We start from the raw sequence: 144179 nt of genomic DNA, 5'->3' as shown, positions 1-144179 counted from the left end.
CCAAAGAAATGGGGGTAAAGATTGAGGCGTTATCCCAGCCAGTGCAGATCACCTCCGTCGACGGTCGGCCCCTGTCGTCCAGCCCCATCACCCACCAGACTCAGACCATCACCCTAATCATCAATCAACACCACAAACCCATTCATTTCCACCTCACCTCCATTTCCTCACCTCACATTATTCTCGGATACCCCTGGCTGCTACAAAACGACCCTCTCATGTCCTGGACTAAAAATAGAATCCTCCAGTGGGGGCCGACCTGCACTGAGCTGTGCCTACGGGACCCAGCTGGGATGTGTTCCACGGAGTCCGAGGCCCCCGATGTTGACACCAACGCCATTCCTTCTGCCTACCGTGACCTGGCTGCAGTCTTTTGTAAACGGAGAGCTACTCACCTTCCACCACACCGCCCTTACGACCTGGCGATAGAGCTGCAGCCAGGTTCTGCTCCCCCCCGTGGCCATCTGTACTCACTGTCGGCTGCTGAGACACAGGCGATGGAGGAATACGTCGCCAGTGCCCTTCGCCATGGAACCATCCGGCCCTCCTCGTCGCCAGCGGCCGCTGGCTTTTTCTTCGTGAAGAAGAAAGGGGGAGAACTTTGTCCATGTGTCGACTATCGGGGGTTGGATAAAATCACCATCAAGAACCGACATCCGTTGCCGCTCACCAACTCAGCCCTGGACGCCCTCTCTGGTGCCACCGTGTTAACAAAGTTGGACCTCCGAAGCGCCTACAACTTGGTGCGCATCTGAGAGGGTGATGAGTGGAAAACGGCCTTCATCACTCCCACGGGACATTACGAGAGCCTGGTCATCCCCTTTGGACTATGCAACGCACCCTCGGCCTTCCAGCAATTGATAAACGATGTCCTGAGAGACATGTTAGGCCGATGGGTGTTTGTATATTTGGATGACATTCTCATCTACTCTCGCACCACCGAAGAACATATCCAACATGTACGGGCAGTTCTTAAGAGATTGCTCGCTCACCAACTGTACTGTAAGTTGGAAAAGTGTGCCTTTCACCAGCACTCCACCACGTTCCTGGGTTTTGTCATCTCGTCCCAGGGTATGGCCATGGATCCGCAAAAACTGGAAGCTGTTCGTCATTGGCCCCTACCCAGGACTCTTAAACAGCTTCAACGATTTCTCGGGTTTGCGAACTTCTATCGTCGCTTTATCCGGGGCTACAGTACAGTTGCAGCACCACTAACCAGTCTGACCAGGCCCTCCTTTCGTCCCTTCCATCTCACTCCTGAAGCCACCTCCGCCTTTCAAGAACTTTCTGTCACCGCTTCACCACTGCACCCATTCTTCTTCACCCAGATGCCAACCAACCGTTCGTTGTAGAGGTGGACGCGTCAGATGTGGGCGCTGGCACTGTTCTCTCTCAGCAAGGTCCAGACCAGAAGCTACACCCCTGTGGCTTCTTCTCCAAGAAATTTGACCCCACTCAGCAGCGATACGGGGTAGGGGACCGCGAGCTGTTGGCCATAAAGTGGGCCTTGGAGGAATGGCGTCACTGGCTCCAGGGCGCCAGTGAGCTGTTCATGGTCTGGACGGATCATCAGAACCTCATCACCATCCGGAATTTAAAACAACTCAATCCACGACAGGCACGGTGGGCATTGTTTTTTGAACACTTCAATTTCCATCTGTCATACCCTGTGCCTGTCATCCCCACCTCACGGATCATCGCACCCCTCCACTGGGACATAGAGACAAGGGTTCGCCAGGCACAGGCTGCGGAGACTGGGCCGGCAGGTGCGCAGCCTGGACGACTCTTTGTTCCTTAGCGTCTGATTCCCGAAGTCCTTCAGTGGGGCCACTCCTCGCCCGTCGCAGGACACCCCGGGACTCGGCGCACTCTACAGTTTGTAAAACGGGCGTTCTGGTGGCCCACCATGAGGAGGGACGTTGAAGAGTTCGTTCAGGCGTGCCCGGTGTGCGCCAGGGCCAAGGACCCCAACCAGCCTACCTCCGGAGAGCTCTAGCCACTGCCCGTTCCCCGACGGCCCTGGACACACATTGCCTTAGATTTCATCACGGGCCTGCCAGTTTCCGAAGGAAAGAACACCATCTTAACCATCATCGACCGGTTCTCCAAAGCCATACACCTGGTGGCCCTCACCGGACTCCCATCAGTCAAAGACACCGCCGAGCTGATTTTGGAACACGTAGTCCGCCTGCATGGGTTCCCCAAGGACATTGTCTCGGACAGGGGGCCCCAGTTCACCGCCCGGTTCTGGAAGGCCTTCTGCCGTCTGATCAATTAACCTGCAGTCTGTCCTCCGGTTATCACCCCCAGACTAATGGTCAGATGGAACGGGCCAACCAACAACTGGAGCGCTACCTGAGGTGTTTTGTTTCGGATCGCCAGCGCTCCTGGGCCCGCTACCTCAAATGGGCCGAGCTGTCCCACAACCTCCACGTCTCTTCAGCCACCAACCTAAGTCCATTTGAGGTATGTTATGGTTTCCAACCTCCGATGTTCGACCATCAAGAATTGACGTACCATCGGCCCAACAGTTGGTCCGTAGGTGTCGGCGGTTATGGAACCAAGCCAACCTCGCCATCCAACGTGCCAATACCACCTACTTCGCCCAGCATCGCCGCCGACACCCTACGGGACGATTGTACCACGTAGGTGACAAGGTATGGCTCTCCACAAAGAATCTGCACCTGCATACAGAATCCCGCAAACTATCTCCCAGGTTCATCGGTCCATACCGCATCACCCACCGGATAAACCCTGTCATCTACCGGCTCCAGCTGCCTGCGGTGCTCTGGATCCACCCAGTTTTCCACTCCTCCCAACTAAAACACTTCACCACCTCTCCAATGAATCCACCCACCTCCCCTGCTCCTCCTCCCCGGATCATCGACGGTGGTCCCGCTTACACTGTGCGCCGGATCCTCGACTCACGCTCTCGGGGCAGGGGCACCCAGTACCTGGTCGATTGGGAAGGCCACGGCCCCGAGGAACGGTCATGGGTCCCGGCCCGGTTCATTCTCGACCCCGAATTAATCCGGGACTACCGTCGTCGGGTATCCTCCACCCCAGGACCGTCAGGAGCCGGCCCTGGACAGGGGGGTACTGTCATGCACACTCAATCGGCGACCGGCACTAGGACCCGGAAGTAAAGCGGTCGCGAATCAGGAAGTATAAGAGGAGTAAACAAACCACGATTCAGCGCTCAGTCATTGAGTTCAGCCCATGTCGGTTCTGGTTGTCCATCATCGATTCGTGAGTACTCACTTTTATTGGGTTTCGCTTTCTGATCTTGAGTGTGTGTTTATAGGACGTGGGTTAAATTTGTGTTTTTCCCTTGCTCCCCTTTTGTGAGAGTCCTTAGACTAAAACGCGTGGTTATCCTACCTACTCGCTTTCTTCCGCGTTTGGGTTCACCATCCATGCTACATTGGGCTAATCGCTAAAGCTAAGTCATCTGGTCGCCTAGGTTAGTTCATCCTGACACAAACAACAGCTAAAAACATTTTTATTTTTAACGGTTAAATGTGAATTTTGGAGTTAGTGGTCCGAACACACCGTAATAATCTTTGTATGATAAAATGACTCATGGCATGAATCTACATGAAGCGCTTCAGTTTCTGTATACAGTTGGAGCCCACAAGAGAGGTTGCCAGCACGTCATTATGGACTCATGCCATGGACGATACGCATCAATATATGAACCAGTAAAGTCTCTTATTAGAGTTATATATGGGTGAGTTAGGAATGTCCTTGATGACTGTGTCCAGAAATTTATCATTGTCTGTTGTTGCTAGGAAATGCTGTTAATTTTAGAAAACCTTTGGTTAAATATAAATCACATTTATAAAATTCATTAGATACAATAACATCACCCATTAGCTGCTTTAATTAAATTTCTGCATTTGGAATAAAAGAGAACGCTGTTTAGTGGCATTACACATTGTCATAATTCATTTAAGGCTTGCTTCTTTCTCGTGCACTTTTCCTGTGGAGGAAATTAAAATTAGTTGTCGCTTCTGCTGTTTTATCTGTGAAAGCAATAGTAAATAGTGTTAGTTAGACAGAAATGCATTTATACAATATAGAGGACATGAATCGTTGTCACACATAGTCTGTACAGTTGTTTGTCCTGTCAATTGTGTCAGGGGAAAAATGGTCGAGGTCAGTCAGTCAGTCTCGTCTGTATCAGAAGTGGGATGCTGCTCTTAAGCAGTTTCTCATACTGAGTGTTTGACGCTGCGCAATTTGGTATCCAACTTGTGCCAATAGTTGGTTATTTCCCAATAAAGATTTAATTTCTTGCACTTTTTTTTGATGTTAGGTTCTTCTCTCCTTCTTCCTCAGTTTTCAGTACTCATATTTTGGGGACTCTTGTGTAATGGTTCAAGTGATACCACGTGGTTTTGCCTTTCACTTGAATCACTGTTGGAGTGGCTGCCACAACTTTGTAGTACCCCTCCCTCCTGGGCTTGTGCCATATCCTCCTGAACACTCGCAGATAGACCTGGTCTCCTGGAGTGGTGGGGCATGGAGCGTCTTTCCTTCATCGCCTCCTTGCTCTTTTCCTGCACATAAATTGCTCCATATATGGCAGTTAGTTTCTTTATATAAGATTTTTGCAGTTGTTTTAGCGGTGGGCCTTTATATGGATTTTACAGAATGGCACAGGCATGGGTCGACCCGTAAGCATTTCATGCAGGGTTAAGTGTGTATTTCTGTTAGTTTGCATGCTTGTTAATTCATTGGTGCAAAAAGTAAAGCCTCACCCCAGTTAAGCTTTATACTACTACAAATATTATTAATCATGGCTTTGAGATTGCCCTTTATACTTTCTACCTTCTCCTGGGACTGTGGACATACCCAAATCTTTGCTATGTTCCCAACCGTTGTAATACCTGCCTTATATTTTCTGAATGAATACTGATCCATTATCTGAACTGATCTCTAATGGAATTTCAAATCTAGGTATCACTTCCCTTGTGATTTGATAACTGTTCCTGCCCCTTCATCTGCAGAGGGTATTGATTCTACCTATCTACTAAATCTGTCAGTTATTACAAGCATGTACCTTTCGCCTTGAAGCCTACTTTATCATGTCCACATAGTTCACCACAAAGTGCTTGAATGGTCACTCTGGTACCGGCATATGACCAATAGGTGTCGCTGCTTCCTTCATGACATTATGCTTAGCACATATTTCAAATGAAGCTAGGAACTCATCCAGCATAGCATGCAGATATGAAGACCATTACTCAGGTTGCTTGATTTTTCTCACAACCTCTTCTCTTGCACAATAGTCAAATCTATGAGCATCTGAAATCAAAATGTTTAGCAGTGCTGTGGGTGCTATGATTAGACTTTCATGTGAAAGCCAAATACCCTGTGCGTCCTTCTGCGCTCCCATCTGGAGCCACATCAAGTCTTAGTAAAGACTTGCTTGATGTTGAATACAAATAATATCTTTCAACTGAGGCTGCAGTTCTATAAGGACTATTGGCACCTGCACTGCCAGCTAAAACTTTGATGCTCGCTTTGCTTCTAAGTCTGCTATATTGTTACACTTAGTGACATAGTCATTTCCCTTTTTATGGGCCTGGCATTTAATGACAGCCAACCGTCTTGGTAGCATCATAGCAGATATTAGGTTACTTGTTTGTTCAGTATGTTAAATGGAAGTTCCGTCACTCCTTTTAAACCCTCTTTGCTTCCATACTGCTCCAAACAGATGACATGCACCATGCAAATAGGCTGAATCTGTAAAAATATTTGCTATTAGCCTTTTTCATAATTGGCAGGTGGCTGTGGGCACTTTTCAGCTCAGCTAATTGAGTAGAACACGGTTACGAACACTTCTGAGATAAGAATAGAAAAATTACAGAAACTGGTTGTCTCTTCTAGTACAGATGCCTTTACTAGGCCTTTAATAATGTTTTTTTTATGCCAGCTTCTGCCTCAGATCGCAAAGGATATTGTCTTATTCCGAGCAGTTTAACATCTTGTTTAAGTTGTACTTGAATTGAGCTGGCTGAATTGAATAGGCCTACAACTGTGTCATGCCGAACCCCTAATTCAGGTGGGACCTGACTCTCCATTTCCCTCTACATTTCATCTTCGACAGTCTCAACTACCTTAGATGCTGATGCCAATTGTGTTTGTGACTTGTGGCTAACTACAACTTCCCTATAAGGGTTACCAATCAAATTATTACCACACAAGATTTTAATATAGGTTTTATCTGTAGCATGAAAAATCAACGGGTTTATGGTTGACTCTCACTGGCCTTCTTTAGCTTTCTTCTTTATTGGTCCTATGTCCTTTGAGCTGTAATTTATCCTACCGTACATATAATGTCACCTGAAGAACAGAATTAGTTACATTGAACCACCTCTTTACAAAATCACACTCATCTACACTGATAGCTGCTCCTGGCCGGCCTATGATGATATACTGAGTAACTAATTTAATCAACGTTGTGTGCTTTTGTTTCTTCCTGCCATGCCTGTCCTAAGTCAGTATCTTTGGTTGGGTCATACATCATTGTACAGTGAAAGTCTGAACAGGGTAATTGTGCTTCAGGAATCTGTGATCAACATACACCTTCTGGAGAACACCATATTTGCAGTCCTAATTTACCTACTGCCTCTCTGCTTAGTAAATTAACTCCTGTATGACTTGAGACTAATACAGTGTTGGTCATACTTTTATTGTTAGTTTGTAGACGGTCTGGTGCGGTTGTAGGAACTAACTGCTTTTGTCCCAAGAATCCTACTGTCTTGGCAAATTTTCCCCAAACATGCAATGTGAGGCATGACTTAAATTTAAGCAATCTATAAACTACTCCTGTATCAACTAACATGGGTGTACTTTTACCGTCTATCTCAGTGTGTAACATGAGTTCTTGTTAGTTGTCAAAATAGGTGATTTATTCTCCCCTGTTGGATTCTCTGGGCCCCCTAACATCCCTGTTTTGGATCCCCCTCTTCAAGGATTTACTGGGCCTTGAACTTGATCTTGGGGAGGATGTTGCCATCCCCCTCCCATCGCATTCCTTCGGGGCTGGGGCCATGAATGTTAGGCAGTTTGATCGGTTGTGTCCAGCCTGTCCACACCCCCAACATACGCCTGGGGGAAAGTTAGACTGAGTGTTCCTTTGTCCTCTCTGTTGCTGGTTGGCTCTCCACTCCCTCTGCCCTGGCTTTTGAGTGAAAATGTTAATGACAGGCTCAGGCATCTGGTTTGAGTTTGAAGGTAGTGCTGCTGATGATGTCTCACTGTTTCTGCAGCTGGCTGGATCCTTGGTGAAGGACTGCTTGGGGCCCTCTCTGTTTCTTTGGTAATCAGAGTAGCTTGGGCCTTTTTCTTGGTTCGCTCTGTAAGTTTTCAAGCTGTAACTGCTTCCAGGTCGCCCCTTTAATGTCTTTGGGTCAATTCTAGGTGGATACTGGGCACGCAAGGCCTTCCACACAACAGGGCGGTAAGCCTCAAAGACAGTTCATCCATGTGTTATGTATTCACAGCCTCACTCGAGTCAGAAGCACGTTTTTCCTCCCTCCAAAATCTTCAGCAACAGTTTTCATATCAATCACCGATAAAAGCTTGCATGAGGTCTCCTCTTCTATGACCTTAATCCATTTCCCTGCACCCTCGTGAATGTTAGGGAGGCGGTTGACAAGTCCCTCGAGATCCTGAGTTGCCCATGATACATATTGTCCCAGTACACCTTTAACTAAAATTTAAGGTAAAATGGGAATTATGGAGGTAGGTTCCTAAGTTTTCCAGTGTTTCTTCTATGTTTCCAACTGCCCATATTAAATAAAAAATCCTCTTCACCTTCATCCCCTCTACTGTACAAAGACCTATGCCCAGTCCTTAATGTTGTATCTATCTGACTTCTTACTTGTCCTGGTGTTAGTGCTCCTGTCTAACCTCTCTCACTTATCTGCACCCTTTCCTGTTCGTTTATCTTATCCTCTTCCCCACATAGCTTTTTCACTCTGTAAATCTGCTCCTACTTTCTTATAACAATCTTACGGTGTGCTTTGCTCTCTACTCCTTCTCCTCTCCTTTCTCAACTTCACACCTGGCTCTCTGTCGTCTCCATCTAAATCTACATGACCTTCCATTCGCATTTTTTCAACATTCAATATTCAACATTCCCTTAAACATTGGGAATTGACCTTCTGTCTGCACATATGGGGGAGGTGTAGCGCTTCCCCTCCATTACTGTTTTTCTGTGCCTCACTGTCTGACTTTCTCAACTTTTTCCTCACTTGCTTTTTCTTTCTTACCAACTCTACTCATTCTTCCTTGAACAGAGCTCGGACCTCTCTTTCCTGCTGTCTTTTCAACTCCTCTGGACACGCTTTTTCTCTCTTGCTGCCATTTTATAATTATAATTAAGGTTCCATCTCCTCATCATGCCACATCTAAGGTCCCCTCCTTTGGCCATTTTGTAATTATATCTTTAGTTCGCTTTTGCCATTTATTGGAGATCTTAGTTATGAGATCTGCACACAAAGGATGCTTCAGCACTAATATCTCCACTGGAGATGCTGCCATTATGCTTTATAGCCTGTTACCACAACTTAGATATTCTTACGTTATCTTGTGCCTAAGCCCTTACTTAATGATTAAATTTGCTTACAACATACAATATTGTATAATCACAAAAATGACCGCCTTCCTTAACAAGGCTTAACAGTTATAACCACTTTTTAATATACAATATTTTACTATTTGCCTATTAGCTTGCCAAAAAGCACAGTATTCTTATACACAGTGAACACTTTCATCAATAACTGATTAATGCCACAGTATTAATATGGGGTTTAGACACATTCACCACTCCACACTATTTATTTATTTTTTTAAAGGCTTATGCATTCATACTTTGTCCCTCTTTTCCTAGAAAATAGGGCTTATTCTTTGCATACTTGTCCCCTTTGCTAATTAGGGCTCATACACACACACATCTCTGGTCCGGCAACAAGCTGCCCCCCCTCTGAGGGTTGTACACACAATTCCCTCGGGAGGTCCAGCCCTGTTCACTGGACACAGAGCTTATGGTATCACTTATCCAGATTCCATCTCTCTCTCTCTCTCTCTCTCTCTCTCTCTCTCTCTCTCACACACACACACACAGACACACACTTAGGCGAACATAGAGCTCTCACACACTCAGACAGTAACAGACAGACACAACATCAATTAGACACAAACAATTGCAATTGCATTCAACTTAATGGCACAAAATAGTGCTCCACATAGGAAAAAAGATATAAAATAAAAGCCACAAAAACTCATACAATACCTTTTTTGGGTGGCTACACAATGCTTATGATGTACAACAGTACATTCCTCATAGGAAAAGATATCAATAAAAGCCACAAAACCTCATACAATACAAATTTTAAGGTGGCTACTAAATGCTTACGACACCGAAAGGTGTTCCTCATACGAAAGGGTATTTTTTATTAATTGCTGCGTATCCTCACACAAGCAATATTACTAATTAAGCGCAATTCCTTATTAACTTGCTTTCCACTCCTTATCATCCATCAAGGCCCACTTGATAATGAGTACAAATTAATATCAAGACTATCTACCTTTTTACATTGCCCTCTTAGCAACTCAAATAGACACTCAAATGCGCTCTCTCATACCATCTGTTATTGCTGCCATCAATCAATGCCCACTTGACAACAAAACAGACCAATGCAATGCTTATTTTATCAATTTACTATCAGTAAAACAGTTAGTAAGCTGATGCATGCATTCTCTTCTGGAAACAAAGCCCATTTTAAATTACTTGAGTTGGAGAGGCCTTTATCAGGCATCCTTACCACCATGGGTGATCCCCAGCAAACAACACAACCTAAGTATATAAGCAAAAGTTGCTTACCTTTGTAAGTGGCCACTTGTTTGTGTTGCTGACCAAGGAAGCCCATGCTGATCAGTCACCTTTGCCCCTTTACCACCCTGCTCGCAGCGCCAAGATGTTGTGGAAAAATACTCAGAGTCAGGCTTTGCTTACAGAAGATTACGACCTTTATTATCATGCAATAACGGCCGGAGCTGCACCATGGACACAACTGAATCTCTGGTCCGTTTTCACCATTATATATGCAGAGCTCGCTGTACATCCCTTCAACATCTGTTTCCTATTAGGGGCCCTCTTTAGCTCACAATGAAGGTGCCCCAATGTAAAGCTCTGGTTTCCTATGCACGCTCACACAGAGAAGCCTATGTCTCAGCTTTGCACGCACATCCCCCATTATATACAGATATGGTACCTTCTATCCCCCAAAAGTAAGTAAAATCAAATGAAATTAAATAAAAATTTCTCCCATATCAATAAACTATGCTATGTCATAACCGAAGCAAACACCACGATTATGCCTCGTTTCGTTCAGTGTTGCTAGGCAACGAACCACGCGCCTAATCGGCGGGAACGCGGTGCACTTGGCCGCGGTGTATTATAAACCTGCGGAATGTTTCACTGCTTATGCTCATGTAATAAAAGCGATGGAAATGTGGAAGTGATGTGTGGCCACTGAATGAGAACTAAACCAAAGATTTCGGTAACTGAGTGTAACATCTGCAAAGTGAGACTAAACAGCTGAACAACTTCACTTCCGTTTACCTCTGAGAAAAAAAAGCTGTATTTTGTGTGTTTATATTTAGAATGTTTATAAAAGTACACGAAGTAGGCGTGCGTGCGTACACACACACACACCTCCCCTGAGCCCTCGGTCAGCATCTAATGACCGTCGATATGCAAATGAGTCAAGACGTAGCCTAACGTAGTGTCATGTCGGATTTCAGCGGTCACGGAGTGGAAAGACTTTGAAGCAGTTGCAGCGTTTTTTCAGTTACAACAAGCACAGCGATGAGTCCACGCTGTTTCACTGTTTATGAAATAGTGACACTAAACAGCTGAACAACTTCACTTTTCCGTTTACCTCTGAAAAAAAAAGCTATATTTTGTTTGTCTATATTCAGAGTAACACCTTCCAATCACCTCTCATAGTCTATTGTTAGTTTTAGTGATTTGGCAGAAACTAATTACCATTATATAAGTACCCCAACACCATTGATCATGAGCTTCAGCTGAAACTTATTCTATACATGCAACAGAAAATGTAGATGCAACAGAAAATGTAGATGCAGATTCCAAATGTATAAAGATGCATGCTATATATATATATATATTAGATATCCCTCATGTCCCTCTGCTGTGCGTATTCATTCACAGGCTGCAGCGCGCGCGCGCGCACACACACACACACACACACACACACATATATATACACACACCTCCCCTGACGCAGTTGCAGCGTTTTTCAGTTACAACAAGCACAGCGATGAGTATAAGAATAAAATAAGGTAACAGTTTGGTCTGTGTAGTTAGTGCCCTTGTATAGAATAAATAAATAAATAACACATTCCAACCACCTCTCAAAAGAGTGCAAAAATACTTGCAAAACATCAGCATACATTGGAGGGAACTTCTGAGGTGGTTAGTGATTGATGGCACGATCGTTCGGAGGGGGTTGTGATCACACCTACAGTTCCCTTTCAAAAGCTACACTCGATGCTGCGCGAAAGCGCTATGGGAAACGATTACTCGTGACCGGTTGTGAAGCACGTGTGTGTCAAACACACCAAATATTTTGGCATGTATAACCTCAGGCAGGTGACGTCAACCGATGAGGTGCACCTGGAGGTTATAAATAGGCATAAACCGGAAACACCCTCAGATCATTTTCTCTTCAGGATCCGTCTTGTGGTGTGTGCGGTGTGTAAGCAGACTTTCAGGGAAGTAATAAAATCTATTTATTTACTTACCATGGCTGATTCTTGCAGGAAATGCATTTATCCGTGTGAGAAGAGTCTCCCAGATGGCGATTTCCACACTTATTGTGTTGAGTGTTTGGGGGAAAAGCACGCTGTCCTCGGGCTTGAGGGAGGATGTGAGCATTGCAATCTCCTCCCTATTAAAGTCCTTCGTGCTCGGCTCGCTTTTTTAAAATCGGAACTACGAGCCGCAGCGCGTTCCTGGGGCTCGCGTGTTGATTTGGCAGAAGTACAGCAGAGCGAGTTTTCTCTTTCTCTTGCTCTTTCGCCGAATTGTGTACCGTTGCCGCTTACTTCTTAAGCGCGCGCCCGCGCCTCTTGTGAAGTAGCTGAAGAAATTTCCTCTCTCGCTTCCGCGGACCTGGAAACTGTCGCTTCGGAGCGCCCCTCCAGAGAGGAGCAGGCGTTTCAGGAGCTATTGGAGGTAGTGACACGCGCTGTCAAGCGCCTACACCTCGAATGGCCGCGGGAGCAAGACTTCCCCAAGCGGTCGAAATTAGATGACAGGTTTCTGTCGGGTGGCCGGAGGGAGGAGCCTCATCGGCGCTTCCTCCTCTTTTTTGGCGATCTCCATGACGAATTAACCCGTTCATGGGAGAAGCCATATTCATCCCGTGTGTTTGTGCCAACGACATCGATGTATTCTAATGTCGTGGGTGCAAATACACGTGGTTATATGATGATGCCCCAGATAGAAGAGACGCTTGCGGGCTATCTCTCTCCTGGGTCGTCATCCTCCCTGGAAAAACCCATGCTCCCCTCCAAGCCGTGCAGATTGACATCTTCGCTGGTGGGGAAGGCTTTTCAGGCAGCAGGTCAAGCTGGTTCTGCTCTGCACACCATGGCGGTCCTACAGGCATACCAGGCTGACTTGCTAAATGACTTGAGCACTCGCGAGGTTGCTAACGAAGCGGCGTTTTTGGAGTTACGCCGAGCCACAGACCTGTCTCTTAGGGCAACCAAGCAGACGGCCCGTGCTATTGGCCGCTCCATGGCTGCCGTGGTGGCTACAGAGAGACATCTGTGGCTTAATCTTACGGGCATCAAAGACAGGGACCGTGCGTTCCTTCTTGACGCCCCTATCTCGCCTTCCGGACTGTTCGGTGACGCTGTCACAACCGTCATGAACAAGTTTCGGGATGCAAAACTCCATGAGGAAGCCTTTGTGAGGTTCCTTCCCCGCCGTGCTCAACAGGCGGAGTTGTCGGCCACCCAGCTCCGACCAGCTCTGGCCTCCCAGAGGCGGGAGGTTCAGAGGGAGAGAACCGCACTTTACGAGCCGTCACAAGGAGAACAGACCTGAGGACCATGTTAAATGAGAGGAGAAAGGCCTCAGGACTGTGACGGAGTGTTCGTGCACTTTTTAGAGAGGCTGGCAGCGGGGAACCTACTGCCAGCTATGTCTCTTTAAGCACGAGGCACTATAGAAGACCACCACCCTCAGGAGACCGGTGTTCAATTCTCGCCGCCACTGGTGTTTCGGGAGACAGGGGTTTCCAACAAAGTGTTAGGTGCTCGGTTCCCTCCTGTCGTGTTTTCAGGACACCGAACACCTAACAGCCACCACCATCACCACCACTCCTCTGCCTAGCTGAGCAAAAAGCTACCGCCCCTTTGGAGAAGCTGGCAGCGTGAAAGCTACTGCCAAGCATGTCTCCTGGACTACAGGACTCAGCCATTGTGTTTCTACGGCGTGGGTTTCCACCTCCGTGAAATCACAGTGAGCACCTCTGTTAATTCAAATCACAGGCTGGCTGGCAAAGGGGGCCATAGCGCATGTTCCCCTCCCAGACAAAGCCATCCGGCGCCAACACGTCGCCCTAGCTCACCTATCTTTCTCTTCAGGGCAGAGTTCTAACGCCCAAAAGCGTTCTCCTTCCTGCACAAGATATGAGCTTGAGTGTCATGCGGAATCTGAGCGCAATGCCGGCACAGCTGTTTTCTGCGTGCGCTCCCTAATTCCCTACAGCACTCCAAAAGAGTATAAGCTAGGCCAGGTGGTAACATTACTGCTCCCAGAATGGTTTCAGTGGTGGCTAAGTGCCGGGGGATTTCATCTAAGGGCCAATCCCCAGAGGCAACAAGGGTTACGCGCCGGGAGTTTCGTACCCTTTTTATGTGGTTCAGACCCTCGTCCTTGACTCTAGGTCCCACTCTAGGTCCGTGCTGTTGTCGCAAGCGGCTAACGGCAGACGTTTTTCCCTTAGGGGCCGGAGCGCGGCCTTAGATGGCCGCCCAGCCCAAGGGAGCTGGAAAGATCATCTTCTCGTGTGACATTAATTGCCCCGAAACGATGACACTATTTCTGGCCCTAAAATACTCCCTCCAGCAACTGAGAGGCAACAAGGGTTACGCGCCGAGAGCTTCGTACCCTCTTCATGGAGCTAGCGCCTTGGCATCAACATGTCATCGTAACTCACCTCGTTTTCTTTAGGATCGAGTCTCAACGCCACGGAAAGCGTTCTCTTTCCTACACAAAGCATACATTGAGCGTCATGTGAGATCCGACTGCAATGCGGGCACAGCTGTCTCCTGCGCGCGTCGAGTCCATTTTGAACACTCTAAAGGAGTTCAAGCTAAGCAGTAAGTAACTTTCACCGCTTCTGTGGTGGCTAAGTGCCTGGGGATTTCATCCAAGGGCCAATCCCCAGAGGTAATAAGGGTTACGCGCAGGGAGCTTCGTACCCTTTTTATGTGGTTCAGACCCTCGTCCTTGACCCTGGGTCCCACTCTAGGCCCGTCCTGTCGTCGCAAGTTGCTAACGGCAGACGTTTTTCCCTTAGGGGGCAGAGTGCGGCCTTAGATGGCCGCCCTGCCCAAGGGATCTGGAGAGGTCATCTTCTCGTGTGGCACATTAATTGCCCAGAAACGATGACTCTATTTCTGGCCCTGAAATACTCCCTCCAGCAGTCAGGAGGTTAACATGTCCTAGGGTGGAAAACTACACTAGGACATGGCGAAACATGTGGACCCAGTCCACTGCCGAATCGCTTCAGTGCTGGAGCTTCTGCAAGAAAGTTGACCTCAGGCTTTTGCCCTAGTGCACTCAGCCTTTCTATTGTGCTTAGGCTTTGCCATTGGCTAGCTAGAGCTATTCTGCATCCTCACCCAACTATCTTCTGCAGTTGTCTTCGAAACTTCTGTTCTCCGCCGTTACAGCTACGGGGCAGTAAGACTTCATTATCTGTGTGTAGTTCATGCTCCTTAGGATTTACAGTACACCACCGCACTAGCCAGTGGCGTAAATCAGAGCAGATTTCATATGTCTTGGGGCCGCAGCCGGAGGGCAGCCGCCATTAGACGAGTCGGGTTAGAGATGCTAGTGCTCTAGCCTAGGAGGACAGGAGAAATTCCGTCCCTCGGGATCTTTTACATTCCAGCCCAACTATCTTCCACAGTCAAAGCCTTCTGTCCTCCGCCGTTAGCTCCGGAGCAATAAAGACTTCATGCGCTGTGTCCAGCTCATGCTCTTCAATTTACAGCGCACCTCTGCATTAGGCCAGGGCCGTAAATTAGAGCAGGGTTTCATACGTCTTGGGGCCACGGCCGAAGGGCAGCTGCTATTACACGAGTCGGGCTATAAATACTAGTGCCCAAGCCTAGGAGGCGCGTTGCACACTTCGCCTCTAGTGATTAGGGCCCATTCGACCAGGAAGCTTGCCTCATCAACTGCTCTGGCAAGAGGTGCTTCCAGTACGTTATGCGGCAGGTTGCCTTTCCGCAAGACATCTGTCAGGCTTCATGGTTGGATGCCAGGCTCACTGGGCCTCGAGTCAAAATCCCAGAATGATGTCTAAGACTCCTTGGGGGTACTGTGCGCACACTACACAACCCCGGGGGTCCAGACACTTGCAGTGCGGCGGAGTGGGTATTTTCGTTCCCATAGCGCTTTCGCGCAGCATCGATTGTAGCTTTTAAAAGGGAACATCTCGGGTTACTTTGCTGTAACCCTGTTCCCTGAAAAAGCGGGAACGAGATGCTGCGCTACAATGCCGCACTGCATGCGTGACTGGACATCCTTCAGACAAAATTGACCTGAGGGTGTTTCCGGTTTATGCCTATTTATAACCTCCAGGTGCACCTCATCGTTTGACGTCACCTGCCTGAGGTTATACATGCCAAAATATTTGGCGTGTTTGACACACACGTGCTTCACAACCAGTCACGAGGAATCATTTCCCATAGTGCTTTCACGCAGCATCTCGTTCCCGCTTTTTCAGGGAACAGGGTTACAGCAAAGTAACCCGAGACGTTCTTTTGTTCTAAGCTGTCGGTCAAATATCTCTCCACTTGAAATGGAAGCACAAAATTGAGGGGCAACATGCAAGGGATTTCAGCATCTTGACGAACAGTATACTAAGCGGTTTATAAAGAAGACAATTTTTTCATCTTTCTCGTGTTTACCTTGTACTGTACAATGTATATTCATTTTTTAAATGATTGCTGTAAATAAACTACATATGCATACCAGAAAGGACTTTTCAGTTTTTCTGACTGAACTTCAGGGTCAAGTAATAGCGATTTTATTTGATATATATATATATATATATATATATATATATATATATATATATATATGAGAAAGATTAAGAAACACACTGAAGTGGAATCTGAACGAAACAATGTTGATAAGTTTCAAGCTTAGATTAACATATAAACTGCTTCAAAGTCTTTTCACTCTGTGACCGCTGAGTGTGGATACAGACCAAATATATATATTGTAGCGTTTTTACGCCGGAAAGAATGCTGGAGAGACGAGTGAGCTTATTTGCTGCCCAATGCAATGGCTGGGAGTACTTTATTAGGCACACAGCAGTATAGCATGAACAGCACCTTCACTCAGGAGCCTACATCCAATTCAGCGTCAGCCTGAACCAGAGCACATTTCACACGTCACACCCCCACACACACAAACAGGGCCAAAGCCACCAACCCAAACACCCTTCCCCATCAGTGTGAACACACCGACATCCCCGCAAGGCATGCTGGTCGTTAGCCGCCGCCCCGCCCACGCCACACTGCCCCCACCCGAGCTGTGACCGTCCCTGGTCACCATGACGAACTTTGTTACGGAGGTGTGGAGGCGGTCGGCGCTGGCGGTCGGAACGCCGGCGTCCTTTGGCAGGTGAGGGATGAACGCGAACATATTCCTGAGGCGGTCCGGCCTCCACAGAGTTCAATGTTTCTCCGGCGTGCGGCTGGTAAGGCGCAAGACGGTCCCGGTGGAGCAAAACTCGTGCCCGCCCTGCCGACCGCACCCGGTAGATGACATCGGAGAGCCGAGCTATTACCGTACAGGGGCCCACCCAGTGAGACACACGCCCGGCCGTGAGCCCCCTCCTCCTCCTACCGGAGGAACACACCCGCACCTGCTCGCCAGCAGCAAAATCTCGCCCCTGGCTGTGAGTGTCCACGCCCATTCGCCCCATAGGTGCCCCCACCCGAAAGTCTTGCAGCGGTGCCCGCGAGCGCTGGGTGGGGCCCTTCTGCCTGGCGATGAGCGGTTCACAGTTCAGCTGTGACACCGGCGAAGCCACTGCGGGTGACGCAGCAACTTGGCTACACGCTGGCTCAGATGGCTGATCACTGCCGGAGAGCCTGGAGAGTTGCGCCGGAAGAATGTTCAGCGTCGAGGGTTCCACGTCGCGACGGCGCTCCACGAGCGCCCACATCAAGACGCCATCCAGCACACAGTCGACGTAAAGCCCAGCGCGGCTTCCCAAGCGTCCTCCCGGCGCTAATTTAGCGGCTGCTGGTGTACGCTGTCCCGTGCCTCGGCCTCGCCGCAAAACGACGGAGAGTTGCTCGTTGCCTAGCCGCGACGGGTAGCCCTGTCCCCGGCTAGGTTCACGAACCGAGTGCCACTGAGCTGCGGGCGGTCGCTCGGCTCTTCCGCCGTGATGTACCGCCGATATGGGCTTAGTGCGCTCGGCCTCACGCAGCGGCAGGTCGCTTTGCCGGCTAACGGCGCACGGAGCTGTAAGATCCAGCCTCCGCCCCAAGATCCAGTTCAGCAAGAGAAGAAGATTGGAGAAAAAGTTGTTCAGCTGTTTAGTGTCACTTTGCAGATGTTACACTCAGTGTAGTTACCAAAATCTTTGGTTTAGTTCTTATTCAGTGACCACACATCACTTTCACATTTCCCTTGCTTTTATTACATGAGCATAAGCAGTGAAACATTCCACAGGTTTATAATACACTGCGGCCAAGTGCATCGCGTTCCCGCCGATTAGGCGCGTGGTTAGTTGCCTAGCAACACTGAACGAAACGAGGCATAATCGTCGTGTTTGCTTTGGTTATGACATAGCATAGTTTATTATCTGCTGTGGTAGATCTAATTTATTCAAATTCAATATCCTCAGGAGGGGTCATTACATATGTAATATGTAAAACAATATTGTTTTAGAGATAATTTTACAGAAGCTTCTAACAGAATGAACAAACTAATGAATTTTCTCAAAACGTTATAAAATTAAGTAAAGCGAAATTCCCTAAATGTCCTTTTAAAATATCGCTGATTATCAACGCCAGAATAAATGGCGAGTTGTCGAGATTATTATATATATTATATTGTTATAATATATTATATATATTATTATTTATTATATATATCGTGGCGTGGGCGGGGTGGCGGCTGACGACCAGCATGCCTTGTGGGGATGTCGGTGTGTTCACCATATTGGGGAAAGGTGTTTTGGTTAGTGGCTTCGGCCCTGTTTGTGTGTGTCGGGGTGTGACGTGTGAAATGTGCTCTGGTTCAGGCTGAAGCTGAATTGGATGTAGGTTCCTGAGTGAAGGTGCTGCTCATGCCATACCTGCTGTGTGCTTAATAAAGTACTCCCAGCCATTGCATTGGGCAGCAAATAAGCTCACTCGTCTCTCCAGCATTCTTTCCGGCGTAAAAACGCTACAATATATATATATATATATATAATAAACTGCATATATGGAATGAAACCTGAGATAGTTACATATACGCACTGAATGATGCATAGATAGTATGCGCGATACCTTGCGCCATCTGCTGAGAGAAATGAGAATCGCAGGTTGGAAACGACATGACCGGTGCGCAGCTGTCAGCGATTTCACGTAAATAAAAGCAAAATAGCTTTATACTGGCTTTTACTGGTGCGATTTTTAAAATGTAAGCATACAGGGTGATTAAGCTCACAGAACTAGGAAGTCATGAAAGGAGGGTCCTGGAATTTGATTGAGTGTGAAGTATTTTTTTTAACCCCCTTGCGGTCAAATGACCGCTGCTCGGCGCTTCTAGTGTTAAATTTAGTGGAAATAATAAACGCCTATATTTAATTTAAGTTCTAAATTTGTACTGTAATTTCAGTACTGTCATTTTAAAATCGTTTAATGTTTCACTTGTATTTTATAAGGTTTTGCCAGCGGTGGTACAGCACAATGGGGGTGCTGGGATGTAAAAATGTAATTTGGTAAAAAGTTTTTATTTTTTTATTAAAGAACATTATGATGATCATAACAGCCTACTGTTATGACTTTGTGGTCATTTAGTTTAGTTTATTTAAGTTAATAAATCTACTACAAATTTAAAGAACACAAAAGATGACAAAAAAAACATAAATGCGTAGCTATTCTAATTACACATGATAAACTCTAAAGGCTCATTGTGTTAACGTTTACTTTGCTTAAATTCGATCCTAATAAGATTTAATCTAACTCAAATACTACATTTGTACTGTAATTTTAATACTGCATTTTAATCTAACTTAAATTCTACATTTGTACTGTAATTTTAATATTGTGATTATGAATTCGTTTTACTACAATGTTTCACTTGATTTTTTCCGCTACTATGTGCAGCTCTAAAGGAGCATGGCTCATTAGTCCTTGAGAGAATGAACTGATGCCTGAGTAGTTATATAGCGCCACACAGCGGTAGAAACCAGCAAACGCACAAACCCAAATGCAGTTACCATGAGGCGTGGCGGTAAAACCAGAATACTGTGTGACTACCATCTGTAGTTTATATCCTTGCCACAGTAGGCTGCGCTAAATAACCTCATTTGGCAGGAAAATTTTAAATATTGCAGCACAACCGCGGCCGCCTGCATTGAGAAACACAGACATGCGTGCGCATGCTGTTGAGTGTTAAATCTCTCCTTTTACAGCATTTTATGTATCTTTATTAACCGCGCTTTAGCTAAGCGGTTTGGTGGTTGGAACAAACAAGCAAAATTACAATGAACGATATGGAAGTAAATTTTATTTGATTTTATTTGATTTTATGTAACTTTACTTCCTTTTAAGGAATAAATGGTAGCCCATAGGAAAGTACTCAGAAATGTGTGTGCGAATCTGCACGTATAGGCCTGAGATTCTGCTTGCATAAACAGTCTGATATATACATTGAGGCCCCTAGACTGGGGAAGCTTGAAGAACCCCAGATGTTTAGGATGACATCTTTGCATGTAGAATGAATTCTTTTGTCCTGGTTGACTATATAAGTGGGGAGTTGACGGGACAGTGTTGCGATTCTGCAGTCTCCCCCGGCCGTTATTGCATGATAAATAAAGGTCGTGATCTTCTGAAACCAAAGCCTGGGTCTTCAATCAATTTCCACAACATCTTGGCGCTGCAAGCAAGGGTGGTGAAGGGGCAAAGGTGTGGCTGATCACCGTGGGCATCCTTGGCGGGCAGCACAAACAGGTGGCCACCTAAAAAAGGTAAGCAACTTTTGCTTATATACTTAGTTTGTGTTGTTTGCTGGGATAACCCGTGGTGGTAAGGACACCTGATAAAGACCTCTCCAAATTAAGTAGTCTCTACATGGGCTTTGGTTCCAGAAAGAAATGCATGCATCAGCTTACTAACTGTTGTACTGATAGTAAATTGATAAGCATTGCATTTGTCTGTTTTGTTGTCAAGTGGGCATTGATTGATGGCAACAATAACAGGTGGTATGAGAGAGCGCATTTGGGTGTCTATTTAAGTTGCTAAGAGGGCAATGTAAAAAGGTAGATAGTCTTGATATTAATTTGTACTCATTGTCAAGTGGGCCTTGATGGATGAAAAGGAGTGGAAAGCAAGTTAATACGAAGTTGCGCTTAATTAGTAATATTGCTTGTGTGAGGATACGCAGCAATTAATAAAAAATACCCTTTCGTATGAGGAACACCTTTTGGTGTCGTAAGCATTTGGTAGCCACCTTAAAATTTGTATTGTATGAGGTTTTGTGGCTTTTATTTTATATCTTTTTTCCTATGAGGAATGTACTGTTGTACATCATAAGCATTGTGTAGCCACCCAAAAAAGGTATTGTATGAGTTTTTGTGGCTTTTATTTGATAACTTCCTATGTGGAGCACTATTTTGTGCCATTAAGTTGAATGCAATTGCAATTGTTTGGGCCTAATTGATGTTGTGGCTGTCTGTTACTGTCTGAGTGTGTGAGAGCTCTATGTTCGCCTAAGTGTGTGTCTGTGTGTGTGTGAGTGTGTGTGTGTGTGAGAGAGAGAGAGAGAGAGAGAGAGATGGAATCTGGATAAGTGATACCATAAGCTCTGTGTCCAGTGAACAGGGCTGGACCTCCCGAGGGAATTGTGTGTACAACCCTCAGAGGGGGGGCAGCTTGTTGCCGGACCAGAGATGTGTGTGTGTATGAGCCCTAATTAGCAAAGGGGACAAGTATGCAAAGAATAAGCCCTATTTTCTAGGAAAAGAGGGACAAAGTATGAATGCATAAGCCTATAAATAAATAAATAAATAAATAAATAGTGTGGAGTGGTGAATGTGTCTAAACCCCATATTAGTACTGTGGCATTAATCAGTTATTGATGAAAGTGTTCACTGTGTAAAAGAATATTCTGCTTTTTGGCAAGCTAATAGGCAAATAGTGCAATATTGTATATTAAAAAGTGATTATAACTGTTAAGCCTTGTTAAGGAAGGTGGATATCTCTGTCATTATACAATGTTGTAAGTTGTTGTAAGCTAATTTAATCATTAAGTAAGGGCTTAGGCACAAGATAACGTAAGAATATCTAAGTTGTGGTAACAGGCTATAAAGCATAATGGCAGCCTCTCCAGTGGAGATATTAGTGCTGAAGCATCCTTTGTGTGCAGATCTCATAACTAAGATCTCCAATAAATGGCAAAAGCGAACTAAAGATATAATTACAAAATGGCCAAAGGAGGGAACCTTAGATGTGGCAGGGTGAGGAGATGGAACCTTAATTATAATTATAAAATGGCAGCAAGAGAGAAAAAGCGTGAAAAGACAGCAGGAAAGAGAGGTCCTAGCTCTGTTTAAGAAAGAATGAGTAGAGTTGGTAAGAAAGAAAAGGCAAGTGAGGAAAAAGTTGAGAAAGTCAGACAGTGAGGCACAGAAAAACAGTAATGGAGGGGAAGCGCTACACCTCCCCCATATGTGCAGACAGAAGGTCAATTCCCAATGTTTAAGGGAATGTTAAATGTTGAATGTTGAACTGGAAAGGGTGCAGATAAGTAAGAGAGGTTAGACAGGAGCACTAACACCAGGACAAGTAAGAAGTCAGATAGATACAACATTAAGGACTGGGCATAGGTCTTTGTACAGTAGAGGGGATGAAGGTGAAGAGGATTGTTATTTAATATGGGCAGTTGGAAACAGAGAAGGAACACTGGAAGTCTTTGGAACCTAGCTCCATAATTTCCAATTTACCTTAAATTTTAGTTAAAGGTGCACTGGGACAGTTATACTGTACCGTGGGCAGCTCAAGATCTCGAGGGGCTTGTCAACCGCCTCCCTAACATTCACGAGGGTGCAGGGAAATGGATTAAGGTCTTAGAAGAGGAGACGTCAGGCAAGCTGTTGTCGGTGGGGGACATGAAAGCTCTGTTGGCAAAGATTTTAGGTGGAGGGAAATTGGAGGAGATCCTCCAGGCTTCTGACCTGAGCGAGGCCATAGATACATACCATATGGATGGAACTGTGTTTGATGCTTATCGTCCTTCTGTGTGGCAAGCCTTGCGTACTGAATATCCAACTAGAGTGGACCCAAAAGCTTTAAAAGGGGAAGAGTTGGAAGAAACATAGAATCCAACTCTGTACATCCAGAAGCAGCTAAAGAGATAGAAGCAAGAGACTAAAAGTGATCCAGAAGGAGATGCACTGTTGTCTACGCTGTTCAGACAAACCATAGTAAATGCCATGCCTCAACCAGTAAAAAGTAAACTGGAAGATGTGGTCGGCTTAACTTCTAAATCACACAAAGTATTCTGTGATCACGTCACACATGCTGTTGAACAGTATAGAAAAAATGAGCAGAAGTTGAAAGCTCAAGAAAAAGAACTGCAAAGAAAACTGTCTCAGTTACAGCTTGAAGAATTAACAAAGAAGAACAAGAGAAAAGTCCAAGCTACTCTAAGAACAGAGGAAGCAGAGCAAATGTCCATGAGGGCCCCAAGCAATCCATCACCCACAGTCCAGCCAGCGGCAGTTACTGCGATGACAGCACCAGCCGCATTCTCTCCAAACTCAAACCAGACGCCTGCGCCTGTCATTAACGTCTTCACTCAAAAGCCAGGGCCGAGGGAGTGGAGAGCCAATCAACAAACAGAGAGGTCACAGGAACCCTCAGTCTAGCTTTCCCCCAGGCGTATGTTGGGGGTGTGGACAAGCTGGACACAACCGATCACACTGCTTTTCCCACCCATGGCCTCAAGCCCAAAGGAGTGCGGTGGGAGGGGGGTGGCAACAGCCTCCTCGAGATCAGGTTCAAGGCCCAGTAAACCCATGGGGGGGTCCAAAACTGGGATATTAGGGGTGCCCAGAGAATCCTACAGGGGAGAATCAGTTACCTATTTTAACAACTAGTGCAGAACAAGAACCCATGTTACACATCGAGGTAGACGGTAAAAGCACACCCATGTTAGTTGACACAGGAGCAGTTTATACATGCTTAAACTTAAGTCATGCCTCACATCTCCCCATGTCTGGAAAATTTGCCAAGACAGTAGGATTCTCGGGAAAAAAGCAGTTAATTCCTATGACCGCTCCAGTCCGTCTACAAACTAACAACAAAAGTGTGACCCTACCTGTAATAGTTTCAAGTCAGACACCGGTAAATTTATTAGGAAGAGATGCTTTATGTAAATTAGGACTGCAAATATTGTGTTCCCCAGAAGGTGTGTATGTTGACATGAAAGGTATTAAAAATCAAATGGTAATGCTTGAGCCACAAGCAAATGTGTATTGGGTGGGACAGCTGGAAAAAGACGTTAGTCAAATAATCCATAAATGGGGAAAGTTTATTGAAGCACAAATTCCTGAAGCACAACTGCCTTGTTCGGCTTTCCACTGCACAATGATTTATGACCCAGCTAAGGACACTGACTTAGAACAGACATGGCAGACAGAGACAAGAGAGAACAAGGTTGATTTAATCACACAGTACATCATCATAGGCCAGCAAGGAGCAGCTATCAGTGTAGATGAGTGTGATTTTGTAAAAAGGTGGTTTAATGTAACTAATTCTGTTCCTCATGTGACATTGTATGTAGGAAAAAACTACAGCTCAAAGGACTTAGGACCAATGATGAAAAAAGCTAAAGAGGTCCAGTGGGAATCAACCATAAACCCATTGATTTTTCATTCTGCAGATAAAAACTATATGAAAATCTTGTGTGGTAATAACTTAATTGGGATTTTTTTTAGGAAGTGGTAATTAGCAGCAACTCACAATCCCAAATAACATTAGCCTCTGAAGTAATTGATACTGCCGAGGAGGAATTGTATAGGGACATGGAGAGTCAGGTCCCACCTGAATTATGGTCTCGGCATGATACAGATGTAGGTCTAATTAAGTCAGCCAGCTCAATTCAAGTACAACTTAAACCAGATGTAAAACTGCTCAGAATAAGACAATATCCTTTGCGATCTGAGGCAGAAGCTGGCATAAAAAATACATTATTGAAAGCCTAGTTAAGGCATCTGTACTAGAAGAGACAACCAGTTTTGTAATTCTCCTATTTTCCCGGTGATCGAGCCAGGTACAAATAAATGGCGTCTTGTGCATGATTTGGATGTTTAATAGTATAACAGGTAAATTATCCAGCAGATGTTCCAAATCCACATACACTGCTAACTAATGTCCCTCCCAAAGCTATATACTTCACTGTAATTGATCTTTGTTCAGCCTTTTCAGTGTTTCAGTGGCAGAAGAGAGTAGATATTTGTTTGCATTTACATGTACTGGTAAACAATATATGTACCAAAAATGCCATGGAGGTTTAACCACTCACTGCATATATTCAATCAGATTTGGAAGCTGATTTAGGAGGTTTAAGGATAGAAAATAGCCTTTGTCAGCATATGGATGAGTGTTTAATATGTTTATTATCATTAGAAGCATGCCATGGGGATTCCATTAAGGTACTCAGTAAGCTATGTAGCCCAGGGAGGCCATAGAGTGTCCAACGCTAAACTACAGTACTGCGAGCCTCAAGTTGAATGGGTAAGGTGACTAGTTTCACATAAGACGATAGCCGTAGTGCCTACCTAATTAGAAGGCATAAGTAAAGCACCAGTGTCACAACCAGATAAACAGTGATGACCTTTCTGCTGGTCAACAGGTTTCATGCTGACTAGAGTGAGGAGTATCTGATATCAAGATGATATCAAGCTGTTCTATCTGTATGTGGCTAACCGAGCTGATGGATCTACCTCAGCTATATCGATGTAGTGGTGAACTTGCAGTGATAGGAAAAAACCAGCCCTAGCTTACTACAGCACTAAGCTAGATAATATAGCTTAAGGATAGCCACCATGCTATCAACAGGTTCTTACAGCTGTACCTTATGCATATGGAAAATCATCTACATTGACTCAGTTACTTATAGGTTGTAGAGTTGATAAAACAAGGGAAATTTGTTCTAACTCAAGCTCGCATTCTAGGTCATTCTTCACTGCTCACATATCCCGACATTACTATAAAGCGATGTGACACAGCTAACCCAGCTAAATTAATCCCTTAAGCCTATGAAGGAGTGTCTCATGATTGTGTGGAGAGTTCATTGGCATCTACTAGGTTACGGCCTGATCGAGTCTAAACCGATATCGGTTGCAGAAATCACTTACTTTGCTGATGGATCTAGTTTTAGAGACCATGTAGGAAGTCACACTGGGTATTCAATAATAATGAAGAATGGAGGAAACTTTAAACCGTCTTATCTTAGAATTGTTCGTAACCGTGTTCTACTCAATTAGCTGAGCTGGAAAGTGCCCACAGCCACCTGCCAATTATGAAAACGGCTAATGGCAAATATTTTTACAGATTCAGCCTATTTGCATGGTGCATGTCATCTGTTTGGAGCAGTATGGAAGCAAAGAGGGTTTAAAAGGAGTGAAGGAACTTCCATTTAACATGCTGAACAAACAAGTAACCTAATATCTGCTATGATGCTACCAAGACGGTTGGCTGTTATTAAATGCCAGGCCCATAAAAAGGGAAACAACTATGTCACTAAGGGTAACACTATAGCAGACTTAAAAGCAAAGCGAGCAACAAAGTTTTAGTTGGCAGTGCAGGTGCCAATAGTCCTTATAGAACCGCAGCCTCAGTTGGAGGATATTGTAGCGTTTTTACGCCGGGAAGAATGCTGGAGAGACGAGTGAGCTTATTTGCTACCCACTGCAATGGCTGGGAGTACTTTATTAAGCACACAGCATGTAAAGCATGAGCAGCACCTTCACTCAGGAGCCTACATCCAATTCAGCACTAGCTTGAACTGGAGCACATTTCACACGTCACACCCTACACACACAAACAGGGCCGAAGCCACTCACCCAAACACCCTTCCCCATCATGGTGAACACACCGACATTCCCGCAAGGCATGCTGGTCGTCAGCCGCCGCCCCGCCCACGCCACACTGCCCCCACCCGAGCTGTGACCGTCCCTGGTCACCATGACGAACTTTGCCTTGGAGGCGTGGAGGCGGTCGGCGCTGGCGGTGGGAACGCCGGCGTCCTTTGGCAGGTGAGGGATGAACGCGAATGTAGTCCTGAGGCGGTCCAGCCTTCACATAGTTCGATGTTTCCCGGCGTGCGGTTGGTAAGGCGCAAGACGGTCCCGGTGGAGCAAAACTCGTGCCCGCCCTGCCAACCGCACCCGGTAGATGACATCGGAGAGCCGAGCTGGCTGTGAGTGTCCATGCCCATTCGCCCCACAGGTGCCCCCACAGTGGGAAACAGTGGAGCCGGTGTCCACGAGCGCCCGCAGTAAGACGCCGTTCGGCACACAGTCAATGTAAAGCCCCGCGGGGCTCCCCAACCGTCCACCCGGCGCTAGTTTAGCGGCTGCTGGTGTACGCTGTCCCTCAGGCCTGAGAACGTTGAAGCGGTAGTCCGGCTGTCCCTCAGGCCTGAGAACGTTGCAGTGGTAGTCCGGCGGTCCCTGGCCTCGGCGCGGAATCTCGGAAGCGGTGTCGAGGCCTAGCCGCGACGGGTAGCCCTGTCCCCGGCTAGGTTCACCTACCAAGCGCCACTGAGCTGCGGGCGGTCGCTCGGCTCTTTCGCCGTGATGTGCCGCCATTATGGGCTCAGCGCGCTCGACCTCGCGCAGCGCCTCCTTACGGTCACCCGCGCCGTCGCCTCGCCGCGAAACGTCGGAGAGCTGCTCGTTGTCTAGCCGCAACGGGTAGCCCTGTCCCCGGCTAGGTTCACGAACCGAGCGCCACTGAGCTGCGGGCGGTCGCTCGGCTCTTCCGCCGCGATGTGCCGCCGATATGGGCTCAGCGCGCGCGGCCTCGCGCAGCGGCAGGTCGCTTTGCCGGCTAACGACGCACGGAGCTGTATCTTGCTCCGGCGCTTGCGCAGCGCCAGCCTCCGCCCAGAGATCCAGCGCCGGGATTTTCTGCTTCCCGCTCCGCGTTGGTTGACGTGGTGTGCTCGCGCTAGCTCCGCCAGGAAAGCGCTTCTTCTGCGCGAGTAGTCGCTCCGCTACTCGGCGGCCCGCTTGGATTTTTAGAAGGTCCTCCTTTGTGCGCTCGAACCCGTTATTCTCCATCCCACTTCTGACACCAATGTAGCGTTTTTACGCCGGGAAGAATGCTGGAGAGACGAGTGAGCTTATTTGCTACCCAATGCAATGGCTGGGAGTACTTTATTAAGCACACAGCATGTAAAGCATGAGCAGCACCTTCACTCAGGAGCCTACATCCAATTCAGCACTAGCTTGAACTGGAGCACATTTCACACGTCACACCCTACACACACAAACAGGGCCGAAGCCACTCACCCAAACACCCTTCCCCATCATGGTGAACACACCGACATTCCCGCAAGGCATGCTGGTCGTCAGCCGCCGCCCCGCCCACGCCACAATATTATTCGGGTTCAACATCCAGCAGGTCCATACTAGCACTCGATGTGGCTCCAGAGGGGAGCGCAGAAGAACGCACAGGGTATTTGGCGTTCACATTAAGGTCTGATTATAGCACCCACAGCACTGTTGAACATTTTTGGTTTTAAATGCTCATAGATTTGACTATTGTGCAAGAGGAGAGGTGGTGAGAAAAATCAGGCAACCTGGGTATTGGTCTTCATATCTGCATGCTATGCTGGATGAGTTCCTAGCTTCATTTGAAATATGTGCTAAGCATAATGTCATGAAGGAAGCAGCGACACCTATTGGTCATATACCGGTACCAGAGTGATCATTCAAGCACTTTGTGGTGAACTATGTGGACATGATAAAGTAGGGTTCGAGGCGAAAGGTACATGCTCGTAATAACTGACAAATTTAGTAGATGGGTAGAATCAATACCATCTGCAGACGAAGGGGCAAGAACAGTTATCAAATCACAAGGGAAGTGATACCTAGATTTGAAATTCCGTTAGAGATCAGTTCAGATAATGGATCAGTATTCATTCAAAAAATATAAGGCAGGTATTACAACGGTTGGGAACATAGCAAAGATTTGGGTATGTTCACAGTCCCAGGAGAAGGGTAGAATCAATACCATCTGCAGACGAAGGGGCAAGAACAGTTATCAAATCACAAGGGAAGTGATACCTAGATTTGAAATTCCGTTAGAGATCAGTTCAGATAATGGATCAGTATTCATTCAAAAAATATAAGGCAGGTATTACAACGGTTGGGAACATAGCAAAGATTTGGGTATGTTCACAGTCCCAGGAGAAGGTAGAAAGTATAAATGGCAATCTCAAAGCCATGATTAATAATATTTGTAGTAGTACAAAGCTTAACTGGGTTGAGGCTTTACTTTTTGCACCAATGAATTAACAAGCATGCAAACTAACAGAAATACACACTTAACACTGCATAAAATGCTTTCGGGTCGACCCATGCCTGTGCCATTCTGTAGAAGCCATATAAAGGCCCACCGCTAAAACAACTGCAAAAATCTTATATGAAGAAACTAACTGCCATATATGAAGCAATTTATGTGCAGGAAAAGAGCAAGGAGGCGATGAAGGAAAAGACGCTCCATGTCCCACCACTCCAGGAGACCAGGTCTATTTGCGAGTGTTCAGGAGGATATGGCACAAGCCCAGGAGGAAGGAGTCCTACAAAGTTGTGGCATCCACTCCAACAGTGATTCAAGTGAAAGGCAAAACCACTGGTATCACTTGAGCCATTACACAAGAATCCCCAAAACATGAAGATCGAAAACGATGGAAAAAAGAGAGAAGGACCTAACATCAAATAGTAACAAAAGTGCAAAGAAAGTAAATCTTTATTGGGAAATAACCAACTATTGGCACAAGTTGGATACCAAATTGCGCAGCGTCAAACACTACGCTGCTCCAAATTAAGTATGAGAAACTGCTTAAGAGCAGCACCCCACTCCTGATACAGACGAGACTGACTGAGACCATTTTTCTCCTGACACAATTGACAGGACAAACAACTGTACAGATTATGTGTGACAACCATTCATGTCCTCTATGTTGTATAAATGCATTTCTGTTTAACTAACATTATATTGCTTTCACAGATAAAACAGCAGCAGCGACAACTAATTTTAATTTCCTCCACAGGAAAAGTGCACGAGAAGGAAGCAAGCCTTAAACAAATTATGACAATGTGTAATGCCACTAAACAACGTTCTCTTTTATTCCAGATGCAGAAATTTAATTGAAGCAGCTAATGGGTGATGTTATTGTGTCTAATGAATTTTATGAATGTGAGTTATATTTAACCAAAGGTTTTCTTAAATTAACAGCATTTCCTAGCAACAACAGACAATGATAAATTTCTGAACACAGTCATCAAGGACATCCCTAACTCACCCATATATAACTCTAATAAGAGACTTTACTGGTTCATATATTGATGCGTATCATCCATGGTATGAGCCCATAATGACGTGCTGGCAACCTCTCTTGTGGGCTCCAACTGACTCTCTACGATGCGCAAAGCATCTGGGTTGAAGACTATTATATTACGACAAGGCTGTTTAAAATTCTATCTATTCTTAAAAGTTGTATTGTGTTATGTATGTTACATTGTAGGTTATATGATTTATTCAATTGAGGTAATCCTAGGAAATCACTGTATTACTCATATATGCATGTCATGTTATTGTGTTATGGAAAGTACTGTATAAGGTAAAGGAGGTCGAGTCTTTTACTCTGTCCTAGTCAAATGAGGGGGGAGAAGTTTGGCTCGATCTTCTCTAGAGTACAAATACATGGGTTGGTCATTAATAAAAGTCCAGTGATTTAAATTAATCACTAGCTAGTGTAAGAAGGGCTAGCACATGGATTTGCACTCTAGATAACCAGTGATATGGGACTTATAAGCCCCAGAGGGGGGGATATGGAAGTAAATTTTATTTGATTTTATTTGATTTTATGTAACTTTACTTCCTTTTAAGGAATAAATGGTAGCCCATAGGAAAGTACTCAGAAATGTGTGTGCAAATCTGCACGTATAGGCCTGAGATTCTGCTTGCATAAACAGTCTGATATATACATTGAGGCCCCTAGACCGGGGAAGCTTGAAGAACCCCAGATGTTTAGGATGACATCTTTGCATGTAGAATGAATTCTTTTGTCCTGGTTGACTATATAAGTGGGGAGCCGACGGGACAGTGTTGCGATTCTGCAGTCTCCCCCGGCCGTTATTGCATGATAAATAAAGGTCGTGATCTTCTGAAACCAAAGCCTGGGTCTTCAATCAATTTTCACAACAACACCAAGACTGGCCTATTGCAGGCTATCGTATTCAGTATTCAGAAAAGTAACTTACACCCTATAAAGTTGTAGGGAGTGTTCCAGGTGTTTCATGTCTATTCTCACATTCTCGCCTTCTTTTCTTTGATGTTACACCAGACTTCCCATGAGGCATCTTGCATGGGGCAATTTACTCAATTATTTAAGTTTTTGTTGGTAAACAAAAAGAAGATTGAGTTGGAATGAGTGATGATTGTAATTCTTGCAACTAATAAGTATAATTACTCTATTGGCAAATATTTTGATTGAAATGTATCAAAAATATTAAGTGCATGTTAAAAATTTAGTTCAGTTAGTCAAATGCTAATTACTATTTGTGAAATAAACTTAAATTATAGTGTAAATTTAGGACAAAATTAATAGTTGTTTTTTACTCTCAACAATCTTGCCTTACGGGCTATTTTTAAGGCGTATGTTTCATGAATCATTTCTATCTTACTAAGATTTAGTCTTAAGTTTAAGGGACAATTCTAAGAAAATGTCATAATTCCAGGAATTTCCTAAAATTTCATCACTAGGAGCAACTTTTAAGCTCCTAGAGAGTAGATGTTCCATGGACCAAACACATCAATACTGACATTGATGAATGAGCAATCTGGGTTACCTCAGTCAGAAGATAAGTTGGACACTTTTTGCTCTTTCAGCCTTCCTTTAAGCTTTTTACAGATCACACAATGATATATCACACTTGACACTAGTCTTTTGCTTCCAATTATCCATAGTCCAGCTGATTGAAGAACACCTTCTGTAAAATGTCTACCCTGGCTCATAAAAGAGTCTAACAAGTAGAATAGTGATGTGATTTTTTTTTTAATGATGATAGGGTGTTTCTCCTCCCAACAAGCTTCAGCTGATGATGAACATACTCCAACATTCATCCAAAAAGGGGTTCAACTGTCTCATGATACTACACTTGGGCACCACTTATATTCTTGTAAGGCACATTACAAAGTGAAAAGCTTCTTTTTAGAGTCGGAGGCTGCCTGAGCCCCCATTAACTACCTGGACTATATTTACATCAATTAACATCAACTGTTATACTGAACACACAGTATGAATGCCGTTCAATTCTTGCTATCCATTATTACCCAGATAAGGATGGGTTTCCTGTTGAGTCTGGTTCCACTCAAGGTTTCTTCCTATTGCCATCTCAGGGGGTTTTTCCTTGCCACTGTCGCCCTCGGCTTGCTCATCAGGGACTAACTTAATGGGCATGGGGTGAAGTGGCGTAGCTGGGATACATGAAACGTGGGGTTGACTCACCACATTGTAGAGGGCAGCCGGAGCTTGACGGCGCATGGGTTGACAATCTTGGTGACGGTGAAGGGCCCAATGTATCGGGCAGAGAGTTTACGAGAGGCGGCCTTTAGGTGGATTTCTCGGCTTGGTCCTTATATTTTTTGTTGACTTGCAATAAGGTCTTCCTAGCTTGCAGCCACATCTATTTGCAGCGTTGGATAAAGGCTTGGGCAGACGGAACATTGACCTCCACTTCCTGAGATGGTAACGGCAGTGGCTGATACCCTAAGCAGCACTGGAAAGGAGACAGGCCAGTTGATGACGAGACCTGGGAGTTGTGGACGTATTCTACCCAGGGCAAAAACTTGCTCCATGAAGTAGCGTCCTGGGAGGTCATGCATCTTAGGGCAACCTCAAGGGACTGGTTCTTCCTCTCAGTCTGACCATTTGATTGGGGATCAAACCCTGACGACCAGAATTCCAGAATTAAGAGGTAAACTGTGGGCCCCGATCCGAGACAATGTCTCTTAGGAGGCCATGCAGCTTAAAGACGTTGTAACTTTTTAACAATGATAATGACCATGAATAGCTTCCGGCATTCTTCATCATTAATACGTAGGGTTTACATAATAAAGACAACGAATGATGGTTGCATTGTCCACCAATAAATATAGACATTTTAATGTGGACACAATGCCAACGCATCCTTTATCATTAATAAGTAATTTTTAGCTCTGGGTCAGAGTTGTTTAGAATCTTTAATGATTCGGGTTAATTTGATTAATTGAATCAAAATTTATAACGTACACTATATTGATTACCCGTCCAGCGTTTAGCACAATTTAGTGTATCTTACCAGTTCTGGTTATCACATGGCCAACGGCTATAACTCAAAATCTAGTATTTAGCAATTTATGAGCAAGGTAACATGATCTGGGCAAATGTTTAGACTTTAAAATACATGACCAAGACAACAGTACTTTATAAAGAAACGAGAATTTATTTGACTAATCTACGATACATGAAACTACACTACTTAAACGCACGCACACACACACACACACACACACACACAAACAGTTTGGCAAGTGAAAATAGTACTGTTTACTAGATCAACGAAAGTCATAAAAGCAGAGTCTTGGGTTTAATCTTTCGGTTTAGTTATGAAACGAGCACCAACTTCAGCAAGGTATGCAGCATTGTTTGTTTACTTGCGTTATGTTTTGTTTTCATCCGTGGGTTCGCCTCCAGCGAAGGGAATCACGGCGTTGCTGATTGGTTGGTGCGCTGTTGTAGAGATGACGTCAGTCGGGAAAGCCCTTCGGTGAGGCGTTGGTTGCCTGGTTACCGATGGCTGCGCTCTGGAACTTCTCCTGAGGTTTCCTTCGTTGCGGGACTTTGGACTTCTGGCATAAAGTCTCGTTGAGAGTTCTTGAATAGTGGATGACGCCAGCAGCGGGAGGGCAGGAGCCCAAGCTGCTTGGAAGATGTTGTAGGTTGCAGTTGTGATGATATCTTCTCTTCTTTTTCTCCCTGTGGACTTCCTGAGGGTTTTTGTCCCTTTGGGGGTCAGTCCGTCCCACAGGTGATTCATCCAATCGAATGTGATTGCAGGGCTTAGCCACGCCTTACGTGGTTCCTCCTTCCGTGCATAAATTAGCCAGATGTTTCAGCTGTCACGTGTGACCCATCAGTTTGGAGTTTTTAATACTTTATAAAAAGTAATTTTGCGTGAGCCCTGTTCATGATACCAATTACCTATGTTCACCAACATTCTTGAAATAAAGCCAGCTTGAGATTGAAATATTACATATCTTACCCACTCATTCCTTCCTTTATCTAATAAAAAGGTTTGTAAATGCTGATTACACCTTTAAAGTTATGCAGAATAATCAAACATATACACAGGAATAAAAGGAACTGAGTAAATATATGTAAATACGTTTTGCTCTACTGACACACTTTAAAGATGTTTAAAATAGTGTCCATGCCGTATGCCTTTTTTCATGGAAAGGCATGTCTTCCGGAGGTCAAGAGAGTGTCCAGGTGTGATGAGGCCTCTTCCTCCCCAGCTCGGGGTGGAGCTGTAAAACTGTCTTCTTTGTTTACCGGATCGCCGATTTACACCCTCGGTTTCGGGGTCTACTTCAAAGCATCTGGCCTTGTGGAGTTTCTTAGTTTTACAGACGTCCCCCTTAAGATAGCAAACCAGATGAGGTTATCAGGATGGTGCCATGCATGCTGGAAGAGGGTGTTCAGGAATGTGATCCATTGACTGTTCTCTCTATGGGAGCCCTGTTATTCGCTACATATCCCCCTTTTGCTCGGTGGGGTGCGGTCGCGAACGTCAGCGGGAAGTAGAAACAAAGAGAGAGAGAACGGGCACACACAAGACACAAACAACACCTCCATAACCAACTGAATCAAGGTGCATAACCTAGTTACCTCGTATGGTCCGGTTAAGAACACTTAAAACAACATGCTTTTTGGCCAGGCTTTATCCCGAATCTGGTTGTTTCGATTGACTGACAACGATTTACTTTCACTTTGGGTGGAAAGAGTCAACCTAATTTTTGGGAGCTGTACTTAAGCTTGGATAATTTTTTGATCAAAGAAAGAGAACACGCAGGGGAAAAAAAATAGACAAACACAAAGAGAAAGGGCCACAAGGACACAAATTGGTTGAGGAAACTAAACTAGTGTCGCATGTGTGGAGCAACTCCTCTCTACTAGAGGTTGGGCCTAGCAGTGCAGACAGAGGAGGGTGATTAGGTGTTTGTTTACAAAAGTGAATAAAATATATGTATGTACCTTTCTAGAAGGACCGATGTATGTTACTGTGGTGAAAGGTATAAGACAGTTGATCTGTGTCGGTGATCTGTTCTTCCCCCCTTTTCAGTTTGGAACAACTATTTAATCATCCTTCTCATCAGTTCTTAAAAGTCTTGACATTGGTGATGTCTTCAGCTCATTTGTGGCTTGGGCTAGATTAGCTTAGACTTTTGACGAGTTTCTTCGTCGAATCATTGTTCTGATTTAAGGTCAGCAAATTCTTTGATGAGAGCTTCCTGGAGCAGATGGTAGTCAGTCTTTGGGTGAGCTGCACACTTTGGTAGCTGCACACTTTGGTAGCTGCACACTTTAGGGCTGGATGTTGTTCGAAGCCAGAGTTTACCTTGGTCAGTGATGTGGAGTCACTTTTCTAGATGGAGATCACTTTTCATACATAAGTCTGGAAATCTTGGCTGCCTGGCAGATGTGGCATAAATTTATCAAGGTGCCTGGCGAGTTGGTCAAGGTCTGCGTCATGCAATGCTCTGTGGCTGGAGGAAGCAGGTTCCCGGTGTTCTGCCATGAGGTAGGGTTCTTTGGAGGGAGCTGGGGGATGCGTCGCCCCGCCCGTCACTTCTTCCACTACGTCTCGGTCCAAGAACAGGGGACCTGGTCCTGCTCAACAGGGGTAAGATGCGTGCACGTCGTTACCTTGACGGATCGTGGCACCATTCACAGGCGGGCTTGAGTTCCTCAGTGACGCTCTAGGACTCTTCTTTGCTATGGTCCAGCTGTCGCATGAGGTAGCTGATCTCGTTCCTTGCTTGTCCAGGTGAGTTTTGAGGGCTTTAATTCTGCTATTTTTCTCCGTGGGGTTAGACGTGGCCTTTCCTAGTAGCTCTTCTGCATACTGCAGCCTGTCGGAGAGATCAGCGTAGTTTGCCTTGCCTTGTTCACTTTTACGTGTAGTAGTTTCTAGAATTTCTTGCAGCACAGTGATTTCCACTTTGTCCTGCTCTACCTCGTCACCCCTTTTTCCGTCGCTCCTGAGCTTCCAGTTTCAGTTGCTTGATGCGTTGTTGCGCACGCCAGTTCCTGCTGTAGATAGACGGCGTGCCCGTTGCTCAGCTTGAGGGCGACAATGAGTGTGTGACGTAAGGAGCCGGTGATGTTGGACAGTTCATTGGGACTGTAGCACTGACTTGGGTCTTGTCTCATACGGCTCGTTAAGTTGTCGTCTAGCTGGTCTGGCGTCTGGTACTTTAGTGTTTCGGCAGCCTTAGGTAGGAAGCTGTCGGTTGCAACACTTGGCCATGTCTTCAGATCTTTTCAGCGACTGACAGGTCTGTGGTGCGAGACATGTTTTAATGGGGTTCTAGAACCACGACTGACACAGACGTGAGAGAAAGAAACAAAATAGAAAAACAAGAGAGACAAAAACAACAAACACAGCAAACAGATGTGTAAGTGGGGGCTACTGCTGAGTGTGGTTCTCTGTGACTGTGGTCCTCCGGTGGGCGTGCTACTAACTGGGAGTTTCTGTGGGAAGAGCTAGTGAACACATAGTTAGCACAGCTAGACAACAGGTGCAAAGAAAAAGAACAACAAACAAAGCAAAGGATAGAGTAGTAATGGTAATATTCTACTTTCCTATAAGAGGAGGTTCCTTTTTTGTGTAAAGAAAGGTTAGAGCTAATGTTAAGCTGAGGAAAAACAAACAGAAACCGCATTTCTGTGGAAGAATAAGTTCAATACCAAATTTTGTTTTTTTCCTCCCCCTTTTGTTTTTATTAAGTTTGATTTGGAAGGGTGCTCCTAAGTAAAGGGGTTTCAAGATGGGGATTTCTCAGTATGTGATTGTTATTTAAGATTTCCTCTAGGCGAAAGAAACAATAACAATGACAGTATTGGTTAACTCAGCATTAGGGTTGGCAACCATACACAGATTGAAACACTTTTCAATGCATCTTCAAACTGTTATGGACGGTTTCCTAGTTGACCTGCTTTAACCTTGACTAGGTAGGATCCCAGCACGAAAAGGGAAGGTACGGTGAGAGTCGGGCGCCTTTGAACCAAGAATTCACGCTTTAACAATATGTAATGTTTCTACCGTTCTCTGCTTTTGTGACTTTCACAGGTACAATCCTAGAATAGCAGCAGTAGTCAAACCAGGAGAAAAACTGAGTTAAAGAGAAAAAGAAAGTGTGGGGTTCCCTACGAATGTGAGGACACTTAACAGGGTTGACCAAGTTAGTTAAAACTGGGTGACAAAAGACCTGGTGGATAATGCGAAAACTTTCAAATTTGAATTTTAAATTATGAATTATAGCTAATTATTGAGCATTAATTAGCACCAGAATTGGTAGGAGCAATTTGTTATTAACTCCATTGATCGTCTATCATTAAATTAAAAGAGACCCGACTTCTAATTTATTACTTAATTTTGAAGAATTTCAAACTAATAATAATAGTTGATGATCAATTTTGAAAGATGTTTATCATCAAAATCATATAAGTAGTTACAGTTACAGTGTACGATGAACACCGAATCTGTAATAATTTATGAAATTGAATTTAAGTTTTAGATTAAAACAATTAGACAATGATCAACATTCCAGGATGTCATCAAAATCAATGAAAGTAATTTTGCTTAATCCATTAAGTATAGGTAAAGTAATCAAGAGGGGGTCAGAAGAGGAAAAGGAAAAAGACCCACTGGTGTGAGTTAAAGTTGTGTGTAAAGAGGTTAGGTCACTAACAACTTTCGAACTGTGCATTCACAACTGAAAGATGCTACGTGCTAACCGCTAGCCTTAAATGCTACTAGCACAGATGCTACATGCACACAGGCTACAATGTAAACGCGCTAGGTTTGCTAACTGACGTAGCTCATGCTAGGCTTTGTTTACAACTGGTATTAAATAGCGCGGGCGGACGGTTATCCTGGAAGAGGTTGTTGAGAGTTTTCGGGTCACAGTCGTCGCTATGGTTACATACACTTAAACGAGCATGCTAGTTCAACAGTTATGGGTGGTCCGTGGAAACGGCAGCGCCTTTAACAATGAACAACCAAAAAACACTAGTTAGCTCTTTATAGCTGCACGACCTCAACTTCACTCGTTAGAGTGGGGCACACAACTTAGTTGTTACTACATTTAACACAACAATGTTGCTGAGATCTCGGTGGATCTCAGCCCTTTGTCAGACAAACATACCGACATTAAACACATGAACAAACGTGTCTTTTGACCGCACATTTTACTTTAACGAGATTAACATTCTCCCATGCAACGCATTTGCCACTCTCTCTGAGCACCGCGTTTAGTTCACTAGTTTAAGCATGAACTGCAGTTTACTTTAACGTATAGCTGAGTTTGAAAATGGAATACGCAATTCCCGCTCGCTATGAAGGCCTTTAAAAGATTAGAGGAACATCGCTCCAATCAATATTTATCGCAATGAAGGAAGATTTCTTCGTTCCAACAGGCGATGTTGATACTATTAAAATGTACAGCAAAGAGGTTTCTTCGTCTTAAGTGCACAAGTTTAATATAATAAACTGCAGTTTACTTTAACCATTACCTGTGACTTAATGTTATGCAAAGAGCGGCTGTTAACGTACAATACTGAAGGTGGTTTTAAACCATTCAATCAAAAGAGTAAGTTCGGGTTGCATTTCATTAATTCACACAGTGGTGTGCTGCAAAACAAGTACATAAACAGTATCGCAAAACTCTGTTTCTCTGCCTCTAATCTATTTTTGGACAATAGAAGAGATACAGTAAACGGTCTTGGTTTTATGGATTTTTAAGCCAAACAATGCCGGCATTCTCCACCATAATATATGTAGCGTTTTAACAATGATAATGACCATGAATAGCTTCCGGCATTCTTCATCATTAATACGTAGGGTTTACATAATAAAGACAACGAATGACGGTTGCATTGTCCACCAATAAATATAGACATTTTAATGTGGACACAATTCCAACGCATCCTTTATAATTAATAAGTAATTTTTAGCTCTGGGTCAGAGTTGTATCGAATCTTTAATGATTCGGGTTAATTTGATTAATTGAATAAAAATTTATAACGTACACTATATTGACTACCCGTCCAGCGTTTAGCACAATTTAGTGTATCTTACCAGTTCTGGTTATCACATGGCCAACGGCTATAACTCAAAATCTAGTATTTAGCAATTTATGAGCAAGGTAACACAGCAAGGATCTGGGCAAATGTTTAGACTTTAAAATACATGACCAAGACAACAGTACTTACGAGAAACGAGAATTTATTTGACTAATCTACGATACATGAAACTACACTACTTGAACGCACGCACACACACACACACACACACACACACACACACAGACATACACACAAACAGCTTGGCAAGTGAAAATTAATAAAGTTATTTTAGTACTGTTTACTAGATCAACGAAAGTCACAAGAGCAGAGTCTTGGGTTCAATCTTACGGTTTAGTTATGAAACGAGCACCAACTTCAGCAAGGTATGCAGCATTGTTTGTTTACTTGCGTTATGTTTCGTTCTCATCTGTGGGTTCGCCTCCAGCGAAGGGAATCACGGCGTTGCTGATTGGTTGGTGCGCTGTTGTAGAGATGACGTCAGTCGGGAAAGCCCTTCGGTGAGGCGTTGGTTGCCTGGTTACCGATGGCTGCACTCTGGAACTTCTCCTGAGGTTTCCTTCTTTGCGGGACTTTGGAGTTCTGGCATGAAGTCTCGTTGAGAGTTCTTGAAGAGCGGATGACGCCAGCAGCGGCGGCACAGCGCCCGCAAGGGCGGGAGCTCGAGCTGCTTGGAAGATGTTGTAGGTTGCAGTTGTGATGATCTCTTCTTTTTCTCCCTGTGGACTTCCTGAGGGTTTTTGTCCCTTTGGGGGTCAGTCTGTCCCACAGGTGATTCATCCAATCGAATGTGATTGCAGGGCTTAGCCACGCCTTACGTGGTTCCTCCTTCCGTGCATAAATTAGCCAGATGTTTCGGCTGTCACGTGTGACCCATCCGGTTGGAGTTTTTAATACTTTATAAAAAGTAATTTTGCATAAGCTCTGTTTATGATACCAATTACCCATGTTCACCAACATTCTTGAAATAAAGTTAGCTTGAGATTGACACCAAACATTACATATCTTACCCACTCATTCCTTCCTTTATCTAATAAAAAGGTTTGTCAATGCTGATTACACCTTTAAAGTTATGCAGAATAATCAATCATATACACAGGAATAAAAGGAACTGAGTAAATATATGTAAATAAGTTTTGCTCTACTGGCACACTTTAAAGATGTTTAAAATAGTGTCCATGCCGTATGCCTTTGTTCATGGAAAGGCATGTCTTCCGGAGGTCAAGAGAGTGTCCAGGTGTGATGAGGCCTCTTCCTCCCCAGCTTGGGGTGGAGCTGTAAAACTGTCTTCTTTGTTTACCGGATCGCCGATTTACACCCTCGGTTTCGGGGTCTACTTCAAAGCATCTGGCCTTGTGGAGTTTCTTAGTTTTACAGACGTCCCCCTTAAGATAGCAAACCAGATAAGGTTATCAGGATCGTGCCATGCATGCAGTTGATGGATCAGTCAATGGATCAGAGGGTCTTGATCCATTGACTGTTCTCTCTATGGGAGCCCTGTTATTCGCTACACGTGATTGACCATGAGTTCGGCGGTCTCCTTGGCGGAGGGCAGTTGTGGCAAGTGAATGAAGTGATCCAGTTAGATGGGGGTAGCCCCGTGACGAAGTCCAAGGCGATGTGGAACCATAGACGGTGTGGGATAGGCAGAGGCCTGAGGAGGCCCACCGGGGCTGTGTTGGTGTGTTCGGATCTTACACAAACGTCACATGCTGCAACAGAGCTGGAGACATTCTCCTTAAGTGTGGGCCACCAAAATCTCTGCTGGGTTTGCGCCAATGTGCTGGTTATGCCAGGGTGACAGGAGAGTTTAGAGCTGTGTGCCCATCCCAGGACCTGGGAAGGCAGGGAGAGAGGGACGAAGAGGCGTTTTGGGAGAACGTTGCTAGGCCCAGGCTCGTGGGTCAGGGCTTGCTTCACCTTGGTCATGGCGGCGGTGAGCAAGGAGATAGGAGGCAAGGAGATCCGTCCCCTCTAACCAATGTCTCCACTCCTCCAGAGCAAGCTTAATGGCCAAAAGCTCATGATCGCCGATGCTATAGTTTCTTTCAGCGGGTGTTAGACGGTGTGAGAAGAAGGAGTAGGGGTGTAGTTTGTTATCGTGTGGCGCACTCTGGGACAGGACGCCCCCTACCCCCATGCTGGAGGCGCCGACCCCCAAGATGAACTGGCATGATGGTCTGGGATGGTTAGGATTGGGGCGGATGTGAACCGTTGCTCATGTTCCGTAAAGGCCTTCTCTGCCTCCGGGTCCCAGTGAAAGTTGCTCTTGGAAGAGGTGAGAGTCGTTAAGGGGGCAGCTATGAAGCTGTAGCCCCAGATGAAGCGGCGGTAGAAGTTGGTGAAGCTCAGGAATCTCTGGAGTTCCTGTCGTGAGGTGGAAGTGGGCCACATGCCTTTGGGACCAATAACGAACCCGAGGAATGTGGTGGTCATGGAGTGAAACTCGCATTCCTCGGCCTTGACAAACAGGTTGTTTTCTAGTAGCCTCTGAAGCACCTGTCAGACGTAGTGCTGGTGTTCCTCCAGGTCCCGGAAGAAGATCAAGATGTCATCAAGGTAACCAAATACAAAGAAGTTGAGGAAGTTCTTGAGAACTTTGTTAATAAGGGCCTGGAAGACTGTGGGGGCATTGGTCAGGCCAAAGGGGACCGACAGGTATTCATAATGTCCCGTTGGGGTGTTGAACACGCCTCTTGTTTAACCTTCCCAAGTTCTCCCACACCACCCCACTCCTCCGCTCCCTGCACTGGCTTCCTGTAGCTGCCCGCATCAAATTTAAAACACTGATGCTTGCCTACAAAGCTAAAAATGGCCCAGCACCCACGTACCTCTCTGCGCTAATTACACCATGCACTGCATCACGTTCCCTCCGATCCTCCAGCACTGCTCGCCTCATCCCACCATCTCTTAGGGATCGAGGGTGGCATTCATCCAGGCTTTTTTCTGTTCTGGCACCTAGGTGGTAGAATGAACTTCCTCTAGATGTCCGTACAGCAGAGTCTTTGACTATCTTTAAACGACGACTCAAGACGCATCTGTTTCTCCAGTACTTGGACTAACCCCCCTCCCCCCCCCCCCCCCCCCCAAAAAAAAAACTCTTCCCAGTTGTGTTGGACTAACGGCACTTAGTTATTAACCTAGTTAACCCAGTGTAAGTATGTATCCAATGATGTAAACATTAAAGCACTTTTTGTAAGTCGCTCTGGATAAGAGCCGTCTTTCATTCGTCTCCCTCCCGAATGCGGACGAGGTGATATGCATTACGTAAATCCAGCTTGGTGAATATCTTGGCTCTGCGAAGAGGTGGCGTGACATTTACTGAAGACCTCCTTGAGGTCATGGTATTCTGAGGGGACGTGGGTGAGGTCTGGTGGTTCCCTGCAAGGGCAGGCCTGAGGCAAGGTGTGGCTGCAGCTCGTAAGCAGGTCATGGAACATTATGGGCTCCAGACCAAAATCGAGTTCCTCTCCCAATCTATCTGTGGGTTGTGACGGATTAGCCAGGGCAGGACCAGAACTATCGTAGCGTAAGGTTGCCTGAGATCCTGAGACTAACGAGAGGGGTTCTGTGGGTGATAGATGGGAGCGGGCTCCCGTCGAGGGCCTGAACCCTGAGGTAAGTCTCCAAAGGCAGTGCAGGGATACCCAGAGCCTTGGCGTTAATAAGTTTGTGGTCTGATCCTAAGTCAACTAGTGCCTGTACCACGTTGGTGCGCTGTTCGAAAACAGGGAGCAGGCAGCGTTGGTCTGGGAGCCTTCTTGGAGTCACGCCCTCTAGTGCTCCCAGCTCCTTTTGCTGGACAGTTCTTGAGTTGGTGAACCGATTTCCCGCAGTAAAAACAAGCCCCTTCCACTGGACGTCGTCATCTCTCGTTTTGTCCAGTTGCATGGGTTCATCCTGGGTGTCGGCTCGTGAAGAAGAGGGTCGAGGGGAAAATCTTGGTGGAGGACCCAGGAGTCCCTGGAGAGACGAAGGTAGCTCTTGGGAGACCAGCTCATCTTTGAGTGCCTCAGTTAGGCCTTCCAAGAACACATCACACAAGGCTTGGTCGTTTTACTTGCTATAGAGCGCCAGGTCTGAAATTCGATAGCGTAGTCGTAGGCCGAGTGCGTGCCTTGTTTAAGTCTCAGCAGCTTACGTCCAGCCTCTCTTCCATGACATGAACGGTCAAACGCCCTTTTCATCTCCTGGGCGAAGCTCTCATAATTAGAGCAGCAAGGGTCATGGGCATCCCAGAGTGCAGTATCCATTCCTGGGCTCGTCCTGTGAGAAGTTTAATGACATATGCCACTTTGAAGCGTTCAGTGGTGAAAGTGGAGGACTGGAGCTCGAAGATCAGTGAGCACTGGGAGAGAAAGGAGTCTTTGGAGCTGGCTTGTGACGTTGGCGAGCGACTTCTTAGAAGTGAGCAGTGTTGTGGAAAAATACTCAGAGTCAGACTTTGCTTACAGAAGATTACGACCTTTATTATCATGCAATAACGGCCGAAGCTGCACCATGGACACACCTGAATCTCTGGTCCATTTTCACCATTATATATGCAGGGCTCGCTGTACATCCCTTCAACATCTGTTTCCCATTAGGGGCCTTCTTTAGCTCACAATGAAGGTGCCCCAATGTAAAACTCTGGTTTCCTATGCACGCGCACACAGAGAAGCCTATGTCTCAGCTTTGCACGCACATCCCCGATTATATACAGATATTGTACCTTCTACCCCCCAAAAGTAATAAAATCAAATAAAATTAAAAGAAAATTTCTCCCATAGCAGCTCCTGCTGATGTGCTCCGAGCAGAGTGCTCTGGCTTTCCAGTGCTTCTCTCATGCGGTCAAAATCCGCTGGATCCATGTTGTGGCTGGATTATTTTTGTCACGGGGTGGAGCGGGACATGATGGATCCAAACGCAGAAGATGACAGCAGACAGAGGGTCAAGGAGCGGAAGTGGAGTCGGAACCAAAAGTCAGGCGGGGAAGCGTCAGAGCAAAAACGTAAGGCATGAGGCATAGTCAAAGGGGAGAGCGTAGATTCGAGAACCGGGAGATCAAAGAGCAAGGTGTTTAATCCAAAAACTTAGACGAGGAGGCGAAAAACCAGAAATGGAAGCGTGAGGTCAAAACCAGGAGATCAAAGAACGAGGCCAACTAATCCGAGACGAGAAACCAAAAGCGAAAACGAGAAACAAAGCGAGCTTGGCATCATGAAATCCAAAGAGAAAATTAACGCGAGAAAATAGAGGTATGAAAACACACAATAATCCAGCGATTAATTTCAATTCAACATTTTAATGGTTAGTAATTGGTGCCTGGGCGTATATATACCGATGTCGCCATTAAGACTGCACGTGTTTTCCCACGAAATGCCGCAATTTAGCGCGTAGCGCGCTGCAACTTGCCGGAGGCATAATTTGGGAATTTAAAATAAATGTTTTGTGCTTCACTGAACATCCGCCAGATGGTGCATGGAAGGACTTAATGAATGCTGAAGCAAACATGAATTTTATTTTGTTTTACAACAAATATTTCATAATGAACATGTTAATATGTGCTTTATTTTATTTTCATAATGATGAAATGATATGCCCAAATTCATGCTTTAAAAGTTATTTTTATATAGTTTTTGTAATGTCCTAACAGGGACAAAATAATAAAAGACATGGCAATGCCTCGGTTTAAATGGTATTGAAATTAATTTAATTTCCTGATAGTACGCTATCTAATAGTATTAACGAATGTCAACATATCTTATTTAAAACGTTAAATATTGGCAAAGGGAATTGGCAGAATTGAGGGGTTTAAAACTATTTAACAAGACCGATCAGACATCTTTGCCTAAAATGTATTTCACCAGTAAAACATAGAATAAATAGAAATAAAATGTTTAATGGTACCAAACAAAACAGACTTCATAATTACTTTGAGTGTAATTCACAAATTTACTAAATATATTATGTTTTTATGTGTTTGTATGTGAATATATTATAGAAGTATGTGTTTGTGCGTGCGTCTCATATGTAACATTCATATAAAATGCAATTCATGATAAGTGGATGTTGTTAAAGTATTTGTGGATATGTATGTAATGATGCGGTTCATGCAAGGGGCAGAGCCGCGCATAAACTGTTCAGAACGGGCCGGGTCGCGATACCACGACACTCCTTGTGATCATTCAGTCGCACCGGTAAAAGGTGTCAGGGCAAAAGACAAAGCACGCTGAAGAAGACACAGGCAAAGCCCAAGCCTCTGTCTGTCTAAGACACTGGCGAGAGAGTGAGGGAGAGCGACACACATCAGCTTAGCGAGCACTCTCGGGTTAAAGTGCACAAAGCACAAACTCTCTTTTCCTATAAATGCTCGGTAAGGGCATACAGTACGTCCCAAGAGCATCTTTAGTTTTTAGTTTTAGTTTCCAGAATCATGTCCGTTCTCACGTAGACGGGGGAGCTCTGGTTATTTTTATATTTTAAATTGTGTGTGTGTGTGTGTGTGTGTGTGTGTGTGTGTGTGTGTCCGTCCGCGCGCGCGTCTTATATACAATATATATATATATATATATATATATATATATATATATATATATATATTCCAGGGTGGCCTTTTATTGTGGGCAGTATAAGGTACACCTGTGCACTACTGATGATGTCAGATCAGCATCTTGATGTGGCACAACTGTGAGGTGGGATGGATTATCTCAGCAAAGCAGAAGTGCTTACTATCACACATTTAGACTGATTTGTGAACAATGTTTGAGAAAAATGGTAATATTGTGTATCTGGAATGAATTTTAGATCTTTAAGTCCATCTCATGAAAAATCGGAGCAGAAACAAAGGTGTTGCGTTTATATTTTGGTTGAGTGTAGAATATAGCAGACAGTATATGGCAAATATGAGTATGTAATAAGAATGTGATTGTGAATTTATGACTGAAAATATGAGCACATCACCCCTATCTTATTCACATTGCATTGGCTTCCTGTGACATTTCGCATCGATTTTAAAATACTACTCTTGACGTATAAAGCATTAAATGGCAGCGGTCTTACAATCCGCCACGCCTACTTCGATCAAAGGATGCAGGCTGCTTGTCAGTACAGTGTATTAATAAAACTACAGCAGGGGGCAGAGCTTTTTCTTACAAAGCCCCAAAGTTATGGAATAGTCTTCCAAGTAGTGTTCGGGACTCAGACACAGTCTCAGTGTTTAAGTCCAGGCTAAAAACCTATTTATTTAGCCAAGCATTTTTATAAATAGATTAGCCTTAGGTAAAGGAGCAGATCTGGGGGACTCATGGATGTAGAGTATTAGGTGAACTGGTAAGTTTGGATACTGTCTTCCCCACTCTCATTGATCACTCAGGTTTGTTGACGGTGAGGTGATTGGTTGCCTTACATCTCTGGAAGCCCTCATGTTTGTGTTTCCTTCTGGCTCTCTCTTTTTAGTTATGCTGTCATAGTTAGTCCTGCCGGAGTCTCTGCTTGCACTCTGCACTAAATATACATTCACTTTTTACATTATTCGACTGTGACCATACCTAACTGTTATTTCTCCATCTCTGCTCTCTCCTCTCTCTCTCCCTCTCTCCTTTTTCCTCTACCTATCTCTCTGTCGAGCTATACATGTCGCTCCTGAGCTGCCAGTGATCCAGACCCCCTCTGCCCGCTGGACCTCTCTTACTCATCCTGGAATCCTGCTTCTGGTTGGAGATCTCATCACATGGATGCCCCCGTGGGGTCTGCCTGATATGCGTGTGGGGACTGGGGTTGGTTCCACTTTTCCATGAAGGTGGTCCTGTCCTCGACTGATGCAGACAGCTGTTTCCTTTCAAAGGCTACACTCGATGCTGCATGAAAACGCTATGGGAACATCTTGTCATGTTGCCGGTTGTGAAGCATGTGTGTACCAAACACACCAAATTTTTGGCTTTTATTTGGCTTTTATAGCCTCGGTCAGGTGACATCATCTGATAGGACGCACCTGCAGGTTATAAATAGGAGTGAACCGGAAACATTCCTCAGATTCTTGTCTTTACCTAGTTGTGAGCGTGTAGTGTCCAACCAGCAAAATAAGTGTTTAACTCATCGATAATGGCAGAGTTTAAACGAGATGTCCCTCCGTGTGTATATCCATATCGGAGGGCGATCTCTACACTTTATTGCTTCGATTAAGTGCTACGAGCGCGCCTCGCATTCCTGGGGCTTAAACTTGTGGATCTGGCAGAGCAGTAAGAGACGGATTTAAAACTCCTTTCTTTCGCGTTCTCATCGGGTCGGGAAATTCCTCTGTCCGCTCTCAAGCGCGCCCTGGCGCTTCTTGTGAATGGGCAAGGATAAACATCCTCTCTTGCTTCCGCGGAGATGGTAATAGCCTCTGAGCACTTAAAAAAAAAAAAAAATAGATGGCAGGTTCTGTCGGTTGGCCGGGGGCGGAGCCTTAACGACGCTCTCTCCCCTTTTCTTAGCAATCTCCATATGAGTTAACCCTTTCATGGAGTAAGCTGTATTCATCCCGTGTTTTCTTGCCATCAACTTATTTATTTATTTAAATATAGTTGAGGTAGAAGCGCGGAGTTATATGATGACACCCAGATAGAAGAGACGCTTCCAAGCTATCTCTCTTCTGGGACATCATCCTTCCTGAAAAGCTATTACTTCCTTTCAAGCTGTGTAGACTTTTTATCTTCCCTGGAGGGAAAAGCTTTTCAGCCAGCAGGTCAGGTTGGTGCTCCATTGCACACCATGGCGGTTTTGCATGCCTACCAGGCTGACCTGCTGAGAGACTTGAGTACTGGCGGGGCTTTGCAAGGTAAGGCGTATTGGACTTACGCCGGGCCACAGACTTGTCTCTTCGTGCAACAAAGCAGACGGCTCGTGCTATCGGCCGTTTTTTGGCTGCTATGGTCTCCGCGGAGAGGCACTTGTGGTTGAATCTCAGGGGCATTAAGGAGAAGGATCGTGTATTCCTCCTCGATGCCCCATCTCGCCTCCCGGCCTACTTGGCGATGTCGTTAACTCGGTCGCCACTAGGTTCATGAGGCGAAGTTATATAACAAGCCTTCGGGAAATTCCTTCCCCGCCTTGCTCAAGAGTCGGGACTGTCGGCCACCCAGTCTCGACCGGGTCTGACTGTTGCGAGGCGTGAAACACACAAGGAGAGTGTTTTTGAGCTGGGCACCCCCTCGCAAGATTGGGGTGCGTCACGCAATCCGCTTAAAAAGAGGTCAGACTGGCATATTGTCTTCACAAAGAAGCCCTGAGGTTCATGTGCCCAGGACCGTGGGGGGTGGCCCCCCAATGGGGAGAGGCACGCAGAATTCCTTTTAAAGAATGAAGTGTTCTCCCTGGCAACCCCAGGAGGTTGGTGTTCTTGCTCCGCCACCACTGGTGTTTCGGGCAACTCCAGTCTCCAATAAAATGTTAGTTCTTCGGGTTTTTCCTGCCGTGTTTCAGGGTGCCGAACATCTAACATCCCCCCAGTTTAACCAAGCCGCTGAGCTTTGCCCCTTTCAGAGAAACTGGCAGCGTGGAAGCTACTGCCAAGTATATCTCCTTGGGTACTAAGCACTGTACAGAGAAATTACAGGAATTAGTTCTCACATCACCCTCCGCGTTTCAATGGCGTGGTCTCCACTTCCATGAAACCGGAAAGTGTGCAAGAGGAACGGGGGGCTGCGTCCAATTTTTTTTGATTTTGCAGGCTTTACCGCTATCTAAAAATTAATCAGTAAAAATATTGCCACAACACAGGAGGTTCCTAAGGTAGTTTTAGGGGGGCAGAGCTTACCAGTATCGGGTCCTTCCATTTGGTCTAGCTTTTTCACCCGCACATACACAAAATACATGGATGTAGTTCTGGCTCTTACGATTCCAGAGCATCCGTATTGAATTACATGACTGGCTGGCCCAGTCTCAGTAGCTAGCGCTTCGACATCAGCATGTCGTTCTAGCTAATCTTTGTTTCCTAGGATTGAGATCCAATGCCATGAAAGCATGCTCTTTCCTGTTTAGAGGACAACATTTTTGGGTGTCACATGGAATTTGAGCGTAGGTGGGCACAGCTGTCTTCCGCTCATGTTAAATCCATTCTCAACACAGTCAAGGAAATCAAGCTAGACCAGAAAGTGACCATCACTTTCAGAGATCTTAGCTCTCATGGCAGCTGTATCCACAGTGACACCTTTGGACCTTCTGCACATGAGAGCATTTCAGTTGTGGCTAAGAACCAGGGGATTTTACTCTAGGGCCAATCCCCAATAAGGGGGTACCCTTCCTATGTGGTTTAGACCCCGGTTTCTGACTCTGGGTCCCACTCTAAGTTCGTCTTGTCGTCGCAGATGCTAACGACAGACGCTTCCCTCATGGGCTGGGGTGCGGTCTTAGATGACCGTCCAGCCCAAGGGACCTGGAGAGGCCATCTTATTGCACGGCGCATCAATTGCCTCCAAATCATGGCTCTATTTCAGGCCCTAAAGCACTTTCTCCAGCAGTTGAGACTACCATGTCCTAGTGTGCTCGGACTGTGCTCGCGCCGCTAAATTGCTAGCGCACTAAAATTTCATGTAGCGGAGGTGGACCTCTTTGCCTTGCAAGATCAGCAAATGTCCCCTTTACTACTCCTGACTTCCAGCCCCTGCGTCTGGACGCCTTTGCGGTCCCTGAATAGAACCAACTAAGTCAAGCTGGTCTTCCAGCCAGTGTAATTAAGACTAGGGCTGCCTCCCCTCAAATAGAATGTATTTGAAAGTTGGTGCATGACGAAGCAGGTAGACCCAGTCCACTGCCGAATTGTTTCAGTGCTGGAGTTTCTGCAGGAAAAATTTGTCCTCTGGCTTGTGCCCCCTTGTTGAACCACTAGAGTCAGCGCCTCAGGTTTCTGACCCTTAAGATGGTTTTTCTAAATGGTGTTACCTTTCTAAAAGGAGATACCTATTGTTTTTGAAGCCAGTACGTGCTCTTCAGATTTACGTCCACCGCATCAGCCAGTGGTGTAAGTCAGAACAGCTTTTACATGTTTCGGGACCACAAGCTGCGTGAGAGATGCTATTGCCCTCTCCTATGAGGCGCGTGGGCTCACTTCGCCTCTAGGAATCAGGGTTCATTCAACCAGGGGAATCGCCTCATTAAATGAATTAGCAAGAGATATTCCCTTGCAGCAAGTCTGTGACGCGGAGGGTTGGTCCTCTCTTCACACATTTTCCTATTGTTTTGAAGCCTTCTGTCCTCCGCCTTTACAGCTTCGAAGCAGGAAAGACTTCACTTACTTTGTTCAGTATGTGCTCTTCAGATTTACGTCCACCGCATCAGCCAGTGGTGTAAGTCAGAGCAGCTTTTACATGGTCTGGGGCCGCAACGGGGGGTGGCCCCGACTACACTGGGCTATTGCTCCCTCCTATGAGGCGCGTGGGCTCACTTCGCCTCTAGGAATCAGGGCTCATTCAACCAGGGGGATTGCCTCATCCATTGCACTAGCAAGACGTATTCCCCTGCAGCAAGTGTGTGACACGGAGCGTTGTCTTCTCCGCACACATTTATTACATTTATAGTCTGGATGTTTATGCTACTCCGGGCCCACGGGTCCTTGAGTCAGCTACCCAGACATAGTTCTGAGACCTTCTCGGCCTTGTGCGCACACGCTACACAACCTTGGAGTCCAGACACTTGCAGTGCGGGGCGGTTGGTACTTTCGTTCCCATAGCGTTTTTACGCAGCATCGAGTGTAGCCTTTGAAAGAGAACGTCTCAGGTTACTTTGCTGTAACCCTGTTTCCTGAAAAGGCGGGAACGAGATGCTGCGTCCCAATGCCGCACGGCTACAGATGTGGCCATTAAGACTGTGCGTGTTTTCCCGCGGGATGCCGCAATTTAGCGCGCGGCGTGCGGCGACTTGCCGTAAGCAACATTTGGGAATTTAAATAAATGTGTTGTGCTTCACTGAATAATCAGAGTCCTCATCTGTTACATTTTTGAGGACAATAGTTTTTTTTCAGCCTGTCACGGCGTGCGCCCAAATCAATATCGCTCCTCGCTCACTAGTTAGGCGGCCTCCCCTTCAGATATGCGAAGCAGCGGGGCTGCGGAATTAGGCACGAATGGTGAAGAAGAGCTTTCTTTGCTAAAGATCCCGGGCTTCCAATCCAAAAATATTTGGGGTTTGTTGGTTTACAGTGGATTTTACTACGCGGTCTGAGTGAGACGCGCGCACACAACGCGGAAGTGCGGCATGCAAACAGGGCAAATGGAACGCGCCCCAGGGACTTCAAAGATGAGCCAGCGCAAGCAGACGGAGGCAGAAGCTGCTGTCCGCGGATGGCCGTCGTACTCGTATTTTATAGCGCAGGGTGCAAGCCCGAGATCATTGGCATGGATGAGCTATGTCCAGCTCTGTACCAGCATGTCATGTGGGCATTATAAGACTAAAAAGTGGCAGCTGGCACGCCTAAAAATAGACGCAGGTTAATTTTTTTTTATAGTGTAAATTAAAATCCTCCTCTTTAGTGCCTAGTTTTTCCTATTAATCCTATTGTTCTTTTAGTGTCACTGCGTGTGCTTACAATGCCAGACAACATTCAAATGCAAATTATTCACTCTCCCCAAGTGTGAATCAGCTGTTCTCACCTATACATATTAACCTATACGTTCTCACCTAAAGTGTTTAGGTAAAATTCCACCTATACAAGTATGACAAATATGCAAAGAAAAAAAATAGGAAAGGGGAAATACTTTTTCATGGCACTTTACATGTAGTCAGATTGTTCCACTGGGCTGAAACTGTGGCAGGTGGAGTTATAGCACATTTCAAATCACACTAACTATACACTGATATGAATAACTTTGAATGATGAATGCTACGTTAATATGATCTCGGGCTTGCTCCACATTATAAAAGCACGGCGTGGAGTTTAGTCCGTGATCAGGGAAGTACGTGATGTGGTGGAGAATAGGCAGTGGCGGTTCTACACTGAATTGACTCCCTCCCGTCAGCGCCACTTCTAACCAACCAAACCCCCTGCCTGACGTCTGCTCGGTCTTGTTAATTTGTTTTAAAACCCCCAATTCTGCGAATTCCCCCAGCAGCGAAACCGGTTTGATGACTTCAGACCTGTTGTAAAGGTGAGATGGGGGATTACAGTAACTGTGGGTGCGCTTCACCTCGGAGCGCGCTGTCGCGTTGTATTCAATGAATAGACTAAAACAAAAGCATGTTTGCTTCAGCATTGGAAACAATATTGTACTTTATTAAAGATTATACAGTTTTGTATTCTTTGTCCACACACGTGGACATCTTTAAATTTTTAGATATTGATCCTTTCTCGATACAGCGAATTATCTGAGCAAATTAATAATAATTTACACGAATGAAAAGCAGAAAGAAGAGGAAAAGGTTACGCGAAAACAAGAAAAAGCTTTAGAGGTAAATGCTGTAAAATGCTTCAAATGAACAGATTCTGCCTATAACAGGTCAGGGACAGTGAGGCTGGATCCAGCAGTGCACCACATCCCACATCATAATACATGCTGATGATGACCAACACGTCTCCTCTGATCTACCAGAGCCAAGTAAAAAGAATGGCAATCAAACAGAATTAAATTAGTAGCAGCCTTAACTTGTGCTAGTAATTATTATGGTGGTCAATATTAATTGTTAATGTTTAATAAATTAATGTTTCTCAGCATTATTTCATATTAATATTGACTACCATAATAATTAAAATAAGTAACTAGTTTACTAGCGTGAGCTACTGCTGCTACTGATTTTATTTCAGCTCACCTGTTCAGTTTTATTGCCATTCCTTTTAAAATATTGTCTTTATATCAATATATGTGATACTTCAAATAACATGTTTAAATAGCATTGATTTCTGTATTGTGTTATATTTTTATACTAGTAACTGGTGTTGAAAATGTATCTCTACATTAATGAGCCAATGTATTATGGTGTGGGCTGCTGTGGGCCAGGAAGTCCAGGAACACTTTTGGTCCCAGTCCGCCCCTGTAATAACGAATGGAGAAAGCGCAGTCAAAGCCCGGGGATTCAGCCAATGAAATTAAAGCATTTTTGCCGCTTTCCATATAAATATAAAATCGTCCAGACCCTGGCTCGAATCCCGCTCTGGGTAAAAATGTAATAAATGTGAATCCTTTGTTTTACACTTTTTGCTTATGATTATCACTAAATTATAGCAACTGTGAGGTGAGTGCTAATATGTTTCATAGCTTAAGCAAAAAAAAATTCTCAATTGCAAACATGCATTTAGTACTGAAGCATAACTTGATAATGTAATGGCTATATCGTGGCATTTTAGCGCATAACACTAGCATTTTGAGCACTGGCTGGGAATCGAACCCGGGTCTTCTGCATGACAGGCGAATCACCTACCACTGAGCCACCAGTTTCCGTCTGCGCATAAAAACAATAAAACAATACTGGTATGGGCTAACATCATACATCTTTGTAGTCCTTTTGCACAGGCGCGGGTGCGTTACAATAATAATAATAATAATAAATTCGGAGAACCACTACTAATAATAATAATAATTCTGAATGAAAATGAAGAATAAATACATATCAGTTTGAGCTTGACAAGTTTATGAGCTCTGTCGGCTTTTTTCGGCTTCAGTAGACACAGAATACTTTAGACTGAAACACGACTGCCCCTACAGGTATTGAAGGGCATTTTCATAGCTTGCCGCGCGCAGCTGCGGCAAGTCACGGGATCCCTTTTCAGAAAACATGCGTTTTTAAAGGCCAGATCTGTATGCAACCGGACGTCCGTTCAGACAAATTAATCTGAGGAATGTTTCCGGTTCACTCCTATTTATAACCTGCAGGTGCGTCCTATCAGATGACGTCACCTGACCGAGGTTATAAAAGCCAAAAATTTGGCGCGTTTGGTACACACATGCTTCACAACCGGCAACATGACAAGATGTTCCCATAGCGTTTTCACGCAGCATCTCGTTCCTGCCTTTTCAGGGAACAGGGTTACAGCAAAGTAACCCGAGACGTTCTCTGAGGACCTGTGACTTCAGTCGCTCAATAGTTCAGGACTGGAATTTCTCACAGTCTACCTGAGCCTCCAGGAACAAACTGGACTTTAATCTTACACATCTCCTCTTATACTGAACTTCCAGTCTCGCATATTATTATGCACATCAATCCCTGCTATCTGTTTTTACCCAGATGAGGATGGGTTCCCTGTTGAGTCTGGTTCCTCTCAAGGTTTCTTCCTACTACCATCTCAGGGAGTTTTTCCTTGCCACTGTCGCCGTCGTCCTAGGCTTGCTCATCAGGGACGATCATATAATTTTGATTCATACACATTCACATTTCATACAAACTTAATTCTTTGATTGTGTAAAGCTGCTTTGTAATGATGTAAATCGTTAAAAGCGCTATACAAATAAAATTGAATTGAACTGAATGACTGAAATAAAGCTGTTCATCGGCGTGCATGAACCCGTGGCTCGTACTTTCACTTTACAAAAGGCAGCGTTTTTAGCAAAAGGCTGATAAACTCGTGCAATTTATCGATAAAATGCAGACATATTTCACCAGAAAGTCTTCACCTCTCGCAATAATACAAATCAAACATAATACTTCTGTCCATAAATAAAAAGAAATATTTACGCATATATGCAAAATGTATTCCACTTAAACATTACAGATTAAAACAAGGAGAGTACAGTAGACACAAAATTTTTGGCTTATTTAACCTCGGTCAGGTGACGTCATCTGATGAAGTGCACCTGCAGGTTATAAATAGGAGTGAACCCGTCTAATTTCGAGTGCTTGGGAGAAGCTCGCTGCTGCGGCCAGTCGATATGCAGCCGCTCGACCACACGCGTTACTACTTCGAGTAACTCATCATACGCTCTATCGTCACTAGAAGAGCGTTCTGAAGTGCTTTCAGTTTCAATTTCCATCTCCGCAGTTGCGAGAGAGGATGACTCTCCTGTCTATTCACAAGAAGCGCGCTTGAGAAGTGGACGGAAAATTTTCCCGATCCGGCGAGAGCTCGAGAGAAAGGAGGGGAGACTCCATCTCGTGCACATATGCCAAATCTGCGCGTGATCCCCAGGAATCTGCGCTAGCGGAAAAATCCGCCGAAAAAGGGACACTACATAATACGGTATTAGATTTCATTTTATGTCTCTGTCCCTCCGCTGTGTGTATACAGCGGGAGCCACGTCAAACAGCCGCTTCAAGCATGATAGGTCCATGAGAGGACCGTGACAGGACCATGATCGATTCGTGCATGGAATGTGATCCCCCGCGATGACGTAGTTAACGATGCCCCGCCTCATAAACGCCCCCATGCTCTTTCTAAAAAGATGGTTGCAATGCTGTATAATTCCAACAGATGGAGCATTGAGTGCTTCAGTTAACTGCAGTGTCCAAGCAGCCGGTTACTACATTTAATATATATATAACATAACTTATGTCAACATAGTTTCATAAATAGATGATGTGGTAAAAAAGAGGGATAAAAAACGATTCAAAAAACAGATTTAAATCACTCAATACACAACCCATGATGCCTATGCTATTTTTAATTAATTATTAATTAATTAATTAATTAATAAAACTTCTTATTGCAATATTTTTCACGTTGTAGGTACGGAATACAAATGCGGGCTATGTACAGTATTTTACATTACAGTGTATTTTATCTATTTCCGTTTAATACACTGGTAGATAATATTTTGCTGCAAAGTAAAGCTTAAAATTTAACTTCTGCTTGAGTTTGTTTTCGTTATATTTTTGATGTTTTCGCTGATGTTTTTTTTCTCGCTGATAGTCAAAAATTGGCATAACAAATCTAAAAACGCATAATATCTGGAACAAAAATCTGTTCATACGGATCAGTATGTCTTTAGTCATTTAACCAGCATAACGTTCCCCCATTAAAGATCTGATGGGGCATTAATCACTTATTACTACGGTGAATAAATGCGGCAGCAGAGACAGATTAAATCCCCATAAACATTCACACTTGAACACAATACTAACAGAACTAAACAGTTCCAGAGGGTCAGCGCCTGTTATCAGGACAGGGATCACCTACAGGATACTTTACTGCTTATATTGTAATTTACTGCTTATATATTTTTGCCATAGTTTCATTTGGTTTTACGCGATTTCATATTTTATTTGTTTGTGTGTGTACGTGTGTGTGTGAGAGAGAGTGCGTGCGCGAGAGAGGGCTTATATTGTGATTTATCCAAGGTTACTAAAGACTGGCTTACTACTACTAATAAAAATATTTTAATGTAACCCATGGGTCTCAATCACAAAATCAGCCAACGCTGTTAACAGATGAAGAAAAATTATATACTCTGAAACGTTAATTTGAACATTAAAAAAAAAAAAATATATATATATATATATATATATATATATATAACATAAATATAAAAACAATCGACTATTATTGTCAGGGTCAAGTTTGCGGGGCTTCTCAGTCTTTCGTTAATTTTACTACTGACTCGAAACCAATGTGGCTTATTAAAGATGCACTGTTTTATTGGACATGGCTGTTTTGTAATGTTCTGCAAAATAAACCCTGCCTACGGTTCGAATATACTGTGAACGTCTCAAAGTCACGTCTCTAGATCCTTCTGCAGTAATGTTATCGTGGTGTAAATTATTAACGTATTGATGTATTTCACTTGCAGACAAAATAGACCATGTCTAGTAACAAAAGTAATGAATTTGTCACTACTCTTCTCTTATGCAGCACGGCTAAAAAGATAATAAAGATGACACCAATCCTGCCATGATGCTACCCTGCCCATACACAACACTGGCTGGGGAGATGATGGCTAATGTTTTAGGGCATAACACACCTCTGAACGTCTTTTGTCTTGTAAATGATTATCTTCGTTCACCTTCCGCCACACCGCACACACTCCCCACACTGTTGCTATGTCTGTTGGGGCACTTGGTTATACACAGCACTTTAATGTATGAAACACTTACTTCCTGGTTTGTTTTATTTTAAATATTGCTTATTACCTTTTCCCGCAAAATAAACATTAAACATAAACAACATGTTATCATTGTGTAAATTATTAACATATTGGTGTCTTTTAATTAAGGACAAAAACAGACCCTGCGCTTGTGTTTAGGACTGATGCTGAACAGCTGTGTTCATAGGTTTAATTAACGATTTACAAGACAACAGTTAAAGCGTTTGTGGATGAGAGGTGTGTGTGCGCGCGCTCCTGCATTTCTCCGTTGGTTTAACACAAACATTTGTGCACAGACAAGAAAGTCTGAAGTACCCCTCCCCCCACCAAAAACACGCACACAGAACAATTAGCACCATTTCATAGTCAGTATTCTCCACTGAGGTTTCTTACCTTCCACTCCTTTTAAGTTTGTCTTTGCTCTTTTGATGGAGTTCTTAAAACCCCCCAAAAATTTTATACTGAGAAAAAATTATTATGGGCCACATAGTCACAAGCACAAACTAGCACAGATACATATGATCAAGTGTTTAATTGTTGTTTTCATTTGTTTCTATAACCAGTAATAATAATAATAATAATTATTATTATTATTATCATCATTATTATTAGCCCAACTCTTTGACTATTTAAAACAACGTTGGGTCCCATTTTTGCACATTGAAGTTGTTGGTTTAAGTAAATGTATTTTTAAATACACAAACAATCCACCAACAATTAAAACACGCACACATGACTTTAAAAATAAAATTTATTTTTCCAAAACTAGTCAAAGGTAAAACAATAATTTGTATAAAACAGGTGAAAACATGTTTAATTTTTGCTTAAAGGTTATTAAAATACCCGGATAACACCAGCTGCTTATCAGTCTCTATCTGTTTTTTTTATATTAAAATATCATTTTTTAAAAATATTAAAGATGGAACTGTTTAATTCTTTGTTTCCCCCCTAAAGTATCAGACGTTTTGCAATTTTATGTACAGAATATACAGTAGACCTGACCAAACATCATTCTAAAGCTGTTGCACTGTGACGTCATCCCTCCTACAGCTCCCTCAACAGCTTGTTCAGACTCCTCCAGTATCTCCAAAAGGCCAGCTGTCACCTGTCTGACCCCCCAATCCTCCACAGCAGAGCTCTGATTAAAGACAACAGGAGAATTTAGTGAAGACAAAGATAAATAAACTTTACAGAATATCTAGTTGTAATAAATATAAAAGATATTAGTAACCCTACACCACAGAGTATGTAAAATACTGTTTTGGGGAATTCTGGAATGTAAATAAACTGCCTGTGCTAACTTTAACCAGTGAACTTTGTTAGCGCTAACCCCGGTCTGTTTGTAGTATCGTCTGCATTAAATTAACTGAGAATTTACTTAATGCGCTTTTCATTTAAATAAGTTAAGCGATATAACACTCGTATATATTAGTTCATCTCTGAGGCCAAACTATAACTTCCCGAGTACTGAAGCCCCCCACACCTCCCCACACTCCTTAACTAATAAACACTTCAGAGTTTTTATTCAGCTCGGTAACTAAGCGCTCGCGCTACCGCGCAAAGTCACAGCCAAATTGAGAAAAATATAAACTCGGTTATGAGCGTTTAGCTCGCTATCTCCTGTACATCTATCCTCAGCTTGTGTCCTTCATGAACTGCATCAGATTATATTCACAGAAATAACCTGGAGATTAACTCTTACCCAAAGAATAAATAAATGCTGAATTTATCCAGACAACACGCGGTCAGATTCTAAAGGCATTTTTATAGAGCACAAACAGTCTTCATCCGGTAGTGCAGCTTTTGTAATAGGGGCATTAATAGTATTTTCGAAGCTTTAGTGACTTTTTTATTTAAAGAGGAGTGACATTGTGAGTTTGTGACACTGAAAGTAAGCTGTAATGTTAACTCCAGACTTGGTAAACAGATCATTAAGTTATCTAAAGTTACATCTGACCGCTGCTGGTGCTGCCAGTGATTTTCAAACGGCGATAAAAAACTAAACTGGGAAATAAACTGTAAACTAATGCCAAACAAATTTTATAAATTAAAACACCACTTACTGCGAATAGTCCATTAAGCCGCCATCTTCATCTCTAGTGCAGTTTGGCAGCGTCAGTTCGGCGGGGGTGGGGGTGGGTTGTTAAAATCACATGATTGCAACTCAGCGCAGCTAAATTGCTGGCTTGGGTTAACGTGTCCTTGAGAACGAAGCTCCATCTAGTGGTGGAACCAGGTCAATGCATAAATAGGGCTTGAATGGGCGTGTTTACTGTGAAATCTTGACACACCTTTTTCGAAGGAAAAGGAGGGGGGACTACGGCGTGCATAGAGCAGCCGTACGCCATTCACACGGTCACGGCTATTTGGCATGGCTCCATACGTACATTCACAGGCTGCAGCGGACGCACAGGGAAATGGGAGACTGTTTTAGAGTGGATTGGAGAGATGAGAGCTGTTCATTTACTATAAGAAAATAACAAAAAAAATTGTTCCATAGCCCATCTGCTTTAACCTAGTTTTTTAATTATTCATAAGACAAACTTTTATTTTTTTAAATATTCTAGTTATAGTGTGTTAAGTCTTACTTTAGTTTAAACGTTTTTGAGAATTAGACCATCCAGCTAAGATAAATGTTATTCAATTTAATTGCCGTTGATTGATAAAATCTGGATTAGGGATATTTTATTTTATTTTGGTTTATTTATTACATTTTTATTTTTCGGTTGCCCACTGAGGAATTGGCACCTTTTTGGGGTCAGGGGGTTTGTGTGCCTCAGTGACTTTAAGAGCTATACCAGCAGGAGCTTAGTCTTTAAGTGGGACACCCAAGTTGGACAGGTCTGAAGGTAGAGCCCTGACAATGTGCATTCTATTTCTCCAGGCTTTAGATGCAGATAACAACACAATTCAGCAAGGACAATACTGTTACTATAAGCACAGGAAAAAAAAAACAGTGCTCGAACATGATGTGTACACATGATGCTCCCTTCACTTGGGCTTTGCCAGTGTCTTCTTTAGCGAGCTTTGTCTTTGGCCCTGACACCTTTTATCGGTGCGACCAAATAATCACACGTAGTGTCGCGGTATCACCAACCGAAATACATTTTAGGCAGATACGTCTGCTCGGTCTTGTTAAAAAGTTTTAAACCCTTCAATTCTGCCAATTTCTCCATTCGTGAAACCGGTTTAATAACTCCACACCTACATCAATGGTGAGAAAAAGGATTACAGTACCTGAGCGCACTGTTGTATATACTGTACAACACTCGCGTTTATCAGCGTCCCTCGCGTTTATCAGCCTTTTGTAAAGTAAAAGTACGAGCGGCAGGTTTCCACACAGCGACTAACAGCTTTATTTCAGTCATAAATTCACAATCAAATTCCAGCTATTATTTCCAGCCATGGTCAGAATTATTCACAGGAGAAGGAGGAATTTGAACTCATCGGGCCAAAATTAGATGTAGAGATACATCCTCTCGCTACTATCCTATCCACTGATGATTTTCATCTTGAATGTCACCGATTCGAGCGATTCTCCACATGGTCATTAGTCAGAGCCATAGCTTCTCTCATACATGTTGTGCAGGCTTACAAGTTTTCTGGTTTCAAAGACACAACCTGCAGATCATGGCATTATTGTGCTAAGGCTCATACAGCAAAAGAGCTATTGCAAGCGGAGAAAGTCAAAATCAAAAGCATGCAGAAGGGAGCGTACAGAGAAGAGCTTGTTTGTATTGCCAAAGGAAATGGCATTTCTATGCACAGTGCTCTTAAAAAACTGGACCCTCATGTAGATAGTAGAAGCCTTCTCAGGATAGGAGGTCGGCTTAAGAATGCAACACTCAATCTCGAGGAGAAATTTTCTTTGATCATTCCAGGATGCAGTCATGCTGCAAAACCACTTGTGTAGCATTACCATGATTGTGTCAAGCATCAGGGTTGTGTGTTCACAAAATCTGCTATCCGCAATGCAGGGTATTGGATTGTAGGTGTCAGGAAGCTTATCAACAGCATTCTACACGTCTACAGAGAGTCTTATGTAACAAGCTTCGTGGGAAGGTAACCGAGCAAAAGATGGCGGATTTACTGATCGATCGTTTAAGCACTGAACCTCCCTTCACGTATGTTGGTCTTGATGTTTTTGGACCAAAAAGCACACGAGGAGGACAAGCTCGAAGCAAAAGATGGGCAGTTTTTTTCACTTGCATCGCTACACGTGCCATACACATTGAGTTGATTGACAGCATGGATGCGTCTACTTTTATATATGCTTTGAGAAGGTTTTTTGCTCTCGAGGACCTGCAAAACAAATTCGTTCTGACTGTGGGACCAATTTTGTAGAAGCATGTAAAGAGCTGGAAATTGTATTGGCTGACTCTTAAGAGCCTAACGTGGAGAGGTATCTGGGTGGAGAAGGTTGTACATGGGCCTTCAATCCACCTCATGCATTCCATATGGGAGGTGCCTGGGAGCGAATGATAGGAGTCTCCAGGCACATACTGGATTCCATGCTCCAACAGATCACTCCTTCCTGCTTGACGCATAGTGTTATCTACTTCTGGTGCCACAGAGATGCAGATAATTTAAACTATTTTCTTAGTGGTTGGTTTAGACCATGTGACTCTTGGGTTTAAGGTTAATCAGGAAGTAATTGCAGTGTTTAAGATTCTTTCCATGCGGTTACACAAGCAGTCTTCACTCTTTCTTCGTGTTTCGTTCCTTGGAAGGGCTTTGTGTGTAAGTTTGTTACTTTTCTTTAAAATTGAAGAAATGGATATGCACATTTAAGATGTAAATTTTTATAAGTTTAAAACTTTTAAAAACTAATTATTGTAAAGTGATAGCCATGCTAAGTAGAGCTGAATGTAGCCTCTGTTATGAGTGTTCATAGAACGTTGTAAACTATGGAGATTTATGTGCATTATTTGTAAATGTTTTGTAACCATACGTTTGTAATCTGTGTGGTTTAGTTTTACAGTAAGAATGAAAATAAGATAAAGAAAAGGAAGAGGAAAGAACATTACAGGAAAGCATGAAACTTGGCTCCTGCGTCTGCCTCCTCTTTTTTCAAGTTCTGCTTTTCAAGTTCAACTGTTAGCTATCTGTCAGTACTGCATAGACAGAACACGCATCTAGGACAGAATATTTTAAATAAGATATGTTGGCATATTCACGAATCAGGACATTTGCTAAAAAACACAGAGGGTCATGTAGACTGTTGACCACAGAGAGGATAATTGTAGCTACACTAGTTCGAAAAATGGCCACATATCATATATGTGTTATGCATGTTTGTTTTCTTTCTTTTTCTTTTTTTTCAGCAGACACCGTGAAAACAAAAAACAAAATAAAAGGTCAAATATTTAAATATATACAAATCTCAATTGTTTCAAGTCTTTTCAACTTGTTCTTTGTCCATTGAAGTGTTAAGCATTTCAGCATAACGGAAATGCAAAATAATTATGTAAATTTATAAAACATATATTATCCATGTTGAGCACATCAGTAGCATAAAACATAAGTAAAGCACAATTACCGTGTGCGCCTCTTGAACCAAATGCAGAATAAAGTTAATTTAAGGACATCTCTTGACCCTGACCCATAATGTCACAGTGATAGAGATACTTCTCACCTTGTCAGATGACCTGTCCACCAAAATAAAAGCTTGCATGAGCTTTTAACCAGCATTATGTTTAAGTATACATTTACGCTATAGACATTTTAATGTGGACAAAAAGCCCCAGTGCATTCTCCACCATAAATATGTAGGGTTTCAGCTCTGATTCAGAGGTGAATCAAATCTTTAAGGATTCGGGTTAATTATTATTTATAGTGTACACTTTATCAACTACCCATCCATTGTTTAGTACGATTTAGTGTATCTTACCAATTTTCCTTATTCCATGACCATTAAAGATAACACAAAATCTGGTATTTATCAATTATGAGCAAAGTAACTTAAGATTTGGGGGGTATTCCAGAAAGCAGGTTAGGTGACATACCCGGATAAGTTTGAGGGTGTTAGTGAATAACCTCAACTTTTGGTTCCAAAAACGGAGGTAACTTCCGGGGTATGTAAGTAACCATAGCAACTTACTCTCTAAAGATAACCTGCTTGCTAGCAGGTTATGTTCCAGAGTAAGTTTGTTTCAGAAGGTTATTCAGCACGGCGCGCACTTTTGATGATGATCCCGTGAACGTGGAGGCACAAATTTACGAGTTTTTTTCGCCGGGAGAGAGTTATAAGACCGCGTATTGATGTTTTTTCATTTTCTAATGATTATTTGAAAGAGCATTATTGGTTTTCAATGGAATCGTTAATTTACTTAAGACATCTCTTGAAACCGCATATTGCAAATGTCACAAACGGCTGGTCTGCGCTTAGAAAACATTCTGTGCATAGCACTTAGTTTTTTTTTGCGTCAGGGCCTTTTTTTGTACAATGTGTTGCATGTGATGCAGAGCATGTGGGAAAGGCAACTGTATGTCTGGCACCTAAACACTTCTTACACACATGTGTACAGTTCCCTGGACATAAACCTCTGCATGTTATTAGAGGAATTCTACAGAGTGCCAGGTTTGTCCTTTATAGTAAAATCAATGACGCATATTTAATATGTAGTTTACATATTAAATACTCACATCATTACTAATGATGATGCAAAATGGCCAGGATCTGTGCATGATGCCAGAATTCTCCACAAGTCATCAATATGCCAGACATTTCAGCAGGATATGTTTTGCTCTATTTAATGTTTTTTAATATATATTAGTATTGTACACTTAAATCATTACAGGACAGTACAATGCTTACTTGCTGGGGGACAGAGGATACCCTTGTGTGTCCTATTTAATGACACCCTACCCTGAACCTGATCCTGGACCACAGACATGCTTTAACCTGGCTCACAGCCAAACACAGTCCAAGGTGGAGATGACCATAGGGATCCTCAAGTCTAGGTTTCAGTGTCTGTGTGGGCTCCGGGTCAGTCCAGAAAGGGCATGCATGTTGTGCTTTACAACATTGCCACTATAAGAGGAGAGAGCCACCTTCCTTGTATTGAAGAAGATGGCCCAGAGCAAGCTCTACAGATTTTTGCACACAACATGGAAGTGATGGAAGACAGGATTTGTCAAAATTACTTTTATTAAATTGTTTGCACTGGTCTGCTGCTCAGTTCATTTCTTTATTTTCTGTAAAACAATGAAAGTAAAATGAAATTGTGTTTTTTTAATGACATTGCTTTATATACACAACAACACTTTTAACATGCAACAGATTAATATACGCACAAGTTCTCACCTTAAGGTGACGCTCCAGTAATTTCTAGTGTTGCTTTTTTAATGGATAGCCTTTTCTCTTCCATTTAAGGTCCATCTCCATGTCACTTTTTCTTATTTGTTTTTAAAGATGGACCTTATACAGCTCCTTTGCTGGCAACTAGGAAGGAAACTAGGATTTATTATTAAAAATAATTAAATAAATAAAATTCTGTCAGACAATAAAATTAACATATGGACAACTGCACACAAATTCTTACATTAATTAGATTGTGCATTGAGGTTAAAAGACCTTTATCCATGGGTAAATTCCCAGGTATGTACTGTGAAAGCACAATGACAGTTTGTTACTCTAATGTAAAAAGGTTAGATGGGCTTCAGCCTTCTTTCTATTAGCTCCATGACAGAAAGAATAGGCCTATACTAAATCATGTTAAATAAGTAGTTCAGTGATCGTGTAATCAAATATTACCTTTTTGCAGAACGTTTTTGTGTTTCATTTTCACTTGGCTTCTGCCTCCAGAAGGATTACACCTTATTAAATAAGAAACCATAAATTCCTGGTCAATATACATTGGAATTTTAACCTAAAAAAATGAATGGCAGGAAAAGTAAATGCTTTCATTTAACAGCCAAAAGGATGCGAAAGGGATGTTGAATTTTTTTGTTTTATAATAAAAGGGGAGGTGATGTTAAATTTGCAATTTAATACACTCACGCATTTACTCTGTCTTTTATTTTTTGCCATGCCGGCTCTCTTTCTTTAGCTGATCTAGCCGTATTGCTTTTTATCATTATTATTGGCTTGAATTCCTCATATGCGTGCATTAAAACCTCTGTGAAATACGCTGCTCTCTTTTTTTCACTTTGCTTTTCGCATTTTGACTCTATGGAAAATGTCTTCATGTACACAACGTGCATGCGCACTAACTCTGGGTAACCAGTAGAGGGTTGATTAAACTTACTCTTATCAGGTGTTTTGGAACCGAAATACTCGCAGTATGCGGGTTTGGGGTTAATCAACCCAGAGGTTAAGATTAACCAAATGGTAAGTTAATCAAGCTTTCTGGAATACCCCCCTGGGGGCAAATGTTTACACTTCAAAACACATGACCAACACAACAGTTCTTTATGAAGAAACCCTATTTTATTTAACTAATTTCCGATACATGAAACTACAGTAGGTTGACAACCAGAATGGTTATTACCGTCGCGCTTACCGCTGTGGGAAAACGGCAGCAGCCAAAATAAATCAGTTGCATTTTAAAGTCATTTGTGAAATGACCGCCAGGTGGCGCAAAGTGCCATTTTTCACTCTACGCAGTTTTAAATAGAATTAGGTCATAAAAAAAGTCTTAATATGTTGTACCAAAGAAATACTACAGTGATTGTAATTTTCACATCTGAGAACTTTATACAAGAAAAATAAAAAATCTGAACCAGAGATATTGATATTTATTGTACAGATCTGGCCATTTTAAACGCACATCTTCAGAAAAGGGATCCCGCGACTTGCCGCGGTTGTGCACGGCAAGCTGTGAAAATGCCATTCATTACCTGTAGGGGGCAGTCGTGTTTCAGTCTGAAGTATTGTGTGTCTACTGAAGCCGAAAATGTGTTGTGTCTCTTGGGCGCCCATTGACAGCAAGTGACAGAGCTCATAAACGTGTTAAGCTCAAACTGATATGTATTTATTCTTCATTTTCTTCTCTCCTTCAATGATGTTACTTCTTTGACTGCGCTTTCTCTATTCAGAATTATTATTATTATTATTAGTAGTAGTAGTAGTAGTTCTCTGAATTTATTATTGTTATTATTCTTATTATTATTGTAAAGCATCCGCGTTGTTTTATTGTGTTTATGTGCTTTAAATATACATTAGCACTTGTGGCTCAGTGGTAAGTGATTTCGCCTGCCAAGTGGAAGGCCCGGGTTTGATTCCCGGCCAGTGCCCAAAGTCAATGTTATGCGCAAAGAGTCCAAAGAAAAGGTTAAAATACACGTGAGGATTGAAATTAAGTATAAACCGTAAAAAGATGTAGCAAGAGACACTTCAATTAAAAATAACATTCATTTTAACGTATCACAAAAAGAACATTTATCCTCTACCTCCAAGTATTTAATAATAAAACAAAAAAAAGTTTACTGGGTAAATTTTGTGGAGAATCTTAAAATGAATATCTTTTTTTTTGTTAGAGATGCAGTATTTATTAGGCAAAAGCCAGGCATTATGCCATTTAATATGCGAGAGGGAAATTTTATTGAAGATCCTACATTCCAGAGTTGGTTGGTTGGAAGCACGTTTGAAGGAGAAGATAACGTCACAAATAAAAATAGGCCTAAAAAGATGCTTTAAAATTAATCTAAAATTCATTCCGACATTCCTCAACAAAAGGCAGCGTTTTGATCAAAAGGATGATAAATGCGTGTGAAACATGCAGACATGAAGGACTATACTCAACAAGAATATAGAGAATAAGAATCATGTTTATAATAAGATAATTAATTAAATAATAAAATTGTATCAAATAAGAACTTTATCTAAAAGCCAGACTGACCAATTTTCTCATTCACTGCTAAAGTAGTTAAATATGCTTATATTGTAGATACGTAGGTTACATTTTAAAATATATATAAAACAGTATTAGACACAAATATATATGGTAGTATATATGCAATGAAAAAGCTATTTACACATGAGTGCTCAAATGTAAAGCAAACACAATTATTAATTTATTGCGTATATTTAACTTCATTCAGCTGTTTAAGTTATATGAAAAATAACGTCCCTACCAGCCCACTATTATTTTCTGTTCAAATTTAAAGATGCCCGTGTGTGTAAACAAAGAATACAAAAGTGTGTAATCTTTAATAAAGTTAGCCTAGTTTCCAGTGCTGAAGCAAACATGATTTTGTTTTAGTCTATTCTTTGAATACAACGCGACAGTGCGCTCCGAAGTAAAGCCCACCCACACAGTTACTGTAATCCCCCATCTTACCTTTTATTTACGATAGGTGTGAAGTTATCAAACCGGTTTCGCTGCTGGGGGAATTCGCAGAATTGGGGGTTTTAAAACAAATTAACAAGACCGAGCAGACGTCTCTGACCAAAATGTATTTCACCAGCAAAACATAAATAGAAAAATAAACATAAGTAAATATAAAATGTTTAATGGTAACAATTAAATCAGACTTCATAGTTGGATTTGATACTTTGAGTGTAATTCATAAATTTATCATAGTAAAAGTACCCTAGCATGAGTTAATATATACCTATATTAAATAAAATTGTATATTTTACAGTGAAAGGAAAGTCCGATGCTGTAAAGAGTTTTACTTAATAGGAACCTGGAATGTAAGATCCATGAATCAAGGTAAGCTGGACGTGGTCAAACAAGAGATGATAAGACTGAACATCGACATCTTAGGAATCAACTAAAATAGACAGGAATGGGTGAATTTAATTCAAATGATTATCACGTATACTACTGTGGGCAAGAATCCCTCAGAAGAAATGGAGTAGCCTTCATAGTCAATAAAAGAGTAGGAAAAGCAGTGCTGGGATGCAATCCCCAAAATGACAGAATGATCTCAATTCGAATCCAAGGCAAACCATTCAACATCACAGTAATCCAAGTTTATGCCCCAACCACTGCTGCAGAAGAGGATGAAGTTGACCAGTTCTATGAAGCCCTACAACAACTTCTAGAATTGACACCAAAAATTATGTCCTTATCATCATGGGGGATTGGAATGCTAAAGTAGGAAGTCAAAAGATAACCAGAATAACAGGCAAGTTTGGCCTTGGAGTACAAAATGAAGCAGGGCACAGGCTGGTAGAATTTTGTCAAGAGAATAGGATGGTCATAGCAAACACTCTTTTCCAACAACCCAAGAGACGACTCTACACATGGACAACTCCAGACGGTCAACAGAGGAATCAGATTGACTATGTGCTCTGCAGCCAAAGACGGAGAAGCTCTATACAGTCAGTAGAAACAAAACCAGGAGCTGACTGTGGCTCAGATCATGAACTTCTCATTGCAAAATTTAGGCTTAAACTGAAGAAAGTAGGGGAAAGCACTAGGCCACTCAGATATAAACTAAATCATATGTCTGAATATACAGTAGAGGTGGCAAATAGATTTAAGGAATTAGATCTGATCGACAGAGTGCCTCAAGAATTATGGATGGAGGTTCACAACATTGTACAAGAGGTAGCAACTAAAACCATACCAAAGAAAAAGAAATGCAAGAAAGCACAATGGCTGTCTGAGGAAGCTTTACAAATAGTTGAGGATAGAAGGGAAGCAAAAGGCAAGGGAGAAAAAGAAATATACACCCAATTAAATGCAGAATTCCAGAGACTAGCTAGAAGAGATAAGAATGCCTTCTTAAATGAACAGTGTAAAACAAATAGAAGAAAACAATAGAATAGGGAGAACCAGAGATCTCTTCAAGAAAATAGGAGATATGAAGGGAACGTTTTATGCAAAGGTGGGCATGATAAAGGACCAAAATGGCATGGACCTAACAGAGGCAGAAGGCATTAAGAAAAGGTGGAAAAATTATACAGAAGAACTATACAAGAACGAGCTTAACATCCCTGATAACCACAATGGGGTGGTCACTGACCTAGAGCAAGACATCCTGGAATGTGAAGTCAAATGGGCCTTAGGAAGTCTAAGCAAAAACAAGGCTAGTGGAGGTGACAGTATTCTAGCTGAACTATTCAAAATCTTAAAAGATGATGCAGTAAAAGTGCTACACTCAACATGTGTAAACTCAACAGTGGCCACAGGATTGGAAAAGATCAGTTTACATTCCGAACCCAAACAAGGGCAATGCCAAAAAATGCTTAAACTATCGCACTCATTTTACATGCTAGCAAAGTTATGCTCAAAATCCTACAAGCTACAGTAGACTCCAGCAATATGTGGACCAATTTTGAAGAGACAGAGGAACTGGAGATCAAATTGCCAACATATGCTGGATCATGGAGAAAGGTAGGAAGTTCCAGAAAAAAACATCTATTTCTGCTTCATTGACTATGCCAAAGCATTTGATTGTGTGGATCACAACAAATTGTGGCAAGTTCTTAAAGAGATGGGAATACCAGACCATCTTATTTGTCTCTTGAGAAACCTATATGCGGGTCAGGAAGCAACAGTGACAACTGGACACGGAATCACTGATTGGTTCAAAATTGAGAAAGAAGTTCGGCAAGGCTGTATACTATCCCCTTGCCTAATTAACTTATATGCAGAGCACATCATGAGAAAGGCGGAGCTAGGTGAATCACAAATTGGAATTAAGATTGCAGGGAAAAATATCAACAACCTCAGATATGCAGATGATACCACTCTAATGGCAGAAAATGAAGAGGAACTAAATAGCCTCTTGATGCGGGTGAAGAAGGAGAGTGCAAAAGTTGGTTTGAAACTCAACATTAAAAAAACTAAGATAATGGCATCCGGCCCTCTCAATTCTTGGCAAATAGATGGGGAAGAAATGGAGGTAGTGACAGATTTTATTTACCTGGAATCCAAGATCACTGCAGATGGGGAATGCAGCCAAGAAATTAAAAGACGTTTGCTCCTGGGGAGGCAAGCGATGGCAAATCTAGACAGCACACTAAAAAGCAGAGACATCACCCTGCCAACAAAAGTGCGTATAGTCAAGGCTATGGTTTTCCCCGTTGCAATGTATGGCTGTGAAAGTTGGACCATAAGAAAGGCTGAGCGCCAAAGATTTGAGGCCTTTGAACTCTGGTGCTGGAGAAGACTCCTGCGAGTCCCTTGGACTGCAAAGAGATCAAACCGGTCAGTGCTAGAGGAGATCAACCCTGACTGCTCTTTAGAGGGTCAGATCCTGAAGATGAAACTTAGTCACCAAATGGGAAGGAATGACTTACTGGAGAAGAGCCTAATGCTTGGAAAGATTAAGGGCAAAAGAAGAGGACGACAGAGAATGAGGTGGCTGGATGGAGTCACTGAAGCAGTCGGTGTGAGTTTAAATGGACTCTGGGGGATGGTAGAAGACAGGAAGGCCTGGAGGAACATGGTCCATGGGGTCGCGATGGGTCGAACACGACTTCGCAACTAACAACAATTTTACACACACACACATCAATTTATACACATCGCGCAGCTCTTTCTCGCGCTGTCCTCAGCGTGGGGATCAAAGGGCGGAATTCCAGCGCCCTTGATTAAAATCCGTAGCGCGCGTCATATCCCACCACTCACATGCCATTCTCCTATTCTCCACCACATCACGTACTTCCCGGACCTTGGACTAGACTCCGCGCCTTGCTTTTATAATGTGGAGCAAGCCCGAGATCATATAAACGTTAATTATTACCAGCCGGAACGAATAGGCGGCTCCGTCCCTTTACCGCCTATTCAGTGAGCCTATGGAGTGAGCGAGTAGCGATAGTAGATTTGGGCGCGCACCCATCACAGGCGCACGCCATGACAGATCATCATAATTTTCTTTAATAGTAAATAATGACCCCCGTAGCGCTATACCACTGCTGGCAAAACCTTATGAAATACAAGTTAACATTAAACAAATTTACAAAACTTTGTGTGCAGTTCTTATGGCCCTGTCAAAGTAAATCATTCAGTACCAAGCCTGTAAATTTTCATGTAAAACAGGTACATCTGTATGAATATGATGATCTATCGATCAGTGACTTATGTAAACGACTCAGTTCGGATGTAAGTAAATGGAAAGACAATATGCAAGACAATACTGCTATGATATATCATTTACAGAAAAAATTTAGGCACATCAGTCACTTAACCCCCCAAAAAGGTCTTTCTGAGTGTAATGATATAGTTGTAAAATAACAGATGTACGGTGCACACTGAATACTAAAACTAAACCAGACACGAGGATTAATAAACCAAGATAGCCCCATACCCGTTTTTTTTAATAAAGAATATTATTGTGTATAGAGTGATTAAAAACAATGCAATTTATGCTATCATAAGAAACATCTTAATTTCTTACATTCCAAGGATTAAAAACGGTAACAAAGTCAACTTTAGAATCTAGAATCCAGAAGATTAAATTTACACAAATTTAAAAAGAGGCCATAATCACTGAAAGTCTGCAGAAGAGCCTCAGATTCAAGAGTTTTTTTTTTTTTTTTTTTAAGTGTGGAGAGGTGCATTACAGTTCCTCTGAATGTATAGGTGAGAACTGCTGATTCACACTTGGGGAGAGTGATGCCTGGCATTGTAAAGCACACACAGTGACACTAAAAGAACAACAACCTAGGATTAATAGGAATATTTTTAGGCGTGCCAGCTGCCACTTTTTAGTTAGAAGTTTTCAGTATAAATCTTATAATGCCCACATGACATCAAACATTCCTCTTGTTAATAGTTTAACTATTACCATCCGTGCCTAATTCCGCGGCCCCGCTCCTTTGCATATCTAAAGGGGAGGACGCCTAACTAGTGAGCGAGGAGCGATATTGATTTGGGTGCACGCTGTGACAGGCTGAAAAAACTATTGTCCTCAAAAATGTAAGAGATGAGGACTTATATTAATGTGCAAAAACTATATAATAAAACTATATAAGACTACATACAGTGGTTGATCAATTGGAATGGTTATTACCGTCGCGCTCACCGCCGCGTAAAAACGTCAGCGGCCAAAATAAATCAGTTGCATTTCAAAGTCATTCGTAAAATGGCCGCCAGGTGGCGCAAAGTGACATTTTCGCTCGTTGCCGTAAATACAACAGTGACCGTTATACAGCGTATCTCTGTATCGGTTTATTGTTATTTAAGTTCTGGATTATTTCAGGTACTTTAAACACATTGTTGGGTTGCTCATGTTGGCTCATATGAGATGTAGTTTACAAATGAACACCTGGTTGGGTTATTTTGACCCAACAACTGGTTTATTCATTATTCTTTCCTTTCTCCAAATATCAGCCTGCAGAATGTTTAAAATATTACTGTTTATTGTGTTACAGGTGTAGTTTTAAGAGTTGTATAGGCAGGAATGTGTGTGTATACAGCTCAAAACCTCCATCAGTTATTAAAGATAGCGGCTATTTAGAAAACATGCCCAGTGATTTCTGAGCTTCAGGAAATCTCCCGGCGCTCTGCGCATAACACCGGGCCAACTCATGTCGGAAAGAATTTATAAACGGTTTCTAAACGTGGGCTATTGTTTTTTTACTTATAATATTTGTTGATTTAATTTAAATGAGGTTTGGGCTCAGGACTTCGACTCGGCATCGTGATTCTCCTCTTTAATTTACTCCATAGTTTTAATCAGCGCTCAGCCGCATGCATGGAGTTTTCCAGAGCGCACCGGCCGAAGTAGACTAATGATTATGAACACGTCGGGAAAAACAGCAAGCAGACTGACTCTGACCATTTAAAAAAACCTTTGCGTTCATTTTCTGATGCGCTCAAGTTCACCAAAAACAATACAGAGCAGCGCAGCTTACAACACTTACAAAATCACAACACTTACAAAATCACAACGTTTTTTCGTTATTGTGAGTGCGCTTAAATAAAAGTTGAGTCTTATAAAGGCATGTAGTCTTATATAGTTTTATTATATTGTAGCGTTTTTCACCGCTACGCAGGAACTTGGAGAGACGAGTGAGCTGCTTTTGCTGCCCAATGCAAATGGCTGGGAGTAATTTATTTTCTTCCGCACGTATACACAAAAACCACCACATCCAACCTCCATAAAACACACATCTATCCACACACACACACCTATGGCCGAAGCCACTAACTTAAACACCTTTTCCCAACAGGGTGAACACAAAACAATCCCTCCCGCAAAGCATGATGGTAGACCATCAAAACCCCGCCCACGCCACACTGCCCCCACCCGAGCTGTGACCGTCCCCGGTCATCATGGCGAACTCAGTCTAGGAGGCGTGCCGGTGGTCGGCGCTGGCGTTGCGAACGCCAGAGTCTCTTTGCAGAGGAAGGAGGGTTGCAACCGTCCTCCTGAGGCGGCCCGGCCTCCACAGAGTTCAATATCTCGCTGGCGTTGGGCTGATAGGGAGCGAGACGGTCCCGGTGGAGCACGACCACTCGCGACCGCCCCGTCAACCGCACCCGGTAGACTACGTCAGAGAGCTGGGCCAGTACCGTGCAGGGCCCCACCCAGTGAGACATAAGCTTAGGGGAAAGCCCCCTTTTCCTTCCAGGGGAATACACCCAAACCTGCTCCCCAGTAGCAAAGTCTCGTCCCCGGCTGTGGGTGTCATACACGCGGCGCTGTTTAACACCAGCGTCCGCCAAGTGTCTACGTGCTAATTCGTGGACTAATTCGAACATTAACGCCGCTGGCGTCAGCTGTGAGGATTCCTGCACTGCGGTGCGATAGGCCCACAGCACGAGGGGCAGATGTTCGTCCCAATCCTTCTGCCGGGCGCTGGTAAGCACGGCGAGCTGGGTAGTGAGTGTCCGGTTGAAACGCTCCACGAGGCCGTCACTCTGCGGATGAAGGGGCGTGGTGTGGGTCTTTTTCACCCCGAGGCGCTCACACACCGCCGCAAACACCTCCGCCTCGAAGTTACGCCCCTGATCGCTGTGCAACCGCTCCGGGGCGCCGAACCGGCTGAACACTTCATCCACCAGCACTCGAGCCGTGGTGGAAGCGCTTTGGTCAGGAACGGCAAATGCCTCCGGCCACTTGGTGAAGTAGTCCATGGCCACCAGCACATACCGGTTCCCGCGATCGGAAATGGGAAACGGCCCGAGAATGTCCACGCCCATAGGCTCCATAGGTGCCCCCACCCGAAAGTCTTGCAGGGGTGCTCGCGAGCGCTGGGTAGGGCCCTTCTTTGCCGTGCAGACGTCGCATCTGTGCACAAAGAGTTCGTTATCAGTGTGGCAGCCCGGCCAGTAGAAACGAGCGCGCAGCCGCCGCAAAGTTTTTGTTACGCCGAAGTGTCCCGCGCCCGCGTGCCCATGGACCATCCCTAACACCCGTGTCCGCAAAGTCCGCGGCACCAGCAGCTGAAAATACTCGCCAGCGCCGCACGGCCGCTCCCAGTGGCGATAGAGTAGGCCCCCCCGCAACGATAGTCTGTCGAACTGCGAATGGAGCGCTTTTACCTCTAGGCCCAGGTGGGCGACAGCGTTATACTCCGGTCTCCGGCCCGCTTTAACCCAACCTAATACCTGCTGCAGTGCCGGGTCCTTCTCCTGCTCAGCGATTAACTGTTCACAGTCCAGCTGCGGCACCGGCGCAACGGCTATAGGCGATGGTTTAGGCACCGCAGTAACTCGGCTGCACGCCGGCTTGGACGGCTGGTTACCGACGGGGGCTCCGGAGGACTGCGCAGGAAGACTGTTCTGACTCACGGGGTTCGAAAAGTGCTCGACGTCGCAATCGCCCGCGCACGCTTCTACCCTCTCGCAGTGCTGACAGCGCTCGTTGCTACACGGCCGGCGGGACAAAGCATCGGCGTTAGCATGCAGTTTCCCCGCTCGGTGCTGAACAATAAAATCGTAATCTTGCAACCGCTCGAGCCAGCGCGCTAACTGCCCTTCAGGCTCTTTAAAGCTAAGCAGCCAAACTAACGAAGCGTGATCGGTCCGCAGCAAGAAAGACTGCCCATATAAATACGGCCTAAAATGCTTAAGAGCCGCGACGACCGCCAACAGCTCGCGCCGCGTGACGCAGTAGTTCTTCTCCGGTCCAGACAACGCGCGGCTGAAGTAGGCGATAGCACGCTCTTTGCCCTCGGACACCTGAGACAGGACGGCCCCCAGCACTACATCGCTTGCGTCCCTGTCGAGGATAAACATACGGGACGCGTCCGGATATTCTAGAACAGGCGACGTAACCAGAGCTTCCCGTAACTGGGTGAACGCTCGCGCGTGCACCCAGTCCCAACGAAACGGCTGGTTCTTTCTTGTGAGCTCGTGTAGCGGGCTGGCGATCGTGGCAAAATTCTTTACGAACCGGCGATAGTACGAGGCTAACCCGAGAAAGGTGCGTAGCTGCGACACATTTACCGGTTCAGGCCAATTCTGTACCGCAGCAATTTTGGCTGGATCGGTGGCAATCTCTTGAGCGCTAATCACGTGTCCCAGAAAGACAGTCTCCTGCCGCAACAACTGGCACTTTTTGGAATTTAGCCGCAAATTCGCCCGCTGGATAGCTAGAAATACCTCCCGTAAGTTAGCTAGCGCAACCTCAAACTCCTTGCCGTGCACCAGTAAATCGTCCAGGTAGACGACACACCGATTGCGAGGAATATCGGCCAACACTTTCTCCATCAACCGTTCGAACGTAGCTGGAGCGTTACATAGGCCGAACGGCATGCGCCGGAATTGCCACAACCCCTGTCCGATCGAGAACGCCGTTTTAGGACGTGCCTTCGGTGCGAGTTCTACCTGCCAATACCCGCTACGCAAATCCAGCGAGCTAAACCACGCCGAGCCCGCAACGTGTTCAAGCGCATCATCTATTCGCGGTAACGGATAAGAATCTTTGCGCGTTACCTCGTTTAACCGCCGGTAATCCACGCAAAACCGCCACGACTCGTCTTTCTTCCGCACCAGCACAACCGGCGAAGACCACGGCCCGGACGCTGGCTCTATGACGCCCGAGTCGGCCATCTCCCGCAGCGTCTGCTCGGCGATAGCCCGTTTAGCTAATGGAAGCCGTCTCGGATGGAGCCGCACAGGAGCTGCGTTACCCGTATCGATACTGTGCTGCACCAAATTGGTATGAGTGCACTCGCGCTCATCTACCGCGAAAATGTCCGCGAACTCGTTCAAAAGGGACTTCACGGCATCGGTCTGCGTCTGATTTAGGCCTACGCTGCTACGCTGCATAAGCTCGGCCATTATGCTCGTTCGGTCTGCTACCGGATGTTTACATGGGGCGCCAACCGGAAGTTCCGCCCCCCGGGTTCGCTCCACTAACCTGTCCGGCTGCGCTTTGGGCACTAGCAACCTGGCTAACCCGAAGCTACCACGCAACGTTCCGTCATCGAGATTCAGTACGGCACCCCACCTTTCCAAAATATCCAACCCCAAGATACAATCATCCTCAATGTCGGCCACAAAGAATGGATGAAAAAGAATGATTGCACCTACTTGTATTCGCACTGTGCGACAGGCCCGTATCTCCAGATAACTCCCCGACACGGTGCAAATGTTCGCGGCTGGGGCCGGCAGCAAACGATCGCGATCACCCTGTGCCAGTACTCCCCAGCGCAGCAGCGAAACGGTAGAGCTGGTGTCCACGAGCGCTCGTAGCGAAACGTTGTCCAGGCCACACTGAATGTAAACCCCCGCGCGATTTCCTACACGTCCTGACCGGAGATTGAGACCGGCAGTCGGGGAAACAAGGAAAGCTGTGGGAGGCGGCTTCCCCTCGGCGCCCCCCGAAGCTAGTTTAACGGCTGCTGGGGTACGTTGTCCTCAGGCCTGAGAAGATTGCAGCGGTAATCCGGCGGCCCCTGGCCTCGGCGTCGTCGCGAACTCTCAGGAGCGGTGTCGAGGCCTAGCCGCGACGGGTAGCCCTGTCCCCGGCCAGGTTCACCTACCGAGCGGCCCCGAGCCACGGGAGGGCGCTCGGCTCTTTCGCCGTGGCGTTCCGCCATGATGGGTTCGGCGCGCTCAGCCTCGCGCAGCGCCTCAGCCAGGGAAGCCGGTGCCGCTAGCCGGATGTGCTCCCGAAGCCGCCACGGCCGGACTCCCCGCAGAAAAGCACGGCGCGCTAGCTCCTCCTGCTGGGCGGGCCCAAACTCCGGGTAGCCTATGCGCGCGAGAGCTCTCAGGTCCATGGCGAACGCCCCCAATGGCTCGGAGGTGCTCCGCACGCGGGTTGCCAGCTCCTCGCCCGCGGCCTCATTACGGTCACCTGTGCCGAAGCGAAAACGGAGCGACTGCTGCAGCTTTACCCAGTCATCCCGCTCATCCGCCCGGAGGTCTTCCAGCGCCCGCAGCGCGTCTCCCTCCAACGAGAGGGCCACCCGGACGGCTGTTTCTGCCGGGGACCAGCCCGCGAATTTGGCGGCTAGCTCTACTTGGGCGATGAACGCGTTGGGATCGCCGGCGCCGTTGTAGGCCGGCAGGCGCAGCTGCAGGTCGCTTCGCTGGCGGACGGGGCACGGAGCTGTAGCTCCGCTCCGGTCGCCGCTCTTTGCCCGCGCTGGCCCCATCAGGGAGGGGCTTCTTCCTCCTCAGCCGCTCTGCCACTCGGCGGCCTATTTGGATCCGCCGGATTTCCTCCGGGGTGCGCTCTAACCCGCGACTCTCCATCCCACTTCTGACACCAAATGTTGCGTTTTTCACCGCTACGCAGGAACTTGGAGAGACGAGTGAGCTGCTTTTGCTGCCCAATGCAAATGGCTGGGAGTAATTTATTTTCTTCCGCACGTATACACAAAAACCACCACATCCAACCTCCATAAAACACACATCTATCCACACCCACACACCTATGGCCGAAGCCACTAACTTAAACACCTTTTCCCAACAGGGTGAACACAAAACAATCCCTCCCGCAAAGCATGATGGTAGACCATCAAAACCCTGCCCACGCCACAATATAGTTTTTGCACATTAATCTGACACAGTTTTTTCAGCCTGTCACGGCGTGCGCCCAAATCAATATCGCTCCTCGCTCACTAGTTAGGCGGCCTCCCCTTCAGACATGCGAAGCAGCGGGACCGCAGAATTACACATGACTGGTGAGCTATCGTTGCTATCGTTGCCCGGGCTTGCACCCTGCGCTATAAAATACTCGGGGTTTGTTGGGCTACAGTGGATTTTACTACGCGCTGTGTATGCAGCGCGCGTGCAACAACGCGGAAGTGCGGCATGCAAGCAGGGCAAATGGAACGCGCCCGGGGACTTCAAAGGAGCGAGAGGTGGGAGGGGGGCGGTACGGCCATCAGCGGAGAGCAGAGTCAGCGCGAGCAGACGGATGGCCATTGCACTCACACCGCGTAGTAAAATCCACTGTAACCCAAGCTTTGTATTGAAAACTTCTAACTAAAAAGTGGCAGCTGGCATGCCTAAAAATAGACGCAGGTTATTTTTTTAATAGTCTAAATAAAAACCCTCCGATTTAATTTCCTATAGTCTAAAAAGCGCTCAACCGCACGCATAGTTTTCCCGAGCGCGAGGAATTTTTTTGTGCTAAATAATGTTTATGCAGTATAAGAATTCCTATTAATCCTGGGTTGTTCTTTTAGTGTCACTATAGTGCTTTACAATGCCAGACAACATTCAAATACAAATGATTCACCCTCCCCAGGTGTGAATCGGCTGTTCTCACCTATACATTCAGAGGAACTGAAATGCACTTCTCCCCACTTTAAAAACCTCTTGAATCTGAGGCTCTTCTGGAGACTTTCAGTGATTTTAATTTGTGTAATTTTAATCTCCTGGATTCTAGATTCTAAAGTTGATATTGTTACCTTTTTTAATCATTGGAATGGAAGAACTTGTTATTTTCCTTATGATAGCAATTGCATTGTTTTTAATCAGTCTATACACAATAATATTCTTTGGTATTTTTTTTTTTTAAACGGGTATGGGGGCTATCTTGGTTCAATAATCTCCGTGCCTGGTTTAGGTTTAGTATTCAGTGCGCATCTGTTATATTACAACTATCATAACACTCAAATACCTTTTATTGGGGGTTAAGTGACTGATGTGCCTAACATTTTTCAGCTGAGCCTTTGTTTCACTGAAAACGACCGCGACACCCCTCTCTCTCACACACACACACACAGAGCCGACCAAATCATTAGCACCTCCCTCCCCCAAACAGCACAGACATTTACTTTCTATCCATTTACTTACACCTGAACTGAGTTGTTTGAGTAACATGTGTAATTGTCAAAGAGAAAGTTTTATTAAGATGTCCCTTTTTGGGTCATGATTGTGTTGATATAAATTCATGATGGCTTAAGTTCATTCAGCTGTTAAAATTTGATTTAAATATGTCTGTATATGTAAATATACACCTAAACATAGTGAAAGCTTTTATTTTGGTGAGCAGGTCACTTGACAAGGTGAGGAATATCTCTGTATCACAGTGGCATTATGGGTCAGGTTCAACATGGATGCAGAGAAGAGACGTATTTAAATTAACTTTATTCTGCACTTGGTTCAAGAGGCGCACACGGTAATTGTGCTTTACTTATGTTTATGTTTAACACTGTTAATGTGCTCAAATGACTATGTTAGTAATTTTACTTAATTATTTTGCATTTCCTTTATGCTGGTATGCTTGGGCCTGTTTTATCAATGGATAAAAACATGTTTGAGAGATGTGTACATATACAAATATTTATGTACTTTTATTTTATTTTAGTTTTCACGGTGTCTGCTGAGAAAGAGAGAAATAAAAGTTCAAAAGACATCTGTATGATGCGTGGCCAACATTTTTTTTGAACCAGTGTAGCTACAGTGAAAACGTACCGCCAAAATGGCCGAGAGTTCAAGTAAAGAGCAGCTCGTGTCTGGAAAGAAGATGGGCGGAGCATGGTCGCTTGAGCAGTAAATGCGCAAGGTGAGCGTTAAGGAAGAGGCTTGTCGATTCACAGGAGGAAAAGGGACCGTCGGCTTCTAATAGTGCCAGTGTGAGAGTACCGCAGTTCACCTCAAGAGGGCAGCGCTCAGCAGCTTCACAATATTCTTTCTGCCGCCTTCAGTACGGAGTTTGTTGACTACATTATGGACGTCCGGCAGTAGATTGGTTCTTCAACGGGTATCAAGGTTCGATTAGGTTATCTGCACAACTTTGTGAACATTTAATAAAGAGGAATACTTTATAAAAATACTGATTGTTAATGAGAAAAGTGACAGGCTTATAACTATAAGTTGATTGTTTTCCCTGCTTATTGGTTCTTATTTGTGAATTTATTAGTGTTATTTGAAAAAAAAAAAAAAATCCATCTAATCAAAGAAGTTTAAGAACAAAGTTGTTAAATGTTAATATCAGACTGTACTGGCAAACACATAACTGCATAAGGTCATACAGTATATAGTGCCGTTTCTAAAATATAAAAATTGTCAGCTCATGAAGAAAAATCACAAGGCGTCAGACTTGGTAAACAACTTGAATCTCTTCAAGTAGAATTGACTAGGTTATGTGAACAGTTAAAATCACCAGTCGATGAGGGTGAGAAGGAAAGATTAGAGGCACTCGTAGGTGATATCCATGCTAAAATAGAGACATTCCAAATTGCAACAATGGAGACTACTTCTACCAGTTCAAGGAAAGATGAACCTAGAAAGTCTTCACGGGAGAGAAAGTTAACCCCAAAAATGCTGGAGTTGAAGCACCAAGAGATTTCTCAAAGGGAAAATAAATTTATCAAGTTATATGAAAGCTGGAAAGAGCAAGTCAGAGCTACACGAATTAAACTTAAAGATGAGTGCTCTGACCATGACTTAAGTGACATGATGGACACTGTGGAAGGGCTGGAGACACAAGTGAAAGATGTGTATGAAATCATACGATCTCAGTCAGCACCTTCTACGGAGATTAGGAGAAAGTTGGACTCCTGCACAGCAGTAACAACAGATTTGTTGGGCCTAATGAAAGTACGCATGAGTGAAGTGGGACAAGAGGAGTTTGATGCTAAGGCAGAAAACGCAAGACTTCGCATGGTGCTCGACAGAGAGTACAAGCAAACAGCGCCGAAAATGAAGCATCACTAGTTCAAGCTCTACATGACACAGTGGTTTTAACCAGACTGCCTACACCTGAGCCATTAGTCTTCACAGGGGACCCACTTAAGTTTTTAGAGTGGAGCACCAGTTTCAAGGCTTTGATAGAACGCCGATGCATTAATCCGGCTGACAGGTTGTTCTACCTGCAAAGGTACATCAGTGGTGAAGCACGGTCTGTTCTAGAAGGAAGCTTTTACAGAAAGGATGGTGAAGCTTATGAACAAGCATGGGAGGCGCTGAATGCTCGATACGGCCACCCATTTGTAATCCAGCGCGCATTTAGAGAAAGGCTGAATAACTGGCCAAAAATTGGCTCAAGGGAGTCAGTTAAATTGAGACAGTTCAGTGATTTCTTGACAGCCTGCAGCAATGCCATGCCATATATTAAAGGACTTCAATGATTGTGAAGAAAATCAGAAGATGCTGCAAAAACTCCCGGACTGGATGACCTCTCGCTGGAATCGACATGTCACAAAGCAGCTGCGACAATCGGAAGAATACCCTAGCTTCAGAGCGTTTGCCGATTTTATGGCACAAGAAGCAGAAATCGCATGTAATCCTGTGACTTCCCTTCATGCCTTGAAATCTACTGAAGAGAAACCATTTAAGGATATAAAGCGCTCAAAGGCTAATGCCTTCATCACAAATGTAAAAGCATCTGTTAAATCAAGTACGTTGATGAAACCCTGCAGCACAGCAGAGAACAGCTTGAAGGATTCAAATGGATCCATTAATGTAAATACTTTACCTTCAAACCCAGTCTCATGCATGTGCTGTGGAGAAGGCCACTCCATTCACAAATGCCAAAAGTTTGCCAATCAGTGCATGGGGGACAAAAAGAAGTTCATATTTGACAACAACTTGTGCTTTGGCTGTCTTAGGAGAGGACATAATTCAAGAGACTGCAAGAATAAAGCCACGTGTGCCACATGTAAAAAACGTCATCCAACACCACTTCATGAAGACCGTCCTGCCGCAGCAGAAACATCTCATGCTGGGCAGTCTGAAGAAAATATGTCTTCACTTTCTTGCTGTGTAAACAGGGATGATGCTGAGAGCACATCTATGGTAGTGCCGGTATGGATCTCTTCAACCACCACTCCTGAAACAGAGACATTAGTGTATGCCTTACTGGATACACAGAGCAGCAACACCTTTGTAGACCAAGAGGTATGTGAGAACATGGGTGCAAGTTCAGAACCAGTTAAGTTAAAGCTTACCACCATGATGGGCAGAGATTCCATCATTCAAAGTGAGAGAGTCAGTGGGCTTAGAGTTAGAGGGTTTTCCTCACACAGCTTCATCAACTTGCCACCTGCCTATACCAGAGATTTCATTCCCCTTGAACGTTCCCACATTCCTACTCCGGAAACTGCCAAAAGATGGAAACACCTGAACAGCATAGCACAAGAAATACCAGAAATAATGAACTGTAAGGTTGGTCTCCTGATTGGCTATGACTGCTCCAGAGCGTTAGCACCGCAACAAGTCATAACAGGAGGTGATGACGAGCCGTATGCTATTAAGACTGACCTGGGTTGGAGTGTTGTTGGCAGCTCATCATGGGTTGCAAAGTCGACAGAGGTGACAGGTCTGTGCCATCGTGTAACTGTCAAAGAACTCCCACCATTGACACCAACTGCTGTTATCAGAGCCCTTGAGTCAGACTTCAAAGATACAAACCCAGGTGAAAGGAGTATATCACAAGATGACATACAGTTCACGCAGTTGCTAAATGACAGAATACACAGGAACAGAGATGGGCACCTGGAAATGCCTCTCCCCTTTAAGACACGCCCTCAGTTGCCGGAAAATAAGCGCTTGGCTCTGATACGACTGAGATACTTGAAAAGGAGGCTGGAGAAAAATCTTAAATTCAAGGAAGACTATGTTAAATTTATGGAAGGTGTTTTTAAGGATGGTGATGCGGAAAGAGCTGAAGGTCAACCCAAAGGAGGGAATGTGTGGTATATTCCTCATCAGGGGGTCTATCACCCTAGAAAGCCAGGCAAAATTAGGGTGGTGTTTGATTGCTCTGCCAAGTATGAGGGCACAGCTCTAAATGATCACCTGTTAACTGGACCCGATCTCACAAATGGGCTCACAGGAGTGCTCTGCAGATTTCGCAAACATCTGATCGCAGTCATCTGTGATGTAGAAAAAATGTTCCACAGGTTCCACGTAAATGAAGAAGATAGAGACTACCTGCGATTTCTGTGGTGGGAAAATGGTGATACAACTTTAGAGTCAAGGGAATATCGTATGAAGGTCCACCTTTTTGGAGCAGCATCCTCTCCTGACTGTGCAAATTATGGAATTAAATATCTCGCTAGCCAAAATGAAACAGAGTCTCCGTCAGCAGCCAGTTTTATGAGAAAGAATTTCTATGTTGATGATGGCCTCATTAGTGTAGATTCTGTGGACAAAGCCATCCAACTAGTAAGAGAAGCGCGTAGTGTGTGCGCGAAAGGGAAATTACGCCTCCACAAGTTCATCTCCAACAACAGAAAAGTCTTGGAGTCAATTCCTGACACTGAACGAGCAAGTGAAATTCATGATGTAGATCTGAATTATGAGGAATTCCCAGTCCAAACTGTGTTGGGAATAACGTGGAATGTGACCAGTGACACACTTTCCTTTAAGGTCACTCTAGATGAGAAACCAGCGACGCGGCGAGGTATCCTGTCAACTGTAGCTTCTGTGTTTGACCCACTAGGCTTCCTGGCTCCCTTTCTCCTGCTAGGAAAGAAAGTACTGCAGGAAATGTGTCAGAGGGGTATTGGATGGGACGAATCACTGCCTAGAGAGTTAAAGCCACAATGGGATAGTTGGCTAAATGACCTAAAGAATTTGCCACAACTCCAGATCCCAAGATGCCTCATTCCTGATAACCCAAACAAAATTCAGAGAATTGAACTGCATCACTTTTCGGATGCAAGTAGTCATGGGTATGGTCAGTGCTCATATATCCGAATAGTGAGTGAGGAGAAGGTACATTGCTCTTTAGTCTTAGGTAAGGCAAGGGTCGCACCCACAAAGATTGTGACCATACCGAGGCTGGAGTTAACTGCTGCAGTGGTTTCCGCAGCAGTCAGTAACGTGTTGAGGGAAGAACTGGAGCTCAAAATCAGCCAAGAGTATTTTTGGACAGATTCACAGGTAGTCTTAGGCTACATTAACAATGAAGCTCGAAGATTCCATGTATTTGTTGCAAATCGAGTCCAAAGATCAGAGAAACCACTAATCCAGCACAATGGTACTATATTGACTCTGATCAAAACCCGGCGGATCACGCTTCCAGAGGCCTCAAGGTGGGAGAGTTACTTAGTTCAAACTGGCTTACTGGTCCCAAGTTCCTATGGGAGCGAGAAATTGTCATACCAAAATCAACTCCTGAGCTTCTAGTAGGTGATCCTGAAGTCAAAGCAATACAAGTACTACAAACAGATGGTGTAAAGGAGGATGATTTTTTAGAGAGGTTTAATCGGTTTGCAAAATGGCATACAGTATTGAATGTCGTTGCTCGCATACTGCAACTAGCAAAAAGAGTAAGACCAGCGGGACCCATAACTGTGGAAGACAGAAGAAAGGCTAGTCTAGTACTTGTAAAGCTGGCACAAAGGGATGCCTTCAGAGAGGAAATACAAATACTGGAAAACTGTAATGGCAAGCTGCCACATAGCCATAAATTGTTCCAGCTTGATCCTGTATTGCAGGATGGTGTTCTTAGGGTGGGAGGGCGATTAAAGAAAGCTTCCTTAACCCTTGAGTTAAAACATCCGGTAATCTTACCAAGAGATGGTGTCATCACACGCCTAATTTTGCATTACTGCCATGAGAAAACCCAGCATCAAGGCAGGGGACAGACCCACAATGAGCTGAGAGCAAATGGTTACTGGATTGTTGGTGGCAGCAAAGTTATAGCAAATTACATTAAACAATGTGTTTCATGCAGGAGAGCTCGCAGACCAACAGAAACACAAAGGATGGCAGATTTACCTGCTAACCGTGTTAATCCTTCTCCACCATTTTCTTATTGTGGGATGGATTGTTTTGGACCATTTCAAATTAAGCAAGGTCGAAAGGAATGCAAGAGGTATGGCCTAATTTTCACATGCCTGTCCTCAAGGGCAGTTCATATAGAAATGTTGGAGGATCTAACAACTGATGCCTTCATTAATGCCTTGCGATGTTTTATAGCTATCCGTGGTACTGTGAGACAAATCAGATCTGACCAAGGGACAAATTTTGTTGGGGCAAAAAATGAGCTGGCAAAGTCTCTCAAAGAAGTGGACAAGGACAGACTAACTGCTTATCTGGCAGACAAGCAATGTGATTTGATGATGAATGCACCTGATTCTAGCCACATGGGAGGTGTCTGGGAACGCCAGATTAGGACAGTTAGAAATGTCTTAAACTGGGCCCTCCTAAAGAGTGCTGGGAGATTAGATGATGCTTCCTTGAGAACCTTCTTTTATGAAGCAATGTCAATCGTGAATAACCGCCCACTCACCACTGACAGCATCAGTGACCCCAAAAGTTCAGAGCCACTTACCCCGAACCACTTACTAACCATGAAAACCTCTGTCCCACTACCTCCACCAGGAAAATTTGTGGCTGAAGATTTGTATGCCAGGAAAAGGTGGCGCAGAGTCCAGTATTTAACGGAACAATTCTGGGGTAAGAATTGGAAAGAATATCTGGCAAACCTCACTCTCAGGCAACGCTGGCATTCTTCAAGACGAAATGTGAAAATTGGAGATATTGTTATCGTCAAAGAAAAAGGTATCCATCGTAATGAGTGGAGACTTGGAAGAGTGATTGATGTTTGCATAGATGATGATGGCCTGGTAAGAAAAGCCACGATACAAATAGGAAATAGAGAATTAGGAAAAGGGGGTCAACGCCTTATTAAGCCATCCGTTCTGGAACGCCCTATTCACAAATTAGTTGTACTTGTAAAAAATGAGTAAAATGTATTCCAGTGGTATTGATCTGAAAACTTGCCCCAGTGTAGATAGTCTAAAGTAAACAGTTTGTACTGATCTCTATGATAATCTATTGGAGTTTTGTAAATTACTAGATTTATTCAAACATTTGAATGGAGGTTGTAATAAATCATAGTAATGGTGGGAGTGTAATTGTCAAAGAGAAAGTTTTATTAAGATGTCCCTTTTTGGGTCATGATTGTGTTGATATAAATTCATGATTGCTTAAGTTCATTCAGCTGTTAAAATTTGATTTAAATATGTCTGTATATGTAAATATACACCTAAACATAGTGAAAGCTTTTATTTTGGTGAGCAGGTCACTTGACAAGGTGAGGAATATCTCTGTATCACAGTGGCATTATGGGTCAGGGTCAACATGGATGCAGAGAAGAGACGTATTTAAATTAACTTTATTCTGCACTTGGTTCAAGAGGCGCACACGGTAATTGTGCTTTACTTATGTTTATGTTTAACACTGTTAATGTGCTCAAATGACTATGTTAGTAATTTTACTTAATTATTTTGCCTTTCCTTTATGCTGGTATGCTTGGGCCTGTTTTATCAATGGATAAAAACATGTTTGAGAGATGTGTACATATACAAATATTTATGTACTTTTATTTTATTTTAGTTTTCACGGTGTCTGCTGAGAAAGAGAGAAATAAAAGTTCAAAAGACATCTGTATGATGCGTGGCCAACATTTTTTTGAACCAGTGTAGCTACAACATGGGTCGAACCCGTTACAAATCATAACAGTCTACTGCATTTCATTCTTATAATAACGCAAAAACACAAGCGGGGCTGAAAGACCGACATCTGCGGACGCAGTAGAACGTCCTAACACTGTTTTAATTTTATGGTCATTTATTTCAGTTAATAAATCTACTATAAATTTAAAGAACACAAGAAATAAGATGACACAAATCCATACACGCTTTTTTTCTAATTACAAGTGATAAAATCTTATTTTCCTTATGATAGCATAAATTGCATTGTTTTTAATCAGTCTATACACAATAATATTCTTTGGTATTTTTATTTATTTATTTTTTTTAAACGGGTATGGGGGCTATCTTGGTTCATTAATCTCCGTGCCTGGTTTAGGTTTAGTATTCAGTGCGCATCTGTTATATTACAACTATCATAACACTCAAATACCTTTTATTGGTGGTTAAGTGACTGATGTGCCTAACATTTTTCAGCTGAGCCTTTGTTTCACTGAAAACGACCGCGACACCCCTCTCTCTCTCTCTCACACACACACACACAGAGCCGACCAAATCATTAGCACGTCCCTCCCTCAAACAGCACAGACATTTACTTACACCTGAACTGAGTTGTTTGAGTAACATGGGTCGAACCCGTTACAAATCATAACAGCCTACTGCATTTCATTCTTATAATAACGCAAAAACACAAGCGGGGCTGAAAGACCGACATCTGCTGACGCAGTAGAACGTCCTAACACTGTTTTAATGTTATGGTCATTTATTTCAGTTAATAAATCTACTATAAATTTAAAGAACACAAGAAATAAGATGACACAAATCCATACACGCTTTTTTTCTAATTACAAGTGATAAAATCAAAAGGCTCACTGTGTTAACATTTATTGTGCTAAAATTTGATCCTAATAAGATTTGATTTAATTTGAATTCTAGAACAGTGGCAGCTGGAACACCTAAAACAGATGCAGGATTATTTTTTTTATAATCTAAATAAAAATGCTTTTTTTAAACGTGGGCTATTGTTATTTACATGCAATATTTGTTAATTTAATTTAAATGGGGTTTGGTCTCCGGAATGTTGAGCATCAGGATCCTCTTCTTTACTTTCCTACGTAGAATCAGCGCTTAATCGCACGCATTAAGTTTTGTAAATTCGTTTAATGTTTAATAGTAAATAATGACCCCCGTTGCGCTGTACCACCGCTCGGAAAACCTTATGAAATACAAGTTTAGGACAATTATGATGATCTGCCACGGCGTGCGCGTGTGATGGGTGTACGCCCAAATCTACTATAACTACTCCCTCACTCCGTAGGCTCCCTGAATAGGCAGCAAAGGGGACGGGAGCCGCCTATTTGTGCCGGCTGGCGATAATTAACGTTAATATGATCTCGGGCTTGCTTCGCATTATAAAAGCAAGGCGCGGAGGTTTGTCTGAGGTCTGGGAAGTACGTGATGTAATGGAGAATATATATAAAAAAAAAAGCATGTCAGTGGGGAGATGTGACGCGGCCCAGGGCTTTTAAACAAGGACACTAGAATTCCGCCCTTTGATCTCCGCGCTGAGGACAGCGCGAGAAAGAGCTGCGCGAGCTCCCGCGGCATCTTCACTCCCGCACCGTGCCCGCCCTCGCAGCCCCGCTGCCGAAGAGGAAAAGTGTGGTTAGGTTTTTGCGTCAGCGAGAACTCGCGCCGGCCATCGACAGCGGGAGAAGCGCCGTCACGAGGGAGTGTGCAGGAGCGCTGCCTCCGCGTGCTCAGTTCTGCCACTCAAACCAACACTTAGCATCAGCTGTGTGCCCGCATGCCAGTGTGGCACAGCCCCCGGAACTGCACATGCACAACCTTTATCCCTTTCTTTCCATTCTTCCTCCCTCAACACTTTCCTTCCTCATTTTACCTAAATAAATTACCCTTTTCCCGTAAGACCTCGCCTCGTGTCCGTGCTTTATGGTGCCGCCCGTGCAACATGGGTCGAATCCGTTACAGATCATAACAGTCTACTGCATTTCATTCTTATAATAACGCACAAACACAAGCGGGGCTGAATGACCAACATCAGCTGACGCAGTAGAACGTCCTGACAATGTTATAATTTTTATGGTCATTTATTTTAGTTAATAAATCTACTATAAATTTAAAGAACACAAGATATAAGACGACACAAAACCCTACACGCGTCTTTTCTAATTACACGTGATAAAATTTAAAGGCTCACTGTGTTAACATTTATTTTGTTTAAATTTGATCCTAATAAGATTTAATTTAAATTCTACATTTGTATCGTCATTTTAGTTCTGTGATTATAAATTTGTTTAACTACAATGTTTTACTTGATTTTATCTGCTACTACGTGCAGTTCTAAAACTCTGTGTCTCATTAATCCAGCAGAGAATGAACTAAGGCATGAGGCGTCAGCCTGTAGTTATATAGCGCCACTCAACGGTAAAAGCCAGCAAACGCACAAAGTGAAACGGTACCGCCGAGCGCGGCGATGGTAGGACCTACATTCCGATTGATTAACCACTGTAGCCTTTATAAGACTCAACTTTTATTTAAGCGTACTCACAATAAGGAAAAAACATTGTGATTTTGTAAATGTTTAAAAGCAAATAAGGTGCGCTGTTCTGTATTGTTTTTGGTGAACTTAAGCGCGTCAGAAAATAAATGCAAAAGTTTTTTTAAATGGTCAGAGTCAGTCTGCTTGCTGTTTTCCAGACGCATTCATAATCAGTCTGCCGGCGTGCTTTATTTAACTTTATGCCTGCGGCTAAGCGCTGATTAAAACTATGTAGAAAATCGAGGAGGACAATCACAATGCTGAATCGAAGTTCTGAGCCCAAACCTCATTTAAATTTAATTAACAAATATTATATATAAAAAAACAGTAGTACATGTTTAGAAACCGTTTATAAATTTGTTCCGACATGAGTTGGCCCGGTGTTATGCGCAGAGCGCCAGAAGATTTCCTGAAGCTCCGAAATAGCTGGGGCATTTTTTCTAAATAGATGCTATCTTTGATAGCTGATGGAGGTTTTGAGCTGTATACACAAACATTTTTGAGAGGTTTAAAACAAATGAATAAGTCCGAGCAGACATACATGAAAGGTGAGAAGTGAGTAACTGAGCACGCTGTCGCGTTGTATATACTGTACAACACATCACATTACAGCTATTATTTCCAGCCATGGTTAAATAATGGATGAAATAATTATTTAATGCTGGACAGAAACAGCTAATATGATTATTATTGTAAAAAACCCGAAGAACTTTGTGTTCATAAAATAATATATACTTAATATTTATATATTGTTCATTCATGCACCCTAAAAAATTCTTGGTTAAAAACAACCCAATCTGGGTTGTTTTTAACCCAGCTGCTGGGTAACTATTGGACTAACTACATGCTGGGTTAATTTAACCCAGCAAAATGGGTTATTTTTTTAACCCAGCAAAATGGGTTAAATATTCAGCGCAAATGCTGGTTTATATTTAACTATAATGCTGGGTTAATTCTACCACATAAATTGGTCAAATGTTCTACCCAGGTGTTGGTTCATTTTAACTGGAATGTTGGGCTTATTATACCACACAAATAGGTTATTATTATTTTCATGTTTTACAGTGAATCTGTATTAAAAAAAAATTAAAAAAAATAAACTACCCACGTCTATTAAACAGTTAAATTACTTTGATATACTGGTTTATTACAAAAAAAAAATTAAAAGTTTTGCAAACCATACATACACTCAACAAAAATATAAACACAACACCTTTGTTTCTGCTCCGATTTTTCATGAGATGGACTTAAAGATCTAAAATTCATTCCAGATACACAATATTACCATTTCTCTCAAACATTGTTTACAAATCAGTCTAATCATGTGTGATAGTGAGCACTTCTGCTTTGCTGAGATAATCCATCCCACCTCACAGGTGTGCCACATCAAGATACTGATCTGACATCATGAGTAGTGCACAGGTGTACCTTATACTGCCCATAATAAAAGGCCACCCTGGAATGTGCAGTTTTTTGCTTTGTTGGGGGTCTGGGGACTCAGAACCGGTCAGTATCTGGTGTGACCACCATTTGCCTCATGCAATGCAACACATCTTCTTCGCATAGAGTTTATCAGATTGTCAATTGTGGCCTGTGGAATGTTGGTCCACTCCTCTTCAATGGCTGTGCAAAGTTGTTGGATATTAGTGGGAACTGGTACACGCTGTCGTATATGCCGGTCAAGCACATCCCAAACATGCTCAACGGGTGACATGTCCGGTGAGTATGCTGGCCATGCAAGAACTGGGACATTTTCAGCTTCCAAGAACTGTGTACAGATCCTTGCAACATGGGGCCGTGCATTATCTTGCTGAAACATGAGGTGATGTTCATGGATGTATGGCACAACAATGGGCCTCAGGATCTCATTACGGTATCTTTGTGCATTTAAAATGCCATCAATAAAATGTACCTGTGTTCTTTGTCCATAACAGATGCCTGCCCATACCATAACCCCACCACCACCATGGGCCACTCGATCCACAACATTGACATCAGCAAAGCCCTCACCCACACTATGCCACACACGCTGTCTGCCATCTGTCCTGAACAATGTAAACCGAGATTCATCCGTGAAGAGAACACCTCTCCAACGTGCCAGACGCCATCGAATGTGTGCATTTGCCCACTCAAGTCTGTTACGGCGACGAGCTGGAGTCAGGTCAAGACCCCGATGAGGAGGACGAGCATGCATTTGAGCTTCCCTGAGACAGTTTCTGACAGTTTGTGCAGAAATTGTTTGGTTATGCAAACCAATTGTTTCAGCAGATGTCTGAGTGGCTGGTCTCAGATGATCTTTGAGGTGAACCTGCTGGATGTGGAGGTCCTGGAATGGTGTATTTACACGTGGTCTGCGGTTGTGAGGCCGGTTGGATGTACTGCCATATTCTCTGAAACGCCTTTGGAGACGGCTTATGGTGGAGAAATGAACAGTCAATGCACGAGCAACAGATCTGGTTGACATTCCTGCTGTCAGCATGCCAATTGCACGGAGCTTAATGAAACTCAATGCTTGTGGCATCTGTGGCATTTTGCTGTGAGACAAAACTGCACATTCCAGGGTGGCCTTTTATTGTAGGCAGTATAAGGTACACCTGTGCACTACTCATGATGTCAGATCAGCATCTTGATGTGGCACACCTGTGAGGTGGGATGAATTATCTCAGCAAAGCAGAAGTGCTCACTATCACACATTTAGACTGATTTGTGAACAATGTTTGATAGAAATGGTAATATTGTGTATCTGGAATGAATTTTAGATCTTTAAGTCCATCTCATGAAAAATTGGAGCAGAAACAAAGGTGTTGTGTTTATATTTTTGTTGAGTGTATATGCCATAAACAACATCCTATTAAACGTTTATTTTTCAAAAGCACAAGAACAGATAATCAACAGCGACATCATTACTATACTACTACTTACAAGGGCAGAATGGAGTAATAACACAAATAGGCTGAGGCAGCTTCTACAGAGCAGGATCTCTTTGTGACATTAGATATCTGAAAAACAAGAAAAGAAAACACAAAGGCGCCATCTAGTGGTGGAACCAGGTAAATGCATAAATAGGGCTTGAATGGGCGTGTTTACTGTGAAATCTTGACACGCCTTTCTCGAAGGAAAAGAAGGGGGGGACTACGGCACGCATAGGGCAGCCGTACGCCATTGCGGCTATTTGGCGTGGCTCCATCTGTACAGTATACTGTATAAAATATTATATCATATGTTTCTGAACCTGTTGAGAGATAAATTTCAGTATCATTGATAACTAAAGAAAGACAATGAGATTTAGCCAAAGTTGATTTAGTACCTACTAGTAAAACTTCGGTTTTGTCACTATTAAGTTTAAGATAATTACCTGAGAGCCAAGCTTTAATTTCAGATAAACATTTATTCAGAACCGGTAAAGGAGATAAACTAGAAGGTTTAGAAGATAAATTTAACTGGGTGTCATCGGCATAAGAGCCAAGCTTTAATTTCAGATAAACATTCATTCAGAACCGGTAAAGGAGATAAACTAGAAGGTTTAGAAGATAAATTTAACTGGGTGTCATCGGCATAGCAATTGAAATTGATACCGTATTTCCTAAAAAAAAAACAAGAGAAAGTTAGTAGATCATAAATAAAAGTGGCCTCAAAACAAATCCCTGCGGAATTCTGGAGGTAACTACAGTATAAGTGATTTTGATTCACAATTTTTTATTTGGACATATTGATTATGACCCGTAAGGTAAGATCTAAACCAGAAGAGGGGGGTGCCTGTGATTCCTATAGATCCTAACCTGTCCAAAAGTATCTTGTGCGAGATAGTGTCGAACGCCACACTATGATCAAGTATGATTAGTATAGTCAGAAGACCAGAACCAGCTGCTAATAACAAGTTATTAGTTATTTTAACCAAAGCCATCTCTGTACTATGATGAGAACGAAAACCACATTGGAAATGCTCGAATAATGCATTCTTGGAAAGGTGTTCATGAATTTGAGCTTTGACACACTTATAACGCGGTTCAGTGGTCATTTGACCACCTATTGTTTTGAATGGGAAGCTGCTGCTCACACACAATGATCGCTAGATGGTGCTTTCACCCAAAGCAAATAGTTTAGGTCCAAGATCAACTTGCACTTGGACACTGCGCCATTCATTCCCATGTTGATAATCAGCGGTATCTTTTATTCATATTCAACTGAGAAAACCTACTACAGAGTCTCTAAGGGGACAAAGGAAGAGGAAAAAAATGGCAGAAGAAAAAAAACAAGTCATGTTTTGCATTATAACCTAAAGTTTTTGGCCAGACTTTTTTTCTGCTATTTTCTTCTCCTCTTTTGTCCATCTTGGGGCTTTGTACTATAACAAAAAGGAATGCTCTACTTAATTTTATATTATATGGAGAAAATTTATTAGTTTGTTTATTCTATTTGAAGCTTTTGAACGTCTCGAATGGAGCAGGAGCAGCGATTTAGTTCTGAACTCGCTTCTGTGAAATTATCGCTAAAACAATATTGAATTTGAATAAATCAGATATACCACAGCAAATTTTAAAGTATGCCATGCCATAACCGAAGCAAACCACGATTATGCCTCGTTTCATTCAGTATTGCTAGGAAACGGACCACGCGCCTAATCGGCGGGAACGTGGTTTACTTGGGCGCTGTGTATTATAAGCCTGTGAACTGTTTCACTGCTTATGCTCATGTATTAAAAGCAAGGAAAATGTGGAAGTGGCCATTGAATGAGAACTAAATCAAAGATTTTTCGGTAACTAGCTGGTAACTAACTGAGTCTAACATCTGCATAGTGACACTGAATAGCTGAACAACTTCACTTTTCTGTTTACCTCTGAAAAAAAGCTGTATTTTGTTTGTTTATATTTAGAATTTTTATAAAAATACAAGAAGTACGCGCGCGCACACAGACGCACACACGCACACACACACCTCCCCGGAGCCCACGGTCAACATCCGGATTTCAACGGTCACGGAGTGGAAAGACTTTGAAGAAGCTGCAGAGTTCTTTCAATTACAACAAGCACAGCGATGAGTCCACGTTGTTTCACTGTTTTATGACATAGTGACACTAAACAGTGATCGAAATCTTTGGTTTAGTTTTCATTGAGTGGCCACACATCACTTCCACATTACCCTCGCTTTAATTAAAGGAGCATAAGCAGTAAAACAATTTGCAGGATTATAATACACCGCGGTCAAGTGAACCACGTTCCAGCAGATTAGGCGCGTGGTTCGTTGCCTAGCAACACTGAATGAAACGAGGCATAATCGTGGTGTTTGCTTCGGTTATGAAATAGCATAGTTTATTATCTGCTGTGGTAGATCTGATTTATTTAAACAATAATAAAGCTTTATATCCTCAGGAGGGGTCATTACATTGTTTTAGAGATAATTTCATGGAAGCTTTAAACAAAATGAACAAAATAATGAATTTTATCAAAACGTTATAAAATTAAATAGAGCGAAATCCTCTTAATCTCCTTATAAAATATTGCTAATTATTAACGCCAAAATGAATGGCAAATTGTCGATATTTCAGGGAAGCATATGTGTGTGTGTATATATATATATATATACATATATATATATATATATAGATAGATAGATAGATAGATAGATATATAGATATATAAACTGCATACATGGAATGAAACCTGAGATAGTTACATAAATGACGCATAGATAGTATGCGCGATCCCTTGCGCCATCTAGTGAAAGAAATAAGTTTTTCTTGTAAAGAAGAGCAAAATGGCTTTATACTGGCTTTTACTTGTGCGATTTTGAAAATGTAAGCATACAGGGTGATTAAGCTCACAGATTTAGAAAAGTCATGAAAGGAGGGTCCTGGAATTTAATAGAGTGTGAAGTATTATAATTTTTTTTTACCCCATTGCGGTCAAATGACCGCTGCTAGACGCTTCTAGTGTTAACCCCAGTGGATGCAAAAACTGTCATGGGACATCTAAAACCATATCAGGCGCATTTCTTTGTGCAGGTGAGCAGCATTTTAAAATTCCCCTTTATGTGGCCGCGCTACAATAATAAATCAATAACCATAGGTCACAGTTTTGGTGATGGTCCCTGACGTATAAAGCTATCATCGTTTTTAAAGTCCTGTTAACTCGTTCCGTCAGGTTTGTTTGTGGGTGATAGCTTGTGGTCAGTTACTGGACGCTCCCCCAGGTTTGGCAAAGTTGTGCCAGCAGCTGAGACGCGAACTGGGGCCCTCGATCGGAAAAACTAGATATTTGGGGACGCCCTACCTAGTGAAGATTTTCTCTCGTAGGATTTTCACCAGTTTTGGGTTCTTTACATCCCAGAGGGGAAACATCTCCACCCATTTTGTACAGTAATCTACCACCACCAGCAGGTATTCGTTTTGCCTTTTACTCAGGGGAAAAGGACCCATGATGTCCAATCCCACGGTGTGTCCCGGCTCTGGGACCTCAGTGCTCTTTAACAGCCCACTAGGTTTGGAGTTTTCATTCTTGTACCTTTGGCAAACGCTGCAGGTTCTTACATATTGCCAGACGTCTTTGCGCACTGTCGGCCACCATGCCACATCTAGCGCACTCAGCATTGTTTTATCAGTTGGCCCAGGTGTCCTCCCAAGGGGTTGTCATGGTAGTAGTGTGGGAAGACTTTAATTAACGACTGTGGAATAACTAGCTAAAATTTCTCTCTGTGTCTTACTGGTACCCGGCAATATAACGCTCCCTGGTAATGTTCAAAGGAGACCCTCTGATCTTGTGTGCTTCTAAGGTTGTCTTTAGAGAGAAGCTTCATGATTATAGGGTCCTTCTGTTGGGCTTGTAATCTACCACTCGTAGGCTTGGGTTATCTCACACAGGTCGCTTGGTAAGTTGGAGGAACATTTAGTGGTCGTAATGGCTAAACATGGGGCTGCGCCCACTTTTAACGGCGGGGGCGCTCGGGATAGGGCATCCGGACCCACATTTAAATAGCCTTTTTTATGATGAACAGTACAGATGAATTGCTGTAGTCTTAACGTCCACCGGGTGAGGCGAGAGCTGGTTTTCGGGCATTTGAAGGCCCATGACAGGGCGGCATGGTCGGTATGAACCTCGAAAGCCCTGCCCTCTAGGTAGTGACTCCATTTTTCAACTGCCCATACTACAGCCAAACACTCCTTCTCTGACGTGGAGTAATTTAGCTCCGCTCCTCTCAACATTCTAGAGGCGTAAGCTACTGCTCGTTCTCCTTCTGCTGCAGTTTGGGTAGGAAAACTGGGTAGCACCCAGGCCCACTTCGCTGGCGTCCGTATGTAGTTGGAATGGCAGGTTTAGGTTGGGTTGTACTAGTACAGGTGGGTTCTGAAGGGCGTGTTTTATGGCATCCATGCTGTGCTGGCACCTTTCTGTCCATTCTCACTTCACTCCTTTCCTTTTTAAATTATTAAATGAAGCAGTTATATCGGCAATGTGTGGAATGAACTTGTGGTACCATCCAGTGAGGCCCAGGAAACGTTGGAGAGCTTTCAAGTCTTGTGGGGGGGGTTACTCTGCCACGGCCTTTGTCTTCTCCGGGTCTAGCTATACACCTTCCTCAGAGATGCCCTGACCTAGAAGCTTCAGCTGTCTCTTGAAGAAATGGCACTTCTTTATATTGAGGGAGAGGTTGGCTTGGGTGAGTCTCGAAAACATTGCATTAAGATGTTCTGATGATTGGGAGTAAATAATGATGATTAATGAATAATGATCCTTCTCCATCTCCACCTGCCAGTAACTGGATTGCAGATCCAATGTTGAGAACCAGGAACCAGATGCGCTTCTCTATATATATATATCTCATTGTACATCTTGGTTGAACCTGGGATCTTCAAAACTGTAGTCCAATGCCTTAACCACTGAGCGACCCCCCTGACCCTGTAAAAGAATGTAGTAGGAAATAGGTAAACTTGAGGGTAATTTTAAGACCATAATTTCTAAAAAAAATCTCTAAAATAACCATTATATCAAGCAGTGAAGATTTAAATGCATTTTTTCAATAATAACTAGAGTAACCAGCTTGGACAGTGTTCATTAAAACAATGTTTGTGCATTAAAACAAAGTTTATGATAAAGACTTGCATACTTTTGTTAAAGATGTAACTTAACCTTTGGGAAAACTGATCCAAGTAAATCAGGATGAGGCGTCTCAGTTTCTGCACATCAGTCTCTACTTTTTACCTCCTACTTTTTTGTTCTCTCAGACAGAGTCAAATCCCCATGCATAACTTACCATTTTTGTTAAATTCTCCCAGTAAAAAGCTCAGCCAGGATTTATTAGGTACTCAGCACAGACATTTAGTATCCGACCCTCCCATCCAGTTATTAAGTAAAAATCAATAGAAAGCAAAGAAAATTAAAGTCATATAAGTGTTGTCACCGTGATATTATGTTGGCTGTCTGGTTAGACTAATGACATGGCTGTGGAGTGCCTATGAGCTGGACTTTCTGTGGACTTACTGGTACCCAAAGTGGGGGTTATTTAGAGTAAGCCAGCAGTCAAAAACATTTCCTCTCTATTTTACTCATTTATCATAGAGAGACTCGTGCAGAGTAGGAAGGGATGTTGATATACCCTAATAGAGATGTCAGCTTTTACACAACCACCAACAGATTTATTGTTATTTTGTTCTTAGGACCTTTTAACAACCACAATGCTCCTCACATAAACTTAAGGTGGCATCAAGTTTTGGCTAAATTGTCTTTTAAAATGTCCACAATAACAGTAAAAATAATTTACTCACTATCAAATTTTAACACTCAAATACGTTTAAACCCGCCATGCGTTATTGCTTTTTCCTCCCTAATGTATCACAGCTTTAATTAATTAATTAGCTTGCTCTAATTAATTTCGCCCTCTGTGAATGTTCTTGGCTACGAGCTTACCTTATGCCTAATTTTGTTGTTTGCACAATTTATTATTTGCAAGTTATTTGCATCAACTAGACTCCTAATTGCTTTGGCTTGATTGCCTTTTTTTTTGGTTTAAATATGAATCAGTGAGTGTAACCGTCTTCACTCTCGCTACCAAACATCACTTTATACAACTTTAGTGGAAGTACTCGGACGGAGAAAAGAGGAGGACTTTGGGGCCGTACACGCACTCACTAACGTGTTGACCATCTTTTCATTTATCAAAATTGCAGCAACCAAGATTCTTGCTGACTCACTCATTCTTTCTAAAGATGGCGCTGTGTTTCGATGACGTCGATGAATCAATACATTTAGACTTTTCTTTCAATTTGTATACAGTTTCAATCAATATATTCAGACTTTTCTTTCAATTTGTATAGAGTTTCAATCAATATATTTAGACTTTTTATTTAATATATTGATTCGAGTTTTCAATCAATATATTTAGACTTTTCATTTTATATATATATATATATATATATATATATATATATATAAAATTTCAATCAATATATTCAGACTTTTCTGTGATGTCTTGCATGACGGATAAGACGAACGCAGATGCAGGGTAAATAGTCTGGGATAAATAGTGAGACAAACGAGGTAGACACAGGTGACTTAAATTTGGTGTTAGAAGAACTTAATTGGGAACAATTACACAAGTCGACACACTAGGGGGAGACAAAGTGACGGGTCAGTAATCCGGTGAGCCAGATCTTATTCCCCAGGGCTGAGGTGGCTCAAATGCGACATTTTCATTCAATATATATAGAGTTTCAATCAATATATTCAGAATCCATTCAATATTCTCACATTTCATTCAATTTATTTAGTTTTTTTATTCGATTCTCTCATAAATATTTCCCTAAACGGCATGCCATAATATACATGTATACTGTATACACTACCGTTCAAAAGTTTGGGGTCACTTGCAAATTTCTTTGTTTTTATTTAGTGATTTATTTTCTACATTCTACAACAATACTGGGGATTTCAAAACTATAAAATAACACATATGGTATTAGGTAATTATGTAACAATAACAAAAACAACAGTTATTTGTTATTTTAAGACACAGAGGTCAGCCTTTCTGTAATAGGTCTTGCAAGAACAGTATTGTCAAGTGCATTTGCTAAATCCATCAAGCACCATAATGAAACTGGCTCACAAATGTGGCACACAAATTTGATTATTCCCAAGACCTCAGTGACACTAATGCAGATTTTAAAAACCTGGACCTGAGACCTCAGACCATTTGCCAAACATTTCCCTTCAGATTTCCTGTTATTTCTCTATTAACCAAAAGCTTTTTTTAGTTTAGCACTTTCTCCCTGACAAATTAAATAAAATTTAATTATTTTAGGTATCCTAATGGCATGGGTTTTTTTGCTGGTGTGTGTAGGACCCCCTTGTCTACAGCCTAAGCAAATTATTCAGACATTCAGCAGCAGAGTCTAACAAAAGAGAACATCGATCCACCAGTCTGGGTGTCTCTGGTTAAGGAGGAGGGGTTTTTGTGAACTTTGAGTGAAAGACATTCTAACTATTGATTTCAATATCTTAAATGCACAGACTATTTCAAGACAATTACTTAGCATCAGAAAGGAATCTTAGATTTTGGGATAGGGCCTCTAATATACATGTACTATATATATATATATATACACACAACATTCCCCAGTTTTTTACGCACCCACACATTTCTTGTGGTTACATGCAGCAAACTGACACGTTTCACATATTGCTGTGAACTCACTTTTTATCTAAAGCGGTAAGAGTAGGGCAAAATTGCCCATAAATTATTTCTTTACGTTTGTACTACTTTTCACTACTCATCTTTGCAAGGCCTCATTTTCTCTTCAGTTTGTGTTACTTTTCGAAGTAATTTTTATCAGATTATGACAGTTCTATACAGCTCTAATATGGGGGGTTAAAACATGTGTTATTAGAGCAGTCTGATTAGTATAATCTTTAAAATACTTTGGTATACAGAGAAGTTTATTGTTAGCGCAATGACTGCAACATAGAATTAAAGAAGAATGGGGCAAAAGTAAGACAGATAAAGTAATACAGGAAACAATTACTTCAGGTTATTGCTGACAAAGATGCATCTACAAGCTACTGAATCATAAGGTTACTTACTGTATGTTTGCCCACATGTTTTGTTTTTGTTTATTTTTGTTTAATAGGAAAAGGCACAGTAAAAGTGTTTGATGTTATTGTTCATCTGAGGCTTTTGCATGTTTCAGTTTTGTTTTACAATGTGAAAAAAAAAAAAAAAAATTCAGGAAATTAAAATAGGGAATTAGAAGACGTGTCCAGAGTTTTGACTGCTAGTATTTGTGCAGTTTCATGCATTGATTATTAACATTCATAATCACTACATACTTTTCATTAAAGTGATGTAAATATTGGACATATATTTCTTGGCTTTTGATGTACGGATAACAATTTACATTTATCCCTATTTAAACATTATGACCTTTATGTTTGGTAAACTGTAAATGATTATATTTTGGTGAATATTGACAGCTTAATAATAATATTTGGATAGCATTAGGGCCCAAGCATTCAATTAATGTACAAGCTCATTATAAGGGGTGGTAATTATACATTATAGGTGTCACCGAACAGATTATGTCTGAACTGAGTACAATTTAGAGTACCTTTATACAGTTGTATATTTTGCCATTAGCTTTGAAATATTTAACAACTTGTGAGATTTAACGGAGGGGTTAAGCAGCTTGGCCTTTGATCTGTCAGTGGTAAAGTCTTGACAAAGGGTCTCTTCGCCACCTGCCGGCTCTCTGGGTGCTTTTAATTCAGTTCCTGGCCAAGAGTGGATGCAGATCTCAAGGTTACATGTGAGTGTTCAAGGGCAGGTCCAAGTGTAATCGGCACTTAGATCATAGATTAATCTTATTTGCCATCTATTAGCCTTCATTCCGCTGTCCCCCATTCTCCCTGCCAAAGCCAGGATTAGTGTGATAGTTTAAGATAATGGATTCTTATGGAAGGAGAGGTTAAGAAAGGTTCTTGTTTTAGAAGCACCAGATAATATGATTAATCTAAAAGCTTCCTTCATTGGGGTGGCACCTTCACAGGTCTACTTGCCAGGGGGGAGGGGTGGGGGTTTGTGCCTGTTGGACTGGACTGTTGTGGCTAACAGACCTCTGTTTTTGTATGCAAGTTCATCCATTATTTTTTTATATGCATAATCAATATATACATTTCATTAAATACTTATACAGTATACATAGTGTGAATGGTAAGACATATATTTATTTTCTTTGATGTACAGATAATTTAAATTAATCTCCCCTGAAAAAAAAATATATGCATTCATTACTCACTGTTAATATTTGGAGAAATAACAACAACAACAACAACAACAACAACAAAAAAAAACAACAACCACCAAACGATCAACCAAAATGATAGAAATAAACTGTAAAAAAAAAATAAATAAATCTGGCATCCAATTGATAATCTTTGATGAGATATTGGTTATCTGAGACAGTCATCAGTGGGTCATTATTTATCACAAATACAAAACTAATTGTGCCATTGGAATTGTGTGCAGGCATGTTTAGTCATTAATAAAATTATTTTAAGCATTTTTTTTTCAGTTGATTCTGAAAAAAATTCTAATTCAATTTTATTTTAAAGTTTATTGTGGATAGTGTTTTGAAGACATATTAAGTATCTTTATTTGCATAACTGTATAGATGTTTTTTTTAACCTTCATAAATATAGTATTTATATTCACTAATTAGTTATATGGTGCTTCAGTTTTAATAAATGAAAAAAACTCATGTAAGCTCATGCTTTGATTGTGATTTTATAGGGATTTAGACAGCAAGTTGTGGCAACAAATTATATCAAGAAAGTGTTTTATTTCACAGAAAACATTTTTAATTACAATGATTGATAAAAATGATGAAACTTTCTAAACAATACATAAACGTCAGTTTACAGCATCATCAGCTGTTCCAACAGCTTCTTCCTATACGTTTTATTGTTATTATTTATGTACGCATACATAACCATTTCTTCCATATGATTTGCCAAAACAAGAAGTCCAAAATATTATCTTCATATATCATCATCTTCATATTCCCTTGATTTGAACTTTTAATTCCAATTTATCTTAAATGTAATAAGTTGGTTTGTGATCTGGTGACAATAAAGTTTGTATAATTTTCACAACAATCACAGTATTCAGAGACTCCGTGTGCCCTGTGAGGTGGCATTGTCAGCCTGGAATAAATCATTCCCATCAGCATTTAAATGTTCATCTTAGGATAACCAGATCAGGTATTTTGATAAGTCAAATTAGGTGCAAACTGCAACCTAATTTATTTATCATTTTCTTTTAACATCAGCTATTATTCTTTTTCTTATTTTCTTTTTTGATATTAGTGCCTTTTAAATATTGAAGATAGGAATATAAAACATGAAAGGAAAGGCAGAACATGTCTGACATTCAGTTTTAAAGCACCGCACACTTCAACTCTCCTGACACTTTGTAATAACTTAAACCTTTATCAGGCATCATGACTGACTAGGAGAACATATTTACTATGATCTATTGTTGCAATATGGAGTATAACCTTGGCTACTCAGGCTGTATTCTATATCATTTAATAATATTTTATTTCATCCTCAGTGGTTCCCTAGTAAAAATGTGTATATAAAGATATACTGTATTATGTTAAAGTATAAAATCATGACTTTGAAAATATTAAGATAACTTAGTATGCTGTATTATACTCCTCCGTTAATTGGGAAGTCATGTACTAAGCATTATTTGCTGTAAATCTGCTTAACATAAAAGAAAAATAAACTAAAAAAGGAAATTATTTTTTATTTGGTACATACTTTAATAGCCCTTCTTTTTTAATGCTATTTAATTCACATCTATACTCCCTGACCGTGTCATTAGATACACCTTTTCAACTGCCTATTAACGCAAATACCTAATCAGCTAATTACATGGCAGAAACTCAATGTATTTAGACATGTGGGCAAGGTCAAGATATTATGCCGAAGTTGAACTGAACATCAGGATGGAGTTAAATAAAAGAAATTTAAGTCACTTCGACAGTGGCATGGTTGTTGGTGCTGCAGGCGGAACTGCTGATATACTGGGATTTTTTCATCCCCAAAGTATACAGAGAATGGTCTGTAAAAAGAGAAAAATATCCTGTAAAGTGGCAGTACTTTGGGTGAAAATGCCTTCTTGGTGCCAGAGGTCAGAGGCCTAATTTTATCATTAGCATCACATTTTAAAAAAGATTCTAATATGCTAGTTAACAAAGTATAAAGCATTTTGGTTTACCAACACACTGGTTCTCAGTTTTTTACACTTAGAATATTGTTAAAGCCCCTAATTCATACATTTTGATTTTACTGGGTTATTTAATGTGGAAAAGTACTAGTCTGTAACCTTAGTAAATGTAAGGTATCATAAAAAAATAGGTATAAACCAGTAACTCATTGTTGTCCGATTAAGTTGAAACCTGTCTACGTAGAACATTTATTTACTGTGCCTCCAGGATTTCCATTGAAGGTTGCTGCTTTAAACAATGTTGCTGCTTTTTTAAAAAAATTATTTGATTTAAAGGGCTTCAAGTAGTCCTATTGATGTAGTCACATTAAAGTACTTGGTTAACCTTTTTGTCTATACAAAATATTGCTTGACATCTCATTTGTAAATGTATATTCCTATTCTTATTCTTATTATTTTTATTATTTAGGCATATTAAAACCTCCAAAAAGACAACGCCGTCCGAGTGCACCACACAACCTGTGTGCCTTTTGAGCACACTAAGGCCTGGATGCTAATGTCACTGAATATGGCATCGTCACGGCTGGACTCGTCTTTCTGGTGCGTAGGATTTGTAGTGTGTGTGTAGGATTTGTAGTGTGTGTATTTAATACTGATGATGTCATAATTGCGCGTTTTGCAAATGGCCCAAAATATCTGACCTCTTGTTGAGTTGAGCACAAGACATGCATAGTGAAAATTGTTCAGCTTAAAAGCAATTGTGTGTGAAAATTGCATGTAGTGTAGTGTGTGTGTGTGTGTGTGTAGTGTGTGTGTAGTATTTTTGCATAGTTTGTTTGTATTTGTATAATGTCTGTGTGTATGTGTGTGTATTTAATAGTGCTGTTGTCATATATGTGCATTTTGCAAATTACCCCAAATATCTGACTTTCTGTTAAGTTGAGGCAATAACATTCATGAAAATCGTCTCAACAAGATCGAGAAGTGTACCGAGTTTGACATGTATATGTACGAGTGTGTATGAGCTATGCAGCAAAATCTCCTGTGAAGCCCTGCACAGGCTCCAGACTCAGAGGCATCTTAATGGCAGCAGATTCCAACCTGTGTGCAAATTGAGTTTTTTAGCATGTCAAGAACCCCCAAAGGGCCCAGATTATTAAAACAAGAGAAAAAAAATCCTTAAAAGAATGAGAGAGCTCTCACAAACAGCATTATCAAAGCAATAGCAATGACATCAAAGTTATGTCGTTCTTGTGCCGATGTCATAGTGCTTGGGCCCTAATAATAAGGGAAAAAGAGTTACTACAAGGGTTGGGGTTATGGTATTTCATATATTTAATCACCATATATTTTCTTACAGCTATGTATTTTAATAGTTCTAAAAATTTTTAATAATTTACCTTTTGTATAGCACACCACCTATTATTTTACAATTAAACCAGAAATACAGATAAAAGGGCAATCATCTCTTTGTAAACATGACGATGACTAAGCAAATTAATATGTTACTTTTTCACCCCAAAACTGCATGACATAAAAACAAGTATTTAATAATGAAGTGACCATGGTCTTATAACCCTACCGCCTGTGGTCCCTCACCAATCCCTTTGTGTCATCACCCTATCATCAAGGCTAAATGTGGATAAATATGCTAATGACTCTAATTCGACTTCTAACAGAGCATGTCTTTGTAGTTTTTAAGTCTGCCGATGGCTGTGTAATCAGCTTTGACAGTCGTTAAGTGAATGAAGAGGCGAGCAGCGATGTCAAGAGAGGGCCCCGGCGGTTCCGGCTGACACTACCCCAATCTTCCATTACCCATTAAATGGCTGTTTCAACACATTACCTACCATAACATCCTTAAATATCACTGATTTTATTTGCAGTACCAAACATTTCATTTCACGCATCATTAATGGGAAAGTGCTGATGTTCTGATGCTACCAAAACATTTAGTAACTACCTGGACTTGAAGAAACCAATTAACTCCAGAAACAACATGGCCAACTAAATGCAAAAATAGGTGATCCAACTATTCTTGTGAAGCCAATAATTCTATTGTTTACCTGGAAGGAATATATAAAATCTTTACACAACATATACAATATACATATAAATACAAAATCGACATATTACGATGTTTTGAGTTGATTCAGTGTTACATAAAAGGGTTCCCAAAATTACTATAAAAAATATTTTCTTGAGTAATAAACACAGGAAAGTATTCTAAAATTATTACTATCCATGAGGAAAAGAATTGTGCAGAATGTGTGTACATTTCAAATGACTGAGTTATAAAGAATTATACATCAGCATATTTTAACAAAAAGCTTTTAATTTAATTAAAATTTATGTAAGAATAATGTAATTAAAATGTTGTGAGACTGATATAATAAGTTTGTGTAAGAATCTTTAAGAGGTTCCTATAACACTAAAATCATGGTATGTGATAATCATAGCATATCATTCATAGCCACAAATTCACCATTCAAGTAAACCATTCATCTCCATTTTTTTTTGTTTTTTCCTTTTGTGTTTATGGTCAAAAAATAATAATAAGCCATCACTCTGTGAACCTTACACATTTCCTAGTAACATTGCCCTTATAACCTCATATAAATGAACTAATCTCATTCCTATTGATTTTCCAGCTGGCCTTCAATAGGTCCTTATGGAATGATGTCAACATGAAGCTAATGGCTTGAACACTAAAGCAAAGAGAAACATAAAATATCATTACTGTGGCATCCTTCATCAACACTCCCTGATTACCTCTGCAGATCTTATACTGGGATTGCAATGACCTTGCAGAAGAGCTAAAAAAAAGAGGAAATCCTTACAGATAAATTCCACTGTAGTTATAGCATTGAAGTAAAAAGTAATGTGTGCTGTTTGGGCATCAAAGCCCTTGCATTATGTCTGTATAACATGTTCTGTACTATGTTATTCCCAACATAATGTCCACCAGCAGCATGATAAATTTCATTTATTTGTATATATATATTTAAATATATAGTTTAAAAAAATTATACTTAATCAACAAGCCTAAGGTGGCAAGCAAAACCCTCAGATGCCATGAGGAAGAAATTTTACAAGTAAAACCTATGCTCATTTAAGTGATAGTATGGCAACACATAAAGTCCTTTCATAACTGTGTTCCATAAGATCAACCATGCAAATTTTTAACAGGGAATGTGTTTGTGCAAATATAAAGTGCACTTTGTTGTCAAGTTGTCAACTGTTCATTAATGATGATGATTGAAAAGTCCAAAGTCATTGCGGTCAGTGCAAATTCTGTAATTTTTTTCAAGCATAGCGACCCCACATTAATTAGTTAATAAGTTCAATTAATTTGTAAAGACATGAAAACGACTCTACAGTGAATTTTGAGAATTGCTCCTTACTCACTTACTCACTCCCAAATTGTCCGTAGTGTGTAAGTAAATGTGTGTGTGTGTGTGTGTGTGTGTGTGTGTGTGTTTTGGGCTTCAAGTAGTCCTATTGATGTAGTCACATTAAAGTACTTGGTTAACCTTTTTGTCTATACTGTTCTTTACACAAACAGGCTACTGTCTGTTTCCATAGGATGCATTCCCTCCTTACTGAGAGCAAGTTTCAGTCTTTTATTGCTTGTTGCAACGGTTTTGAGCATTTAGCTTTTTACTGGAAAAAGTGTATTAACCAACTGTCTCTTTCGCTTTCGCACTCTGCTCTGTCACTCTCCTGCAGTCTAGTGTTAAGAGACTAACTAAGGTTGTTTTGTTTTGTAGATGGTTCTGTGTTTTGTGACTTCTCTTTTCTTAACCCCTTACTCTGTAGTTTTATGTGTTTCGTTGGTTGCTAGTAGTTCTGTTTTTGCCTCTGGCTGTTGTACATCAGTGCAGACATTAGAGTCAGGGTCACAGTACATCGGTTTTTGTTCCCCCTGGGCTCCCCTGCTTCACAGCTCCATCCAGACAGCTCAGCCTTTTATATCCAACATTTCCACACTCACAACACCTCAGCCATTCCATGTTGGCAAAGGCAGTGTAACTATTGTCACCATCCTTACACTTAAAGTTCACATTTAGTGTCCCCTCCTGGTTGTTTAAAATGATGTCTATGAAAGGACAGGACGTGTTTCAGGCTGGAGTTTCTGCATGCAAGCTGAATAGTTTTCATTTTGCTGATAAATTTCCTGATGCAGGCCAGCTCCCTTATAATTTAACCATGCTTTATAAAAAAGAATGGCAGGTTTAAGATTAGCAATTGCATTGCAGGGGCAGACAAAGAAGTAACATCGGCCGTGATGTCTCTCCTTGTTTTTTTTTTGCCTTTTTAAATAAAAACATTCACTAGCAAACAAAAGTGATGAAATGAAAGACAAGAAGTTTCAAAACTTGGCAGGATGTCAAAGAGCCTTTCACATGAGCATGTGTAGAGGCAGAGAAAGGGGGATAAGGAATAGTTGTGTAAACTCAATGTTTGTAATGGTTAAAGTCAATATATGTTTTGTACAGAATGCAAGCATAAACTCTGACTAGACTAGCTATGACAGCATAACTAAAGCTGAGAGCTGTAGGAAAGACAGCATCTAGTGTCCTATGGCAATGGGTCCCCCACTTCTACTCCTTTACTTGGCTTAACAAATAAACAACTGTGAACCTTTAAAAGAAACGGTCTACTCTGCCCACTGCTGTAGTTTTCATTAGACATGGCACCACCATAGTCTGCACATCAGAGAAAATCAATTTAGATATAATTTATGATAATAAGACTTCCAGTAATATTGTTAAAAGTCCTTTGGCAGCATACAAAGTGTTTGTTCAACACGTGCTAACGTGCATGAGTGATAATAGGCAAATTGTTGTTTCTTTGTCTCGTTCTCTCAATGCATTGCATTTTCTTACACATTATTTAGTCATTGTGGATCATTAAATAGGCATAGTTCTATGCAATATTTAGGAAACAGAATTATACTTACAAAAGCTAGCAATCCTCAAAAAAAGCAATGTTTGTCCTTGTGCACAAAGTGCTGTTACTTCCTGACATGCGCACACATACTCACAGTGTAGGTCAGCCAGTAGAGCAAGAGAAGTGTTGTCATCTATTGAGGAAAATAGGAGCAACACAGGCGACATTGTTGGACCAACGTTGGGCCAACAGTGGTATCCACTGATATACAGTTCTTTCAGTGTTATTTGTACTAGTGTTTATGTACTAGATTGGTAATCAACCCCCATATGAGCTCCTCATGTGATGGCATCATTGAGAGAGCTGACTGCACTAGCTTAAGCAATATATATGCGCTAATGATGGACCAACGTTGACCCGATGTCAGACATAATGACTGCCAGGTGGCGCAAAGGGACATTTTGCAAAACGGCTGCAATCAATTTTGTTTAGACAGACTCTCTGTTTCTATCTGTCTATTGTAATTAATAAAAAAACAGCACAAACAACAGCTCGAGAGCTTGTAAAAACATTTTTATTTTTAGCGGTAAAAATGTCAATTTTGGAATCAGAAGCTCAGTGGTCTGAGCACTACATAATAATATTTGTATGATTAAATTACTTGTGGCATGAATACAGGAAACACTTCGGTTTCAAAAAATTAATCAACGCAAACACAAACAGCAAAAGAACATGAAATTAATAATAAAAAAAAAATTTATTCATGGTGCTTTTTGCTGTTAATTTCCAACATTGAACAATTATTTAATTATTAATAATTAAAGCTGCTCACATCGCGCACACTTTTACTTTAAAATAAAATGTGCGTTTGTTTTTGTAGAATAGCACGGAATGGGTAAGAGTCATAGTGCCTAAGCCTATTGGCATCTCCTATACTCCATGCATTACATGTTAACTTAATAAAAGCTATTCACATGATTATCTAAAATTCTGTCTACCTTTTTTTTCTTTTTTACCAAAGAATGAATAGGAATACAAGGTCAGAAGTCTTATAGTAGGTCTCAGCTTCATTAGACCATAGAAAACTATCGACACACTTCTGGCTGAATTCTGGTTGGATATTTGCCCATTCGTCTTTGCACCACTTGTATTGTTCAATTAAATTGTAGTATTGTTTCCTGGGTGGCCTGGTGGCTAGAAGCTCAGTGGTCTGAGCACAACGTAATAATCTTTTTATGATAAAATTACTAGTGGCACGAATACACGAAGAGCTTCAGTTTCAAATAATCATTCAACGCTAAGCCCAAACAGCAAAAGAACATAAAATTAATAATCAAAAATAATATTCATGGTGCTTTTTGCTGTTTTGTCCCAGATTGAACAATTATTTAATTATTAATAATTAAAGCTGCTCACATCGCGCACTTTTACTTTTTTAAAAAATGCAGTGTTTAATCAGCAATCAGTTAAATCTCTTTATGATGATGAATAAACCAAAGACTGAAACAAAGCTGCTTGTGTCGGCTCATATCGGGAGCATTTTGATCAAAGGGGAGGTGAAAAGTGAAAGTGTGTACCAACAACCTAGCACAATGCATGTGTGTGAATGGCTGAAATGTGGTTATAAATAAGCCTTTTAGTGAATTTAAAATGTTCGCGTGAACCCGAGGCGCGTGCGCTCTTTCACTTTGCCGAGTTTCGATCCAAAGTCAGATGAAATGTGAGATGTATAAGAGAAAAGTCGATATATTTATAAGAGATTTATAAGAGATTTCTCTTTCCCAGAAATACAACAAACACACATTTATACACTGAAAAATAATTTACTAGCTAGGCAACTTTTTTCACACAGAAAGTGCTTGTAATCTTTACTCTGGCTATTTCTAAGTAATATTTACTTACTAGAACCACTAATTTTTTATGTGAAATACACAAGTAAATTGCACTGGCAATACTCATCTATAGATTGTAACTTTCACTCAGATTACCATTGCATCCATTAACAAAACACAAATGAACATTGCTGATATTTCTTTGTGTTTCTTATCCATCTTTTCTGTTATATTCTCAAATTCAATTCAAATTTAATTTAATTTTATTTGTCACATACACAGTCATACACAGTACGAAATGTAGTGAAATGCTTACACAACCGCCAGTGACCTTAAAAAGAGAATTTAAAGCTTATAATAAGTAATAAATATGAATAAAAGAAATACGATAGAAAATTTTAATAAAAAAATAAAATAAAATTTAACCAGGAAAAATAGAACTAAAAATAGAAACTGAAAATAGAAATATAATGTACAAATAGAAATATAATGGTGTGCAAATATGCACAGAGAAAGTGACTTTGTGCAAAGGTTAATAAAGTGTCTTTGTGCAATGGTCCAGAATGTAAACGTAAACATGTAGTGTAGATGTGATGTGCGTGGAGTTGTCCATAGTGTCCATGGATGTATAAAGATTGATTGATTGTGAAAATTGTGAAAATATTGTGTTAGTTCTGCATAGTGGTGTGGTTGAGAGACCTCAAATTCAATTCAAATTTAATTTAATTTTATTTGTCACATACACAGTCATACACAGTACGAAATGTAGTGAAATGCTTACACGACCGCCAGTGACCTTAAAAAGAGAATTTAAAGCTTATAATAAGTAATAAATATGAATAAAAGAAATACGATAGAAAATTTTAATAAAAAATTAAATTAAATTTAACCAGGAAAAATAGAACTAAAAATAGAAACTGAAAATAGAAATATAATGTACAAATAGAAATATAATGGTGTGCAAATATGCACAGAGAAAGTGACTTTGTGCAAAGGTTAATAAAGTGTCTTTGTGCAATGGTCCAGAATGTAAACGTAAACATGTAGTGTAGATGTGATGTGCGTGGAGTTGTCCATAGTGTCCATGGATGTATAAAGATTGATTGATTGTGAAAATTGTGAAAATATTGTGTTAGTTCTGCATAGTGGTGTGGTTGAGAGACCTTATCGCCTGCGGGAAGAAGCTCCTCCTCAGTCTCTCTGTGTTGGCCCTCAGGGAGCGGAATCGCTTCCCAGACCGCAACAGAGTGAACAGTCCATTGTTGGGGTGGCTGAGGTCCTTCACGACCTTCCTGGCCTTGGTCCAGCACCGCTTGGTGTAGATTGAGTGCGGGTCAGGGAGCTCGGTGCGGATGATGCGCTCAGCTGATCGCACCACCCTCTGTAGAGCTCGTCTGTCCTGCATGGTGCTGTTCCCAAACCAGGTCGTGATGTTTTCCGTCAGGATGCTCTCTATGCCTTCCGGACGCTGTATGACGCAGCCTTGTACGGTTCCATGTCCCCCGACATGTTGTAGGCAGCGGTGCGAGATCTCAGAGCGTTGCGGATGGTTTTATCCACCCACGGCTTCTGGTTGGGAAACGTTCTAATAGTCTTTTTCTCCACGGTATCATCCGCTAGTTTCTCCATAAATCCCACAACCGCTTCCGTAAACACGCTGCCGTCATCATCTGAGCTGTTTCGGAACATGTCCCAGTCTGCGTTATCAAGTGCGTCCTGTAACGCGGCCACCGATTGGTCCGTCCAGCGCGCGACCTCCCTCTGAACCGAAACTTCCTGTTTCAGCCTTTGTTTGTATTTTGGCATGAGGAAGATGGCGGCGTGGTCGGATTTACCAAACGGAGGGCGAGATTGTGCCTTGTAGCCGTCCTTGACCGTTGTGTAACAATGATCCAGTGTCCTTTCGCCCCTGTTGGGGCAGGTGATATGCTGATAAAAGTTCGGTGCTGCGCGTTTGAGGTTGGCACTATTAAAGTCCCCCGCCACAATAAGCGCAGCGTCAGGCAGTGTCTGTGTCAGCTTGTGGTGGAATATAAACGGCACTGATTATGACCGATGTAAACTCCCGAGGTAGATAAAAAGGATGACACATGATGGACAGTAGTTCCAGGTTTGGTGTGCAGGAGCGTGTGAGAGGAACAACGCTCGCGCTGTTGCACCAGCTGCTGTTCACCATTAAACACACGCCGCCTCCCCTTGACTTTCCCGAGTCCCGTGTCCTGTCCCTGCGGTGAACCCAAGAAGAACTCGGCCAGCTGGATGGCGTGGTCCGGCACCGCTGGGTTCAGCCATGTCTCTGTGAAGCAGAGAAGATTGCAGTCCCGAATGTCTCTCTAGAACTTTATCCTGGCCCTGAGGTCATCGAGCTTGTTCTCCAGTGACTGGACGTTGGCGAGCAGGATGCTAGGCAGAGGTGTGCGGTGTGCATGGGCTCTCAGCCTGTTCCTGACGCCGGCTCGTTTCCCTCGGGGCCGCCGCTTTGCGTCGCGTCCTTTGTTGTCCCTCAGGATCTCACTCGGCCAGCTCGGATCCGGGGTTAAAAACTTCGAATTGTGAGTACATTGTATACTAATAGAAACAAGAGTGTCTCTATCATAACTAATGTACTCCATGGTGGTAATTTGACTGGTTTTAAAACGCTAAAAACTAACTTAAAAAACAAAAACAAAGAAAAGGTGGTCGGAGCAGTTGTGGCGGCAGCCGACCTCACCGGCGCCATCTTGTTTAATCTTTGTATTCTATGTAATTATTAAGTAATATTTATTATGAATGTACTAGTTAATATTAATCGAATTGAATAAATATTTTTATTATTCTATTAAATAATAAATCAATATTTTCCAAAACAAATATTTGCAGCTTAAGGGACACTTTTATTCCACAGTTGAAATGGCATAGATATATTTAAAATATCTACATAACATTATAACCACAAAAACATGGCCATACAACTGGAAATGCTGGCCAGAAATTAATGTCAGAAAACAGACACAAAATGCAAACAAATTAATTGTGCTGAACAAAAGCACAAATAACACTGGAACACTCACGCTAAAAGTTTCTTGTGAAGAGACTGGTGACATTTTAAGGATGTCAAGCTCAAGAAACAGCTTCTGAAATACTTCAAACGTATATTTCAGTTTCAGTGGGTAACTTAAGTTGACGGCATAGATGACACCCATGAGCAGGAGGCAAGAGTTGTCACACTTTCGCAGTCCTCCAGAATTCCTGTCCCCTAAATGATGACTGACACGTTCACAGGAGCTTGGTTTTCCTGTGCCACATTGGAATGGATGACGATGATCTTCATCATGTGAATACTGCAGTCATCTTTCATTGCTTCTTGGCTGACATCCTGTGAAAACAAACAAAACACAATTAGAAATAATTAGAATAGATTCCAAGTAAAAGAAAAGGTTAAGAGAAAAAAATGTAAAAATAAAAACAAAGAGGTATACTCAAATCAAACAATATTCATATGGCACTTTTCATACGTAAAGTTAAAGAACGTGCTTCACAGAGGCTGACCCTGATACAAAGAAAGTCACTTTTGGGAACCATCCAGACTGAGAGGGGTCAATGCTCACGACCACAGGGAGTGCCGACACAGTGACCACCCTGGCCCGGGCAGACAAGAGGTTCCACACAGAGGTGCAGAGTCCTCCAGCCACCCAGGCTGGAGCTGTCCATGGGACAGCACCCGTGTTGGTAGACCAGAACTACTCCCAGTGTGGAAGGTCCCCATGGGGGAAACACTGGAGCTGAAAACTGTGGGATTAAATAATAAAAATAGGTTATAAAGGTTAATTTGAAGGTTATAATCAAATTAAATACTCTTTTGCTCATAAAATAAAGTTAATAAGTGATCGTTAAATAGTCAGAAAAAAAGAGACAAAAGGCAACTTAAAGTTTAAGGCAGATAAGATAAAGATTAATTATGATTTAAAAAATAAAGGGTAAGAGCATAAAGATTTAAGAAATCAGTTAAAAGCCTAATTGAAAAGATTAATTTTGAGTCTTTTTTTTAAAACATCACAAGGGTAGAGAATCTTTGACCATCAGTATAATATCACAAGTGAAGACCAGACAATATAATATCACAAGTGAAGACCATGGCTAGACAATCATTTTAATATAGTCATGATGATCATCAGATACCTGATAGTCTTTGATCAGCTCCTCTCCACTCTCTCCAAGATACTCAACTAAGCAACGGATGATAATGTCCCTTCTGCCATCGACATGATGCTATTAAACACAAAAAGATAATTTATTGCAGAAAATACATAACATAACATACATACATAACAGCACATACAGATGTAAACAAAAAGTTACCCATGGAGAATGTAAGCCTGCAACTGCATTCTAACTTTGTGAAGTATGCAACTTAACATGAATTTCTCAACGATGTGTGTTGAGACAATCGTCAATGTCTAGTGCATGTCATAATCTGTGGGTCCAGAAACTGTCTCTGCCCAGTGAGGGAAGTTTTCTGCCTCATCACTGGACATGCAAATGAATTTTGCGCAACATATCAGTACCTCCTATCACAAAACGAACCAGGCCAGGACAGGAATTCCCACATACAAGAGTAATATTTTGGGTTGTATTGGAGTCTATGGGCAGTGGGAAGGGATCTCGCTGCATTTAGAGGGTCATTTTAAAAATTCTGTAAATCTCTCTGCTTTTGAGCACATATTAAGGGAGAGATGACAAGTTTGTATACCCTTGTAAAGACAATAATGTGCATAAATTGTTAATTGTGGCCACAGTGACAGGATCAGGAGAACAGTTTTAGCCAACACAGACACTGATCAGATTAAAGAGCAAGTTAGGTATTTTACACTTAAAGCCCTGTTTTCAGATTGTTTATGATGAAATAGAACGATTTTGATAAAAAATTTGGACACATGCTGCTGGCCCGAGCTTTTTCGGTTTCTGTGGTAGCACACCCCCACCTCCACAATGGCTGCATAGGTGCATGCACTGGAAAAACGCATGTTTTTGTTAACGCATTAAACTTTCGTTTACAAAGACATGAAACTCACCGAGTGGTCAGGAGTGTTTACTGATATGTTAACACAAAACCGCTGCAAAAGATATAGAGTGATACATTCTCAGTGTTTATGACCTTATCTCATCCATTAGATTATGTAATTAAAATAATTAGAAATTTTACCTTATTCAATGAGTCCAACATTGGTTTTATTTGGTCCCTGCAGTCCCACCCTTCCTCCGAAATATCTCCAGGAGTTTGGTGGTGTACGCGTACTTCTCTTTGATCTGAAATGAGAGATAAAAACACAAAATCATGTCAAAGATGACTCATGAGATCTCACATACACTTGGTTGCTACACAAACAAGAACTGCAGTTTCTTGATTTTCACAGAACAGAGAAGGCCATCTCTCTAAGAGGTCTTGGATTGCAGGCTAATCCTTGACAACCTCTGTTTTTCTCATAGCGAAAGGCTTCTCCATTTTCTCATTAATTGCCCTCTCATTGTTTTTCTCCTTTATTTCCTTTAGCAAATCTAGTCTCTCCTTCTCTAAGGTTTCCTCAGACTCACCAAATGGCAGTGGTGGCAGATAGTTGACTTCAGCTTTATTTGCCCTTTTAAAGCATTAAAGTGAACCCTCTTCACTGGAGCATAGTATCTTTAGTGTGTTCAGTTTATACTTTATCCTCTGTTGCTAACCATATAGGCCATTAAAAGACCCTGGCTCTTTGAGGCATGGGTATTTTTCTACCAAGGCTTCAGCAACAGCTAAAATCTGGACACCAGTTGGATATGCTGTGAAGCCAAATATAGTCTCTGCAAGCTTCTTAAGAATGCTACTAGTTATGCTTGGGTTGTTCAAAAGTGTGCCATCATTTTCATAAGCTTGCTTTCCTGCTTCCAGTGCAAGGTCTATTTCATAAGAAAAGTCTGGTATTTCAAACTTAAATGGCCATGGCTTAGACCTGTAGGATGGTCCACTCTCATCTGGGGAGGACAACAGGATTGTGTCGCATCCAGATGAGGAGGAGCTTGCTTCTGTAGATAGTGGAACTGGAGATTCAACTTCTGACATGTCCACAGTAGTGAGACTCAAGATCACTGGTTCAGTTTTTACTACTTTGAGGTACTCGAGATCTTGTACTTCCTCAATCGAGGTCAAAGTGAAGAACTGACCATCGAAATCGATGTCCTGGTACATAACGGTGAATGGTCCTGTAATATCAAATGTCTATCGAAGAACATCATGGGGTCCTGAAGTGTGCTTGGGATGCCTGCAGGTAAAAGTAGTTTAGTGGACATTATCCTCCCCAAAAATTATCTGCAGTTTCAATAAGGGTGCCATATCAACAGGAAGAAGCTGCAACAACAGAGAAGAGAAATACACAGACATTTATTCACAAGCTTCTCTCCTCACACTTCAAAAGGATAGGCAAATGTGGTGCTTCAAAGTTGTTAGAGGTCTTCCTACAAGGGTGTATGAAGCCAAAGGATAAAAATCTTTAAGCTCTCTTTGCTCAAGTAACTGCACACTTCCTCTGTTCTACAGCTCATTACTCCTTAAGTGTTCATTGTACCATGTATTTTGTTTTCTCACTAAAAAAAAAAGTCAGTTTGTTACAAATCACCATTATCTGTAACACTTCAGAAAAGTCAGGCAGTCCTGCAGTGGAACCACAACACAACAACACTCCCACTGCATAGTTGGTGCCTAAACTGCACACATTATTGGCAACATGCACAGCCGTAACAACAGGGAATCTGCATTTCACCAGGTCTTTTAGATCATGCTTAAGCACATCTAAAGAGACCTCTGTTGTTTTTGTGACTGCAAGTGATGGTTTGACAGTATGTAATTGATGGTATGCAACCATGAGCTGGTGCTTATTTGCAAGGGACAGCAAAATATTCCTGAAACAACCAGTGTGTCTGACCACCTTCCTGAAAAAGCTGTGTTTGGCCTCGAATCTCATTGTCCAGAGGGCAGCTAGGGGGCCAAATTCCCGAATGAGCTGAGGATAGTGCTCAAGGAAATGGTGCTTGGAAATGAGCTTATGTTGGGGAAAAACATCAAGGAATCTGCTTCGGTGTTCTGAAATGATGCTGAGCCCATCCTGAGCAAACATGGGTTCATTAAGGTTGGCTTTTTAATACTTTAATTTTTAATTAATTTTTTTATTTATTTAATACAGTTTTAAAATCCTCAAGGTTAAATCCTCAAGGGTGTGTAACTGGTGTTTTCTGTGTCTGTGTGTAGCAAAGGTTTATTAAATATTTGTACTGAAGTTGCAGTTTTTGAAGACACATGCAACTGCTTCAAACTTCCTTAAGTGGTTGTTAAGATGCTCAAAATACTGCTTCTCTGAATAAAAACAAAAAACAGAGCAGCAAAGAAGATGTAATTCCCTCCAAAGCACAGGCAGACACAAGTGGTTTTCTTGCTACTGGTTTATTTAAACTTCTTTCCAAATCCACCGAGAAAAGTAAACACGCAATATTAAAAGAAAGTGCAAATGATGTTAGCTTAACATGACTAGTAGCATGCACAGCATGTAGAATAATATTATACTAAAGTAAATACAGATAATACAAATAAATACCTTGTTGGCTGCATGCCAGCAAAGGAAATAATCTTCAGTTCTTAACAGATTCACTTCTAAAAGTTGACATCAAATAAAATAATTTTTTTAAGAGGTTAAACCTTTACTTATACACACACGTTATCCAAGTCTCGTACAAGTGTCACCGTTTTTTTTTTCTTTTTCCTTTTTTCCCTGGAGAGAACATTTTGCACCCCCTTGCGCTGACACCCCAAACAAACGTCATTTTAAAATAAAAGTACACATAACAACAACAAATACAACTTACAGTAAATACCCAATAATAATATTGGTCTTTTAAAAGTCAATAAACCAAACAATAATGCAACAATAAAATTGTGACAGTTACAGTAGACAAGTAAATAAAAGAGGTCCACTTTGTGTGACCATCTCCACATGGTGTCGAGACAAATGGGTCTTAAGGGCATTAAATGTTTTAAACGAGCAAGGGCAATCAGTTTGAAGACAAGGGACAGACTGGCTTCGACCACCATTTCCAAGCTTTAGTCTGTAGTGTTTTAACAATCCCAACCTCTTCTCTGACTCAAAGTTACATATCTTACATAACCATCTCATGTTGTGGCACCTTAAACAGACAAATTAACCATCCCAAAATTAAACTAAACTGCCACACAAAGAAATTATGTGACAAGTTAAACCTAATCGTTACTAATTTGATCCTACCTTGTGGAGTTCAAATTAGCAGTCAGAAGGTCCTATGTTCTGTAAAAAAAAAAAAAAAAAAAAGTTACCTATATGCTTTTCAACTAATTTCTACTAACTCAAAGATGCACACTGATATTATTTTTTATTTATTTACATATGTTATCACTAAGAAACCTCTATATTTAATTTAAATTCTAAATTTGTACTGTAATTTTAGTACAGTGGAACCTCGGATTATGAGTAACGCAGTTTACGAGTATTCCGGAAGACGAGCCAAGATTTTTAATAAATTTTGACTTAAAAAACGAGCGTTATCGTGGTTTACGAGCTCCGAGTATCATGTATAACGCATGCGCTTCTTGTTTTAACACCAAGCGTAGCATCATCACAACTGAGCCAACGTTTTTTCTCTCTCTGGTGCTGCGGGTATTCATCTGAAACTCGCACGCACACACATAACACACACTCAGCAGCGCAGGAGAGAGAAATACACACACCGCGCCTGTGCGCATAAATGAAAACACTTATTGGTCAGAATTTATTTTTACTTTTTTAAAGATAACATGCAGGTTAATTTGTTTTATTTTTACTTTATATTTTGTGTTAATTATTTTTATGTACAGTATTTATTTTTTTGGGCTGTGGAACAAATAATTTTAATTTCCATTATTTCTTATGGGAAAATGTTGTTATGCTCGTAATCCGAGGTTTCACTGTATTGTGATTGTTAAATTAACTTTAACGTTTCACTTGTATTTTTCAAGGTTTTTGCCGGCGGTGGTACAGCGAAAAGGGGGTGCGCTGGGATGTAAAAATGTAATTTGTTAAAACATTTTCATTATTTATTAAAGAACAATATGATGATCATAACAGCCTACTGCATTTAATTCTTATAATAATGCAAAAACACATCGACATCTGCTGATGCAGTAGCACGTCATGACAATGTTAGAATTTTTATGGTCATTTAGTTTCGTTTATTTTAGTTAAATTTAGTTACTAAAAAATTAAAGTACACAAAATATAAGATGACAAAAAACCTACATGCGTAGATTTTCTAAATACATGATAAAATCTAAAGGCTCACTGTGTGAACGTTTACTTTGCTTAAATTCGATCATAATAAGATTTAATTTAATTTGAATTCTACATTTGTACTGTAATTTTAGCACTGTGATTATAAATTTAACTACAATGTTTCATTTGCTTTTATTTGTTACTACGTGCTCCTTTAGAGCTCTAAAGGAGCTGCGGCTCATTAATCCTTGAGAGAATGAACTGATGCCTGAGGCTTCAGTCTATAGTTATATAGCGCCACTCAGCGGTAAAAGCCAGCAAACGCACAAACCCAAATGCTGCCACCGTAAGGCCTGGCGGTAAAACCAGAATACCGCATGAGTAACATCTGTATCTGGAAAGGTCTTTGGCTGCCACAATTTAAACTAGCTGGTTCTTGTTTATGCAGCTAGTGGAGCATCGAGTAACCACTGTTGCATCTATGGTAACAAAAGCATTAGCAATTTTTTTTTTTTTTGCATCATAATATCATTTTGGCAATACTTCTGAAATAAAAGAAGGCTATCCCAAGAACATAAGCTTTAAATTAAACACTAATGAAATAAATCATAATGTCAAGATCTTTTACTGCTGCACACAATGAAACAAAAACCCATGTTATCATATGATCATATGATAAAAGTTTATTTCTAGCTGTATGTGGGCCTAGTACCAGTACTTTTATCTTTTCAGTATTAAGCAGGAGAGAGTTAATAAGCGTCTGACGTCTAATGACCCTTACACATTCTAACTTTAACCTTATTAAACTTTAAGAATATTACAAAAATTGTGTAGTTTACATTTGGGCCACTGAGGCATCAGGATATTGGCAGCAAATTGTTTAGTTTTTAGTTGAATATGTTTTTTTAAATTTATTTTTACCTGGGTTATACCTACTTTAACCTTAAGGCATGATTTGTGTACTTTATGCTGCCAATATCCTGATGCCTTAATGGCACAAATGTAAACCACACAATATTGTCCCTGGGGCATCAGGATATTGGCAGCAGATTTTTTTAGGATTTAATTAAATATATATATATATATATATATATATATATATATATATATATATATATATATATATATATATAAGAAAAAAAAGAAACATCCTCTGACTTTCAACTTTCAACTGTGTTTACTTTTAGTAAACTTAATGTGTAAATATTTGTATGAACACTAAAAAAATCAACACCATAAGACATAAACTAAAAATGTTTCACAATGTGTCCCTGAATGAAAGGAGGCTCAAAATAAAAAGTACCAGTCAGTGTCTGGTGTGGCCACCAGCTGCTTTTGGGTGTTTTTCACAGTCTCTAGACAAGTTTCTTTAGTGTCCTGCGTTTTTAGAACTGTGACCTTAAATGCCTACTTTCTGTAAGCTGTTAAGGTCTTAACGACCATTCCACAGGTGCATGTTAATTAATTGATTATGGTTAATTGAACATGCATGGAAAACATTGTTTAAACACTTCGATGGTCACGTCCTGTCTTGCAGGACCTTGTCGTTTTTCACAACCCTGATACACTTTTATTTTTGCATTAACCTTTGCAAGCTTCGCTTCGAATTCCAGCCTTTCCTTTTTAACCTTTAATCGTGCTTGGAATTGTGCTTCCTCTATTTCTAACGCCTGCCGTTGCTCCAAGATTGCTGCTTCAGCCAGCAAGGATGCCCTTTCAGCTTCTGCCTGTTTTAGCTGAGCTAAGGATGCTGTAGATGTTGAGGACCTCTAGGATGCTGCCGTCACTACGCTTCCGTGCTTGTTAGGAGCGAGCGTCCTTGATTCCACCATTGACACACTGTCTTCTGGTAAAACTCTGTCGTCGAATGTTTGAGGCGGCTTAAAACGGTTCTTAGTCTTTGCAATCCACGACTCTACCTTTTCTGTGAATTCCGTGGTGCACAGCAGTTTAAACATATACCAGTTTTGCCGATCATGTTCGCGATTGTCTTCGGTTAAGTGCAGTCGCACATTCCTATTGCTTTCAACAAAGTCCTCTCGTAGCGCCTTGTATTTTGTATGGTATTTGGTTTCAACGTCATACAGATTGTAGGCATCGTACATAAGCAACTCTAATTCACCGGTTAATGCAGTCAATTGACTCCACTTCACGCCAATTGACGCCTTCTCTGGCTTTCTTCAGTTCATGAAGCTTGTCTGCGGCTTCTTTGTCGTCGGGCGCCATCACATGCTCAGGTTCGGCAACAGCAGCGTCGTCCTCGCCGTCTGACATAGTGAAATTTAAAGCAGGCAAGTCCTCTTATCGCTTTCGGTTTTAGTTGCTTGTTGACAGTCGATGCGCGTTTTTGAGATCGCACGCGCACTCTTCACTCCACGTTCACACTCTTAAATCACTTATCTTCATTTTTGCAGCGGAGTAAGCTTTTGACTTTACATGTTCGTGCATGTTATTCACAAGTTCTGACGCGTGTCTTTTGTTACACAGTGTCACTCACGACTCCAGACGTTTCGTTGATTTCTTGGTCTCTTGTTTTATTTTCAACATCAAAGTACAACGGTTGTTACAGTTTCTTGCATAAATCCACTGTAGTCACGACGAGTCGTTTGCTGTGTTCTGTAGTTTCGATAGATACAGTTACAACAACTCATTTTACTGTATCCTTTTAGCTTACAGTCTCACAATATCACGATCAAAAGCTTGTGTACTCCAAACCTTTCTGTATCCTTCCATGTCTTAACAGAAACTGAACAACTAACGTGCGTGATAGACATGCAGCTACATAACTGTGGGATAATGTCACAGAACAACTTATGAAATTATGTCACAATACAACTTACGAGTATAATACTGAATGCTTAAACTAATACACTTAATGGACTTAATGCTTAACTAACAGACTTAATGCTTAATGCTTAACTAATAAATTGAAATGAAATAAACACAACAACAAATTACAAGAATGAAATATGGCCCTTACAAGTGTCTTACCGTCATCTAAGTAATCTGCAAAACTTTTTGGGTGCTGTTAAATAATACGGGAAGCATCTGTCCTGCACTGCACTCTTGTTGGGTTTGCCTCTAACTTTCACAGTTCATCCACTATAATCTGGACCATCGGTCAGCAGGCTCAAGATGTCTTTCATTTGAAATAGCCACTCGCAAGGAAGGAGACATTTTCTCCCACGAGGATGAGTGTGACGCTGGAGAACTTGAGGAGCTGCTGCTTGACAGTGTAGAGTTGAGTGTTGAATTCATGATGGCTGGTTGTGCAGGAGTTCCACAATGTAGGTCTAAACATAGAAAGAAAAACAAAAATTCTGCCTTCTACTTTAGTACACAAGTAGCAAAATAGGTTAAATGTCACCAAGTCATCTATGTATGCAGGGCTAATAAGTTAATTAATGATGCTATAATTTATTGTAAAGTGGTTTAAAAAGTATCTCTTTACCTTGATTCCACCCCATCAGCAGCTTACGACACTGCATTGGCCGTAAAATCTTCAAGAGGTCTTCTTCTCTCACAAAAGCCAAATTCTCTGTGCTTTGGCAGATTTGGAAGGACTAAGAGGATAGCATCCTTAATCATATTGGTCAACTCTGCCATTTCTATTGAGAGAGATAAGAGTGATGCAAGACAATTACAAGCAAGCCGCACATGGTGTACACAAACAATGGGTAGTAATCCCACAATCAACTGTGTGTGATAAGATAAACACCTTGATAAATGAGACATCATGTGTGATGCAGATCCATGACAATGTAAACATTAGAACTGTTGTGAATTAATATCAGCTCTATCTTACCAATCACAAGACTTTCTTCAGTTTGATGAAGATGAACACACGTTTCTTTTGTAAAGTGTCCCTTTCACTCTCACTTCATGTGTTGCTGTTGTGTTATATGGCTGAAACTGATCACTTATGCCCTGCCTAATTTTTGTCACTGTAATCATTCTGAGTGACTCATTTTGCAAAAACCTTGGATGAAAAAAAAAAAAAGGCCTGCGCTTAAGTAAGTTTGAAGGTACTGATGTCTCTTAGCTATTGTAGCACACAAGTCCTTAAAATTGTGCAGTTTTCTAGCACACTGTTTAAAGTAGGTAAGTTTACTCTCAAACCTTAGCGTCCAAAGGTGAATAAGAGGTCAAAAGCAAACAATAAGCTTTGGATAATGATCATTTAATTGTTTCTTTGAATGGGATGTATTGAATGTAGCATCCTTTCCCCAATGAATTTTGGCCAAGGTTTTGGTTCAACATACCTAAAACTGTCCTTGAATACAGTCTTCCTTCAATGGTCTGTCTTTAGCACATTGTTGCTTTGAGTGAAGAGATCCTCTGTTTGAATGACATTGATCATTTTGTTTATCTTAGATTAGAAAATTTCCATTGCTCCTAAATTTGTGTTCAATTTATGAAAAATATTTGATTGATTGACATCATGAACATTTTGGAAACCCTCAATTATGGTGTGAATTACTGGAAGTATTAATTTAGCCTGCAATTTAAGATAAAATAAAGCTAAGCTGTTTAAAAACAGGGATTCATCTGTCTCTACTGGTTGTATCTCACAAAAAATATGATCTGTGACATCTCCTTGGTCTGTGTCATCATGGGATAAAGCCACTTCACATGGATATAAGGCATGCTTAGACCGATCTACTATGCAATCAGACCGTTCACAGATTTTTTTCGATGTGTTCTTGATAAATGTGAGGTAAATGATGATAAAAGGACATTTCACTACTTTACCCTCTTTAATGTGACATTTTAAGTGAGAAAACAGCCTGTCATATCTGAATTGACAAAACTCTACATGACAGAGCAATGCATTCACATCAATGACTTCATCGTTTCTCTTAGACTTTTTTAGCTGTTTTTTGTGATCTCTGTAATGGTGCGATTTCAAAGCACAGAATTTTTTTTAAAACTGTGACTACAGACTGGAACATTTAAAATTTACATTTGGAAGATGACAATGAACTTTCATGTGATAAGTAAAAGAGACAATAGAACCAAGTGTCAATAAAATGCTAAGACATATAAAGACAAATTGGACTTCTTGAGAAAGAATAGATCTTGTTTTGGATGTTTAGTAAATGGACATTTAAGCAAAGACTGCACAACAAGAATCACATGTCAGTCGTGCTCAAAGAAACATCCTCGCATGCTACACATTGCTGCAGAAGACACAGCTCAGGTATAAGTAAAAGTTGATGAAACTGAAACAGCTAATACCTTGCCTGCTACAGCGAGTCATTAAACAAGCATCTGTACTGGGGCTGAAGACAATTGCATTCTGTCCACAGTACCTGTTAAAATTAACTCCAAGAAAAGTGACAAGACAGTAGAGTTGTATGACTGTATGGACCCAGGTAGTTCTGCTACTTTCTACACAGAGTCATTAGCAAGGTGATTAAATGTTTGGGGCAGAAAAGTTGACATGATGTTCAGCACCATGAACTTGAAGAAGCAAGTAGAAAGCTATGTGCCCACTGACTTGGATATTAGTGGTCTGCAAGAAAACACCTTTGTTAAACTTTCCAAAGTGTTTACACAAAAGAGCATCCCAGTCTCAGTGGAAAACATTTCACAACAGCACGCTGTTGATAAGTGGCCATACCTCAGTGAAGTGAAATTGCCTCACATTGATGCTGGAGTTGAAATTCTCATAGGCAACAAAGAGTATAAGCTTCTAGAACCATGGCAAGTAATTAACAGCAAGCACAAAGGGCCATATGCAGTAAAGACTGCTCTTGGATGGACTCTAAATGGACCTCTTTGAGATTCGGTAGAGGAAAGCATATATGACAATGAGCAGGCGAGTGTTACAGCCAACAGAATTTTCATTGAAAGTGTGAAACAAATGCTGATACAACAGTACAACCATGATTTTCCAGAACAGAATTGCGATTATAAGGCCAAGTTGTCGCAAGAGGATTATCAGTTTTTAGACTCTGTGTCTAACTCTCTGCAGTTTACCGACAATCACTTTTACATCGGTCTTCCATTTAAGAAAGCAGCTATTCAACTGCCCAACAACCGAAGTGCAGCCATGCAGCGTGCACTGAATCTCAAAAGAAAATTTAAGAATAACCGCTCTTTTCACGAGGAGTATTCAATCTTCATGAATGACATGTTTGGAAAAGGTCATGTAGTCAAGGTCCCTACACCTCACTTGAGTTGACAAGATGGTCAAGTGTGGTATATACCTCACCATGGTGTATATCATCCTCAGAAGAAAAAACTAAGGGTGGTCTTTGACTGTGCTGCCAGCTACCAGGGAATATCATTGATCAGCAAGCTCCTACAGGGACCAGACATGATGAATTCACTCATTGGAGTGCTTACACACTTTGGACAAGATGAAGTTGCCATGATGGCAGATGTGGAAGCCATGTATTATTATCAGGTAAGAGTTCCGGAAAAAGACACAGATTTGCTGCGCTTTCTATGGTGGCCGAATGGAGATGTAAATCAAGATTTGGTCGAGTACAAGATGGTCATTCATCTGTTTGGTGCAAAATCATCTCCAAGTGTTGCTAACTTCGCCCTTAGGAAAACAGCAGAAGAAAACCGCAGCAATGCATCTGCTGAGGCAATCAACACAGTACTTAGAAACTTTTATGTAGACGACTGTTTAAAGTTTTGAGCCATGATCAAGCAGTTGCGTTATATAACAATCTCACCAACCTTTGTGCAAATGGAGGGTTCCACCTCACCAAGTGGGCAAGTAATAGTCGTGCCTTACTGACTTCTATTCCTGAGTGTGAAAGAATCAAAGAGACTTGGATTTGAGTAAAGATGCACTTCCTGTCGAGAGAGCTCTAGGGCTGTTGTGGTGCATCAATTCAGACACGTTCAAGTTTAAGATGAGTTAAAAAGAGCAGCCTGTGACCAGAAGAGGAATCTTATCAATTACTAGTTTAATTTACGACCCCTTGGGCTTTCTTGCACCTGTCATACTGCCAGCCAAGGTCTTAATGCAGCAGTTGTGCAAAGAAAAACTCACATGGGATGACGACATTCCTGAACAGTTTGCAAAAAGATTGAAGGCCTGGCTACAAGAGTTGCATTAATTGTCTGAGTTCAGTGTGGCAAGATGCATGAAACCAGTTGACTTTGGAGTTACAACTACAGCCCGACTTCATCACTTTTCGGACGCAAGTGAGAAGGGATATGGAATTGTCTTATACCTCAAGTTGGTAAATGCTGATGGACTCACACATTGTGCCTTTATAATGGGGAACTCTCGTAGCACCTCTGAAACAAACCACTATTACACGAATGGAATTAAATGCGGCAGTAGTTGCTGTGAACACCGACAAAATGTTGAAAGGCCAACTTGAAATGGAGTTGCTAGACTCTGTATTTTGGACTGACGGTACAACTGTTTTGAGATATATTGACAATGAAAAACTTTGTTTCAAACCCTTCGTTGCCAACAGAATTGCTATTATAAGAGAGTCAACCAAGCCACAGCAGTGGAGGTATGTCAATACTTCAAAAGACCCAGCTGATTCTGCATCCAGGGGAATATTCTGTGAAAAATTCATGAAAAATGTCAATTGGATGCATGGTCCCTCTTTTCTCAAAGAACCAGAGTGTAGATGGCCTGAGAACTTTTATGACCTGTCGATAAAGGAGGACGATAACAAGATCAAACATTGAAAAGATCCGTTGCCTGGACATGCTTAAACAGAGAACGAAAAAAGGTTAAAATACGTGTAGATGACCCAATGACAGAAAACCACAAGTCTCTGACAATTCAGGACTTAACAAGAGCAGAAAATGAAGTCATCAAGTTCATTCAAAGCCAAAAATTTAAAGAAGAAATTTCCAAGTTGCAAAGGGGGATGCATCTGTTAAAAGGAACAGTTGCCTCTCAAAACTAGATCCAGTACTTCAGGATGGAGTGCTGAGACTTGGAGGACGTCTTGGTAGGTCTGCAATGCCTGAGCATGTGAAACACCCAGTCATTATACCTAAAGATTCACATATCACAATTTTAATCTTAAGAGACATTCATGAAAAGGTTGGACATAGTGGAAGGAATTATATGCTCTCAAAATTGCGGTAAAAATACTGGATTACGACTGCTAACTCCCTTGTGAGAAAGTTTCTTTCCAGTTGTGTGACATGTAGAAAGATCAGACCAAAGACTGGTGAACTACTACCACTGCTAGTTAGTCTACCACTGCAGCTACCTGAGTTAGCACTTCAGCCACCTAGCCTACTACCTCAGCTGCCTGGGCTATCACCTCAGCTACCTGGGCTATCACCTCAGCTACTCGGGCTACCACCACAGCTACTCGGGCTGCCACCTCAGCTACTCGGGCTGCCACCACAGCTAGCCAGGCTGCCACCACAGCTAGCCAGGCTACAACCTGAGCTACCACCTTAGCTACCTGGGCTACCACCACAACTAGCCGGATATGAACATGAAACCAAACAGAAAGTTTTTGTAAGACAGACTGTGAGTAGTTCCTCAAATACATTGCATCATTTTTTTTTTCCACTTTTAATAATGCAAAAAAAATTTGGGACTTTAACATAGACTGGTTTAACAAAAACAAGAGGAAAAAACTAAAAACATAAATGACAAAATTTTACTTCTCTCAGATTATTAAGGGGGCTACACCCATTACAAAATCAAGCAAGACCCAGATAGATTTAGTTTTCTCAAATAGTAAACGGAGAATACTAAAGTCATATAATTTTTTGACTGGATTGTCGGATCATAATATGATTTAGGTAAGGTAATTATCTAAATAACAGTTCATGAATTTTAATAAGCCATAATCCAATATATTAACAATTATAAAATATGATAATTCCAAGGTGGACAACGAACTAAATCAAATTGATTGGAGTAACACTGAAAGAGCAGGATGTGTGAAAAACTGTTTACCCCCTTCCTGATTTCTTATTCTTTTGCATGTTTGTCACACTTAAATGTTTCTGCTCATCAAAAACTGTTAACTATTAGTGAAAAAGTGATTGCCCCCCTTGTTAAAAAATAACTTAACTGTGGTTTATCACACCTGAGTTCAATTTCTGTAGTCACCCCCAGGCCTGATTACTGCCACACCTGTTTCAATCAAGAAATCACTTAAATAGGAGCTACCTGACACAGAGAAGTAGACCAAATGCACCTCAAAAGCTAGACATCATGCCAAGATCCAAAGAAATTCAGGAACAAATGAGAACAAAAGTAATTGAGATCTATCAGTCTGGTAAAGGTTATAACGCTATTTCTAAAGCTTTGGGACTCCAGCGAACCACAGTGAGAGCCATTATCCACAAATGGCAAAAACATAGAACAGTGGTGTTCACGACTCTACCATAAGAAAGAGACTGGGCAAAAACGGCCTGCATGGCAGATTTCCGAGGCGCAAACCACTTTTAAGCAAAAAGAACATTAAGACTCGTCTCAATTTTGCCAAAAAAACATCTCAATGATTGCCAAGACTTTTGGGAAAATACCTTGTGGACCGAAGAGAAAAAAGTTTAACTTTTTGGAAGGTGCGTGTCCCGTTACATCTGGCGTAAAAGTAAAACACAGCATTTCAGAAAAAGATCATACCAACAGTAAAATATGGTGGTGGTAGTGTGATGGTCTGGGGTTGTTTTGCTGCTGCAGGACCTGGAAGGCTTGCTGTGATAGATGGAACCATGTTTCTACTGTCTACCAAAAAATCCTGAAGGAGAATATCCGGCTATCTGTTCGTTAACTCAAGCTGAAGCGATCTTGGGTGCTGCAGCAGGACAATGACCCAAAACACACCAGCAAATCCACCTCTGAATGGCTGAAGAAAAACAAAATGAAGACTTTGGAGTGGCCTAGTCAAAGTCCTGACCTGAATCCTATTGAGATGTGGTGGCATAACCTTAAAAAAGCGGTTCATGCTAGAAAACCCTCAAATAAAGCAGAATTACAACAATTCTGCAAGATGAATGGGCCAAAATTCCCCCAGAGCACTGTAAAAGACTCGTTGTAAGTTATCGCAAACACTTGATTGCAGTTATTGCTGCTAAGAGTGGCCCAACCAGTTATTAGGTTCAGGGGGCAATTAGTTTTTCACACAGGGCCATGTAGGTTTGGATTTTTTTTCTCCCTAAATAATAAAAACCATCATTTAAAAACTGCATTTTGTGTTTACTTGTGTTATCTTTGACTAATGGTTAAATGTGTTTGATAATCAGAAACATTTTGTGTGACAAACATGCAAAAGAATAAGAAATCAGGAAGGGGTCAAATAGTTTTTCACACCACTGTAGTTGTTGTAGTCAAATTATGAAAAATATTGAAGGAATCATTGGTAAGCTTCTAAAAAAGAAGAAAAACTGCAAACAAAAAACTTTACCTTGAATTAGTGAACACATCAGAAAACTTATGAAGCAAAGAGACCAAGCTCTAAAGCAAGCAATCAACAAACCAACAAATCAACAAACCAACCTCCAACAAACCACTGAGTCTGAATTATCATGTGTTATAGAAAAAAAATTAACAATAGCCCCTCCAAAGACCTCTTCCACCTTGACACTTCATTCCTAAAAAGAAATAAAGAGATACTGGTAAACCCCCTAACTCATTTGTTAAATCTCTCTATAAAAAATTAAGAATTTCCAAATGAATGAAAACAATCACGGGTCATACGACTTTTTAAATCTGGAAAAGGAGACCAGGCATGTAACTACAGACCAATTAGTATTTTGCCAGTGTTGTCCAAAGTGTTAGAAAAAATAATGGCAAATCAGTTAATGTTCTTTTTACAGAGCCATAACGTACTGCATCCGCTGCAATTTGGTTTCCGGCCACATTATTCTACTGAGACTGCTTATGTTTTTTTTTTATTGAACAGCTTAAATCAGCAATTGATAAAGGCCAATTAGTTGGGGCAGTCTTTTTGGATTTGAAAAAGGCATTTGATTATTATTTACTTGTGATAGGTGTGTGTTAGTGAGCACTCTGACGGAGTAGATATAAGCATTAGAGGAGCGCATCCAGACTTTAGAGAGGGTTAGAGAGTGTGAGAGCAGCGTTATTCCCGTAGCGGACAGTCTGAGTGCCACAAGTGGAGATAACCAGCCCCCGACTCTGGCATTAGAGCCCTCACAGCGGGCGAGTGGGTGACGATTCGGCGGCATACTCGATCAGCCAAAGCTAACGCTAAGGCTAGCCCACCAGAGCACACCTCTTCTGCACTTCACGTGTCCAACAGGTTTGTTTGCCTCAGTGATGCACCCACTGAGAAACCTGAAAGAGCTCTGGTTATAGGAGACTCTATACTGAGACATGGGAAATTAGCTAGGCCTTTAGGGGCGCCAGCGGCAGTGGTTAGGTGTATCCCGGGAGCCAGAGCACCAGACATAGCAGGTAATCTTAGGGCTCTAGGATAGCATAGGTTCTCTAAGATAGTGGTACATGCTGGAGCTAATGATATACGCCTTTGTCAGTCAGAGGTTAGCAAGAATAACTTTACAGAGATGTTTAAACTAGCGAAGGCGATGTCCGATGATGTAATATGCTCTGGTCCCATCCCAATGAGACGTAGTGACATAGCTTACAGCAGGTTATGGTCGCTGAACCGCTGGATGTCCAGGTGGTGCTCTGAAAACAATGTGGGCTTCATAGACAATTGGAAGACTTATAAGGGGAAAGCTGGCCTGTTAGGGCGGGACAGTGTCCATCCCACTCGGGAAGGTGCTGCTCTCATTTATTGTAGTAAGCTCATAGTTTCAGAAGAGGCCTAGTTAATTGGTGACAATCCAGAGCCCAGGCCAGGGAGCAGACAGACAGGCTAAACCAAATTAACCAATTAATTTGTATAAAACAGGTGAATACATGTTTTATTATTGCTTAAAGGTCATTAAAATACCCAAATAACACCAGCTGCTTATCAGTCTCTATCTGGTTCTTTTATATTAAAATAGCAATTTTAAAAACTATTAAAGATAGAACATTTACATTTAGGCATTTGGCAGACGCTCTTATCCAGAGCGACTTACATTTTTTTTTTTTTTATCTCATTACACATCTAAGCAGTTGAGGGTTAAGGGCCTTGCTCAAGGGCCCAACAGTGGAAACTTGGCGGTTGTGGGGTTTGAACCTGGGATCTTCCGAACCGTAGTCCAATGCCTTAACCACTGAGCTACCCCTGGCCCTGGAACAGTTTAAGTCTTTGTTTCCCCCAAAGTATCAGACGTTTTGCAATTCTATGTTCAGAATATAGACCTGACCAAACATCATTCTAAAGCTGTTGCACTGTGACGTCATTCCTACTACAGCTCCCTCCAGTAGCTCCAAAAGGCCAGCCATCACCCGTCTGACCCCATCCTTCACAGCGGAGCTCTGATTTAAGAGAACAGGAGAATTTAGTAAAGACAAAGATAAATAAACTTTACAGACTATTTAGTTGTAATAAAAATAAAAGATATTAGTAAACCTACACCACAGAGTGTAAAAAAATACTGTTTGGGGGAATTCTGGAATGTAAATAAACTGTGCTAATTGTTACATCCCTAGGGATGAATGCATATTAATATTCATTTGGGGTGTTGTGTTTTCCCGCCCTTTGGGTGTGGCTGTCTGGTTCCTGTGCTGTGCTCCCTCACTCTCTGCTTGCTTGGCAGTTAAATGCTCCCAGGTGATGCCAATCAGAGGGTGGCTACAGACGGTGCTGCTACAAAAGATCAGTGCACGCATTCCCGAGGAGAAGCTCACTTCTCCCCTGCTCCAGAATTGTGTTAGGGGGGCCTGCTATCATATAATTGTTGTTGTGGTGCAAGTGTCAATGATTATAGATAATGGTTCAGTGAGTAGGGTGTATGTTTATTTTCTCTAGTTGGTGCAACCTACTTTAATATATATTTTCTTTGTTAGAGGTACTAAGAGGTATTGTAACTTCTTTTTTTCTTTTTGTTATAGTTAAATGGGAAGCCGTAGGGAGAGGGTGCCCTTTTATTTTGTTTAACCCATGTTTATCCCTGTTTTTCAGTTAGTAAGGGAGTGGAGGAAAGCCTTTGTTGATTATTTCTTTTATTTTACTCGGTTAGGTTATTTAGTATTCCCTCAAACAGCTAAAGTGTGTTTTGTTTATGTTGGCCTTGACCCTCTCCTGAAATCATTTATTGCTCCCATGTTTTAGTACCCATAAATAAACCCTTGCTTAATTATCAAAAAGTGTTGTTGCATTTCTGAGGCAGTGGACTGAAGTGATCCTTTCACATTTTTGTTAGTTTCTTCCTTATAAGTTTTATTTCTTTTGTTACCCTCACTCCCACCCCTGGACGTAAGGGAGAGGGATGTAACATAAGGTGCATTCGACTTCATGCGGCGCTGCACAGACCGATTGGCGGCTGACTTGAAGTAGTGCATGCCGGTTAGAAATTTTGTCCGACTTGAACCGACGCCACGTGACGTTCACGTGTGGCATCAAAGTAACGCGAGAGCGTTTCGAGAACAGCCGGCTTGCTCAGCCAGCGCAGCATTTCAGGAGCAACTGCACCAGGCTGTGATGACGTCACAGCTTCTTATGATTGGCCACATTCACCACATGAGGATGATCACGAGTGTTTCGTGCTTTAATCCATATAATTGCATAATAAATCAATGTGCATGCCATTTCGTAAATAGTTTACGATCTTTTGACCGCAGTAAAATTTCTTTAAATTTTTTATATTGGATTTGTGCATAAGTTTATTGTACTTTTTTTTTTATACAGACCACTTATAGTATTCAGCTGCATATTTAAGTAATATTTTTTATGAAATAACTAAAATGTCACAGACATTTAATGTAATGTGGTCAACATTGATTGATGCTGAAATCTGTAGTTGCTGCTTCACTTGCATGTGCTGCATTGTGCTAGTGTGCATTGTCAATTGAAAAATACAACATTTAGATCACTTTTATACACTGGTATAAATTATAATAAAGACAAATACATTGTGCTTGTGCATCTATGATTTTGATGATCTTGGTAGCTTCACACACCTTGAGTATAGTCCCATGGTCTCTCACTTCGCATATATAAAGACCATGCATTAGTAAATGCAAAAAAAAAAACGCTTAAGGTTTCCAAGGAAATTGCAGGAAGAATGAAAACTGGTAAGTGAATGGAAGAACTGGAATAAATACAAGTTAACAATGATGTGATATTGTTTTGTTGAAAATTTTAATAAAAAAACTAGCAGTGGTACAGGTATCTTAACAACAGGCAAAATTTTGTAAAACATTCTAATGGCTATACATTTTTAAATGCAAAGACAAAAATAAAAACAAATCACAAAACAAGTTTAGAAAGGCATAGTTAATAGAGACCTTCAGGAAAGTTCCAGAGAGAGGACTGTGTGATAGTTTAGAGTATTTCCCCAGATGTTCCTCTCTGATGTCATGGCAAAAGTTACAGCCGTTGACACAAAACAAGGTAAACACTTGTGATGAACAAACACATACTGGACACATAAGTGACAACTAAATTTTCAGCTTTCTCTCTAAATAGCTCCTACAGTATCAGCGATCTAGCTTGTGCTGCAGTGTTTCCCCCACCTCCTTCTCTATGTCCCTCTACTGTACCTCCACTGAGTCACCTGTACCCCTAAATCTCAGTTTTGTGAAACCACCAACCAGCCAGTGCCCTGTGCAACAGACCCCCATTAGCCAGGACCTACCGACTACCACCCTAAAAACCGATGTAGTGGGTGGTAACCCTTCAGGAGCCAGAAACCCATCCTCCGTCCAGATAGACCGCCCTGAATCACAAGGTATGGCACCTAAGACTGGAAAAAAGATGCATGTGTTTGCAGTGGTAAAAGACTTTTTTTTTTTTCAGAAATCACACACAAAATGACGTTGCTACTTTTGGACCTTACAAAAACTTATCAGCAACCCTACTTTCGCAACAAAACTGCTTTTTATAAAAAGCTACAAACTACTTTTTCACAAAAAGGATACACCTTGTCAAGTAAAAAAATTAGAAAAAAGTTAACCAACATGTTAACTACTTACAAAAGAGTAAGCCGTGCAACTGGGGAGGGAAAGTCTTTATGCCTCGAAAAAGATGATCATCCTCAATCACTCTCCTTTGAATCTCGGATTACATTATTTGCAATTACCATGTTTACAAGTTCCCTCTCTTGCTCCTCCGACAAAAGCCTTAACCTGCCTCCACCAGGTGGTCGTCTCTGTGTCCTACAAAAATAGAAGCACTCATTACTGTAACTGTCACACATTCTTTTTACAGGAAAATAATGGAAACATACTGAAACTCAAGAAACATAAGTTCAGTAACTTAAAAGTTACTGTACAAAGCAGTCTTACTGCAAGTACACCTACCTGTTTTCCTCCCTGAAGGTTCTGATGATGGAGGCAACAGTGAAGCGACTCAAATTTGGTTGTACTCGTTGCCCAGCCTCCCTCATAGTCATCCCATGGACAAGGACATGGTCAACTAAAGTGGCTCGAATTTCATCCGAGACTGACTGTCTTCTTGCCCTTGCTCTTCCCCTTCCTTGTCCCCGTCGTTCTCCTCCTCCACCTCTCCCTCCTCCTCCTCCACCACCTTCCTGTTGTCCTAGACCACCTCCTCCTCCTCTTTCACCACGTCCTCTTCCTCCACCACGTCCTCCTCCTTCACCACGTCCTCTTCCTCCACCACGTCCTCTTCCTTTGCATCTCTTTGGATCCATTGTTTCAAACCTGAATGAGCTGACTTTGGCCCTTTTATCTATCCATCGAAGGTTCTGATTGGTGTGTGATAAATTTTGACTCCTAGTGTTTCCACCTGGTTAATTGTGTGCTAATTGAGCTCAAGCTATGCTGACTTAAGTTAACATTATTGAATGCTAGTGCTTCCTAAATGACTACATGGTGTAAGCACTGAAAAATGTAGGGATTTGTGTGTAGAGTTTTGCAGTAACAGTTCACCAAATTTGACTCATGTGTCAAAGCAGGGAATAGTGTTTATAGTTCAGGGAAATGGGTGAGCTTTTTGAAAAATAGCGTTACGGTTTTGAAATTTTAGTTTAAAAGCCTGGTTATAGTGTTTAAGCAATCGAGAAAAACTGTAACTGTCTACAATTTTTAACTTTCACTGAAATGATTGCATGTTGGTACTGCAACATAAGACCTAACATAACACCACTAAACAAGACATAATTTGATTAAGTATAAGCTTGATTTGTAAAACAGTATTTGTTAAGTTACTTTAAAATGAAATTATTTACACATGCACATATATTGTTTATAAACTTACCGTCGTTGTTCATTCTGCTGCATTTATTCCAACAAAAAAGGTATTTCTATAGCTTCCAGTTTATCTGCAATAAAGTAGGCAAATGCCACGTGATCTGCCATGTTTAAGGAAGCAACGAGATCCCCAACATGTCCGACTTGACGGCTCTGTTTTCAGCTCCTCCCAGACTGCTTCCGGCTAATCTCGCCGATCGGTGTGCACAGCGCAGCATGAGCTCGAACGCACCTATAATGTTAACCATTAAACTTTGTTAGTGTTAGCCATGGTCTGTCTGTATTAGCGTCTGCATTAAATTAACCTAGAATTTACTAAATGCGCTTTTCATGCAAATAAGTTAAGCGATATAACACTCGTATATGAGCATTAGCTCATCTCTGAAGCCAAACTATAACTTACCAAGTACTGAAGCCCCCCACACACCTCCCCTCTCCACACACACACACCTCCCCTCACTCCTTAACTGATAAACACGTCAATGTTTTTATCCAGCTTGTTAACTAACTACCGTACAAACTTACGGCAAAAGTGAGGAAAATTTAAACCCAGTTATAAGCGTTTAGCTCGCTAGCTCCTGTACACACACACACACACACACACACACACACACATTTTTTTTTATATATATATATAATATATATATAGCTCCTGTACACACACACATACACACACATTTTTTTATATATATATATATATATATATATATATATATATATATATATATATATATATATATATAGAAATAGAGTGGAGAAACATGAAAGGAGAATCAGGGGCAGCTCAGTGGTTAAGGCATTGGGGTAGGGGTCAAGTGGTTAAGGCATTGGACTACGGTTCAGAAGATCCCAGGATCAAACCCCTCAACCACCAAGTTTCCACTGTTGGGCCCTTGAGCAAGGCCCTTAACCCTCAACTGCTTAGATGTATAATGAGATAAAAAATGTAAGTTGCTTTAAAGCAGGCTTAGGCTACAAAAAGATTTCCAAAGCCTTGAACATCCCATGGAGCACTGTTCAAGTGATTATTCAGAAATGGAAAGAGTATGGCACAACTGTAAACTTACCAAGACAAGGCCGTCCACCTACTCACACAACTCACAGGCCGAACAAGGAGAGCGCTGATCAGAAATGCAACCAAGAGGCCCATGGTGACTCTGGACGAGCTGCAGAGATCTACAGCTCAGGTGGGAGAATCTGTCCATAGGACAACTATTAGTCGTTCACTGCACAAAGTTGACCTTTATGGAAGAGTGGCAAGAAGAAAGCCATTGTTAACAGAAAACCATAAGAAGTCCCGTTTGCAGTTTGCCACAAGCCATGTGGGGGACACAGCAAACATGTGGAAGAAGGTGCTCTGGTCAGATAAGACCAAAATGGAACTTTTTGGCCAAAATGCAAAACGCGTGTTGCGGAAAACTAACACTGCACATCACTCTGAACACACCATCTCCACTATATGATATATAGTCAAATATGGTGGTGGCAGCATCATGCTCTGGGGATGCTTCTCTTCAGCAGGGACAGGGAAGCTGGTCAGAGTTGATGGGAAGATGGATGGAGCCAAATACAGGGCAATCTTGGAAGAAAACCTCTTGGAGTCTGCAAAAGACTTAAGACTGGGACGGAGGTTCACCTTCCAGCAGGACAATAACCCTAAACATAAAGCCAGGGCAACAATGAAATGGTTTAAAACAAAACATATCCATGTGTTAGAATGGCCCAGTTAAAGTCCAGATCTAAATCCAATCGAGAATCTGTGGCAAGATCTGAAAACTGCTGTTCACAAATGCTGTCCATCTAATCTGACTGAGCTGGAGCTGTTTTGCAAAGAAGAATGGGCAAGGATTTCAGTCTCTAGATGTGCGAAGCTGGTAGAGACATACCCTTAAAGACTGGCAGCTGTAATTGCAGCAAAAGGTAGTTCTACAAAGTATTGACTCAGGAAGCTGAATAATTATGCACACCCCACTTTTCAGTTATTTGTTTGTAAAAAATGTTTGGAATCATGTATGATTTTTGTTCCACTTCTAACCTGTACACCACTTTGTATTGGTCTTTCACGTGGAATTCCAATAAAATTGATTTATGTTTGTGGCTGTAATGTGACAAAATGTGGAAAAGTTCAAGGGGGCCGAATACTTTTGCAAGCCACTGTATGTGTTGTAAACAGAATCAGCCCAGAACTACACAGGAGGAGCTCATCAATGCCATGAAGAGAGAGGTGCATTTCCACTGTGAGAGACAGAATCTAAAAAGAAAAATCTGGAAATTACATTGTATGATGTTTTAGCAATTTACTTGTGAATTACTGTAGTAAAAAAGTTTAAATATTTGGTACAGAAGCCTTTAACAATTAAAGAGGTCAAATGGTTCCTGTAGTTCTTCACCAGTTTTGCACACAATGCAGAAAGGATTTTGGCCCACTCCTCCATTCAGATCTTCTCTAGATCTGTCAGGTTTTCGGGCTGTCACTGAGCAACACAAAGTTTTAGCTCCCTCCAAAGATTTTCTATTGAATTTAGGTCTGGAGACTGGTTAGGCCACTCCAGAACCTTGATATGCTTCTTACGGAGCCCCTACTTGGTTTTCCTGGCTGTGTGCTTTGGGTCATTGTCATGTTGGAAGACCCAGCCACGACCCATCTTTAATGCTTTGACTGAGGGAAGGAGGTTCTTGCCCAATATGTCACAATACAGTGTCCTCTCCTTAATCCTTTCCTTAATACAGTGCAGTCGTCCTGTCCCCTGTGCAGTATTGGGATGATACTCATCATTCTTCTTCCTCCAAACACAGCGAATAGAGTTAAGACCAAAAAGTTTCAGTTTGGTCTACACAGGACTTTCTCTCATGACTCCTCTGGATCATCCAGATGGTCCCTGGCAAACTTTAGACAGGCCTGGCAGGGGAAACTTCCGTGCGATGCAGGATTTTAAACCATGACATTTTAATGTATTACTGATTAGTAGCCTTGGAAACGATGGACCCAGCTGTCTTCATGGCATTGACCAGCTCCTTCTGTGTAGTTCTGGGCTGATTCTTCACCATTCTTAGCTTCATTGATACCCTACAAGGAGAGATCTTCTGTGGGGCCCCAGTCCGAGGGACATTGACAGTCATCATTAGCCTCTTCTATTTTCTGACAATTGCTCCAACAATTGTTCTTTTTTCACCAGCTGCTTGGCATTTGCCCTGTAGCCCTTTCCAGCTTTGTGAAGGTCTTCAATTTTGTCTCTTGTGCCTTTTAACAGCTCTTTGGTTTTGCCCATGTTGCTACTTAGACTTTGGCTGATTGTGGGGTGCACAGGTGTCTTTATGTCAGATAACGACCTCAAACAGGTGCTACTAATTTAGAATCATGAGCAGAGCGTAGCTGGACTATTTAAAAGCAAAATAACAGGTCTTCAAGGGTCAGAAATCTGGCTGATAAGCAAGTCATCAAATACATATTTGACACAGTAATTCACAAATAAATTGTTCAAAAATCATACAATGTGATTTCCGGATTTTTCTTTTTAGATTCTGTCTCTCACAGTGAAAATGCACCTATGCTAAAAAATTATAGACCCCTTCATGATTTCTAGACTTGCAGGATCCATTTTCCAGGGCCATTTCCTGGGATCCACCACCAGTCACTTGCTGGCCCAGTCTTTTGCTTTTGCTGTTCCCAAAGCTTTATTTTCTTCTTCCTTCATCTGGTTCGGAAGTATAATTGCTTGACTTTGTGTTTGTGCACCAGTCACTTGCCTCCCACTTTGCCCTGACCTAACCCATGGCTTGAGTGCAAGTCCGCCGGCTGTCAGAATCTCTTCATGTCCATTTATTATCATGGTCAGTTTCTCCTGGTTATTGTGAGATGTGATGTCATCCACATAGCTATCCTCCTCAAGTACTCTGCACTCCTCTTTCAAATGAGCAAACCTTGCCAATCGTGCTGTTTCATGCATAGCTAATTGCGCAATGCATCGAGCAGAGCGATCTTCGATGTTGACACTTGTTAAGTTACTTACTTACAAAGTATCCTGAATCCATGGATACTTTGTATCCCAGTGTGAAGACTTGCTCTGGAAATCTTTTTCAACATAGGTGAGACCATCTCTTATGATCTCAAGTTCTTACTCTTCTGCAAGATTCTTTTCTTTTTCTCTAGGCTGACAGTTACCACAAAGGCACCTGCCACACTTTGGTTCACAGGCCGCTCCGATACTGTCCCAGTTCCACCACTCAAGAAAATCCTGGTTACTTGCTAGTGAGCTTTTTGTTTCAGCTACACAACTTTTTCTCTCTTTGGATTATCTTGAATATTTTTAAGATTTCCTCATACTTGACTGCAGCCGCCCTCATGAACCGAGCTAAATGCGTCTGACACATGTGCTGTTATATCCACCTTCTTAATCAGATCTGGGTGTGCTCCAGCACAGTTTTCCCCAATCGACTGTCCCATAGAACAAGATTTTCCACGACTTTCATTCTCTGTGGTGCGAGTCTCCCCTCTCAATGGCTGATAAGGAGTTATATATTCTTTGGCCTTTTCAGTTCTTTAAGGTCTGTGTCTGGAAAGAATTTTTTAAGTTGCTCTAGAGTTATACTTCTGTGGACTTTGGCAATCTCCTCCAACCCATAACAGACCAGCTGATGAGCCTTCACTTGTCCCCTTATGAGTTTTGACTCTAATCCTGAAGAGGTACCTTTTTGTGCTCACTCTAATGGCCATCTTGCCAACCCCATGAACCACCAAGGTAACTTTTACTCCTTTTTACTTGAGTCTATCAGCAGCTTTGTGCGTAATATAATTTGTGTCTGAGGCCAGATCTATCAGACTGCCAATTTTTTGTCCTGCAATATCGGTTACTTCCATCAACATCATAATAACAGGGAGTTCTTTTAATCCACTCTCGACTAAAAGTCCAATTTTGTCTCTCTAAAAGCAGTCTACCATCTTTGCTTTGTTGGTAAATGCTCTCTTGAACTTTTTTGACAGTTCTTGTGAGAGTTTTGCCAAAAGCTCCTCTTGTTCATCTGTAAATGTACTTCCTTTCCTCTGGTCTCTGGTGGTGGCTTTTTCCGCACCTATATTTTTGAGGTCCCCTTTTGGACAAAGAAGGTAATGATGGTCTGATGGGGCTCCCATTTTACAGTCTTTGTTTCTGCAAAGACAGTTGTCGTTGCACCTGTCACCATCCTTGTGACATGCCAACACCTTTTACACGCACCCAGTTCCCTTACAATGGACATCTTCTCTGCTAGTTTTAGTTTTTAAATTTTTTTGCAAAAGAAGATTTTGTCTCTATGCCTCTCTTCTCCACACATGACACATCCACTTTCTGTAGAAACTTTTTGTCGTTCTGGTGAAGGTATACTTCTCAGATTTCTTTTCTGGCCTTTCTGCCTTTTCTGACATTTTGAGCTGCTCGAACCTTTTAAGAATTTCCTCTTCTTACTTTAGGAACTCTAGTAGTGCATCAAAGTGTTTCTCTGGTTTGATGCCATTTGCAGAATCCGTCATGTAGACTAAGTATTGTCTTTTCACAAACTTGGGTAACTCGCTCTCAATGGACTTTATCACAAGTGGGTTCTTGATTGCGCTGATGTTTCCAAGCTCCGTGAGATCTGCTAGGGCTTTTTCTACCGTTTGGATTAACTTTATAGCCCTCCTTGGCTGATGATCTCTCACTGCAGGAATCCTTTCTCACTCCTCGACAATTTCCATGGCAATTGTGGTCCTGTTTCCATAGCGGTTCTCCAACACTCTGAAGATGTTAGCATCTGTGTTGTAGGAGGAAAGGCTGAGCTCTTTGGCAATCTTGTTGTTGATGCTGTCTACCAGTTGAATCTTTTTAACCTCAGCTGACCCTGTGGGTTCTCCTTGTCTTTGAAGGTTTTTCCAGTCCCTCTTCCAGCGGGAAAAGTCCCCCTTATTACCACTGAATGTAGATAAGCTTGTACAGTGGTTACTTAAGGGGAATATCTATTACTGCCACACACTCTGTCACGGCCAAATGGCAGCAGCCAAAATAAATCAGTCGCAATTTAAAGTAACTTGTGAAATGACCGCCAGGTGGCGCAAAGGCACATTTTGCAAAATGGCTGCAATTAATTTTGTTTAGACAGGCTCTCTGTTTCTATCTGTCTATTGTTATAATTCAAGTAAACAGCTCAAGGGCTTGTAAAAACATTAAAATTTTTAACTGTAAAAAGGTCAATTTTGGAATCGGAAGCTCAGTGGTCCGAGCACAACGTAATTATCTTTGTATGATCAATTTACTCGTGGCATGAATAAGCAAAGCTCTTTGGTTTCAAATAATTATTCACTGCTGAACCCAAACAGCAAAAGAACATAAAATTAATAATAAAAAAATACTACTCATCGTCCTTTTTGCAGTTTATGTCCAACATTGAACAACTATTTAATTATTAATAATTAAAGCTGCTCACATCGTGCGCGCTTATACTTTTAAAAAATGTGCTCTTTTGTTTTGTTAGAATAGCACAAAATGGGTAAGAGTCATAATGCAATATGGCGTGTAGTATTTTTAAGTGTCTTGAAGGAGTCCAGTCTTTCCTGAGCACTTTTAAAGTCTATTGGCATCTTCTATACTCCATGCGTTACATGTTAACCTAATAAAAGCTATTCACATAATTATCTAAAATTCTGTCTACCTTTTTTGTACCAAAGGATGATTAGGAATACAAGATCAGAAGCCTTATAGTAGGTCACAGCTTTATTTGACACAGGAAAGCTATCGACACACTTCGGGCTGAATATTTGGCCATTCGTCTTTGCAACACTTGTATTGTTCCATTAAATTATAGTATTGTTTTCTGCACCAGGGTGGCCTGGTGACCGGAAGCTCAGTGGTCCGAGCACAACATAATAATCTTTGTATGATAAAATTAGTCGTGGCATGAATACACGAAGCGCTTGGGTTTCAAATAATCATTCAATGCTGCACCCAAACAGCAAAAGAACATGAAATTAATATTCAAAAAATTATATTCATGGTGCTTTTTGCTGTTTTTGTCCAACATTGAACAACTATTTAATTATTAATAATTAAAGTTGCTCACATCATGCATGCTTTCACTTTTAAAAAATGCAGTGTTTTTTCAGCAATCAGTTTAGTCTCTTTATAATAGATGAATATTATGACTGAAACAAAGCTGCTTGTGTCGGCTCATATCGAGAGCGATTTGATCAAAGGGGAGATGAAAAGTGAAAGTGTGTAACAACATCGTAGCACAATGCATATGTGTGAATGGCTGAAATGTAGTTGTGAATAAGCCTTTTAGTGAATGTAAAATGTTCGTGTGAACCCTCGTGTGCGCTCTTTCACTTTGCTGAGTTTTGACCTTTGAACCTTTTGTAGACGAGTCTTTCTCTGAATATGCGGTTTTAACGGGGGTGGGGTGTTTAAATTATGAATGCGTCACGGAAAACAGCAAGGAAACTGACTGGCAAAACAAGCACAAACAACAGCTCAAGGGCTTGTAAAAACATTTTTATTATTTGGACTAGCTAATTAAGTTTACTAGCTAACGATTTTATTTGTAGAAAAAAATGAATTGTTATAAAGCTTCTGTTTGTATTAGTTTATTGTTATTAAGATGTAAAAAATGTAAAAAAAAAGAAGTTACATTTAAAGACATTAAAATTTTAATATAAAAATAACTGGGAAAAGACTTTCAGAATAGAACATTAGAATAACTAAAAACTACACTTCTAACATTGATATAATATGGTTATAGTGTAATATATCGCGGCTGTGTGACGCATCCTGTACTCTGCGTTCTAGACTCTTTGGTGGAAGTTGTTGATGTTTATTTTATTTATTTACTTTTGTCTGAGAACAACGTAATAATCTTTGTATGATAAAATGACTCGTGGCATGAATCTACACAAGGCGCTTCAGTTTCAAATAATTATTCAACATTGAACACAAACAGCAAAAGAACATGATAATAAGAATTAAAAAAATAAAAACCATCATGCTTTTTTTCTGTTTAGGTCCAGCATTGAATAATTATTTAATTATTAATAATTAAAGCTGCTCATATCGCGCGCGCTTTCACTTTAAAAAAAACACAGTGTTTAATCAGCAAGTATATGTCGCCCCTCTTTATGAGAAGGTTTTTGTCTGGGTTGTGATGTTCTTATGGTTAGATGTTTGTGGGGTGTTTCTAATAGTGTTGGTGTATGTTATATTGGGATGAGAGACATCTGTCATTGTACTTTGAAAGGAGTTGACCC

At 41.9% G+C, this 144179-nt stretch overlaps 1 protein-coding gene and 1 pseudogene across 1 annotated transcript; both read right to left on the bottom strand.

Moving 5' to 3' along the window:
- Positions 1–35838: 35838 nt before the first annotated feature.
- Positions 35839–41155, bottom strand: LOC128527652 (uncharacterized; annotated as a pseudogene).
- A 1590-nt stretch (positions 41156–42745) lies between these two features.
- On the bottom strand, positions 42746–76196 carry LOC128527651 (uncharacterized; the record flags this gene model as incomplete). The annotated part of the gene is made up of 3 exons (XM_053500114.1): positions 42746–43248; positions 73769–74231; positions 74580–76196. Coding segments are annotated over 3 exons (2583 nt in total), but the record flags the coding sequence as incomplete, so codon positions are not given.
- Between the last annotated feature and the right edge of the window lie 67983 nt (positions 76197–144179).

This window comes from Clarias gariepinus, chromosome 7, assembly GCF_024256425.1.
Source record: "Clarias gariepinus isolate MV-2021 ecotype Netherlands chromosome 7, CGAR_prim_01v2, whole genome shotgun sequence".
NCBI lineage: Eukaryota > Metazoa > Chordata > Actinopteri > Siluriformes > Clariidae > Clarias > Clarias gariepinus.
This window is presented reverse-complemented; position numbering and strand designations above follow the sequence as displayed.